Source organism: Saccopteryx bilineata, chromosome 4, assembly GCF_036850765.1.
Source record: "Saccopteryx bilineata isolate mSacBil1 chromosome 4, mSacBil1_pri_phased_curated, whole genome shotgun sequence".
Lineage (NCBI taxonomy): Eukaryota > Metazoa > Chordata > Mammalia > Chiroptera > Emballonuridae > Saccopteryx > Saccopteryx bilineata.
The window spans coordinates 174,127,930-174,270,368 of record NC_089493.1 but is presented as its reverse complement, the minus strand read 5'-3'; the positions used below and the strand labels follow the sequence as shown (position 1 = coordinate 174,270,368).

At 46.5% G+C, this 142,439-nt stretch overlaps 1 protein-coding gene and 1 non-coding gene across 4 annotated transcripts; one reads left to right on the top strand and one right to left on the bottom strand.

Moving 5' to 3' along the window:
• Nucleotides 1-39,694: 39,694 nt before the first annotated feature.
• SH3TC2 (SH3 domain and tetratricopeptide repeats 2) lies at nt 39,695-118,201 on the top strand. 3 transcript variants are annotated; one of them, XM_066272949.1, is made up of 17 exons: nt 39,695-39,884; nt 50,493-50,591; nt 55,127-55,254; nt 58,641-58,746; nt 60,386-60,529; nt 61,880-62,081; nt 62,853-62,926; nt 65,167-65,362; nt 98,734-98,867; nt 100,651-100,692; nt 100,817-102,514; nt 102,621-102,801; nt 109,495-109,645; nt 111,590-111,712; nt 113,760-113,910; nt 115,582-115,778; nt 117,336-118,201. In XM_066272949.1, exons 1-17 carry the CDS (start codon nt 39,833-39,835, stop codon nt 117,525-117,527), a joined length of 3,870 nt encoding a protein of 1,289 aa, XP_066129046.1. In that variant the 5' UTR covers nt 39,695-39,832; the 3' UTR covers nt 117,528-118,201. The 3 variants fall into 3 exon arrangements, with proteins under 3 accessions (XP_066129046.1, XP_066129045.1, XP_066129047.1); XM_066272948.1 differs by having other exon boundaries at nt 61,859-62,081; XM_066272950.1 differs by lacking the exons at nt 39,695-39,884; nt 50,493-50,591; nt 55,127-55,254; nt 58,641-58,746 and having other exon boundaries at nt 60,416-60,529; nt 61,896-62,081.
• Nucleotides 56,309-56,414, bottom strand: LOC136336991 (U6 spliceosomal RNA). Its single transcript, XR_010731719.1, has one exon. It is a non-coding gene; the product is annotated as a U6 spliceosomal RNA (small nuclear RNA).
• Nucleotides 118,202-142,439: the final 24,238 nt, after the last annotated feature.

Here is a 142,439-nt window from a genome sequence, read left to right as displayed (position 1 = left end):
AGCTTGTGAGCAGCAGAACTGGCGTTTGGACCCCAGCAGGGGTCCCCTCAGGCACTAGACCTCCCCGCCCAATGGAAAGGTGTCATTTGAATGTCATTTTCTTTCCCCCAATCTGTGGAAATATTCAAATAATCATTCAATAAATTGCTGAAGGTTTGAGTCAGTGTGAGTTGGATACAGCAGACTTTCTTGACAGTAGCACCACTTTGGGCTGGGTAACTCTTTGCGGTGGGTGCTGTCCTGTGCACTGTGGGATGCTTCGCAGCATCTCTGGCCTCTATCCACTAGAAGGTAGTAGCCAGGTATGACAACCAAAAGTGTCTCCAGATATTGTCAGATGTCCCGAAGGAGGTAAAATTGTCCCTGGCTGAAAACCACTAGAATGGAGTGATGAAAAAAATTAAAGCAAAAACACTCATAAAACATTTATTTTGCTCCATGCCAATACGGTGCTGCATGCAAGAGACCCACGTCATAGCGGAGGTTAGCACCTCAAACTCTCAGTTCTTATCATCCTTGGAATGACTTAGAAGCCTGGCGCTATGGTAGGATCAGAGTTCCCTCAGGTGAGTTTGAGGGTAATCGATGGACTTAGCTCAGGGACCAGGTATGAACAATATGTGTCTTTTACCACTAGAGTTTCAGTGGGGAGAGAGGCTCACACAGTGAAAAGCAAAGACCGAAGCGGGTGGCAGTTCCATTGCTCCCACTTTCTGCTAATTGGGGCCTCCATCCGCGGAAGGGAGCGGCAGTGGGTGACTTAGGCTGCTACGACTTAAAGCAGGGGTCCCCAAACTACGGCCCGCGGGCCGCATGCGGCCCCCACCACACTTCCGGAAGGGGCACCTCTTTTATTGGTGGTCAGTGAGAGAAGCACATTGACCATCTCATTAGCCAAAAGCAGGCCCATAGTTCCCATTGAAATACTGATCAGTTTGTTGATTTAAATTTACTTGTTCTTTATTTTAAATATTGTATTTTTTCCCATTTTGGTTTTTTTACTTTAAAATAAGATATGTGCAGTGTGCATAGGGATTTGTTCATAGTTTTTTTTTTTATAGTCCGGCCCTCCAACGGTCTGAGGTACAGTGAACTGGGCCCCTGTGTAAAAAGTTTGGGGACCCCTGATTTAAAGTGTGGTCCGCGGACCCGCAACCATTGCATCATGGGGGAGCCTGCCAGAAAGCGCAATACGCAGGCTCGGCCGCAGTCTTGCAAGAATCAGAATCTGTATTTTGATAAGGTTGCTAGGTGGCTTGCTTTCATTTCTATGACTGAGAAGTAGTGGTCTATGGAGTTAAAACATACTTTGAGCCTTTAGAACCAGCCTATGGGTTTACATCGCTCTCTCGCACTCACTGTTACTTCGGCTGACGGTGCACACGTGAGTATGCGGACAGGCTTGTTCCGCTCGCCTGCTTATCCACAATAGGAATGTGGTCTGTGTAGGTTAGAAGCATCTAAACTTTATTGTTAGGCAGAAGTAGTGTAGGTGGAGCTGAGGTTTGGGAGTGAAGGTTGTGGGGTGTGTGTGTGTGTGTGTGTGTGTGTGTGTGTGTGTGTTTCTGGTACATCTCCTCTTATAAATTTTAAACGATGAACCTACCACATACGAGTCCTTCCCTCTCATTTCCCCCTGCGAATGTGTGGGGAAACCCACCCCTACCCACTGTTAGAATTAGGGCCTGAGAGACTTCACTGCCTTCTCTCACACAAAGGCCCGCTGCTTCACATGGAACAAGGATTTAAGGAGTCGATGACTTCAGAGGAGCTTCATAAACAGGGACCTCCTGTACAATTGGAGGTTGTTATCTGTGATCACTGTACCAGGGAACAATCAAAAAGGTCACTGCAGATTTTTTTTTTTTTTTTTTGTAGCTCAAATGCGCTGCCTGTGCTGCCCCCTGCTGGTTAAGGCTTTACATTAATTTTGGTGTGGGTCAAATTCAGAAAGGAGAGCCCGACATAGAAGATCCTTGATGGCTATACCTTGCCCCTCATCCTTGTGAAATCAATCCCTGGACCAGTATTTGCCAAGCTGTCAGCTGCTCCGAATCACCTAGGAACTATCTAAGACATTTCCAGGGCTTCTCTTTCCAGTGGCTTTGATGATTCACTGGATGGGGCAAGGTCTGGGAATCTGCATTTTGAGAGCTCTGTCTGGGTCAGAGGTGCAGCCAGGTGTGCAGTCGGGTTTCAGAAGCATTGGAGTCACTGACTGATGCCAGTGGGGACTACAACAGAAGGCTAGGTGTGAAATGAGGAAGGGGTCAGTGGCCCGGGCTGGGTGTCGGGCAGGACACAGGGGACTCCTAGATGCAGATCTGGGAGTATCTTTTCCAGATGGACTTGGCCAAGGTCCTGAGGAGCGAGATCAGCAGAGTGTGGGGACTCAGCTGTGCCCTGTAAGGAAGAGGGGAAGGGACTGAAAGAGGAAATGTTTGATTGCTCAGGGTCGCGCTCAGAAACATCAATACCAACACGCAGGAAGAGAATGAGACAGAGACACTTGTATTTTCCCCATCTCTAAAATAGATCCGTTAGACGACAAAGCCCCAAATCATGATGATGAAAATTACTGAGCCTAGAACTTCATTTTTTATTTCTAAGTAAATAGCTTTCAAAACCCAAGTCTGTTGACGATGTCAGCCAGCTGAGGAGCAAGAAGAGAGAAAGGTAGTCAGGGTGCTGTCGGTCGGAGGCAACTGAATGGCATCTCGGTGATGAACTTCGAGGACAGGCGGGTCTGGTTTTACTTGGGCACGGTTCCTTGTAGGGGTTCTGGATGGATCCGAGATTCTGTCTCTGTCGTGACTGCGGGTCTGGTTTTACTTGGGCACGGTTCCTTGTAGGGGTTCTGGATGGATCCGAGATTCTGTCTCTGTCGTGACTGCGGGTCTGGTTTTACTTGGGCACGGTTCCTTGTAGGGGTTCTGGATGGATCCGAGATTCTGTCTCTGTCGTGACTGCGGGTCTGGTTTTACTTGGGCACGGTTCCTTGTAGGGGTCCTGGATGGAACCGAGAGTCTGTCTCTGTCGTGACTGCCAGGCGCACTCTGCTCACGCTTCCCCAGCCTTGCACATTCCAGGGGCATGGGAAGCACCCCAAACCAGCAGAACCAGCACTAAGACATTCATGAACACATGCGTGTAAGCTCTGCACAAGTAAAAAGCTCCAACACCTCAAATACCGCTTTTAATCTGCACAGCTATTCTGTGAGGCAAGCCTTTCTATCATCCCATTGCATAATAATGTTAATATTTACACAAGAGTAAATATGCCTAAGAGAATATAGCTTGAAGCTGATAGAGCCAAGATTTGAACTGAATGTTCTAATTCCAAATCTGATGACCCAATTTAGTAAGAGAGGTAGGAGGGCATCAAATTGGGAGCAGGTCTTTTGCTACCCTCTGGCCAGTACTTGTCTAGTTGCTTCTTTCTGTGTAGATCAGGGAACAAGTACAGGGCAGAGTGGGGATCAGGTTGGAAAGGTTTGTCCCTCTGTGAATCTGTGCTGGGGTCTGTAATCTGCTCTTGACTGGTCTGTGTGGGCAGCAGAGTGTACCCTCTAGATGGGAAAATGGGGACGTGGCTCTCTAAATGGCTGGCTCTCTATGGAGAACCAGGGCCCGTGGGAGATGCATGACCAGGGAGAGGACAGGACCATGTGTCAAGTGACCACATTCACAGAAGATGATGTGAGTTTCGCAAGAAAGGCCCACTGAGCCCCTCCAGGGGCTGTCCCCGGCTCCTGGCAGAGCTCTGTGGGGGCCTCCGGAAACCCAACGAGGTGTGGAATCCTCAGTTACTGGAATCGGCCTGATGCAGAAAATATAATCTTACTTCATTTGCTCCCTCTCCCTTTCAGGACACCGTGGATCTTGTGGTTGGGAATTGGTGTTGCCTACTGTGATGTAACAGTCAAAGGAATCACCCGGCCTCCTTCCCGTGTGTCCACTGACACACCAAAATTAGCCATGACTTTTTCTTCCCCTCTTTTCCCTCCACCTTCTTTTGTTTATTTATATACTTACATATTAATAACAATACACTTAAAGTAAGTTATTATTGTTAAAAACATCACATAATACAGAGAACTTTAAAAATAAAGATAGGTCCCTTTTCCCCTTACCTTCTCCCCTACCCTCATCCCTTACTGGCTACAGGGATCAGGGGTGTCTGCTCCGCTCTCGGCTGGCCCCTCTCCCAGCCCAGTGCCTGCGGCCCAGGAGGGGCACTCGATTTGCGGGGTGAATAAATGGATCGCCATCATCAGGTTGAAGCAATCCTTCTTCTCCACGTTCAGTGTCGCACGCACGGTCTAACTCTGTACATGAATGCGACCACACTGCGTGTACCGTGTGCAAGCTGCTTTGGTGTGTGCCCCGCACACGTGTTAGAGAGCCGTCCTGGTCTCTGTATCCAGACCCGCTGCATTCTACTTCACTGCTGATGGGATGCACTGTCACTACTGGGCCCCGCCCTTGTCGGCGGTCCTTTAAGTTCCTTCCATGTCTCACTATTTGCAGCCAGGCTGCTGCCCAGGCCTCTTGGTGCCCAGGTGAGCGGGAAGACAGCTGAGGTGGGCTCCTTGGGTGCACAGAAGGGCTCCTCCTTCCCGTCCCATTCCTGGATCAGACGCCTGAAAAGCTGATTTTCTCAGAAAGATAAGCTGGGTTGAGAGATTCCTTTTGCTGGGAGTGGTGGGAGAGTCAGTCCTGGGCTTGTATTCTGCACTTGGCAAACACATGCACGCGCGCACACACCCCCTAGCCCAGCCTCTCCCCAAAGAACTTAATTTTAGAACACGGACTGGTTAGTGTAGTGTGTTTTATGGAAGCACACTGAACTGAAAGTCCTAAGGTTTGAGTTCTAATATTGGCTTTGCCACAAAATTGCTTGAAAAATCTCAGTTTCTTTACCTTCCAAATGGGTTGGGTCAGGAGAAGGCATAGAGGAGCGGACGCATCGCTGGTTAAGGACACTTTCCCTGCTAACGTTTCAGGCTGAGGCTTTGTTTGGCTTCCTCTTGACCCAGGTTTGCTGTGGGAGCCGAGAACTGGGGAGCTGACGTCTGGGAAGAGCAGTCAGCTCTTCCGGATGAGGTCTGGGCCAGCAGCTTGGTGGCCTCTTCCTGGTTCAGCAGGTCAGCAGCCCCACCTCCTCCCCGGAGCTGCGGGGCCAGCTGCTCAGCCGACCTGTGGCCAGGGCCCCTTTCCCCTCCTGGCAGAGGAAAGTCTGGACACACCTGTCCTTCTGATGGCTGCTGGGCCACTCCGCCAACGACGCTGGGTGGGTCTTGACAGGGCGTCAAGCACTAACCAGAGTGGGGACCCTGGGGTCACACTGCCGCCTTGAGCCCTGACGCTGCCATGCCAGCCGTGCCAGCCGAGTGAGCTGGGGCGTGGCACTCAGACTTTCTGTCCTCATCTTTAAGTAGAAATAATGTTAGTATAGCTCTAATGGGGTAGCGTAAGGATTGAATGTAGCTTGTCTTTCTTTCTTTCTTTCTTTCTTTCTTTCTTTCTTTCTTTCTTTCTTTCTTTCTTCCTCTTTCTTTTTTTAATTTTGTTGACAGAAAATTTATTCTGGATACACACACATCTGTGTGTGTGTGTGTGTGTGTGTGTATGATATAAATAGACTCATCATGAAAATATAATATTTGGACTGAAGCATTAGTTATTAAAAACTCAGGAATTGGCAGCTGGGAGTCTTGAGGTAGGGGGCAGAGCAGGAAGGACGTGAGAGTTACAGCCTCTTGAACGGGAGTGGCGAGTGAGTCTCGAGAAAGGAACCTCACCTGCCAGGTGAGTCTGTGCTGCAGCTGGACACTCTTTATTCTGAATTGCCTGCAAGTGCTGGAGTCTCGGGCTAGTGCATTCATTGTTCTATCCCGGTGTCTGAAACAGGGTCGAGCGCAAAGTGGGTGTTTGTAAAGATTTGATTTGGGGGGTTCACTGCTCTTATAGCTTTCTATCTTTTCTATTATGTTGTCCCCAGTTTTTTTTGTTTTGTTTTGTTTTTTGTATTTTTCTGAAGCTGGAAACGGGGAGAGACAATCAGACAGACTCCCGCATGTGCCCGACCGGGATCCACCCAGCACGCCCACCAGGGGCGATGCTCTGCCGTGACCAGAGCCACTCTAGCGCCTGGGGCAGAGGCCAAGGAGCCATCCCCAGCGCCCGGGCCATCTTTGCTCCAATGGAGCCTTGGCTGCGGGAGGGGAAGAGAGAGACAGAGAGGAAGGAGGGGGCAGGGGTGGAGAAGCAAATGGGCGCTTCTCCTGTGTGCCCTGGCCGGGAATCGAACCCTGGTCCCCCGCACGCCAGGCCGACGCTCTACTGCTGAGCCAACCGGCCAGGGCCTGTCCCCAGTTTTATTGAGATATAATTGACATTATATTAGTGTACAACGTCATTATTTGATATGTGTATATATTACCAAATGATTATTATGATAAGTCTAGTTAATATCCATTACCTCACATAGTTGATCTATTATTTTTCTTGTGATGATATCTTTTAATATCTATTCTTTTAGCAATTTTTGAATATATAATACAGTATTGTCAATTATAGTCACCATGCTGTACCTCACATCCCCGTGACTAATTTCTCTTATAACTGTTTCTACTTTTTGACCACCTCCACCCATTTCACTCACTGCTGTCCCTCATCTCTGACAACTGCCAATCTGTTCTTTGTTTCTACGAGTTTTTGTGTTTTTTTTTTTAGATTCCACATATAAGGGAGATCATATGGTTTTTGTCTTTCTCTGTTTGACTTATTTCACTTAGCATAATGTCCTTGAAGCCCATCCATATTGTTACAAATGGCAGGATTTCATTCTTTTTGTGTGTGTGTGTGGTCGAATAATATTCTATTATAGATACATTCCACAGCTTCTTTATTCATCTGCCTCTGCTCTGTCTGTCTCAGACATTCCCCTTTCTGTCTCTTTCGATGCATGCTCCAGCCTGTTCCATCCTGTTCCCTTCCCCAGGAGACTGGCTACAGGAATCTTCAAACATGCTCCTCCACCTTTTGGCTTATAGTTGGATTCATCAATGGCAGGTACTGGTATGGGATGGGGAGCTGGGAGCTGAGAGAGCTGGGGCATTCCGTCCCCTGTTTTCTTCCCTGCTCAGCCTAGTTGCGGCCATGATTGTGTTCCTTTACCAAGGGCCAGATCTTCACCAGCTGACTCCCTCCAGGACTCACTAACTCTGCTCTTTGCTGGCCCCTGCTGGCTAAGGAGTGCTAAAGACGGCTAGCTATTGCAACCTCTCCAGAGCCTGAATTGCTGGTTTATCTTAACTCTGTCCACAGCTTTCTTCATAGTCTAACACTCTTCAGTTGCTCCCTTTTAAGGTACTCTCTGCTTCCTGACCAACTTTGATCACTTCTTTACCTTGGCTTACTCTGGTCAAGCGACACTTTACCCTCTGATGTTCCTCTGGTATGCTGAGCACACTCCTGCCTTAGGGCCTTTGCACTGGCTCTTTTTTCTTTCTGGCATGCTCTTCTCGTGGATATCCATGGATCCCTCCCTCATACCCTTAAATATTTTCTTCATTGTCTTCTTTTTAGTGACCACATCTCTCTTTGCCCTAATAAAAATTTCAGCTCCTCCACCCTGGAATTTCCAATATATATATTTTTAATAGTACTTATCATCTTATAATTCCCCATATTATTTATTTGTTTGTGATATTCACCGTCTTTATCCTCTCGCTAGACTAGAGGGCGAAATTTCATCTGTTTCTCTCACTGATGAATCTCTACTACCTAGTATAATGCCTGGCATATAGTAGGTGATCAGTGCATGTTTGTTGAATGAGTCAAAGTTTGCGTACATCCCACTTTGTTCTTATTTCTCAGTGGATCTCATCATGCTTTTCTTGAACTGTATAACCCAAGCACATGTCTTATTCCTCCAGCTAACTTGTGAGATCCACAAGAGGAAAACTTAGCATTTACACGTAAAGCTACAAAGCAGAAGCCCTTGGGATGCATTTGGTTTGCAGACGGTTTGTTTGCACTATAAAATAATGACCTACACTACTCTATTATTTTGAATTACCTTTCCAACAGAAAAAAAAATGATGCTATTTAACTTGAAGATGCCAAATCAAAAGGCCTGGTCATAGTTTACGCCAGGTTTCTCATTCTCTGACAGCTGAGCAGGGCCTTGATCCTGAGACTGGGCATGACCCCTGCTCTGTGCACAGAGCTCATGTCTTTCTGTTGTTTCCCTGCCCCCTCTAAGGCTGGTGTTGCCCAGACAGCTCCACCTGATTACTCGCCTGTGTGGCTCTTATAGACTTAAGAGTTTGCATCTTCTGATGGTCAAGAGTATACTAAAAAAGGGATAAATACTTGATGATGACATAATACTGATGATGGAGAATTATGGGTTGAATTTCTACTTCTTCTGTTCTTTTCTCTTGGAACTTCTTTATTTACTTGTTCTATCAATTAATGTTATCCAAATTTCTCCAAATATGATTATGGATTGATTTTTTTCTTCCTAAAATTGTATCAGTCTTGCTTTTTGCATTTTCAAATTCTATTATTAGTTGCATATATAGTTATGATTGTGTAGATCTCAAAGAAGACCTGAGGACACTGAAGACACTGCCTACCAACTTCATTAAATGCATAGAACACTCTACTTAATGATAATAGAATAAAAATTCTTTTCAAATACACATGAGACATGTACCAAGATAAGACATATTCTGGGCCACAAAACTAATCTCTGAAAATTATAAGGACTGAAAGGATACGAAGCATATCTCTGCCCACAAAAGCATTAAACCAGACAGGAATAAGATAAAAATCAAGCAAAAATATCTAAATAGCTAAAAAATTAAAAAATAGACTTCTGTATAGCCCAGGGGTAGTCAACCTTTTTATACCTACCGCCCACTTTTGTATCTCTGTTAGTAGTCAAATTTTCTAACCGCCCACCGGTTCCACAGTAATGGTGATTTATAAAGTAGGGAAGTAACTTTACTTTATAAAATTTATAAAGCAGAGTTACAGCAAGTTAAAGCATATAATAGTAATTACTTACCAAGTACTTTATGTCGGGTTTTCGCTAAGTTTGGCAAAATAAACCTTCATAAAACAACTTTCTATAGTTAAATCTATCTTTTTATTTATACTTTGGTTGCTCTGCTACCGCCCACCATGAAAGCTGGAACGCCCCCTAGTGGGCGGTAGGGACCAGATTGACTACCACTGGCTACAAAGCTTATGGATCAAAGAAGAAATCATAAGGGAAATTCTAAAGTTTTTTTTGAATAAAAACAACATATAAAAATATGCTTCAGGTAGCTAAAGAGAAAATGCTTAGAGGAGAGTATATAGCATTAATTGGCTACCTCCTTAAGAAATTATGAGAAGGAAAGCAGGTTAAAGACAAAGCAAGCAAAAAGTAGGAAATAAAATAGGAGCAGAAATCAATGAAATGGAAAACAAAAGCAATAGAGGAAAGTAATGAAACTAATTTATAAACTTCTGGTCATTCTGATCAAGAAAAGGGAGATGATGTCAATTATTAATATCATAAATAAAAAAAGACTTTACTATAGATTCTACAGAAATTAAAAGGTTAATGAGGGAATATTATATATAACTTTATGTCAATAAATTTGAGAACTTACATGAAACGAAACAATTCCTCGAAAGACCCAAACTCCAAAAGTCCACTCAAGAAGACATACAGCCTGACCACGTGGTGGCGCAGTGGATAGAGCGTCGGACTGGGATGTGGAAGGACCCAGGTTCGAGACCCCGAGGTCGCCAGCTTGAGCACAGGCTCATCTCGCTTGAGCAAAGAGCTCACCAGCTTGGACCCAAGGTCACTGGCTCCAGCAGGGGGTTACTCGGTCAGCTGAAGGCCCACGGTCAAGGCACATGTGAGAAAGCAATCAATGAACAACTAAGAAGTCGCAACGCGCAACGAGAAACTGATGATTGATGCTTCTCATCTCTCTCCGTTCCTGTCTGTCTGTCCCTGTCTATCTCTGCCTCTGTAAAAAAAAAAAAAAAAAAAAAAAAAGAAGACATACAGTCCAAACAATGTTCTACAGGTTGACAAATTAAATCTGTAGCTAAAAAAGTTTCCAATGAAGAAAACTCCTAGCCTATGTTAAGTCAATGGTGAATTGTACCAAACATTCCCAAAGAAAGATGACCAATTCTAAAGAAAATTTTTCAAAAAATAGAAGAGGAAAACACATTTAATTCATTTATTGAGCTCAGTATTAACCTGATACCACAACCAGACAAAGACATTATATGAAAAGAAATCTGTCACCCGAATATCTCTCATGGACATAGATGCAAAAGTCCTTGACAAAAGATTAGCAAATCAACTCTAGTAATATATATATATATATATATATATATATATATATATATATATATATATATAAAAACACGTAACAGGTGAGGTTATCCTGGGAATGCAAGGTTAGTTCAATATTTGAAAATCAATGAATGTAATTCATCATCTCAACAGTTATGAAAAGAAACAACTCTCATGATTATCTCAATATATGTAGAAGAAGCATTTTAGCAAAATTCCATATCTATTAATAATAAAATATCCCAAAGAACTAAAACAATAGGGAGCTTCTTCAACCTAATAAAGGTCAAGTATAAAAGGACTTAATGTTGAAAGGCTGCTTTATCTCTAAGATGAGAAACAAAGAAAGGCTATTCATTCTCACTATTGTTCAAAATTATACTGAATAAAAGAAGAGGAAATAAATGGTGTATAGAATAAAAAGGAACAAATAAAAATTACAAAAGCACCCAGAACAGAGATAAATCTAACAAAATACATGTAAGAGTTGTATGCTCACGTTTACAAAACATTGGCAAGAGAAATCAAATTAGACCTCAATATATGGGGGACATACTGTGGTCATGGATTGGAAGGCAATGCTGTCAAGATATCGATTCTCTCCAAATTAATCTGTAGATTCAGTGCGATTCCAATCAAAGTATCAACACCTGGACGTGAGCTGGAGACTGCTATGGACACTCCTGTCTGCTCTGGTGAGGCCAACACTCAAGCCGTCCTCAACACCGGACAGGTCCTCCCAGAATGTAAGCCAAATCAGGCAGCTGTCCTCCTTAAAATGCTCACAGGCTTCCACATAGCTTTGAAGATCAAGTTCAGTCTCCAAGCAGCCGGAAACACAGGCCCTGTGTTTCATGACCTGGCCCTGACTTCCCTTGGCCTTCATTGGCTTACTGTCCCCAGGGGAAGCTCCAGGCTTGCTGAGATTTCTATTTTGGGACAGATTGATTTAGGAAACACTTTCTGTCACTGAGTGGAAATTTTTGTTCCGTAACACTCACCATGGGCAAGGCTCCCGTAGACCACAGAAGTGCAGTCACTCACTCTCACGAGAGCCTTTAAACACTTAGACGTGACGGTTAGCTCTAAGTCTTTCCTCGTGTTTGCTGAATGTCCTCTGTTAATTTAGATATTCCTTCATGTACTAACTTTCTTTTTTTTTTTTATAATAATTTTATTTTTTTAATGGGGTGACATCAATAAATCAGGATACATATATTCAAAGATAACAAGTCCAGGTTATCTTGTCGTTCAATTATGATGCATACCCACCACCCAAAGTCAGATTGTCCTCTGTCACCTTCTATCTTGTTTTCTTTGTGCTCCTCCCCCTCCCCCTTTCCCTCTCCCATTCCCCCCTCCCCCCCCCCGTAACCACCACACTCTTATCAATGTCTCTTAGTTTCACTTTTATGTAACACCTATGTATGGAATAATGCAGTTCCTGGTTTTTTCTGATTTACTTATTTCGCTTCGTATCATGTTATCAAGATCCCACCATTTTGCTGTAAATGTTCCGATGTCATCATTTCTTATGGCTGAGTAGTATTCCATAGTGTATATGTGCCACATCTTCTTTATCCAGTCATCTATTGACGGGCTTTTTGGTTGTTTCCATGTCCTGGCCACTGTGAACAATGCTGCAATAAACATGGGGCTGCATGTGTCTTTACGTATCAATGTTTCTGAGTTTTGGGGGTATATACCCAGTAGAGGGATTGCTGGGTCATAAGGTAGTTCTATTTGCAGTTTTTTGAGGAACCACCATACTCTCTTCCATAATGGTTGTACTACTTTATATTCCCACCAACAGTGGATGAAGGTTCCTTTTTCTCCACAGCCTCTCCAACATTTGCTATTACCTGTCTTGCTAATAATAGCTAATCGAACAGGTGTGAGTTGGTATCTCATTGCCATTTTGATTTGCATTTCTCTAATAGCTAAAGAAGATGAGCATCTTTTCATATATCTGTTGGCCATTTGTATTTCTTCCTGGGAGAAGTGTCTGTTCATATCCTCTTCCCATTTTTTTATTGGATTGTTTGTTTGTTTGTTGTTGAGTTTTATGAGTTCTTTGTATATTTTGGATATTAGGCCCTTATCTGAGCTGTTGTTTGAAAATATCATTTCCCATTTAGTTGGCTTTCTGTTTATTTTGTTATCAGTTTCTCTTGCTGAGCAAAAACTTCTTAGTCTGATGTAGTCCCATTCATTAATTTTTGCCTTCACTTCTCTTGCCTTTGGAGTCAAATTGATAAAATGCTCTTTAAAACCCAGGTCCATGAGTTGAGTACCTATGTCTTCTTCTATGTACTTAATTGTTTCAGGTCTTATGTTTAGATCTTTAATCCATTTTGAGTTAATTTTTGTACAGGGGGACAAACTGTAGTCCAGTTTCATTTTTTTGCATGTGGCTTTCCAGTTTTCCCAGCACCATTTATTGAAGAGGCTTTCTTTTCTCCATTGTGTGTTGTTGGCCCCTTTATCAAAAATTATTTGACTATATATATGTGGTTTTATTTCTGGACTTTCTATTCTGTTCCATTGGTCTGAGTGTCTACTTTTCTGCCAATACCATGCTGTTTTGATTGTCGTGGCCCTATAATAGAGTTTGAAGTCAGGTATTGTAATGCCCCCAGCTTCATTCTTTTTCTTTAGGATTGCTTTGGCTATTCAGGGTTTTTTATAGTTCCATATAAATCTGATGATTTTTTGCTCTATTTCTTTAAAAAATGTAATTGGAAGTTTGATGGGAATTGCATTAAATTTGTATATTGCTTTGGGTAATATAGCCATCTTGATTATATTTATTCTTCCTAGCCAAGAACAAGGTATATTCTTCCATCTCATTATATCTTTTTCGATTTCCCTTAACAATGGTTTATAGTTTTCATTATATAAGTCCTTTACATTCTTTGTTATGTTTATTCCTAAGTATTTTATTTTTTTTGTTGCAATCGTGAAGGGGATTATTCTTTTGAGTTTGTTCTCAATTGTTTCATTGTTGGCATATAGAAAGGCTATGGACTTCTGTATGTTAATTTTGTATCCTGCAACCTTACTGTATTGGCTTATTGTTTCTAGTAGTCTTTTTGTGGATTCTTTGGGGTTTTCGATGTATAGGATCATATCATCTGCAAAAAGTGATACCTTTACTTCTTCTTTTCCGATATGGATGCCTTTTATTTCTTTGTCTTGTCTGATTGCTCTGGCTAGAACCTCTAGTACCACATTAAATAAGAGTGGAGAGAGTGGACAACCCTGTCTTGTTCCTGATTTAAGGGGGAAAGCCTTCAGTTTAGTGCCATTTCATATGATGTTAGCTGATGGTTTATCATATATGGCCTTTATCATGTTGAGATATTTTCCTTCTATACCCATTTTGTTGAGAATCTTAAACATAAAATTATGTTGTATTTTATCAAAAGCCTTTTCTGCGTCTATTGATAAGATCATGTGGTTTTTGTTCTTTGTTTTATTGATATGGTGTATTACGTTAACCGTTTTACGTATGTTGAACCATCCTTGAGATTCTGGGATGAATCCCACTTGATCATGATGTATTATTTTTTTAATATGTTATTGTATTCGATTTGCTAGCATTTTGTTTAGTATTTTAGCATCTGTATTCATTAGAGATATTGGTCTGTAGTTTTCTTTTTTTGTGCCATCCTTGCCTGGTTTTGGTATGAGGGTTATGTTGGCCTCATAAAATGTGTTTGGAAATATTGCTTCTTCTTCAATTTTTTGGAAGACTTTGAGTAGAATAGGAACCAAGTCTTCTTTGAATGTTTGATAAAATTCGCTGGTATAGCCGCCAGGGCCTGGACTTTTATTTTTGGGGAGGTTTTTAATGGTTTTTTCTATTTCTTCTCTACTAATAGGTCTGTTTAGGCTTTCTGCTTCTTCTTGACTCAGTCTAGGAAGGTTGTATTGTTCTAGGAATTTATCCATTTCTTCTAGGTTGTTATATTTAGTGGCATAAAGTTTTCCATAGTATTCTACAATAATTCTTTGTATATCTACGGTGTCCGTGGTGATTTCTCCTCTTTCATTTTGGATTTTGTTTATATGAGTTCTTTCTCTTTTTTCCTTGGTAAGTCTTGCCAAGGGTTTGTCAATTTTGTTGATCTTTTCAAAGAACCAACTCCTTGTTCTATTAATTTTTTCTATAGTTTTTCTGTTCTCTAATTCATTTATTTCTGCTCTGATTTTTATTATCTCCTTTCTTCGGCTGGTTTTGGGTTGTCTTTGTTCTTCTTTTTCTAGTTCCTTAAGGTGGGAAGTTAAGTAGTTCACTTGGGCTCTCTCTTGTTTGTTCATATATGCCTGAAGTGATATGAACTTCCCTCTTATCACTGCTTTTGCTGCATCCCAGAGATTCTGATATGTCGTATTGTCATTTTCATTAGTCTGTATATATCTTTTGATCTCTGCACTTATTTCTTCTTTGACCCATTCATTTTTTAAAAGTATGTTGTTTAGTTTCCACATTTTTGTGGGATTTTTTTCCTCTTTTTTGCAGTTGAATTCTAGTTTCAAGGCTTTATGATCAGAAAATATGCTTGGTACAACTTCGATTTTTCTGAATTTGCTGATGTTGTTTTTGTGGCCCAACATATGGTCAATTCTTGAGAATGATCCATGTACACTGGAGAAAAATGTATATTCAGTCACTTTGGGATGAAATGTCCTGTAGATGTCTATCATATCCAGGTGCTCTAGTGTTTTGTTTAAGGTCACTATATCTTTATTGATTCTCTGTTTGAATGACTGATCTAGAGCCGTCAGTGGTGTATTGAGGTCTCCAAGTATGATTGTATTTTTGTCAGTTTTTGTTTTAAGATCAATAAGTAGCTGTCTTATATATTTTGGTGCTCCTTGGTTTGGTGCATATATATTAAGAATTGTTATGTCTTCTTGATTCAGTGTCCCCTTAGCCATTATGAAATGGCCATTTTTGTCTCTGAGTACTTTTCCTGTCTTGTAGGCAGCATTATTCGATATGAGTATTGCTACACCTGCTTTTTTTGGGATGTTATTTGCTTGGAGTATTGTTTTCCAGCCTTTCACTTTGAATTTGTTTTTATCCTTGTTACTTAGATGAGTTTCCTGTAGGCAGCATACAGTTGAATTTTCTTTTTTAATCCATTCTGCTACTCTGTGCCTTTTTATTGGTTAGTTTAATCCGTTTACATTTAGTGTAATTATTGACACTTGTGAGTTCCCTATTGCCATTTTATATCTTGCTTTCTGTTAGTTTTGTGTCTTGTTTGATCCTTCTCTTTCGTTTTTCTATCTTTTGTTTTTATTTAGTTGTAATCCATACATCTTTCCTCTGTTGCTATCTTTTTATCTCATGTGCTTCTGTGGTGGTTTTTTCAATGGTGGTTACCTTTGAGTAATGAAAAGGGTCCCTACCCTGTTCATTGTAGTGCACTATTTTGTGAGTACTTTTGCACTCCATCGTCCTTTGCTACTGTTAATCTCCATCTTCTCCCCGCCTTTCTTTTTGTTGTTGTCACAGTTTAAATTTGGTTTTATTGTGTTCTTCTTGGAGCTTTTACTTGTGGCTCTGTTTTTTTTTGTTCTTTGTATCTGATTGGAGAACCCCCTTTAGTAATTCCTGGAGTGGGGGTTTTCTGATGATAAATTCCCTCATCTTTTCTGTATCTGTGAATGTTTTTATTTCTCCTTCATATTTGAAGGATAGCTTTGATGGGTATAGTATTCATGGCTGAAAGTTCCTCTCTTTCAGGACTTTAAATATTGGGGTCCACTCTCTTCTAGCTTGTAGAGTTTCTGCTGAGAAATCTGATGATAATCTAATGGGCCTTCCTTTATATGTTGTAGTCTTCTTTTCCCTGGCTGCCTTGAGAATTTTTTCTTTGCTGTTGGTTTGTGTCAATTTCATTATGATATGCCTTGGAGTAGGTTTGTTGGGGTTAAGAAAACTCGGAGTTCTGTTTGCTTCTTGAACTTGAGGCTTTAGTTCTTTCCACAGGCTTGGGAAGTTCTCATCTATTATTTGTTTGAGTATGTTCTCCATTCCATTTTCTCTCTCTTCTCCCTCTGATATACCTATTATTCTTATGTTATTCTTTCTGATGGAGTCAGATAATTCTTGTAGGGCTATCTCATTTTTTTAAATTTTTGAGTCTCTTTCTTCTTCTCTCTGTTGTGCCTCAAGTTCTTGTCTTCTATTTCACTAATCTCTTCTATCTGACCTGTTCTATTAGCTAAGCTTGTTACTTCGTTTTTCAGCTCGTGAATTGAGTTTTTCATCTCTGTTTGATTTGTTTTTATAGTTTCAATTTCCTTGGACATATATTCTTTGTGTTCATTGAGTTGTTTTCTGAGCTCCCTAATTTGCCTTTCTGTGTTTTCTTGTATATCTCGGAGGACTTTTAGGATTTCTATCTTGAATTCTCTGTCATTTAGCTCCAAGGTTTCCAATATATTAAATTTTTTCTTCATAGATTTTTCCTCATCTAGCTGTGTTACCTCTCTTTCTTTTGTATCCATGATACTCGATTTTCTCTTCCTTAATGGCATCTGAGGGTGGTTTTGTTGATAGTATTAATGAGATTTAATAAAGAATAAAAAGTTAAAAAAATCGAAAAGAGTTGTTTTTTTAAAAAAATTAATAATGAAATAAAGAAAAATAAAATAAAATAAAAATTTAAAAAAAGGAAATTATTCCCCCCCTCCTTTTTTCCTCTCCTCTCCTCTCCCCTCTTTCTTGAGAAAATCTTGTGGTGAACTGTGAATTATAACAAACAATGCCTGTAATGGAGGGCCTGAATTGGGGAAAAGTAATAAAGGGGCAAAAAAAAAAAGAAAAAAGAAAAAAAAAGAAAAAAGAAGGGGGTATGGACCCACAAAAAGCAAATAAGAAAAAAATTTGGGTCAAGAATAAAATGATTTGCTTTTAGGTGTTGGTTGACTAAGAGTTATGATGAGAGGAATAAGAGGAAAACAGAAAAATGGGGGGACAAATTAAAAAATTACTATTGTATTTAGTGGAACAAGAACTAGATAAAATGGAGAGCCAGGGATGGGAGCACTGCTAGTGAGTTAAAAAGGTGAAGTAAAAACCCCCCAAAATGCCACAAACATAAGTTTGAGTCCCAGATAAGATAATTTGTTTGTTATTGAGGTTTGAATGAGAGGAGATGTAAAGGAGAAAGGAAGAAACTAATATAGAGGGAGAAAAGAAAGAGAGAGAGAGAGAGAGAGAGAGAGAGAGAAAAGAGGGAACCACTAAAAGAAGAAAAAAGAAAAAAGAGGAGAGAGAGAGAGAGAGAGAGAGAGAGTTAAGGGTGTTGGAGTGCAACCCTCATAGAGAGAAAGGAAGAGGAGAGAAAAGATAATGGGAGATGTAACACTTATGGGTAGTGTAGTTCAAGGAGAGGAGAGAGTAAGACCGGCAGAGAGTTAATCGGCGAAATGGGAGGAGGAAAAAAAATATCAAGAATGAAGATAAGAGAAACAAATGAACAAATATAATAAAATGGGATAGGTTATAAAGTCTGCAGATTATTCTTGATTTTGAGAGGTTATCTTCTTGCTTTTTCTTTTCTCTCCCTCTTCCTGGTTGGTGACTCTGTACCCCGGGTTCTGCCCCTTTGGCATGCTCAGGTAGAGGTTTGCAGTTGATAAGTCTCTATGGCGATGTCATGTATTGTGCTTTAGTCTCGTTGGCAGTCAAGGCTCATTAGCATTTATAGGCTCCGACAGTGAGAGAGTCCGTGTTCCTGGAGCCTTTCTCCTAGTCTTTCCTTCCTCAATTAGTAGCCTGATAATCCAGCTATGGGGTTGCTGCTGCCTCTGCCTGGATAGTAAGAGGCTCAAAGAGCTGGCAACTCCCCACTCTATTTCCACTCAGCACAGGGCTCTGGGTAAGGCTCAGTCAGTCAGAGCTGCTAGCATAATCAGGTGGGGTTTCCGCCCACTCAAAGACCTCTGGCTCTGCCACTCTGTCCGGTAACACAGGCGGTCACCCACTTCCGGGGTGCTTGGAGGAAACTCTCGCTCACTATCTGCGCGCGCAGACCAGGATATCCGGCCAGCAGTCTCACGCTCTGAGTGAAACCTCCAACCGCATGGAAAAGTTGCAGCGTTGGAATTGGCTCTCGCTCCGTCCCCGTGCGCGGCTTTTGCAAGGGGCTGGGAAGGCCCGAGATTCCGCTTTGGCCCACACAAAGGCCCCTGACTCTGCCCCTCTGTGCGGTAACACGGGCGCGCACTGCCGAGGCACTTGGAGGAATCTCTCGCTCACTATCTGCATGCGCAGACCAGGATATGAGGCCGGCCGGGTTTCCCTCTGAGTGAATCCCTTACCAGCACAGAAAAGTTCCACGGTTGGAATTAGTTCTCACTCCCTCCTGTGTGTGGCTTTCCCAGGGTGCTGGGGCTGCCCAGAGATTCCGCTTTCAGCCCACAGAAAGGCCTCTGACTCTGCCTCTCTGTGGGGTAACACGGGCACTCACTCCCGGGGCTTAGGAAGAAATCTCTCGCCCACTATCTGCGTGCGCCAACCAGGAGATCGGGTAAAATGGCTGCCCTGCTTGTCTTTCTTTGTTTGGGTTTGGCGTGAGTGTTAGCTTGTATTGCCCGGGTTGCCACAGGATCAGTTTTTCCTTGGCTTGGATCTCCGTGCCACAGCCTGGTTCGGCCGTTTGTGCCATGGCCTAGATCTATTCACCCCCTTTGCCCGCCTCAGTTTCTATATTCACGGATCCCAGAGAAAGCCGACCTGTTTAGGTTAGTGAGGAAGGCAGAGCATTTCTTACTCCCTATTTCCTTCGGGGTTTGGTTATATATTTAGCCAATTTTTCGCTCGACCATACCTTTGGGTGTATTGCGAAACATCTGGAGGCTCCAAGGATAGGTTTTTCTGTTTCTGGTTGAAGATCTTGTTGAGTTTTGGGGGAGATTTATCGGTATCGCTTCCTACCCCGCCATTACTCTGACGTCATCTCTCCTAACTTTCTTTACTGTGCTATTGGTTGCCCTTTTCTCAGTGGGTTCTAGACAGTAAATGTCTATTTTGACTCCTTCTATCTAGAGCTGAATGCATGGTCCGATCAGCTGGCCCAGAGAACAGCAGGATTCTCCTTGTGGGGTTTAAATTGCATTAGGGTGTGGTAGCCCCATCTATGGTAATTCATGCTTAGAGCTTGAAGATGCCTAAATCTCTGAAACATTTCTTATGTGTTACATCTTTGCACTTTTTAGTGTATTTTAAGTTAAGATTTTTACATTAATTTCATTTGCTTGTTATCTTACCATGACATTGCCTTCAAGCTTTTGGAGACAATGGCGAGTTCAGATTCTATTTTGTATGGACTGTCTGTTCTTCCTCACCATTGACTTTGATGCACTTGTGTCCAGGAGTCCCTCACCCATTCCCCTAAGCATCTCTCAATACTCGTCCTTTTGCTCTCTCTGCAGTACCACAGCTTAGTTTGAGCTGCCTTCATCCCCAAAAGGATGCTAATGTTAGCGGGTCCCCCATATCTATTCCTGCCCCCCTTCAGGATTTATTTGCCCTATACTGGAGCCAAGCTAATCTCTACAAAACAGAGAAATCGTTTACAACATCCCATTGCCTGAAACCCTTCAAAATTTCTATTGTTCGTATTCCCCATGGTTTCTATTAGCTTCACACATCAGCATTCAGTCATTCATTCAATATTTCTGAGTACTTACTATGCTATGTGCCAGGTGCAGTTCTAGGCAATGGGGACACAGCTGTGAGCAAAGGAAATGATAATTCTCTACCCTCAAGGGGCTTGTACTCTCGCAGATGAATGCGGCTTCTTATGGCTTTCTGCACCCTCTGCTCACTGGTCTTTCATTTCCTCTCACTAAGCATAGTCCCTCCTGGCACAGACCTCTGAGGAGCATGCTGGTCTCTCTCTGGAATTTTCTTTCCCTCCTGTCTTTGTCTGTGTAACTCTTACTTGTATTTCAGACACCAGCTTCAGAGTGACTTCTGGAGGGACGTCTCTCCCGACTTCCCCACCTAGATGAAACTCTCCTTTTATCTGCTTCTGTAGTACTTACTCACCTTCCTTCTTGACCATCGTCCTTAACTACACCATCATTTGCATGACACTTTGATCGACACCTAACTTTCCAATGGATTGTGGGTTCTGTGAGGGCAGGAACTCTGCTTCCATTCATGGCGTTTCTAGAGCTCAGGACAGAGTAGGTGCTCGTTCAATATTTTTTAAAGGAGTGAATTTATGACCTCATTCAAGACTTGAATACATTTTGGCCTGGACTGGAATGAGTGCTGAGACTGAGAACTCACTCAGAAAATAGCGCCCAAAGTAGCCTTCAGTCACATATTCGTGGTCAGTTCCAGTCACCGATGTGTCTAACCTCATTTGTATTATCCCATATTTTCTCCATCTCCTCTGGGGAAGGTCACGGGAGGCTTTCCTAAAGGTCAGCTCACCATGTCAATTGTATTCTGCTGCTCTGCTGACTATCCTGAATGAAAAAGAAGTTGGTCTTTGTGACCAGTTTTTTTTGTATATACTTGTTGCCTTAACATACCTGGTCCTTCACCTTCTTACCTGTAAGACTAAATTTGAATCAAACTCCTCTGAGTCCTCTTTATGACTAGAGGTGCACTAGGTCTAGTTTTACCAAGAATATTGATGAGTCAGCTTAGCAAAAATTCTCCATTCATAATCTGATCACTCAGTATCTGATCAAATTCTTTATCCCCTACCCTTATTATCTGATCCCCCATGTTTGCCTTCAGCAAGGACCCTCTTAATTAGCTCTAGCAAGAATTCTACTACCCTTGAAGTTTCCTCTGAGCAATTTCCCATTACTGACCCCTCTCTACTCCTTGGCTATAAATCTCCACTTGTCCTCGTAGTTGGAGTTGAGCCTAATCTCTCTCCCCTTTTGGAAAACCCTACATCAGTAGTCTCTACTTGAATAGAATCTTCTTCATCACCTTTAGGAGGTCATCAGTAATTTTTCCTTAAAAATATCAATTTCAAATACCTTTGACTTCTCATCACAAACCATAGGGGCCAGAAGACTGTAAAACTACACTTCATTTATTTTTATTTCATTTTTTTGAGAGAGAAAGGGCAAAGTGAGGGAGGATGGGAGGGAGAGAGAGAGAGAGAGAGAGCGAGAGAGAGAGGCATGAATTCATTGTTCCACGTAGTTATGCCTCCTTTGTTTGCTTCTCATATATGCCCTGACCAAGGCTCGAACTGGTGACCGTGAGATCAAGCCAGTGATCCCGGGCTTGAGATGGTGACCTTGGTACTCTGGAATGATGCTCTCTCCACTGGGCCACCAGCCAGGGCTCTGTAAAACCACACTTTCATTAAAAGGGAGCAATTGTCAGAATCGATTTTTAAAAACAATGAGGCCAAATTATATACTATTCATCAGATACTGTATTTTTCGCTCCATAAGATGCACTTTTTTCCCCCCAGCAGTGGAGGGGAAAATGCCCATGCATCTTATGGAGCGAAAAATATGGTATTTTATTAAATATTTTAACACACCATTTGGTTCAGAATATTTTTTCCTCCTAAAACCCTAGGTGTGTCTTATGGTCAGGTGTGTCCTATGGAGCAAAATACATGGTATATACGTTGAGGTAGGTTGAAAGAAAACAGGCTGAAAAAGATACTGTGAAATCTAAGCACAAACAGGCTGAGGTGGCTGTGATCATATAGAAAGGCATAGAATCATTAATGTGTGTGCTGAATAATAGGGCTTTAACTTGGACAAAGAATCACTTGAGAGAATTCAAAGGAGAAACAGGTTCTCCAACCACAGCTGGGGACTCTAACACCATCTCTCAACAAGTGAAAGAACAAAACAAAATCATACACAATGGAAAGAGTATAGCAGTCAGTAAAAATAAAGATGATCTGAAAACACCCAACTCTTTTGACATCTTGGTATTTATAGACCACTATATCCTATAATTATAGGGTAGACTGGTTTTTTTTTTTCTATGCACGTTATATATTTGCCAAGATAGTCCAAATTCATGAAAGAAGATGACCCAGGCTCAAACTCATATTTCTTCTGTAGATGGTCTAGTCACCACAACCAAATCCAAATTTGTGAGGACATTAACTTTGTCTATGACACTTACTTGCTCACAAATCTTCCATCCCTCTCCATTGCTTACAAGATTAAATCTCTTCAGGCCGACATAAAAATGCTTCATACTCTGGCTGCTATTTTCACCCTCCCAATCATCATGACTCACGATGCTCCATTCCATATAATTTTGGGGGCCATAGTGGATATGCACTTTGCATTATCTGCCAGATGTGCATTGCATGTTTTTTTTTTTATCTTTTTTATTTTTTTATTATTTATTTATTTATTCATTTTTTTAATTCTTTATTTATTTATTCATTTTAGAGAGGAGAGAGAGAGAGACAGAGAGAGACAGAGAGGAGAGAGAGATAGGGGGGAGGAGCTGGAAGCATCAACTCCCATATGTGCCTTGACCAGGCAAGCCCAGGGTTTCGAACCGGCGACCTCAGCATTTCCAGGTCGACACTTTATCCACTGCGCCACCACAGGTCAGGCCCTGCATTGCATGTTTGACGGCTAAGTCTTCATTCATTTCTTTCTCACTACTTTGTGTGCCCTCCAGCAAATCTTCACTCAGGATCTCTGTGTCCTCCATGGGTCAGCTCAGTTGTCTTTCCCTTTCCGGTATCTCCCTGTCTCTCTCCTCTCTCCTCTCTCCTTTCTCTCTCTCTCTCCTGAGCTCCACTGAATTGCATTCCCATGTCACCTGTCACACGCTGGTTCTATTAGCAGATTCTCGATGCAATGATCTGGCCTTGAGGAGAAAGGACATTTGGACCCTGGCTAGTTACAGTCGAAAGCAGAAGTTTGGGAAGGCACAGAGCAGACGGGCAAAGAGGCAGCTGCTTCCCAGCTCAGCCCGTCGCCGTCGGTAACACTTGGCGTTAAGGAATTAATCTGGCTCTAAAAACTGCAAGAAGTAAATCCCTGAAGAGGATGTGGATGGTTGGCTTTTGAAATATCTCAAATTACCCATAAATAAATCTAAAGCAAATGTTAACCATCTCTGAAATGCCATGTGAAAAATCTGCCTTCTTTGTCTCCAGGGAGACCCTTCTCTTTAGAAAACCTAACAAAACTGGCTAGCAGTTACAGATCACCTACTAAATGCAAGGGACTGGCTGGGGTAGGCGTACAACTGATGGATTTGTATAAGGAGATGGCGGATTTCGTGCATACCGCAGGCTCGCTCGGGCTGCAGGGTTTATCTGCAGGGGGTATTGGGGCACTTGCTGTATACACACACAGCACAGTACTGCTGTGGTGGGCAATGGTTTGCCTACTTCCCCAGGGAGAACAACTTATCAATAACCTAAATTAATTTATCCCATTTTAGCTGCTTAGTTGTAAGGGATACACTCTCACCCTGGTGAACATCAGCCCCTGTATCGCAGTGGTGGCGTGAGACCTTGTCCTCATTTCCACAGTATTATTGTCTGTTATCCTGCGCCTGGTCACCTGTGTGCACCAGAGATTGCACACTCAGTAGGGAAGGGGAAACTGAGCTGGGAGACAGGGAGGGATGGAAGAAGGAGAGGAGGGGGGAACAGGTTTATCCTCACAAAGCACTCTCTAGATTACAGACGTCCCTGAAGCACAGCAGTCAGGAAAATCCCAGGAGAGCACCTTGGACACAGGCAGCAGCCAAGGTGTAGAAGTGTGAGAAATCATTCCAGTGTGCTATGCTAGTGGTTGGCCACTGGGTGTCACTCTTAGCCTATGTTTGTTTGGTATTCGGTTTCTGAAGATGGTCCAGCATTTGCCGAAGTCTTCTCCTTCTTTCCTTATGTCCCTCCCTGTCTGGGGTCTCTCCTTTGGAAGGCTTTCCTGACCACATACATAGAAAGTATACTGAGAGTGAAATCACCCCCAAAGCAGACTTCTGACCTGACTCAGGAAAGTAGCCTGTTTGTCGTGGGAGCAAGAAGGGGCCAGCATTAGTCACTAATCCTGTATCAGCAGCTTGGAAACAAGCTCTTAAAACATAGAGATACTTCATTACTTTTATCATTGAGCATTATTTCCTTCTTTCTATAGTCTTTATTATTTTCTAAATTTATGTTCTTGATTCTTATTTCATTCTTTCATTCTATTAAATCAAATATTTAGGTGAGATAGAAATTAAACTCAGAACGGATCAGGAGAAAAACCGAACGGACAAAATGTTTAAAGAAATACAAATTATGTTTTGTTTTGTTTTCTTTTTAATCTGTTATTTTTATTTAGCTTCTTCAGAACTTGGTGTGCTTTTTAAACCTGAATATCCATGTCTTCAATTCTGGAATATTCTCAGTCATTTCCCTGTGAATACTGATCTCAGCTCCTCCTTTGGGAAGCTCTAGCAGACTATATTGGGCATGTCACTCTATCTTCCATCTCGGTAATTCTTTTATAGTTTCTACCTTGTTTCTCTATGCGACATTCTGTGTGATTTCTGCAGCACAGTGTCCAGGTTCACTGGACTATTGTTTTCCTGTGCTGCATTGAATCTTTTGCTTAACTTATCCAGTGAGTCCATAATGGTGATGTCTTTGTTTTTTTGTTTTTAGTACTTTTATTTTATTTTTTAATGAAATGCATCTGTTTATTTTCCCATAATGCCCTATTCCTTCATTATGGTTCCTAACTTTGACATTTTTTAAAATCACTTTTCTTTGCTTATTCTTGTTTTATGTCATTTTCAGTTCTTTCATTTTCATTCTCACTGGCTGGTTGCATCTGCATTTTCTCTCTCAGTAATTAATATAAACTGTAAACTACCTTGAACTACTCTTTAACATTAAAAAAACCCAGGGCTTCTCATGAGCCCAACACTATGAAAGTAACCTGATAGAGTAGTTTTTGCAATCGCTTCTGTTGTTTCCCCAGAGAATTAGCCTCACGAAGTCTGTGACTGGGATTCCCGCAGAGTACATGGTACGTTCAGATCCTGTGCCTTCTCACGGAGCAGGCTGAGGTGTTTGAGTTTCGCACACAAAGCTTCAGACAGATGCCTGGCTTCTTCAGGGTGTCCTTGGAAGGTGGAAGGAAGTTTTCTATTTATTTTTTTATATAAACTAAGCATCACTTCCAGGATTTAGGCTCTATGCAGGGAGCGAGCTTCCTGCTCCCCTGCTAAGCGGAGGCCCAGGGTCATCCCAGGAAGTGGGGTGGGCATTGAAGAGTCAGCCTCGGCTCCGGGGCCCAATGTTCAGGCTAGAACCCCCGCGGTTGCTGCTCCCACTTGCCTGTAGAACTTTGATCTCTGTGCTTGATTTTGGACCCCAGGGATTTCCCTTTCTTTCTTTAAATCTCAATATGTATTAAAATATTTATCCTGTCACATTTTATCCTGCCTCGGCCTTGAGTAGTGCAGTCTGTTTTCTGATTTTCTTATCATGGGTTTTCAAACAGGGTCATCTGAGAGGCAAGGGAGGAGGATCAGTGGCGAGGCTCCGGACCTCTCCCCACGATAAACCCTGCCCTCCACCCTGCTTTTAGCACGGGGTGCTCGTGACCTGCTCTCTAACAGCCTCGCAATGTGGCAAGTTCTTCCTCTTTTTGTGCCTGTGTCTCCAGCTATAAAAAGGGCCCAATAGTAGTGCTGCCCCTCAGGACTGATTTGAGGATTAAATGAGTTAATGTACACAAGGCACTCAAAATATGTACAAATACACACTCAGTTAGTGATCTTTGTGGTTAGATATAGATCTCCAAGTTACATTTATTTTTAAATATGGTTCAGAATGGGGGCTTTAATAACTAACTGTCTAAGCCTTGGCTGGTTGGCAAGTTGGATAGAGTCTTGGCCCAGCAAGTAGACATCCTGGGTTTGATTCCAGGTCAGGGAACACATGAGAGGTGATCATCTGCTTCTCTTCCCCTCTCTCTCCCCCTTCTCTCCCTCTTCCCCTCCTGCAGTCAGTGGCTTGGTTAGTCCAAGCGTTGGCCTCAGGCACTGAGGATAGTTCAGTTGATTCAAGCATCAGCCCCAGATGGGGATTGCCAGGTGGATCCCAGTCAGGGTGCATGTGGGAGTCTGTCTCTCTATCTCCCCTCTTCCCACTTAAAAAAGAAAAGAATAGAAAAGGAATAACTATCTAGATACAATCTGGACTGTGTACTTTCTAAAAGAACTTCCAGTTAGAAAATTCTTTGCGTTCATGTCAGCTCTGCAGTAGGGAAGTTAGTTTTAATCAAGCTTGGCTTATGCTTAGCAGGGTGGGCATAAGGTATCTATTGTTCATGTCCTTTTCTTCCAGTCCCTGAGATTCCTTCAACCCCACTTCCCATCCCTTAGCAATTCTAGTCTTTCCGTAATGATTCACAACAGACTTTTTGTCGCAGTTGGACAAGCTTCCTTCTGACTGTGGTCACCCTGGCTTTGTGATTTCTCAATGTCGCATCTCCTCTCCCTAGATTTTTTTGCCGAAATCTCCCAACTAGAAAAAAGTTTTATTTAATGATCCCTCTCTAACCTTTACATCTATTGCAACCTCTTCTTCATGTCCCGTGAAAATGGGGACCACGTAGTCTCAAGGAAAGGATGGGGCTCTGGGAAGGGCTTTGCTCTGTTTCATGAGAGAAGGTGCTATAGGGAGGGCGTTTCCATTCCCATTTTTTTGTTGTTGTTGTTCAGCCTAGTTCTGCCCGGGTGAGCTGGGGACAGCTCTTCCTACATGGGAGCATGGCTGCACTACCAACCAATGAGATGATGAGTCAGGATTCCGCCATGCGCAGTGAGGGCTGATGGTCTACCACATCTCAGGGTGAATTGCAGAAAGTGGCAAGTCTGAGGTCGTGCACTGACTCTGTATAATCCTAGCATCTTCCGAACGCTTGTGAGGATCTGAATGAAAGTGCTTTCAAAGCGGCTTACATTCATAGACGACGGTGACAAGGTCTTGAATCCTTTCCCTTGATTTCAGATGGGGATCGGTTTTCTCTTCTATGACCAAATATTTTCCCCATCTGTGTGAACTCAGTTTGATGAAACGCATCCAGTGCCTCCCAGCAGCTCACAATTAACAAAATTTTCCCAGGGGTACTTTTAAATTTCCCCTCACCGCCGCTCCAGACAGCCTCCAGGCAGGGGGTGCCTTCCCATTTGACAGCAGATGAGCCCCGCCCTCGGACCAGCGGCTCCGCCTCTCAGCCTTGCACTGAGGCAGGGACAGCATCAGGTTTCAATCTGGGGCCTCTCTCCTTTCTCTGTCGAGAATCCTTGTCACCTTGTGAGTTATGTCCCTTAGGAGAGACACGGAACCGTGGGCCATTTCAAAACCCCAAATAACTTCTATTGGGAGCCAGTCTTTTCTGTCATGCACAATAACGAGGACGTGAAGAAAGCGGCCAATAGAAATAAAAGGCCACGCCCATGGGGATGTCTGCGACGATTGGAGGCCCCCCGGGAAGGTGCGAGAGGAAGCCTGGGGTGGGATTCTCTGCGCCGGCTGGAGAAGTCATCAGAATCCTGGGATCTTGGCTTGTGCCTCTCGGGGGAATGAAATGGAGGCCTGGGGAGCAGAGGGTCCCTTTGTTTAGAAGTTTGTTTTGAACTTTGTTTAGATTCCAGGAAGGAAGATGAACAACTCTCACCCAGAAATAGGAAAAAAATTCTGCTTGTCAGAGAACCATGTGGCAAAAGCTTCCGGCCACACTTGCTCTGCCTTTGTCAAGCAGAGGGAGGAGACGTTTCTGGGCCAGCTCCCCCCGTGGATGTGGCCTCCCCTCGCACAGGCCGCTGCCGGGCTGCCCTCCCCAAAGCTCCCTTCTGCACGCGAGCCCCCGCCTCCCTCACTTGAAGACCCAGTCACAAGTCAAGCAAAACTGGCCAAGTCAAAGTCATCATTCTCACACTGTGGGGGCAATTCTGATGCCAGGAGTAAAGCAGTGAGCAAATTAATACAGTTAATATTAATATATTGATATTCTTATTTAGGAATATATACAGGGGCAGGCAAAAGTAGGCTCACAGTTGTTTGTATGGAAAATAATACAATAATTAATAAATAGTAATACAAAAATAAACTCTGGTGTATTCACATCTATAAACCTATTTTTGACCACCCCTGTATATATGTATAATATATAAATATATAATGTGTGTATAACACACACACATATCTATGTATATATGTGAAATTTTTCTTGCAGAAAGGGGGTCATATGTCTGGAATGCAGTTGGACATCTAGAGGGATACTCCAGATTGCTTGTGGTTGCTTTTAGAGTAGGGACTGAGCTTTGGTAAGGGGTAAAGTGGTTTGAAAGTCAGCCTGCATTTTTATTCATTCTATGGTAGAACTCCTTCCCGTATATATCATATTACTACTCTAACGACACACTTTTGAACAGAATACCCGGCTTTCCTGAGGGACAGTTCTTCCCTCTCTAACCTCCTCCTTGCCCTCCCCCATCATAAACGCGGTCTCTGAGATTCCCCTCTGCTCCCTCCACTTGCGGCTCCGCCCTCCCCCCCAAATACCCCGGAATCTGCTGGCTGTCCTTCTTATGACCTCCTGGCATGGTCTGTCCCTCTTCTCACACCTTGCTCCACCCCACTGGGCCTCCTCATCCAGCTCGAGCCCGAGGCCACCCATTGCAGGGACTCGACAGCAGCCCCTGGATGCTCTCTGTCTGGTGTCCCCCTCACTCACTTGCTGTGCCAGCTCGGAACCAGTCGCTGTCCCTGCCTCATTTCCAGGCTACTGGACGAAAGACCTAAACTCTTGCAGACTCCTAATCGCCAGCCCGGCCTGTCCTACGCTGGGTCCAGCAGTGTTCTGATTCCTTTCTGTCTTCTCATAACCCTGCCCTCGTGAGCCCCTTCTCCCTGTGCCTGTTGTGGCCTGGCCCGTGCACCGCCCCAGATGCATGCCACGTTCCTCCGCTCTCAGGCATCGCCTTCTCCCGACGCCGTCTCAGGAGATCCAGGCTCTCTATGCACACCTTTAGGGCCATCTCAGTTTTCCTCCCTCTGGTTCCTTCTCCATCGGCATTCTGTTCTCTTGCATCTGTAGTCTAACCTGCCCTAGCTCATACTGGTGTGACACAGCGCTCTATCCTGGGCTTAGCCCGATTTGCTAGTTTCTTTTTCACCAATGACTGAGGGAACCAAAGGCATGCTTGGATCCTGCCTGGATTCCCACCTCTCACGACGGGCCCACCCTTTCCCCCAGTAGGCAGAAGCTTTCCAGGCTGACAGCTCTCAGCTGGGTCCTTCCCTGGGGCTTCTGTAGAACTGGAGAGTGCTATCCCCTTCCGTGCCAGTCTGCCCGCAATGCCTGGTTGTTTCGGAGACATAACTAGGCCAGTGACCGGTTGTTATCTGGTGCCTTGCACCAGGACAGCTCTGAAGGGCCGTGCCTGCTCCTGAGCTCCCTGTCGGAACCAGCTGAGGGCTCTGTTGGGTCTGTATTGCAGCCCACTCCTCCCTCTGCCACTCCTGCTTCTCCACTCCCCACCTGCGTGGCTCCTGTGAGCACGTCCCCTACGCTTCCTGCGTGTAGATCTTCGTCTCCGTCTGCTTCTTGGAAGCTGACCTGCCCCAGCAGGCTTTTCAAATTTGGGGAGAAACCTTGAACATGGTGGGAAAGATCAATATTCAGATTGATTTCATTTGCTTGGGACACAGAGCCCAGTCTGGGAGGATAAAGCCGCTTGGATCAAGGTAAACTTTTGGATTATGTAGTTTTGAAAATATTCAACTGTACAAACATGACGTGTGAGGGATTTTGGTAGACATTTTTTTTGGAAAAGGAATGGCAGGATTCATTAATTCTTTAGTTCATTCGTTCATTCACAGAGGTTTGTTCATTCTGCACCAGCAGAAACATGAGGAGAAAAATGATGAACAAACACCCAGACTTATGCTCACAATCTGGGACGTGAATAAATAGAGGGCAGAAGTGGGGAAGAGAGGGGGTACCTGTCAGAATCAGTGACGTTGAAAGTAAGACTGATGACAGATCTGCACTGTTTTTAGTAGGACCGATGCTTGGGGACCGTCAGAGCTCGGGAGCTCAGGGCCTGCAGGGTCACGTTCCCATCCCACTCTCACCGGAGGCCTCCAGAAGCGGGAGCTGCCGATGGCCTCACTGCCCACAGTGTGGGTCTAGGACCAGCACGCAGGCAGCACGGGCAAAGTCCCCTCAGAGCCTCTCACTCCTACTCCTAGACCCAGATTAGCCTGGGCCCAGGTATATTCCTTTCCTATGGCTGCTGGAACAAGTTACAAACTTACTGGCTTAGAACAACACAAATGTATGGCTTTATAGTTCTGGATGGCAGAAGTCTGAGGTGATTCTTACTAGGCTGAGGTCAAAGGACAGACAGGGCTGTGTGCCTTTTGGAAGTTCTAGGGGGAGAATCTATTCCTGACTTTTAGAGGCCTCCCATGTTCTTGGCTCATGGTCCCTCCTTCCGTGGAAAGCCAACATTGTAGCAGCATCTTTAAATTGCTTCGAGTTTTTGTCATCACATCTTCTGAGTCTGACCTTCCTCCCCCCCATTTATAAGGGCCCTTGTGATATACCTGGATTATCTCCCAAATCTCCCTTTCTCAGATCTCTTTATTATGTCAGCAAAGTCCCTTTAGGCACACAAGCTAACACTTCACAGGTTCTGGGGATTAGGACATTTTTGGCGGGCCATATTCTGCTTCCCACACCAGATAATTCACATCTATGATACAATTTGAAAAGCCCCGGCCCACTGTATTCAAATGGTTTTCCTTTCCTATTTTCCCCAGATGCTCATGTCTGGCTGATACCTCGTAAGGGCCTGTGTGATAAACTCGTTTGCTCATTTGCTTGACTCCGGCACCTATGTGGTTCCGGGTAGTTTAAAATAGTTCTGATTTTTATTGTTAGAGAAATATTCCTTGAGAAAGGAGCTGGGCTTGGGGCTCTGTGTGTACGTGCCTGGTTCATGTCCCCCTGAATGTCCTAAGTGGTGAAAGCTACTGTCCGTGCTGGTGCAGGCCTGAGTTTCCAAAGGAATCCCTCTCTGCCAGTTACTAGTGAATAAGACCTCAGAGAAGTAAGTCATCTGATTTCTCTCAGACAGCCCTTTCATCGCTTACTGAACGGCAGGTCCAGCCCCTGTGTCACAGATATGGTGTAAGGACAGAGTTAGAGGAAGGATTTCCTCAATGGGGATCACTTATGTAAATTATCAGTTATTTCATTATTTGTGGATGCAGAACCTGGAGGAATAAAAGGGAACCTCTCAGATTCTTGTCACTGAGACGGACTGTCCCTGCCTGTCCTGCCCCCCTGTGGTTAAGGTTTTTAATTACATACCTTTGGTATGGATCAGGAGATTAAAAGAGGTGCGCTAGGCATTTAGACCCCTGAACGCTACACCTGGGGCTGTCCCTCATCCCTGTGGAGGAAACTGCTGGGACATCATTTGCTGAAATCTGTATGCATGTTAGAATCACCTGGAATGGGTCTAAAAGAAAACATCCAAAGATTCTTCCTCCAGAGATTCTGATTCACTGGGGCCAAGCAAGATCTAGGCAGCTGAATTTTGATAAATCTCTCCAAGAGAATAGAATGTGAGCTACCTCCTGCCTCAGTAGGTCGATGTAAGCTTGGGGTCTATTAATAGAAGTAGAGCAAGTGGAACAAAGGAGGGGACAGTGCTTCAGAGCTGTGGACACATTACAGAGCTGCATTGGATGGTTGGATGGAGATAGGGTACTCTACATCCAGAGGGACTTGGACAAAATCATCACATGACCAAGACCCAAATGGTGGTGGTGGTGGGGCCGACAGACTCAAAGCTACATTACATAAGGAGGGGAGAAAGCAGAAGGGGAAGTGGCTGACTTGCCTAAGGTCACCCCATGAAATTTATCAATGAAAACCCCTAGAAAAGAAGAGGGGCACAACATTTCCTTCTGCTGTTAACAGATTTTATTAGCTCACAAAGCCAAGTGCTATAACAATGGAAAATGTTGAGCATAAAATTTCACCTTTCTTTTTTTTTTATTTTTTTATTTTTTATTTTTTTATTTATTATTGTTTTTTTTTACAGAGAGAGAGTCAGAGAGAGGGATAGATAGAGCCAGACAGGCAGGAATGGAGAGAGATGAGAAGCATCAATCATTAGTTTTTTGTTGCGACACCTTAGTTGTTCATTGATTGCTTTCTCATATGTGCCTTGACTGTGGGCCTGCAGCAGACCGAGTAACCCCTTGCTGGAGCCAGCGACCTTGGGTCCAAGCTGGTGAGCTTTGCTCAAACCAGATGAGCCCGCGCTCAAGCTGGTGACCTCGGGGTCTCGAACCTGGGTCTTCTGCATCCCAGTCTGATGCTCTATCCACTGCGCCTCCGCCTGGTCAGGCTTTCTTTCTTAAGTGAACAGCTTGCAACATTTGTCCCTTAGAAACTGCTGGCCAGGTGAGGAGTCAGGACAAATGCAGTTAGGGTGGTCCAGGCTGGCTGTCTTTGCCTGAGGTGACCTACAGGACTCTTTCTTATGATCTCCGAGGACAGGTCGGCCTGGTTTTACGTGGGTGCAGTTCCTTGTAGCTTTCTGGTTGGCACTGAGATTCGGTCTTTGTCACAGCTGACAGGCACATTCTGCTTTCCTAGGGGCCCTTCCTCCACGGAACCCTCAAAGCCCCAGACGCATCTAGGAGGTTAGCAGAATAGTGATTGCCCACACATGTGCGTGTATGTGCACACACACGCAAAATTTGCACAAGTAAAAAACAAACACCTGTACAAACTTTTAAATTGAAACCTATATAATTTTATCAACCAATATTGTCTCAATAAATTCAATAAGAAAGATAAAAAACATTTAAATCCTCACAACCATTTTGTGCAGTAGAACGTTTTTTGTTATCTCCATTTAATTATTATTATTGTTATTTACAAAGGAGGAGCTATGTGGGAGAGCATACAACTTGAAAACGACAGAGCTAGGATTTGAACTCTGGTCTTCTGATCACAAATCTATGCCTGAGCTGTCCACTGAGAGGTAGAAGCACATCGGAGTGGTGGTAAGACTTCTGTTACCTTATTGGTCAATAGATTGTCTAACTGACTCTTTTCTCCAGAGAAGAAGGAAGATGAACCCAAAGGCTGAGTGGTGCTAGGGCGGGAAAGGATGTGGCCTTCGGAGCAGTCCATGTCACTAACTCACTGTGCAGTCTGCTCTGGGTCACTGTAGCCAGGCAGAAATGTGGCACCTCCCAGAGGAGAAGAGGCTTCCTCTGCTGTCATCCAAGGTTCCCAGCAAGAGTGACAGCCCTCTCAGCATTTTGCTGATTGGACAGAGACACTTGATCAGGGGAGGAAGGTATGAAATTCATGTCGAGAAGGCCACACCCACAGAATCAGTGCAGCTATATTCCCGGCATCAGCTCCAGAAGACAAACCTGCCATTAAAAAATGGCCTCCTCTCAGAAGTGTCACGAGCTCCAGGCAGTGCTGAGGGCCCCCAGGAAACTGAGGAGTGGTGGGAACTTCTGTTACTGGAATATGCTTTCTTCCTTCTAAGATGCTGTGAGCACAATGTCCGACATTCCCTAATAGGCGTCATCCTTCTGTGATGTCCAGGACAAGAGGCCATTCCTCAAGCAAGGTCGAGGGTAGCAGCTTGGAAGAAACTCAGGGGCCCTTCCAGCAGCACCCCGACACACTGGCCTTACCTGTGCCTTTGCCCTGCCCTTCCCTTCCCTTCTTCTACCATCTTCTCTTTTTTCCTCTATTTTCTTATTTATTATGACATCAGCATGAGACATTCTAGCTGGAAAACTTGCCATAACACAGAAGTACATAAAATAAATGTCAGCATGTCCCTTTCCCTTTACTTTCTCTCCCACGCCTCCCCTACCCAGCTACAGGGGCTCAGGGGTGTCTACTCTGCTCTCTGCCCAGTGCCTGCGTTCCAGGGTGGGGGGGGGGGCTCTTGATTTGCGGGGTGAATAAATGGATCGCCATCATCAGGCTGATGCAATCCTTTTTCTCCACATTCAGTGTCGCACGCACGGTCTAACTCTGTACATGAATGCGACCACACTGCGTGTACCGTGTGCAAGCTGCTTTGGTGTGTGCCCCGCACACGTGTTAGAGAGCCGTCCTGGTCTCTGTATCCAGACCCGCTGCATTCTCCTTCACTGCTGATGGGATGCACTGTCACTACTGGGCCCCGCCCTTGTCGGCGGTCCTTTAAGTTACTTCCATGTCTCACTATTTGCAGCCAGGCTGCTGCCCAGGCCTCTTGGTGCCCAGGTGAGCGGGAAGACAGCTGAGATGGGCTCCTTGGGTGCACAGAAGGGCTCCTCCTTCCTGTCCCATTCTTGGGTCAGACGCCTGAAAAGCTGATTTTCTCAGAAAGATAAGCTGGGTTGAGAGATTCCTTTTGCTGGGAGTGGTGGGAGAGTCAGTCCTGGGCTTGTATTCTGCACTTGGCAAACACATGCACGCGCGCACACACCCCCTAGCCCAGCCTCTCCCCAAAGAACTTAATTTTAGAACACGGACTGGTTAGTGTAGTGTGTTTTATGGAAGCACACTGAACTGTGAATTCTGAGGTTTGAGTTCTAATTTAGACTTTGCCCCTAAATTGCCAGAAGTGTTAACAAATGATTTCATTTTTATGTGCCTGTTTCTTTACCTTTAGAATGGGTTGGGATGACAGGAACGGTAATCTAATTCCTGCATGAAACCCTCTGATGAAAAGAAAAAAAGTGGGGTGGCAATGAGAACAATGCTTAGGGGAGTGGACAGGTCGCTGGTTAAGGATGCTTTCCCTGCTAACGTTTCAGGCCGAGGCTTTGTTTGGCTTCCTCTTGACCCAGGTTTGCTGTGGGAGCCGAGAACTGGGGAGCTGACATCTGGGAAGAGCAGTCAGCTCTTCCGGGTGAGGTCCGGGCCAGCAGCTTGGTGGCCTCTTCCTGGTTCAGCGGGTCAGCAGCCCCACCTCCTCCCCGGAGCTGCGGGGCCAGCTGCTCAGCCGACCTGTGGCCAGGGCCCCTTTCCCCTCCTGGCAGAGGAAAGTCTGGATACAGCTGCCCGTAGCCTGGTCCCTGCACCTTCTGACGGCTGCTGGGCCACTCCGCCGCCATCGACGCTGGGTGGGTCTTGACAGGGTGTCAGGCACTAATCACAGTGGGGACCCTGGGGTCACACTGCCACCTCAAGCCCTGACCCTGCTGTGCCAGCCGAGTGAGCTGGGCGTGGCACTCAGACTTCCTGCCCTCATCTTTAAGTGGGTAGGTCAAGATTAAATGTGGACTTTTCACATGAACATATAATAAAAGCTCAGTAAACATTTATTGTTATTATTTTATTATTAATGCTTGATGAAAAATGCACAAATGATGAATGAACCAGGATTTAAGAGGCTTGTATTTCTACCTGTGATTCCATCCAACATCATTCTACAGCTCATTCAAATGGAACGACTTTCCCCTAAACTTGTCTCCAATCTAACGTTCATGGCTTTTCTTCAATCTGGGATGCTCTTCCCACCTGCCTGTCAAAGTTCCACGCGTCCAGTCCCTCAATCAGGTGCTACCTCCTCTGTGAAGCTTTCTTTGCTTTTCCTTCGGGGATGTGCTAACTCTCTCCTCATATCGCCAGTGTTATCTCTGTACACTGATGATTCCCAAGTTTATGTTTCCTGTAGAGAATGAACAGGTGACATGCTGTTCTCATCTCTCATGGGGTCTGTGCTGGTTTCCTAGGGCTGACCTTACAAAGTACCACAAACTGGGTGGCTTGAGACAATAGAAATGTATTGTATCCTAATTCTGGAAGCTAGAAGTCTGAAATCAAGGTGTGTCTGCCTGGCTACACTACCTGTGACACCTGCAGGAAGAAGCATTCCTGGCCTCTTCCTGGCTTCTGGCAGTTTGCTGGCAGCCCTTGGCTTGTAGTCATATCACTCCAATCGCTCCCCCTTCATTGTCCAATGGGCTTCTCCTGTGTGTCTCATCACAGGGCCTCCCTCCCTCCCTCCCTCCCTCCCTCTCTCTCTCTCTCTCTTTCTCTTTTCCTTCCTTCCTTCCTTCCTTCCTTCCTTCCTTCCTTCCTTCCTTCCTTCCTTCCTTCCTTCCTTCCTTCCTGCCTTCCTTCCTTTCTCTCTTTCTTTCTTGATAGAGAATTCATATTGCATACCCTACTCCAGTAGGAACTAATTTTAACTTAAATAATTCCACCCACAACGTGGTCTCTCAGTTTTTCTCTTGAATTATACATAATATCCAAAAGCATACCTTATTAGCCCAACTAGATTGGAAAATTTCCCTAGGAAAACCATTCAGTTTTATATCTGAAGGGGCAACAGGCTACAGTTGGGCTGTCTTTGGCTGACAGGCATGTTTGTCTGCCCTGAAGTATTGGCCCAGCAGTGCTTGGGAAGGTAATTCTGAAAAATAGTTTGAAAATCCGGATGTCTGGTGTCTGTGAAAGCTCAGAATGTCGAGTCACACACCAGGGACGGTTTCCCACGTTCCTCAGTGCCCGCAGCTGAGCAGGGGCTTCTCCTCAGGCTGGCAGTGCCCGTCTTGTACCACAGATATACAGTATATTCTGTTGGTTCTGCTTTGCTGGGGAACCTTGCCTAATACTCTCCATTGAAAATACGTCAACTACCTAAGCCCTTCTCACCACTTCCAACAATATCACTCTTGTTTAGGTCATCATCATCTCTCTCCTGGATGTTACAGTTACTGCATACCTGGAATCCAAGCTGCAGCCTATTTGCCAAGGAACAGCCAGAGTAACCCTTTAAAGCCCTAAGTCAGTCAATGTGACTCCTCTCTTTGGTGTCCTCCATTGGCTCCCATCTGACTCAAGAGTAAAAGCTAAAGTCCTTAGATGGTCTTCACGATTGTACCCAATCTGACCTCTTATTGCTTTCTCTGACCTCATCTTTCTACTCTGGCCTGCCTCACTAGACTCCAATCACACACATGCTTTTTCTTTAACATGCCACACAAGGTCCAGCCTCAGGGCCTTTGCACATGCTGTTTCCTATGTCTGAAAAACTCTTTGTTCTGATTAATTCACCTAAGCTACCCAGAGCAGAATAACACTAGCTTCTTGTATCCCAAGAGATCCCATTTTCCAGAATGGACCATTCATTTCAGAGTTGCCAAAATGTGTGTCTCAGTCAACTGCTTTAAAGTATCCTGACAGGTGACCTTCCATTGGTTGGCCTCGATCATTTAAAACTTCTGATCTCAATCACTGTGCCTGTATAAGACCAGTGTGCAGGCAAGCCAAGGAGAAGTGATAGGTCTGAGCCTTTCTTGTCATGTGCAAGTTGAACCATGGTTTCTCTTTACTGTCTGATTCTCATGTACCTCCCAATGTTTCCAGCAGCTGCTTTCTGAAGAAACCCTAGCCCTTTTATCTCGGGCCCAAGAAAACATCTTAATTCATACTGAAAACACTGCTCTGGTGAGGGAAATGGCATGGGACGCGTTATGGGAAGTGGATACTTTAAACATCCTCCATGGTGGCCCTATGATCAGAGAGATCCTGTGTCCCCTGCACTGCCCGCTCCTGCCCCAGCCTAATCTTTCCTCAGTGTGGTCATGAAAAGAGCCCATAATCAGAAAAATGAAGCCCCTGGCCTGTGGAATCAGTTAGACTGGACCCAAGTCCTGAATCTGACACTCATAAACGGTAGGGCCTTAGACAAGTTCCACACCCCTCTTCATGAGTCTGCTCACTTATGAATAGAGGTGATAGTATGATTTAAATAAAGCAATGTATACGGGGTGCTTGGTCCCTAGTAAACTGGGAGTCAACATGAATCAGGTGTGAAGCGGAAGCCAGACTTCACAGACACGGTCGAGGAGCTGTCACCTGGGGTTGAATTGGGGTGTTCAGTGGACACTCCTGACCACTCCAGTGAGACTGACCCCTGGGTCATCCCATCCTTCTCTTTGTCACCCCAGAGCTCCATCTAAAATTTAACTTGACCAGGCCACTTCCTTCCTTTTTATTTTCATTTTATTATTATTTTTTAAGTGAGAGGAGGGAAGATAGTGAGACAGATTTCTGCATGTGCCCCTACCAGGATCTACCTGGCGACCTTCCATCTAGGGCCAATGCTCAAATCAATAGAGCTATTTTTAGCACTTGAGGTCGGCTCACTTGGACCAACTGAGCCATCCTCAGTGCCCCAGGCTGCCACTCAGACCAATTGAACCACTGGCTGTGGGGGAGGGGGAAGGGAGAAGGAAAGGGGAGAGGGGAGGGGAGAGAAGCAGATGGTCACTTCTTCTGTGTGCCTCACTGGGAATTGAACCTGGGACATCCATATGCCAGGCCGACACTCTATCCACTGAGCCAACTGGCCAAGCCCCACCTCATTCTTTAAAATGCTTGTGAAAGCAACCTCAAGTCCACCCCCTAAGTAGCCTGCAATGCAAGCTGTCAGGACCCTGCTTTCTCTCAGCCCACACCTCCTCACTCTTTGGACCATTCACCACTGACCTTTGCTCTTGGCATTGAAGAAACATTAAGCAAGCAGTGACCCCTGAACATGGTTGTTAGATCACCCGGGCCTCTGTCTAACCTTGTTGGCATTTAGTCACATTTTCTCCATCTCCTTTGGGAGATGTCATGGGAGGTCTTCTGAGATTCAGCCACACGGTGTCAACTGCATTCCCCTGCTCTGCTGACTGTTCAAAATGGAAAAGAGGTTGGTCAGTGCGGCCAGTCTTTTTGTGCATACCTGTAGCCTTAATACACCTTGTCCTCCACCCTCTCACCTGTGAGATACTGGGCTACATCAGGCGAATCCTTTGACCAAGACCTTGGGAGCCAGGGCTGGGTGCTGCAGTGACTGGGGTGAGGTGCTGTGCCCACAGCTCCCGCTGTAGCTGCACGCAGGTAGCCGAGGGTTTGCAGAGAGAGGCTGGGCGGGGAATCCCTTTCCCCAAGGCAGGCAAGTCAGTGCCGGCCAAGTGAGTCAGGGATGGAGTAAGAACAGCAGCCTGACTCCAGGGATGCTCTTTGCCCTCCTCCTCCGCCCTGGCCGCCCCAACAGGAACCAAACTGTGTATCTCAATCTTAGAATGCCAGGAATGTGCCACAGCCTGATAGGCATGAAGCAATCCGCAGGGCGGCAGGGAGGAGCTCTGCTCCCAGGCAGAGGCCTGGCCATGCGGGCTGCAGGGCCTGAGGGCGGGCCCCTCCCATCCTCCCTGGGCCTCCTGCTGCAGCCGGGATATCAAAGGCTGCATTGTGCACTGAGCCCGGGCCTTGGTCCCTCGTGTGCCAGGGAGGAGGTGGGAGGAGGAACGCCGTGGGGAGGCTGTCCCCTCCCACCCTCCCAGCGCGCTCTCTGGCTCCTGTGCCCAAGGTCCTCGGCCTGGAGAGGATGGTGAACACATGGGTGGCTGCTTCTGCATCTCCGGGGAGCCGAGGCTGTCCTGGGGCCCAGGTGAGTTTCCTGGGGGACCTCGGCCTGTGTCTTGGTAGAGGTGGTTGGTCCAGTGAAGACTTGGGGTCTTCGGGGTTGGGGAAGCTGCTGTTCCAAAGATGGGGAGATGGTCATGCTTTCTGGCTCCCTCTTCCCTGTCTCTGTCACTGTTTGTCATTCTGGCTTTGTAAAAAGGGTGGTAAGCTGGGAAGCATCAACTTTTCCTGAAGAGAGAGGCTTTGAGCTGACTCTGCGGGGAGCCCGTGCTGTTCTTGGCTGCCACTCCCGGGTGTGACTAAGCCCTTCCTTCCTTTCTTCCCAAGATTCCTGGGCTCAGGAAGAAAGCCCAGGCTGAGAGTTCCTCTGGGGCCCCATGTGTGGTCATAAACTTGGCCTCAGTCCCTCAAACCCTGTTTTTGTCAGGGTTTTGTGACTGAAGGAAAACAGGCAGTTTCCTGCCTCCTGCCTGTTACAGTGGGATGTGTAGTTGAGGCCACAGAGAGTTTTCCCTCTAAGGAACTGTCAAGTCATTGAGTCTTACATCGGGACAGTCCCAGGCAAGCCAGAATGGCTGGTCACCCTAATGCAAGCTCCTTGCTTCTCTTGAGAGCAGGACCAAGGCGAGGCCCCGTGGCCTCACAAATGACATTTGTCAGGATGAGTGGCGGCTTTGGGAGTGGGTGGGGTGAGTGGACTGGGGGAGGACTAGCCTGGAGATGGGTGTGATCACCAAGGGACCGTTCCTAACCCTGGTTAGCCTACCACGTCTTCCTGCAGCACCGCCTTGGTTCCTTAGAGAGGGAGTCCACATGGGGGGCTTAGACAAGGCCTTCTACTCTCTGACAGGTGACTTCCCCCTGGGAGTCTTGTCACTTGGGCTTGGCAACGTCAATGTGAACCAGAAGTAGCCATGATCTGCTTTATTTTCTTGCTTGAAATCCCAGCCTAGGCACCTGGGTACCTCCAGCAGGGAGATTTTTCCCAGACTAAGGCCACCCTGGCTCTCAAAATCATAAGCAAACAGACCCCCAAACACCAGCACCAAGGTAGGCATCACCGTAGTCAATTGCCTGGCCTTTGAGACCAGAATGCCTGGGTGCTGGCTTGGCTCTTTGACTTGCCGTTGAACAATTATTTAACCTCTCTGTGTTTCAGTTTCCTCACCTGTAGATTTTATGATGTGATTGTGTCTTCCTCATAGTTGTGGGGATTAAAACTACACGTGAAACACTTAAAACACCTGGTACGCAGGGAATTAAGCACAATAAATGTTAGCCACATCAATTACATCTCGATGGTCCTTAGACAGCCATTTTCAACTTATTTCCTCTCATGGCACACACAAGCTAATTACTAAAATTTTGTGGCACACCAAAATATATATTTTTTCCTAATCTGACAAAAAAATAGGTATAATTTTGATTTATTCACACTGAATAGCTATTGTTGTGTTGACTATTATCATCTTTTCTTTTTTTTAATTTGATAATCTAAGGGAAAAGAGGTCAGCACCTCTAACTAAATAGTCAGGTATTGCATGTTTTAAAAATTCTTGCGACACACCGACACACCGGTTGAAAATAGCTGCCCTAGGATATCACACTCTCTCTCTCGACCTCCGCCCCTTCATCTGGAAAATGAGGGGGTGGTGAAATTGGCCTGGGGAGGTTACTTGGGACCTCCGCTGCTGCTCCCTGACCTCTGGCCTCAGATGGTGCAACTCTGCTTTTGTGTGATGTCTGTCCTTCCAGGATTTCATACAAAAGAATTCTGCAGCTCACACAAACCAAAATTGAGGAAAACATCCTCAAAAGTGTTTCAACACTATCATTTAATTATTTTATTGGTTTACCTGATTTTTCTATTAATAATTGGTTGGCATCCTAGGTTCACTTTTTCACCATGAGTCAGTTTGTTATTTATTTCTATTGAGAGGCTTTTTTTTTTTTAACAGAGAGAGAGATAGAGTCAGAGAGAGGAATAGATAGAGACAGACAGGAATGGAGACAGATAAGAAGCATCAATCATTAGTTTTTTGTTATGACACCTTAGTTGTTCATTGATTGCTTTCTCATAATGTGCCTTCACATTATGAAGGACCGCGGGCCTTCAGCAGACCGAGTAACCCCTTGCTCAAGCTGGTGACCTTGGGGTCTCGAACCTGGGTCCTCTGCATCCCAGTCTGACGCTCTATCTACTGCGCCACCACCTGCTCAGGCTGAGAGGCTTTTTAATGACACCCTCCCACAGTGTCCGTACTTGTCAGGGCCCTTTACTTGGGAGGCTGATAGACATGTTGGAGGTCTGAGGCCAGTTGATATAAACATCGCCTTCTCGGTACCCCTGTTTGTCCTAGAAAACCCAACTGAGCAATGCCCACCGTGGTCTGAAAATAAAGAAAAGCCAAGGGTTTTTTAGTAAGGAGTACGTTCTTGAGAAGAACTAGTCTTGCATTCTTAGACCCTGGGTTGGTCTGAGATGGTAATCCTGACCAGTGGTCTGGGTAATAGGTGTCGCAGTCTGGATACATGACTATTCTTTCCTTAGTCCTTCAAGGGGTAACCAGAGGGTTATCTGGAGGGTTGATGGATATCTGTGTATTGACACAGCTTGGAAAGTTCAAAGGTTTAGTCCCCAGGCTCTTTGAAACAAGACCAGCAGTGTTTCCTACTTGATCTTAGTACTTTATCATGTTGAGTGTTGTGGCTTCATTTCATTTCCTCACTGTATTCTTCAAACTTCAGTTTTCCTGTCTGTAAACTAGATCGAACAGCAAGTTCTGTCCCCAGTGTCTGTAAACTCTATTACGTGGGGGGTTTGTGAGGGTTAAATCAGATAATTCATCTTGTGTATGTAGCATCAGGATTTGGCTTCTGATAACCCCTTAGTAACTGTGGGCTGTTTTATTGTTCGCCAGTAAGGACCACGCCAACATTCTCTTCTTCTTTTTTTTTTTTTTTTTTAATTAATAATTTTATTTTTTTAATGAGGTGACATCAATAAATCAGGATACATATATTCAAAGATAACAAGTCCAGGTTATCTTGTCGTTCAATTATGTTGCATACCCACCACCCAAAGTCAGATTGTCCTCTGTCACCTTCTATCTTGTTTTCTTTGTGCCCCTCCCCACCCCCTATCCCTCTCCCATTCCCCACTCCCCCCCCCCTAACCACCACACTCTGATCAATGTCTCTTAGTTTCACTATTATGTCCCACCTACGTATGGAATAATACAGTTCCTGTTTTTTTTCTGATTTACTTATTTCGCTTCGTATCATGTTATCAAGATCCCACCATTTTGCTGTAAATTCCTGACTCCATGGAGTAGGAGCCTGTGCTCAGGTTTCTTTGGTGCTTCTGCCATTGTGTCTGTTTAAGTGGGTAAGTAGTGAGGATCAACAGTCCTCAGGGATAAGGGAGGTAGCCAAGGAGAGAGTTCTTGATAGAACTGACCCCTGGACAGCTGCCCAGCTGGTGTGCTGCAGTGTGACTCAGTGAGGAGCGTTGGCTCAGATGACCCCAGGCATGCTGCGTTCTCATACGTGGATGCTTCCTGCCACATTTGTTCCCTGGGATGTTTCTCACGTGCTCATATCAACCTCCTGATTGCTCATGGTCAGAGGGTGAGTTTCTGGTCAGTTGCCGTCACCTCTGGCTTTTTTGACCCTTACATGTTCTTGCCATTGTTTAATAAACTACGGTGCTCACTGGGGATTACAGAGCGAACTGTGTCAAAGTGTCGGTCTGAAAGCTCCTAGCACTTTCTGCTTATCTTCAACACATTCTTAAAGAAATTAGGCAGACTTAACACCCTGCAACAGTGGATATGGGAGAGATACATTTGCCTATATTGACCATTAGTGTTTCTCACTCCCCTTTCAACCTTTTTGGTAAATATTAATCATCACAATAATAATAGGAGATTGAAGGTGAATGCCGACAGAGTAAGTGATGCTTGACATTTGAACTTTGGAGAACTTGTGGAGGCATTTTGAGCATGCCGGAAATAGAGAATATTAGAACAATGAGCCCACTGTCCAGATTTAATAAATTTCTACTTTATGCTATATTAGCTTCAGAAATTCTATATCTTTCTCTACTTTTTGACTAGATAAAACATTACAGATATAATTAGGGTCTCTCAGTAATTCTTCCCAAATTCCCCTCATTTTCTCTCCCCAAAGCTAATCTCTTTTATGAATTCAGTAGTTATGCACTTTTATGACATATTTGTTGCAAAAAAATTTATTTTGAAGATTTTAAAACTTAAACAAAAATAAGTCATTATGCAACTTACTTTCCCCTCTTCAACATTATTATCTAAGCTTTGTCCATGTGGATCGATGTAGCTATAGTTCTAATCTGATCTTTGTCCCTATAAAGAGTGTGGGCTCACATCCTAAAACGGCTGGTGGTATGCTTGCCGGACAAAGGAGGAAAAAAATATGTGAGTGGAGGAAAAAATTCATGCAGGGAAATGTTTACCACTCAGTTTTTTTTCTTAAAGTTAGGGAGAGAGGAGAAATGGAATGGATTCTCAGTTCCAGGAAGTTTCTGGGAGTTAGATGTTTCCTGGGTTAAAGGCGTCAGACTTCAGATTTCTGAGGTCAGGTTAACGTAGTGGAAACAGCAAGTCCCGAATCCAGCCATCTGCGGCGCCGCCGGGCTCTGTTGCTAGCTTCCTGTGTGACCTTGGACAAGTCACTGCTTCTCTCTGGGCCATTGGTCCTGGACAATAAAATTAAGGACGGAACTAACTGATCTCTTAAATCCCATCTAACATTCCTTTTCTGTAATTACTGCCTCTTCCTCATTTTTATCTCTCAGACTCAATATGTCAAGATGCCTTCTAGTATTTTCTCACTTTAAAAACGTCATTCACTCTATCCTCTCACCTCTCATTTGCCGAGCTTGGGCCATGTTCTCACAGTCACACCTGTGGATGTCCGTATTTTTTCAGTTAGCTTTCTTGCCTCTCCCTGTCCTTCCTGTGACACCCTCGTTAGCATTTCCACTTCTACTGTGTCACTGCCCTGCTCAGGAATGTCGTCTTGCTTGCAGTATCCGTTTCATTCCTTACGATACTCTCCCTATCCTGACTCTACCAGTTTATTCACTGCAGCCCCGAGCATCCACCTCTCCGGTTCGTACAAGCTGTTCTCTGCCAGCTCATGTGCATGCAAAGCTCATTCACCATGTCCTGCTGATCTCTGCACTCGTAGTCCTGCTTTCCCCCACCCATATAAACGTGCCAAAAAAAACACAACACAAAAAAACGGAGCCACAGACCGGGGGATAATATTTGTAAACTATATGTCTGATGCTTGTATACTGAACATTAAAAAAAACCCCAAAACCTCTTATAAACTCATTAATGAGAATGTAAACAACCCAGTTAAAATGGAGCAAAATGTTTGCACAGACATTTCCATTCAGAAAATATATGGGTGGCAAATGAGCACATGAGAAAAAAAAAAAAGCTCAGCATCATTAGTTATTAGGAACATGCAAATTGAAACAATGAGATAAAACTGTGCACCTATAGAATGGCTAAAATGAAAAAGACCAACGAAAGCAAGTGTTGGAGAGGATGTGGAGCAACTGAAATGCTCACATATTGCTAATGGGAATGCAGAATGATATGGCCACTTTGGGAAGTAGTTTGACAGTGTTTAAATAAATCTCAATGTTTTCTGGATTAAGTGTTAGCAAGTTTTTCTAACCAGTAAGAATAATAAAGAAACTAGCTTCCAGAAAGTAATTTGTTGATTCATAAATGAAAAGTCCAGAGATTGTTTGCTTCAGGTATGGCTTGATCAAGATATCCAAATGATGTTATCAGAGAGTTATCTTTCCTAAGGGCTATTTGTACTGCATTGGCCTCAACATCAGGTAGACTAGCTCCAGGTTGTTATATTCATAGCTTTAAGTTCAATGGAAGAAATCTTCTCTCCCCTAAGAGTGCTGATGAGGGTCTTATGACCAATCTTCACTGGCTTAACTTTGGTTGCTTGGCTATGGCACCACATGACTTGATGTGCTTATGCTTGATCATGTGACCACTTTTGGAGTTAGGAATAAATAGAGTCAGCCTCATTCGAACCATGTAGACTGGGCTCACATAGGTCACAGGGCTAATGAAGAAGCCAGGGTTGGGGTCCGGGACTGTCTGATTGCAGAGCCTTTGAGCCTAGACACTTCTTTACCTGCTTCTAGTGTTAGAAAACAAAGGCATGCTCATTACAGAATATTTGGAAAGGTGACTAAAGCATAAGAAAGTTCATTTAAAATGACTCAGCACTAGTCACTATGGCCTCTTGGGTTATTTTTTTTCAATCATTAAAAAATCATATATTTTTCCTAAAGTATTTTATTCTTTATGATAGTTTTTTCTTGTTGTTGCCTTCAATAGCTTCTGGTTCTTTCTCAAGGCCTACCTTGAGTCTTAAAATTCCTTCATGTAGAAATGTAATTCCAGGTGTAAAAATACTTTGTAAACTATAAATCCCATGCAACTATTAACTGTTCTTCCTATTATAAAACTCATTCTCATGTTGCAGATTTATTTCTCCAGAAGCTGACCTCTGGCTCATGGTTCCCAAGGCCTCTCTGGTGAATTTGCTCTCTATGCACTCTAGAATAGTGGTCCCCAACCTTTTTTGGGCCACGGACTGGTTTAATGTCAAAAAATATTTTCACGGACCGGCCTTTAGGGTGGGATGGATAAATGTATCATGTGACCGAGACAAGCGTCAAGAGTGAGTCTTAGACGGATGTAACAGAGGGAATCTGGTTATTTTTTAAAAATAAAACATCGTTCAGACTTAAATATAAATAAAACAGAAATAATGTAAGTTATTTATTCTTTCTTTGCAGACTGGTACCAAATGGCCCACGGCCCAGTACCGGTCCGCAGCCGGGGGGTTGGGGACCACTGCTCCAGAAGACATAAGAAATCCCCAAGGTGCTAATTACAAAGACACATCTCCAGTCTACCCATAGGTATTCTGAGATAGAGTAGGCAGAGAAGGGCGTCAGGAATATTTTAAACTCCATCCTTTTCTTAAAATGTACCATCGTTGCAGAATTGTGCATGAAATTAGATATGGTCAGCTTGTTGAATTTTCACGAGGTGACTATATCTGTCTATGCTGTTTCCTGTGGCAGTAATTCACTTATTCTCATCACTGCATTGTGTTTAATTGTACACACCACCAGCCACTTATCCATTCTAGTGTAGATGGACAGGTGTATTGTTACCAGATACTGCTGCTCTGAATATGTTAGTTGATGTATTGTGGTGAACACATGTATGTACTATTTTGGGTACATACCTACGAGTGGAATTGCTGAATCTTATGCATATTATATATACCATATATTTCTCTCCATAAGATGCACTACCACCCTCCCCAAAGTGGAGGGGAAAATGCCTGTGCATCTTATTGAGTAAAAAATATGGTATTTTATTAAATATTTTAACACACCATTTGGTTCAGAATATTTCTTTTCTTATTTTCCTCCTTAAAACCCTAGGTGTGTCTTATGGTCAGGTGCGTCTTATGGAGCGAAAAATACGGTATATGGATATGTTCAGCTTAAACTGATACTGTCAAACAGTTTTTCAAAGTAAAAATTTTCAAAAGTTATTCTATACTGCTCACAAAAATTAAGGGATATTTCAAAAATGAATATGAAGCTATAACATATCCCCTAATTTTTGTGAGCAGTATAGTTTCTGTGTATCCTTATAAACACATGCCTTTATCTCTTTTTCATTTTAGCTGGTCTATGTAATAGTGTTTCCTTGTGATCTTAATTTTTATTTCCCTGATGACCTTGGAAACATTTGTATAAATTTATTGGCCGTTTGCATATTGTCTTTGATAAAATGCCTATTCAAGCCTGTTGCCCATTTTTCTAGAAGGTTGCCTACCCATGAAAGGTTTATTAGCATTCTTTGTATGTCCTGCATTCCAGCTCTTTGATGAATATGCATTTTTGTCTGTATTTCCTTCTTCTCTCTCACTTAACTTTCACTCTCTTAATTCCATCTTTTCATTAACAGGAGTTTCTAATTTTAATGTATCAATTATCTATTATTTCTTTTGTGAGGAGTGCTCTTCCCATTCTATTTAGGAATCTACTGGCTACTTCACATCATGCAGATATATTCTTTTATATTTTTATACAAGGTATTTTTGTACAGGCATCTTTTACAAAACAAGCATGTCGTATAAACCCTGCGGTTTTCTGCTCGAAACCTCACACATCTATAAGAACTTTCGGCCCCCTTCTCCCTCCTCCAAACCAGGGCCACCATCCTGGACTTCCTTCTTCAAGGAGAACCTCGCCTTGTGGGTCCTGATCATCCTCAGGCCGTTGTCCCTTCTCATGCATTCCTGCAATAGGTACTCACTCTCAGAGCTCACAGAGGCAGAGGCGGAGCGTGAGGGAGTGACCTGTCCCCGTGGGGATTTGGTATCCAGAGAACAGATGCCCTGTAGAGGGGAAGCAGCCATTCAGCCTCAGCTGACTGTTGCCTCAGGCTGCAGATCTTCCAGTTCCCAGAATGAAACCAAACATCCGAGTTATGCCAAACATCCCGATTTCTAAATGATGTCCAGCAACTCAGACTTTAAAAATTCACTGTGTGGGGGAAAAAAGAAAGAAAATGTTGTGGGTTTTCTGTGGCCTGTGGCTTCTGGTCTACCAGCAGACTCCATGGTTTGTCCCGAGTAGGGAAGCGGGCTGCCCCTCCGAGTGTCCCGCTGGGACCAGCAGCCGCTTCCCCTGGGACCACATTAAAAATGCAGAACCTCAGGCTTCCAACAAGGGCGGCAGAGTCTGCATCGTAGCCATCTCCCCAGGTGATTTACGTGCACATTAAAGGTAGAGAACCACCAATGCAGACATGTGGTTCTCAACACTGATTCAGATTGAAAGCATTTGAGGAACTTAAAATACTGGTGGCCGCACCACATCACCAACCACACAAATCCGCATTTATAGAGATATAATGAGGCTGGGCTCTGGTATTTTTCGAAAACAAACTGGGTGTTTCAAGTAGGCAGCTGGTGTTGAGAAGCACTGACTTAGATTAGTCCCTCATTTATGAGTGGGGAAAGTGAGATTCCCAAAAGGTAGACACACGAAATGTCTTGCTCAAGGTCCCTTCACGAATGTATGGGAGAAACTGATCGTGCTCAGCCTGGTATCATGGTTCCCAAGCCCTTGTCTTTTTGCTACAGTTACTTTTCAGTTCCTGGGGGCAGAACTGTGCAATGATCCTGCTTGACTAGAGCTCATTATTGCCAGCTTTTCAGCTAAGCTGCTTAGCTTTCGGCACTGAACCCCACGGAGATTTACTGGATGAAGAGCTGTGAGCTGATGGGCCTCTCCCTCTGCTGGCTCAAACCCAAATCCCTTTCATTTCCCCTGCTCACCACCAAAGAAGGACTGACCATTTTCTCTGTGAAGCAGTGGAAAGTCCTCCACGTGGATCTCAGGATCCCGCTGCATAGGCACGGGAGGAGGCAGAGACTCCACGCAGTGAGATGAGGACGGGGGTTCGGCACTACCCAGCAGGGACTGGATGGAGCCCCACCGCTCTGTCACTCGTCGTGCTCGGGCTGCATCCACAGCAGCAGAGGTCTAGAATGCAAACCTGGCAGTCCCCTTGACGTCGACCCATCACCATTTTGCAAGTGAGGGAACTGGGGGGATTAAATGAATGACTCGAACAGTGGTTGCCAAGGTTGCTAACCCCTCTTTTCAGGATGGGGTAATACACCATTCAGACCCCATGCTGTAGTCCATGAGCTGTGTCGTGGTCAAAGAACAGAGTAACCAAACGTGATGAGTTAAGGACTTGACTCCTCTTGTTGTATTTAGGGGATGCCGTGAAGGAGGCCCACATTTCATAGCCATATGTATGAAATTTCCTTCTATTTTGTTTATATCTACTGTCTCACACTTTTAAATTACATTCTTTTCCCTTTTCAGCTCTCTGTTGTTAAAATAGCTTCCTCTCTAACCCTAGCTTGTGCCACAATCTTCTTTCTTTCTCCTTTTTACTCCAATTCTACAGCTGCAAAGAGAGGAACATAGTGGAGACCTGGGGATGATAGAAGTCCCACACAGAACTCTCCTTAGTGGGCAGAGGACAGTTGGGGATGGTCAAACGTGTCAGGGCCAACACAACCACGCCCTAGCCTTCTCCCCAATGGTGCCATGCTCCCTTGTTCTGCGCTAGCGCACCTGTTACACACCCATTGACCTTACACCGTGCTGTGGTCAGACCTATAATGACCTTGATGGTGCAAAATATATTCATCTCCATTCAGTGTGCTATGCCAGGTGACTCAGCCTCACCTGGGGGTGGGCATCTGCTTTTATTTTAATAAAATGAGGACAGCTTGACTGTTGCATGATTGAGATGGCAGGTATGACAGTTTTGGGGGGATAATAGTTGAGTAGTATATAATTATAAGAGACTGGTGATAGAATTCTTCTGTGCCACCCGCCCTGGAGAAAAATTGTCCTGTGACAAAAGCTTGCAGTTTTTCTTTGGGAAGTTGCTCCCACTCTTCTCTCACAAATGACCTTTCATTTGCTCTCCTCCAGGTAAAGAAACTCCTTCCAAGGATCCAGCCGCAGCAAGTGAGTTTGTAGGCTCATCTGAAGATAAGGAAAAATGTTTCCTGCTACAGGACATGACTCCAGGTATCTAAACCCCAAAGACCAATCCTATTAAAAAATATTTCCCATGTAGGATACTGTGGTAATCTTGTCTCTCCCATCTGCTGGTTCCCTCCCTTTTAGGACCACCACCAAAGGCATCCTTGTAGGCGTGACCTTGACTATGACATTCGCTTGCTCACAAATCTTCCAATGCCCTCCATTGTCTGTGAGATTAAATGAAACCTTCCCAGACTGACACTCAGAGCTCTCCACAGTCTGGTGGATACTAGGAGCTCCACATTTTGTTGTATTAACAAAAGTATATCATTGGTTATATTTTAAGGTCTGAGGTCAGGAATGTGTTGGTTTTTTTTAATCATTATGTATTCTACATGACATCCAAAAGAATTATTTGTACATAGCTGGTGCTCAGAAAATATCTGGTGAATGAATACAAAAATAGTTGAATAAATAGGTAGAGGCAACATTTTTATTCTATTATAGTATCTAACGGTATCTTGTACATAGTAGGTTCTCAATAAATACCCGATAAACTAATGAATAAGTGAATGAAAGGTTGAACACATGAGGTGAGATTAACTAATTGAAAGGGCATATGGCCTGACCAGGCGGTGGCGCAGTGGATAGAGCGTCAGACTGGGAGGAGGAAGATCCAGGTTCGAGACCCCGAGGTCGCCAGCTTGAGCGCGGGCTCATCTGGTTTGAGCAAAAATTCACCAGCTTGGACCAAAGGTCGCTGGCTCAAGCAAGGGGTTACTCAGTCTGCTGAGGGCCCATGGTCAAGTCACATATGAGAAAGCAATCAGTGAACAACTAAGGTGTCGCAATGCGCAATGAAAAACTAATGATTGATGCTTCTCATCTCTCCATTCCTGTCTGTCTGTCCCTGTCTATCCCTCACTCTGACTCTCTCTCTGTCTCTGAAAAAAAAAAAAAAGAAAAAAAAGAAAAAAAGAAAGGGCATATGTGTGAATCTTTCAGGGACAAAAAAAAAAAAAAAGAAATTAATGTGAAACAAATTTTATTCTCCAGCTTGACCAGGTGGTGAGGCAGTGGATAGAGAGTCAGACTGGGACATGGAGGACCCAGGTTCGAGACCCTGAGGTCGCCACCTTGAGTGCGGGCTCATCTGGTTTGAGCAAAGCTCACCAGCTTGAGCCCAAGGTTGCTGGCTCGAGCAAGGGGTCATTCAGTCTGCTGTAGCCCCCCAGTCGAGGCACATATGAGAAAGCAATCAATGAACAACTAAGACTATGGAGCTGCAACGAAGAATTGATGCTTCTCATCTCTCTTCATTCTTGTTTGTCTGTCCCTATCTAACTCTCTCTGTCTCTGTTGCAAAAAAAATTTTTCCATACACACCTCTCAGAAGGTCCCCCTTAAGAGACCTCAGTGATGCTAGCCAAGGGAGAGTTGTCATCAGAGAGAGTGACGCCTGGGCTGCACCTTGTACCAGAAACTCTGAGGATAAACCTGTGGAAGCCTCACTTTCTGTCGTATAGCTACAAGGACCACTTTGGTGGGCAAACCCCGTGCCAAGCATGTGCTCAGTGACCTCCTATGTTCTTCCCATCCTTGCATGCTCACCTCTAGGAGGTGGCACCGAACTTCCCATTGCAAGAGTCTCAGAAAGGGAGGCGACTTCCCCCCATGCCACAGCCAAAATGTGATGAGAAAGGGATTCAAACCCTGGTCCTTACTTATAACCATGATGCTCCACTGCCTCCCCCCCCAACACTTCTCTCTAGCAGACGAAATATAGATTTGTGGGAAAAGAGTTACATTGTGAATATGTTAAAGGACAAAAATCAAGTGTCCTCCTAAGGTCTTCCTTTTCCTAAGTTCAATTCTGCCAAACTGCTTGGCTAGCAACGAGCGGAACCTTGCCCTTCATTCCTTTCTGTTGCGTCAGCCTGCTCACCGGCCTGTCAGCTCGGGCCATCCACCGTAGCCCAAATCACCGTCTGTTGCACGAACAGAGCGGAGTCAGCATCTTGCCTGATCTGTGCATGAAGGCCAGTGAGCAAGGGGTGTGCGCAGGTGGAACTTAATCCACTGAGGCTGAACTTGTTCGTCTTTCCGTGTTTTTGGCCGTGATGCTGTTTCCAGAAAGAAGGGGAGGCTTGGCTCCCACTGCCAGCCTCTCCTTTATAAGGAAGTGTTGTAGACAGAATCAATCAGGTACATTATCATGATGAGAAGACTGGTTTTCAGAAGGACTAAAAAAAAAAAAAAAAAAAAAAAGGCAAAATGCACTTCATACTGAACTAGAGTGAGCTTGACTTATTGCCCCGTCTAGTGATGCAGAGGGCACTGTAGGATCCCGCAGCGGGCCCAGAGCCTCTGCTCTGAGTGTTAGCTCTCACTGGTTGAGATCCTGAAAGCAGTCTGTGTGTTTAAATCCAGGTCTTTTGAGTTCCAGATCCAGGGATTCACGTGCATGCATGGCCAGGGGCTATTGCGGGAGAGATTCTAGAGGGGACTGTGGATCGGGCGTGGCAAGGACAGAAGAGAGAAGATTGGTGAAAAGAAACTATATACTCAAAGTCAGGGTTAACTTTGGGGTCTCCAGGTGTGACAAGATAAGGGCAATGAGTGCTGGGGTGGGGAGGGGGAGGTTTGCGAGGGGCAACAGCTAATGCCTAGTGTGTTTAGTGAACATTTAGTATGCGCCAGGCACTGAACAAAAACTTTATATGCATCAACTCATTTATTAAGCTTCTTAAGACTCCTGTGGGATAGGTACTCTCAAAGCCATTTTGCTAATGAGAAAAGTCAAGCAGAGCGAGGTAATTAACTGCTCAAGGTGGTGCAGTTAGCAAGGTCAGAGCCAAGCCTTGTACCAGGTCTGTGTGACTCCTCCCCCAGGACTTCCCCTCCTCCTAGAGATCAGTGTGCAGAAGGGCTACCAGACGGAGGGTCGGACCCGGGCTGCGGACGATGGAGGGCTTGGACGGGATTAGAACACAGGCCAGGGAGGAATGGAAGGGAACAAACCTCCTACCACCGAAGTTCTCACCAATGTCAGGTCAGTTGGGCACGTCTTATCGGAGCTGGTCTACACCCACAGCATTTTCAGGACTTCTAGGTTAAAGACAGGCCTTTCAAAGGCAGGACTCCAGAGATGCCTGTCCCCAGAATAGTGTCATAAGGGCCATCTCTAATGTGCTCAGGGATTTGCAAAGGTCCTGGCAAGTTTGAGCTAGAAGACAGACTTCTGTGGTCACCCAGTCCAACACCTTCTCAGTTTATTGTGTTTGATGATTATTAATGGCACGGCTACTTACTGTCTAAAGAAGACACGTGGCAAAGTGCAATTATAATATTAACCTCCTGAGTGCGGCCTTTCCTGACGACAATTTCCAAAGGCATGCCCGCCCTCCGACTGCTCAATCCCTCTGTCTCTTTACCCTGTTCCATTCTTTCTGTAGCACTCTTCTTCATCTGAAATAATTATGTTCACTTGGCAAGAACTGGTTACTTGCCAAGAGTATAAGCTCTATGAGAATATGAGAACAGGGACCGTGTCTATTGGTTTTCCTGCTATACCCACCACTTAAAAACAGCTTCTGCTCACAAGGGACAAGTAAAGGTGCATTTGGAAGAAATTAAAGATAAATTTTAATACATTAACAAATTACCTTGACAAACAACGATAATGCCATGCCTTATCAGAAAGATAACCAGCTGGGGACAATGCATGTGTGTATGTGTATTGCATAAAATTTATAACATCTATTACCTATCATAAATGTGATATATAAATACATTTTTGTAAATATATAAATAGTTCAAAACTTTCACAAATTATCCACAGGAGGAAATATATATTCTAGCTGGTTCTATAGTGAATTCTTAACATATTTATTTATTTATTTATTTTAATTATTATTTTTCTAAAATTTTGAAGGTACAGTTGTTACAGCTGGGGACAGTGAGATAGAAAGGGCATAGGATAGAAAAAGCAACAGGAGGGAGTCTGTGTGGGGCTGCTTTGACTCTAGAAATGTTATGGGAAAGAAATGAACAAGGCAGGGCTGCTGTCAGCTCACAGTGAAGTCAAACAAAAGGGGGTGTTGGAGACAGGTTCAGGGGGTTAGCCTGGGACAAGCTGCCATTGCCCACGGCTCCCCTGGCTGCAGGTCTCTTAGGGTTGAGGAGAGAAAAGTAAAGATGCACCTGTGAGGGGGAAGAAAGGCTGGGTTGTGCTCCAGAGAGAGCCTGCCTTATGCTTCCTGTGCTTAGTGACTGTTTAGTGGCAATGTCAATATTGTCACCTCAGTGTCAGTCAGCTAGGAATAAACCTGACTCACAGCAGAAATAACCAACTGGAGTGCACCAAGTCCCAGGATTCCGGAGCATTCCCAGACTGTAGCATTTTTTTTTCCCTTGGGAACAGTTTGAAGGAGCTACTCTGAGGATTGTTAAAATCACTGTAATCTCTAACAAAGACACCCGTTTAGGGTTTAGGTGTGGGAAGCGCTAATGCTTATCTAATTCTTTCTTCCCTTCCATTGCCTTTCCAGCCTCATCCTTCTCCCTCTGTTCTCTCACAGACCTGACGCTCTCCTTCAGTGTGAAGAGCTGCTCCAGGAGGTGTGTAAATGGCCCCTTGCAGGAAGCAGCCAGGAGGCGGCTCTGGGCGCTGGAGAATGAGGACCAGGAAGTGCGTGCGCTGTTTAAGGTGAGCTCCGGTGGAGTGGTGCAAACTCCCAGCTTGTGCGAACTCCCAGCTTGTGCGTGGTCTGCCGCAGGCTCCGCAGCACCTGGGACAGCGCCAGGGACCCGGTAGGCCCTCAGGAAAACATCGGACTGAACAAATGCAGAACATGTTCTCCACTGAGCAGGAGGGTGGAGCTCGGAGTGGGGAACTCCCAGAGCTGCAGGCAGAGAAAACTTTGTTTTCAATTCACCGTGCTTAGTTGTATGACCTTCGGCAAGTTAACCTCTGTAGAGTGGGACTCATTATAATAATTTCTACCTTATTAAGCGTACTTTTAAAAAATTGGGTGAATATGAATTTTATTGTTTTCTTTGTGATAAAATAGATATAAAACATACAATTCAGTGGCGTTAAGTGCATTCACACTGTTGTGCAACCATCACCACCATCCTGCTCTAGAACTTTCCATCCTTTCAAACTGGAGCTCTGTACCCGCTAAACATTGATTCCTCTCTGTCCCCTTCCCTCAGCCACTGGTAACCACTGAGCTACATTTTCTTTTTAAAATACCAAATTTGTCAATAAAAAATTAACAACTGTAAATATTAGAATGAGAAGGAAAAGGCAATAAGGTAAATAAACCAATTTCTAGTCTTTCACTGTGGGAAGATGTCTCCAGCCGTTAAGCTCAGGAACAAGAGTATGATCAAACTGTTTACAGTTAAGGAGGTATTCACTAAGAGAACAAAGTCAAAACTGGTTCAGAGTTGTTGCAATAGAGGTGGGGGAAGGAGAATCCGACTTTACATAATAAACTATGGTGTTCTGGTTGTCTTTACACTCTGGCATTCACTTGAGACAAATTAAAAAGAGAAATGTGCTCTTTTAATCTGTCATGTAACAAAGCTAAGAACACCTGTTTCGTCAGGAGGAGTGTGTGGAAGGTGTCGGCAGAGAGGTTGGCATTGTGCTCGGTACACAGTTGCTCAATGATAAACAATAGAGTGTTTTTGGTTTTGTTTTAACTTGGAGGCATTAGCTGCTAGCCAGCACCATAGAATTTCTTTTCTTTCTTTTTTATATGGAACGCCTCATGAATTTGCATGTCATCCTTGAGCAGGGCCACGCTAATCTTCTCAGTACCATTCCAGTTTTAGTATATGTGCTTCCGAAGAGAGCACAGCGTGTCTTTTTAATTTAAGTCACTTAATGAGTGAGAGCTGGGTGTGACTGAGCGAGCTGGTCTGCAGGGTTGAGGCTTGAGCAGGGCAAGCTTGTGGGGAAGGCTGAGGCCCGGGGTCACCAGGGTCCGGCCACGGTGCCACAGCCCGCTCACAGGTGACCTTGGGCATACTGCTTAACCTGTCTCTGCTCTGGGGCCTCCTTGACTATAAAGCAGATAATTCCACTCTCTTTTAATTCTGAAATGTGATCTGATGATAAAATGCACCAGTATTTCTCTTACCTCTAAGAAAGAAAATAAATGCTACCAGTTAAGTATGATGTCATGCTTCCTTGCCTTTTGCTTCAGAACGGTTCCATGCGGTCGAGGTGCGTTTTTGAGTGGGCTAAGTACTGTAATCGCACTCTTTCCATAAGGGTCGCTGTGAGAGTGAAATGAGGCATCTCCCATGAAGCTCCTGGCACCATGCTGGGCAAGGAGTCGGTTCTTGGTAAATCAGTGTTTTCCTCGAATCCCCTCCCTGATTACCAGGCTCTTCATCCTCCAAGGCCCTGGGTCCTCCTGGGCCCGATGGCAGACACCACAGTCCTGACTTTGCTGAACTAGGGGCTCTTCCTTTGGGTCCTTCTGTCCTCTTCTTTCTGCCAGGTTATCCCAGTTCAGGGATCCAGGGATGATCTTTGATGCAGGACCTGGCCTGGGGGGACAGGGACTTTCTGGTCATGACTTGTTACTGTCACCTCCGGAGGCTTGGGCAAGCGATAGAAAGTTCTAGGGGAAAACCAAGCTTTGGGCAGTGACTCAGGTCAGTTTTTTTCAGGTATTAAAAAAAAGTGGGGAGGTGGTTGGCATTCAGGCCCTCGTCTTGCTCTGCTTGTGAGCATGTAAAATAGCGCCGTCTTTCTGGAGGGCACTGTGGCTCTTACATTTTAGGAGTGAAAATGTGCACATCCTGGCATTCTTTCCCAATCCTGTTTCTCAAAATCACTTGTGTCAAAACCATCTGGGATGCATGCAAAGGTTTAAATATAGGATGTTTCTTGCAGCACGGTTTAGGATGTTGAAAAAAAAAAGAAATTAAAACTGATATGAGCGTGTTAACAGACCCTCATGTCCAACCATCAAGAAACGTTAAAAATTAATTATGTGAACGCAACAAAAGCATATGCAACCATTAAAAATGATGCAGAGTACTTAATGACAGGGGAGATGGCTCGGAAAATATTGTTTAGCAGTAAAAGATGACAAAACAATTTAAGTAATGTGGTGCCATTTATATAAACAGAGTTACATAGAAACTCATGAATAGGAACATAAATCAGTTAATGGCACCAAAGTGTTAGCATGGGTGGTCTCTGGGAGGAAGGATTATGGGTGAGTTTTTTCTATTATGTGCTTTTCTTGTTTGCCAGCTTTATAAAAATAATCAGTAGACATGGAGTCACAGTCCAAGGCGCCTTCTATGATTTATCTTCTACCTTTTCCCCTGCAACTTTATTTATTTATTTTATACAACAGGTGGCAGGTGGCATTTGCTGCACGGACTTCTACACTGTTTGTTTTTTTGCCGTTGCCATTGTTCCACTTAGCAGTGTATATTTGGAAGCTGTATCCATGCTCAGAGTTTCTTCATTCTTTATTAGGGCTGCCTGATATCATACTGGTATTTCATTGTCTGGCTGAATGAACCCTAATTCATTTTAACCAGTCTCCTATGATGGACATTTAGGGTTGTTTCCTTTTTGTGTCTGTTTAACGCAGTGGTAGTCAACTTGGTCCCTACTGCCCACTAGGGGGAGTTCCAGCTTTCATGGTGGGTGGTAGCAGAGCAACCAAAGTATAAATAAAAAGATAGATTTAACTATAGTAAGTTGTTTTATAAAGATGTATTCTGCCAAACTTAGCGAAAATTCAACATAAAGTACTTGGTAATTAATTATTATTATATGCTTTAACTTGCTGTAACTCTGCTTTATAAATTTTATAAAGTAAAGTTACTTCCCTACTTTATAAATCACCATTACTGTGGAACTGGTGGGCGGTTAGAAAATTTGACTACTAACAGAGATACAAAAGTGGGCAGTAGGTATAAAAAGGTTGACTATCCCTGGTTTAATGTAAACAATGCCGCCATCAAGAAATTTCTACCAAGCATGTTGTACTGATATGAGCATTGTTAACAGGACCCTGTGCCCCAGGCTGACTCACTATTCTCTTCACTCAGGACCTCTCAGCCAGGTTGGTGGGGGTCCAGTCCCAGAAGGCCCAGTTCCTCATCACCTTCAAGACTGTGGAGGAAATATGGAAGTTCTCTACCTACCTGAACTTAGGTACGACACGGAGCGGGCAGGTGGAAGAGGGCCTATGTCACAGGTCAGCCCGTTTGGGGAGCTTGACAATAAGGAATTGGTTTGGCTTAGATAATTCCAACAGGTAGAGCCCTAACATACATGGTTAACTTTAGAACTATCACAGGAACTACATCTAAAACAAATCTGAACTCTTACCCTAAAATGCCCTGTGCAACACATCTCTGCACTCGGGGGAGACTCTTTTGTTAGACGATCAATCAGTTGGCAAATAGTTATTGGTCAAGGCTAACTTCAAAGTCCCGAGATAGACATGAACTTGGTGGTCTAAAAAAAAAAGGAACCAGTTTTGAATAAGATCAAAGTAGCTGCTTAAAATAGCAAAGTTCCGGATATTTTATTCCATGTTTCTGGAAAAGAGCCAAAGAAAGAGAGGGAGGAGTTACCTGCTGATGGGGCCTCGGGTGCAGGGTGTTCTAGAAGGGAAAGGGGGATGTCGGGCACAGCACCAGGTCTGCAGTGGTGGGAGGTGGTCCCCCTGCCTTCTCCATGGAGAAGAACTCGCGAAGGGGTAGTTAAGCTGCAAAGCAAAGTCAGGTGAAGCAAGAGGCGGCCACTGGAGTTGACACACATTAAACACATCCCGGAAAATGCTGGGCTCCATGCAGACTGGCGTAGGAAGCAGCCTTGTGCAGGGACTCAAGCCCGAAGATATAGCATCCGTTATAGTCGGTGTGGTTTTTCTGCTTTCTACATCCCACGGCTCCTTCTGTGACCAGGAGAGATGTTCACTATTCAAAGTGCGCTCTGCGGACCAGCAGTGTGGGCATCACGTGGACACCTTAGAAGGATGGACGCTCAGGCCCCACCCTGGGCCGCCTCAGCAGCACCTGCATTTCGATAAACTCCCCAGTGCCCTGGGTGCACGTTACAGTACGAGAAGCACAGTTAAAGGAGATACACAAGGGCCCATGTCAGGACACAGCAGAGTCAGAATGGAAAGGGACAGGTTGGCCACTTAAGAAAAGAGGAAGTCTCAAAAGAAGCAAAATTTTAATGCAAATACTTCACATTTATTAGAATATTTAAAATACTCTAATTGTTAGAATTGCACAGTTTGCCTAGTTTCTAGTCTGATTTTAACAAAGGAGAGCTCACTGAGCACAGGTGAGGCACAGAGTCCCAGTGGGGACATTGAAGTAAATTCTGACTGCTTTGTGGGCCCTGGAGAATCCCTGACCCAGCCTCAGCCTCATCAGGGGTACAGCGGTGGGGCCTTGGGTGGGAGAACTGAGAAGGAGAGCCAGGAACCCCCAGCATCAACGTTGTCATCTTAGAGAGTCCTCCATAAATGAATCTGAAAAAGGCCATGGGGTTTGGTCACCTCATTATGCATTTATGGAAACCCATAAAAATGTTGCAAATGGTAAATAAATCTCCTTGAAAATACCAAATATTTGCCAACAATCACTGACAAGAATCCATTCATTCTGGAAAGTTCTAAGCTACCCATCCTGTGCTCTTCTATTCCCGGTTAAATGGGGACAAGCTGGGGACAGAGCCCGGGAGAGCATTTTCGGGAAGCTCGCCCGCCTTGCTCTGGGCTCCGCTAACGGCAGTACTCTTGCTGTTTCCAAACCTCGGTGGCTTGACTTCTCAGGCTACGTGTCCACGTGCCTGGAGCATCTTCTCTTTGACCACAAGTACTGGCTCAACCACGGGCTGGTGGAGGATACGGAGATCCACGTGTCGGTGGACGATAAGCACCTGGGAAACCTGTACCTGGCGCTCCTGACGCAGGAAGGTGAGCGTGGGGAGGCGTGGGGGCGGGGTCTGAGCTGGGTGTTTATTGTCGAGGTCCCTGAAATAATCAGGTTCCAAAGGAGACAAAAACCATTCAAACGTGATAATATTCACAAAGGAACCCACCTATTATAATATTACGCCAAATACCTCTCTCGGTTTACCACTGACATCACGTGAACAGCCAGCTCTGCTGGCCAGTCTCACTGACTGCCTGATGTTGGACCCCACTGGCGAGTTTTCAGAAGATGCCCCAGGCCAGTTAAATCCCCAGAGGTGGGGATCCAGGCACTGGTATATTTTGAAAGTTGCCCGGGTAATTCCAATGTGGATCCAAGTTTGAGAATCACTTTTCCAAACATCTGGCATAGTTTGATCGTAAAATAAAACTGTAAATCTTGCCAAACCTAAAAGGTTTCATGAGATCAAGGTAACGGACGTGGGGGAACTGCTGGAGGCTCCCATCGCCCGTTGCCAAGGAAGGATCTGATCAGGGCCACGTCTGACTGGTCAATAAGGGATGACGTCACAGACACATTAGAGAGCTAATTTGCGTAGAATCTATTGCAAAATGATTTTCTCTATGACTGTGTTTTATAAATCCTGTAAGAAGAAAAGAATTTTGACTGTGCCATTATAAAATTTACCTGGAGAAATAATATTAATCCAAATCAGTGCAATGTACCATATTTCCTCATGTATAAGACGCACCTTTTTTTCGAAAAATTTGGGGTCTAAAAACTGCGTGCATCTTAAAGAGTGGTTGTAGATTTTTTTTAACTTGCATTTCCCACTTTTTCACACTTGTTTTTGTGTTGAAGACAGTGATTTATCATCAGACACAGATGAGGACAAGCTAATGGATGGGAGTTTTTGACAGTGATGAGGAGTTGTATAAATTTTATGATGAATAAAACTTGAGTTCAATAACTTTTTTTTTCAAATTTCGGGCCCCAAAATTAAGGTGTGTCTTATACATGGAAGTGTCTTATACATAGGGAAATATGGTATCCTTTGTTGACCCTAAGATTATGCGTGAGGTTGCAATGGTAACTTCTCATCAGTCTTTGTTTTATTCTTTTGCAAGGGGAAGTTCCAATTAAATCTTAGTCTCATGAATACCTCATAAATTTTGGTGTCTATTTGAAGGGAATTGCCTTTGAGTGGTACCAGTTTTCCGGGGATCACAAGGGCCTCCTGTGATACCCCCTTGTCCCCCACCACCCTGACCGATGGCGTACTTTTCTCCCAGGAAGAAAAGTGTCAGGGCCACGGACGGAAACGTTCCGTTGTGTGATGACCCCTTTCACTGGCTGCCACCCCTTGGAAGGGCTTTTCTCATTGTCCACAGGCCACTTCTTCTGCAGAGCCATGGGCGCCGTGGCTCCCCCAGCTGAGAAGGAAGGGGACTGTTTGACGCTCTGCGAGGATGAGTTAATCTCCGTGAAGACAGCTGAAGGCGGGTCCGAGTGGGAAGGCACGTCCCTGGTGACGGCTCAGCGGGGCCTGGTGCCGGCGTCAGCCCTGGAGCCTCTGCCTCTCCCTTTCCACCAGTGAGTAGCCACCGGGCCCCTGGGAGAGGGTCCCAGAGCAGGCTGAGGTCTGTCTGTGCGGGACAGAGTTGGCACGCCTGCAGGTGTGGGCATCATGGTGCCAGGCAGGGAGCAAAACCTGGCTGGCTTTTCCTCTTCTGTTATATTTTTTTAAGCAGTTTCCAAATTGATGAAATTGGAGACAACTCTAAATTTTAGATGGGTATTGTACCTAAGAGGTAATATACCACCTGGTCCCCAATGTAGTGTTTCTCAGTGTAGGGACTGGGGAACATTGATTTGTGTTATAATTAACCCAGGCATTTTACTACAAATTCAGACCCCCTGGCCCTCCTCAGATGCTTTTGGGTTGGATTCAGGAACCAGCATTGTATATAAGGGGATGTTTTTCACACTAAAATGTGATTATCCTTGCCGGAAGATACTGTAAGCTCAAACCCACACTGTGAACAATGCACATGGCCCAGGCCGTGGGCCTGTGTGTGGCTCTGGCCGAGGCTCTGACAGTGAGAACGGAAAGGGGTCCTTTGTTAGTGATTTAACTGACAAATGAATTGGGGAGTCTGCACGCACGCCAGGCTGGCCAGACCCCCTTCTCACGGTGCCCCCGTATGAAGTAAGTTCTCAGTAAATGCCGGCCAGCGTCACACTGAGTCCCAACAATAGCCCTAATCATCATCAGTACCATCACTGTTACTTTCATGGGCTACATGGCTCACTGTTCTAATTTTTTGAGCTCCATGTTTGCAAACCCTGTGTTTCCATTGGCAGATGGTTCCTAAGGAATTACCCAGGAAGCTGCAGCCTTCCCAGGAAGGGGGACTGGATGGGCTCCTACCAGATTGGTACGGCTGGGTTGAAGAAAGCACCGTGAGGGAGATAACGTTGCCTCGCCTCCTAATTTGTCTTCAGGCTTGGAGTCTGCTGATCTGAATTCCTGTCCTGGCTCAGCTACTGACTGGGCTGGGGGGTGCCGGGTACTGTCGGCACACGTGGGTTTTCCTGCCGGTGAGATGGAGGTCTCAGTGCAGGGCTGCAGACACACGTGCCTGCAGGAGCCCGCAGAACACCCAGTGCGTGAGGGCCCAGGTGGAAGATGTTAGGGAAAAGCAGGGACCACAGGGATTTAAAGATATGTGGGGGGAGGGGAAAGCGGGCTGCCTGTTTCCAATCTCTGGTCAGAAAGTTTCTAATTTCCCTTAGGGTCTTGTGAAATTAATCTTCAATGTAGGAAGGGTAAGTAAGAATGCCTGACACATAGCGAGTACCTTGTAAATATATTTAATAAATGAATGAAATACACACATACATACACATACATTTTAGGCAGTGTCTCTCTGTATGTGTATATCTGCGAATATGTACACACACACATACACATATGCATATATTTGTAAGTCTACATGTATCTAGTGGATAATAAACTAATGGTTTCTAGATATCTAGGCTATACAATCCTTTCATCTTCATCCTTTGGGCCCCCTCACCACCAGCACAAAGATAAATTTTGTAAGTTCTAAGCCCAAATAACATTCAAGAAAAAAGAAAAAAGAAGAATCATGGAATATAGATATTAAGTCTAATCAGCAGTAGACCATACACAAGATTTTTTGTTATCTGAGGCAGTGTGGCCTTGTAGTTAGGGACATGGGGCTGTGACGTCTGTTCTGGGTTCAAATTCTGACCCCACAACTTAACACCAGTGTGACCTCGGCCAATTCATGTGCCTGCGCTATGCTGCAACTTCTCATTAGCAGGTTTTACCATAAAACACACAAAGGGGTGGGGATTTCTGATCTTGAAGACACGATCAGCGGAAACTTGACCAAAAATGTCAGGAAAAAGCCAATAGCTTTAGCAGATGAGCGAAAGCAAATCTGGAAACCCAAGGCCCATAGAAAACCATTGTCTCAGTCACAGGAGAGCTTAGGAAGAAGGGATGCCAGCCGTCGAGAGCCTCAGCTTTGTTACACATAGTTCCTTGGACAAATCACATGCCCTCTCTGTCCTCCCACTTTCTAATCTATAATCTAATCTGTAAAGAGGACAGTGACCGTCACTCTGGGGCTCCTGGAAAGGTCTGAGAAGATGGTGCTTTGTAAACTGGACAGTTCAATGCTTGTAAGTATGTCAGGACTAGACCCTAGCCGGGTAATTTATCAAGCTGGATAACAACTGCGGACGGAAGGGGAGACTTCAGGATCCCTTTGGGTCATCAGCAGTTCTCTGTTTACCAGTGACGTGAGGCTAACATTTATTGAGGGTTGCCTTGTAACAGTCACGGTGACTCTTTGACTCTAATATTTATTAGAGATGGACATTCTCTGCTTTCCTGTCTGTCTCTGTCTCTCTTTTTCTTGCTAAAAAGAAAGAGATAGAGAGAGACAGGTATCCATCCCCATTTTACAGCTGGGGAGACTGAGGGTCACAGTGGCCCAAGGAGATGAAGAAATCCTACAGTGGTTCTCACCCTGGTCTGTGGGTCTGTGCCAACCACGGCAAAGTGTTTTCATGATAATGGCAAATGAAGTTGTGTAGGGCAAGATAGTGAGCTCTCCAGTTTTCCATGAGCTAACTTACTCAGTTTGAAGTTATGTTCAGTACTCTGGGCTTAGCATTCCTACATATGTTCAAACATCTTTAAAAAAAAATAAAATGATGGTGAAAGTGGTTGGTAGTTCCTTGTATCGAATGTCCGAGTTTGGCAAAATGAATGGACAATTACCCTATGTTCCTGGTTGGCAAACTGCGGCTCATTGGCCCCTTGAGTGTGGCTCTTCCACAAAATACTATGTGCAGGCGCTACCTCGATAAGGAATGTACCTGCCTATATAGTTTAAGTTTAAAAAATTTGGCTCTCAAAAGAAATTTCAATCATTGTACTGTTGATATTTGGCTCTGTTGACTAATGAGTTTGCCGACCACTGTTCTATGTCATTCCTGCAAATTAATTTTTTTTGGGGGGGGAATTTACTGTGTCTGACCTTCTGAAGTGTGAGAACCTCTCCTTTAGTATTACACTGAAAGCCGGTGGGAGGCCCCGCCTTTCTGCCCCACTGAGCTGGCCTGTGTGCTACCCCCGCAGGCAGAGGAAAATGCAAGGCCAGGGAGGACCGCGAGAGGGAAGACAAGGACGAGCTGAGCCTCTGCTGCGGAGAGAGCGTGGAGATCGTCGGCTTCCTCGTGCCTGGGCTCCAGTGGTTCATCGGGAAGTCGGTGTGCTCGGGAGAAGTGGGCTTCGTCCCCACCCGGAGCATAGATCCTGATTCTTACTCCCCCATGTGAGTGTGACAGAGACCCTCCAGGCTGTCTGGGAGCGGGGTGCCTCCCTCAGGAGGCCCACCCCCTTGTGAGCGGGTTTGCAGAGGAGCCTGGGGTTCCCTGGTAGCAGGGAGCCAGCGCAGCGTGTTCTGACAGCCCGGCTGACTCAGCAATGACTGGAAGGAGGGGAAGCGTGATGGGGGAGGAGTCAGTTCAGGTCCTTCCCGCAGGTGGTCTCCGAGGCTTTCCCCTGAGCAACGAGAAGTGCACCCCAGGAGAAAGGCCTGCTGCTGGGCACTGAGGCGGGAGTGTTGGTCCTTGGATTCTGCCACTCATGCAATCAAATCAAGGGGTCCTTTCAAGAGAGGTGCCCACGCAGGGGCCTGCAGATTGCCGCGTAGTCAATGGAGCGTCCCTCCCAGGCAGGTCTGTCTGCTGAAAGCTTACTGTGTGATGTCGGCATTGGCCAGGATGCTAGAGTGCGTCTTCTGCTCTTTTCTGCCTGGAGCCCAGACGGCTGGTTCTGAGGCACAGACGGCCAGCCTGCCCCACCACTGTCTCAGAGGGCCAGAGCTCACGAGAACTGCCCAGCTTTCCTGGGCCGGCTTCCTGCATGGCGGTAGCAAAGGACAGGGAGCCTGGGCCCAGGGGTCGCTGAGTTGGCTGCTAACACTGACACACTCTTGACCTCCACGCCAGGAAAACGTGGCCCACCGGATGTCTCGGGCTCCGAGCACTCCGGCTGGCATCCCTCCCCTTGTGGGAAAGAGCCGCTGAGGAGAGTGGCCCAAAGGCAGAGCTCTCTTCAAACTCTGCCTTTTGTAGGGAGAGGAGACAGAAGGTCATTTTCCCTCCACAGAAATGCAGGAACCCAAGTAACTCTAAACAAGAAAGGCCACTCGCTGAACTCCTGGCGGGGGATGGAGTGCTGTGGGGGTTTGTAAGGACGAAAAGCGTACAGGGAGAACTTGCATGAACAAGGTGACATTTGAGTTCAGTTCTGCACGACGTAAGGCATTTCAACAGGTGTAAACAGGGAGAGGAGATGACAGGTGGGGAGTGCGGGGGTGTTGAGGGGTGACTCATCCTTTGGGTGGGGGGCAGGTTACGAGGAGGGCACTAATGTAGCAAAGGATTAACAGGCCATGATGGAGACCCAAAATACCCGTGCCAGGGCCTGTCCGTCGCCTGGCAGAGAATGGGGAGCTGCTGAGTGTGTCTAAGCACTGGGATGTTATGCAGCTGGAATTTCTCTCTGGGACGCTGACCTTGGCTTTGGGTGAGGTATGCATGGGCGAGGGAGGACCAGGTGCCTAGACCAGTGAGACGACTGGTGGCTCTGGGGGAGGGGCAGGGGTGCTGGAGAGGAGAGGACCCTGCAAAGGACCAGCTGTGTTCAACCCTTAGAGGGTCTACCTTGTGGGTCTGGGAAGCAATGGTTGTGGAAGCTCTGCAGGTGGGATCGGGGTGCGGCCAAGGTGAGACTACTGCTCAGAGCACCTCGTTCAGGCGTGGGGGAAGCGAGGAGCAGGGTGGAAGGGCTGGACTCAGGGCTTTGGGTCTGGAACCCCAGAATCCTGGCATTAAGTCCAATGTGTGCTGCAACCGGGGTCCTGGAGAAAGAGGGGCCTAGGAAAGAGAACAGCCTTGCTGGGGAAGAGCCCTGCAGGAGCAGGGGAATGTAGCAGAGGGGACAGAGGGGCCCGCTGGGAGGGAAGGACCAGCCACAGGGGCTGGGGTGCATTACACTGTCGAAGGCCTTTGGAATTGATCACTAGAAGGTCACTGGTCATTGAGAGGTCACTGGTCATGGGAGTTAGTGTAGTTTAGTAATCAAGAATTTCAGAGCCAAGCTGCCGGAAAGGGCATTTTATGGCCAGGTTCCTGTGTCTCCGTTGGCCTACCTGCTCTGACTCTGGTTGTGTTACTTTGTCTCTCTGTGCCTGAGTTGTGTCTTCTGTAAAATGCTTACAACATTCACATTTCCCTATAGCAGGGGTCCCCAAACTATGGCCCTCGGGCCGCATGCGGCCCTCTGAGGCCATTTATGCGGCCCCCACCGCACTTCCGGAAGGGGTACCTCTTTCATTGGTGGTCAGTGAGAGGAGCATAGTTCCCATTGAAATACTGGTCAGTTTGTTGATTTAAATTTACTTGTTCTTTATTTTAAATATTGTATTTGTTCCCGTTTTGTTTTTTTCCTTTAAAATAAGATATGTGCAGTGTGCATAGGGATTTGTTCATAGTTTTTTTTATAGTCTGGCCCTCCAACAGTCTGAGGGACATGAGGGACAGTGAACTGGCCCCCTGTGTAAAAAGTTTGGTGACTCCTGCCCTATAGGGTTGTTATGAGCGGAAATGAGCTAATACAAGTAAAGTACTTAGGATGGAACCTGACACTGTGTGTGTGTGTGTGTGTGTGTGATGAATATGTATTAGCACTTATTATTGCTGTTACCACTGTGGGTGGTAACCTTTGAGAGACAGTTCTAATAAGAGATCATGGGCAGATGTCAGGTTTCATAAATTATATTTAGACTTCACCTCACATCTTGCCCCCAATGACAGTAACACAGCACCACTAAATTTATCCCATTTTAGCTGCTTAGTTGTAAGGGATACACTCTCACCCTGATGAACATCGGCCCCTGTATTGCAGTGGTGGCGTGAGACCTTGTCCTCATTTTCACAGTATTGTCTGTTATCCTGCGCCTGGTCACCTGTGTGCACCAGAGATTGCAACTCAGTAAGGAAGGGGAGACTGAGCTGGGAGACAGGGAGGGATAGAAGAAGGAGAGGAGAGGGGAACAGGTTTATCTTCACAAAGCACTCTCTAGATTACAGACGTCTCTGAAGCACAGCTGTCAGGAAAACCCCAGGAGAACACCTTGGACACAGGCAGCAGCCAGGTTGTAGAAGTCTGAGAAATCATTCCAGTGTGCTATGCTAGTAGGTGGCCACTGGGTGTCACTCTTAGCCTACGTTTGTTTGGTATCTGCTTTGTGAAGATGGTCCAGCATTTGCTGAAGTCTCCACCCTCTTCCCTTATGTTCCCTCCCTGTCTGGAGTACTACTCCTTAAAGTTTATGCGTATGTATGTATATATATAATATGTATGTCTTAATTAATTACATCAACTAAATTGTCAGTATATTGAAAGTGAAATTTCTCAGACGCTGTTTTTTGAGTCACATTTACTCTGCTCTATGACACATGGGAAGGGATCCTGTTGCCCATGGGAGCAAATCTGTGGGTTCCCTTTCTCAGAGCACAGAATTCAGCATCAGTCCCTCAGCCTCACAGGCAGCAGCAGCTGGAAGACACGTTCTTATAACTGTGACAGTCATGCTGTCTCTGCCTTGGCCAGAGTGACTTCGGGGCAGAACCTCACACCTTTTCTCTTTTTAAAGAATGTTTGTTTTTAAATTGATCTCTGTGTGTTTGTGTTGTGCATGTTTTAGAAGGAAAGTATCTTTAGATATAACCGAGAAGGTCTTTCCCCCTTCCTACTCTCATCCTCTGATGCTGATCCCCACCCAGAGTATCCCCCTTCCTACTCTCATCCTCTGATGCCGATCCCCACCCAGAGTATCCCTCTTCCTACTCTCATCCTGATGCTGATCCCCACCCAGAGTATCCCCCTTCCTACTCTCATCCTCTGATCCCCACCCAGAGTATCCCCTTCCTACTCTCATCCTCGGATCCCCACCCAGAGTATCACCTTCCTACTCTCATCCTCTGATGATGATCCCCACCCAGAGTATCCCCCTTCCTACTCTCATCCTGATGCTGATCCCCACCCAGAGTATCCCCCTTCCTACTCTCATCCTAATGCTGATCCCCACCCAGAGTATCCCCCTTCCTACTCTCATCTTCTGATGCTGATCCCCACCCAGAGTATCCCCTTCCTACTCTCATCCTCTGATCCCCACCCAGAGTATCCCCCTTCCTACTCTCATCCTCTGATCCCCCCCAGAGTATCCCCCTTCCTACTCTCATCCTCTGATGCCCACCCAGAGTATCCCCCTTCCTACTCTCATCCTGATGCTGATTCCCACCTAGAGTATCCCCCTTCCTACTCTCATCCTCTGATGCTGATCCCCACCCAGAGTATCCCCCTTTCTACTCTCATCCTGATGCTGATCCCCCGCCAGAGTATCCCCCTTCCTACTCTCATTCTCTGATGCTGATCCCCACCCAGAGTATCCCCTTCCTACTCTCATCCTCTGATGCTGATCCCCACCCAGAGTATCCCCCTTCCTACTCTCATCCTGATGCTGATTCCCACCCAGAGTATCCCCCTTCCTACTCTAATCCTGATGCTGATCCCCACCTAGAGTATCCCCCTTCCTACTCTCATCCTGATGCCCACCCAGAGTATCCCCCTTCCTACTCTCATCCTCTGATGCTGATCCCCACCCAGAGTATCCCCCTTCCTACTCTCATCCTCTGATGCTGATCCCCACCCAGAGTATACCCTTCCTACTCTCATCCTCTGATGCTGATCCCCACCCAGAGTATCCCCCTTCCTACTCTCATCCTCTGATGCTGATCCCCACCCAGAGTATCCCCCTTCCTACTCTCATCCTCTGATGCTGATCCCCACCCAGAGTATCACCTTCCTACTCTCATCCTCTGATGCTGATCCCCACCCAGAGTATCCCCCTTCCTACTCTCATCCTGATGCTGATCCCCACCCAGAGTATCCCCCTTCCTACTCTCATTTTCTGATGCTGATCCCCACCCAGAGTATCCCCTTCCTACTCTCATCCTCTGATCCCCACCCAGAGTATCCCCCTTCCTACTCTCATCCTCTGATCCCCCCCAGAGTATCCCCCTTCCTACTCTCATCCTCTGATGCCCACCCAGAGTATCCCCCTTCCTACTCTCATCCTGATGCTGATTCCCACCTAGAGTATCCCCCTTCCTACTCTCATCCTCTGATGCTGATCCCCACCCAGAGTATCCCCCTTTCTACTCTCATCCTGATGCTGATCCCAACCCAGAGTATCCCCCTTCCTACTCTCATTCTCTGATGCTGATCCCCACCCAGAGTATCCCCTTCCTACTCTCATCCTCTGATGGTGATCCCCACCCAGAGTATCCCCCTTCCTACTCTCATCCTGATGCTGATTCCCACCCAGAGTATCCCCCTTCCTACTCTAATCCTGATGCTGATCCCCACCTAGAGTATCCCCCTTCCTACTCTCATCCTGATGCCCACCCAGAGTATCCCCCTTCCTACTCTCATCCTCTGATGCTGATCCCCACCCAGAGTATCCCCTTCCTACTCTCATCCTCTGATGCTGATCCCCACCCAGAGTATCCCCCTTCCTACTCTCATCCTCTGATGCTGATCCCCACCCAGAGTATCCCCCTTCCTACTCTCATCCTCTGATGCTGATCCCTACTGAGAGTATCCCCCTTCCTACTCTCATCCTCTGATCCCCCCCAGAGTATCCCCCTTCCTACTCTCATCCTCTGATGCGCACCCAGAGTATCCCCCTTCCTACTCTCATCCTCTGATGCCGATCCCCACCCAGAGTATCCCCCTTCCTACTCTCATCCTGATGCTGATTCCCACCTAGAGTATCCCCCTTCCTACTCTCATCCTCTGATGCTGATCCCCACCCAGAGTATCCCCCTTTCTACTCTCATCCTGATGCTGATCCCCACCCAGAGTATCCCCCTTCCTACTCTCATTCTCTGATGCTGATCCCCACCCAGAGTATCCCCTTCCTACTCTCATCCTCTGATGCTGATCCCCACCCAGAGTATCCCCCTTCCTACTCTAATCCTGATGCTGATCCCCACCTAGAGTATCCCCCTTCCTACTCTCATCCTGATGCCCACCCAGAGTATCCCCCTTCCTACTCTCATCCTCTGATGCTGATCCCCACCCAGAGTATCCCACTTCCTACTCTCATCCTCTGATGCTGATACCCACCCAGAGTATCCCCTTCCTACTCTCATCCTCTGATGCTGATCCCCACCCAGAGTATCCCCCTTCCTACTCTCATCCTCTGATGCTGATCCCCACCCAGAGTATCCCCCTTCCTACTCTCATCCTCTGATGCTGATCCCCACCCAGAGTATCCCCTTCCTATTCTCATCCTCTGATGCTGATCCCCACCCAGAGTATCCCCCTTCCTACTCTCATCCTCTGATGCTGATCCCCACCCAGAGTATTCCCGTTCCTACTCTCATCCTCTGATCCCCACCCAGAGTATCCCCCTTCCTACTCTCATCCTCTGATGCTGATCCCCACCCAGAGTATCCCCCTTCCTGCTCTCATCCTCTGATGCTGATCCCCACCCAGAGTATCCCCTTCCTATTCTCATCCTCTGATGCTGATCCCCACCCAGAGTATCCCCCTTCCTACTCTCATCCTCTGATGCTGATCCCCACCCAGAGTATTCCCCTTCCTACTCTCATCCTCTGATCCCCACCCAGAGTATCCCCCTTCCTACTCTCATCCTCTGATGCTGATCCCCACCCAGCATATCCCCCTTCCTACTCTCATCCTCTGATGCTGATCCCCACCCAGAGTATCTACCTTCCTACTCTCATCCTGATGCTGATCCCCACCCAGACTATCCCCCTTCCTACCCTCATCCTCTGATGCTGATCCCCACCCAGAGTATCCCCCTTCCTACTCTCATCCTGATGCTGATCCCCACCCAGAGTATCCCCCTTCCTACTCTCATTCTGATGCTGATTCCCACCTAGAGTATCCCCCTTCCTACTCTCATCCTGTGATGCTGATCCCCACCCAGAGTATCCCCCTTCCTACTCTCACCCTCTGATCCCCACCCAGAGTATCCCCCTTCCTACTCTCATCCTCTGATGCTGATCCCCACCCAGAGTATCCCCCTTCCTACTCTCATCCTGATGCTGATCCCCACCCAGAGTATCCCCCTTCCTACTCTCAACCTGATGCTGATTCCCACCTAGAGTATCCCCCTTCCTACTCTCATCCTGATGCTGATCCCCACCCAGAGTATCCCCCTTCCTACTCTCATCCTGATGCTGATCCCCACCCAGAGTATCTCCCTTCCTACTCTCATCCTGATGCTGATCCCCACCCAGAGTATATCCCTTCCTACTCTCATCCTGATGCTGATGTCCACCTAGAGTATCCCCTTCCTACTCTCATCCTCTGATGCTGATCCCCACCAGAGTATTTCCCTTCCTACTCTCATCCTGATGCTGATCCCCACCCAGAGTATCCCCCTTCCTACTCTCATCCTGATGCTGATCCCCACCCCGAGTATCTCCCTTCCTACTCTCATCCTGTGATTCCCACCCAGAGTATCTCCCTTCCTACTCTCATCCTGTGATTCCCACCCAGAGTATCCCCTTCCTACTCTCATCCTCTGATGCTGATCCCCACCCAGAGTATCGTTCTTCCTACTCTGATCCTCTGATGCTCATCCCCACCCAGAGTATCTCCCTTCCTACTCTCATCCTCTGATGCCGATCCCCACCCAGAGTATCCCTCTTCCTACTCTCACCCTCTGACGCTGATCCCCACTCAGAGTATCCCTCTTCCTACTCTCATCCTCTGATGCCCACCCAGAGTATCCCCCTTCCTACTCTCATCCTCTGATGCCCACCCAGAGTATCCCCCTTCCTACTCTCATCCTCTGATGCCCACCCAGAGTATTCCCCTTCCTACTCTCATCCTCTGATGCCCACCAGAGTATCCCCCTTCCTACTCTCATCCTCTGATGCTGATCCCCACCCAGAGTATCCCCCTTCCTACTCTCACCCTCTGACGCTGATCCCCACTCAGAGTATCCCTCTTCCTACTCTCATCCTCTGATGCCCACCCAGAGTATTCCCCTTCCTACTCTCATCCTCTGATGCCCACCAGAGTATCCCCCTTCCTACTCTCATCCTCTGATGCTGATCCCCACCCAGAGTATTCCCCTTCCTACTCTCATCCTCTGATCGCCACCCAGAGTATCCCCCTTCCTACTCTCATCCTCTGATGCTGATCCCCACCCAGAGTATCCCCCTTCCTACTCTCATCCTCTGATCCCCACCCAGAGTATCCCCCTTCCTACTCTCATCCTCTGATCCCCACCCAGAGTATCCCCCTTCCTACTCTCATCCTCTGATGCCCACCCAGAGTATCCCCCTTCCTACTCTCATCCTCTGATCCCCACCCAGAGTATCCCCCTTCCTACTCTCATCCTCTGATGCTGATCCCCACCCAGAGTATCCCTCTTCCTACTCTCATCCTCTGATGCCCACCCAGAGTATCCCCCTTCGTACTCTCATCCTCTGATCCCCACCCAGAGTATCCCCCTTCCTACTCTCATCCTCTAATGCTGATCCCCACCCAGATTATCCCCCTTCCTACTCTCATCCTCTGATGCTGATCCCCACCCAGAGTATCCCCCTTCCTACTCTCATCCTCTGATGCTGATCCCCACCCAGAGTATCACCTTCCTACTCTCATCCTCTGATGCTGATCCCCACCCAGAGTATCCCCCTTCCTACTCTCATCCTGATGCTGATCCCCACCCAGAGTATCCCCCTTCCTACTCTCATCCTAATGCTGATCCCCACCCAGAGTATCCCCCTTCCTACTCTCATCTTCTGATGCTGATCCCCACCCAGAGTATCCCCTTCCTACTCTCATCCTCTGATCCCCACCCAGAGTATCCCCCTTCCTACTCTCATCCTCTGATCCCCCCCAGAGTATCCCCCTTCCTACTCTCATCCTCTGATGCCCACCCAGAGTATCCCCCTTCCTACTCTCATCCTCTGATGCCGATCCCCACCCAGAGTATCCCCCTTCCTACTCTCATCCTGATGCTGATTCCCACCTAGAGTATCCCCCTTCCTACTCTCATCCTCTGATGCTGATCCCCACCCAGAGTATCCCCCTTCCTACTCTCATCCTGATGCTGATTCCCACCCAGAGTATCCCCCTTCCTACTCTCATCCTGATGCTGATCCCCACCCAGAGTATCCCCCTTCCTACTCTCATCCTGATGCCCACCCAGAGTATCCCCCTTCCTACTCTCATCCTCTGATGCTGATCCCCACCCAGAGTATCCCCCTTCCTACTCTCATCCTCTGATGCTGATCCCCACCCAGAGTATCCCCTTCCTACTCTCATCCTCTGATGCTGATCCCCACCCAGAGTATCCCCCTTCCTACTCTCATCCTCTGATGCTGATCCCCACCCAGAGTATCCCCCTTCCTACTCTCATCCTCTGATGCTGATCCCTACCGAGAGTATCCCTCTTCCTACTCTCATCCTCTGATCCCCACCCAGAGTATCCCCCTTCCTACTCTCAACCTCTGATGCTGATCCCCACCCAGAGTATCCCCTTCCTATTCTCATCCTCTGATGCTGATCCCCACCCAGAGTATCCCCCTTCCTACTCTCATCCTCTGATGCTGATCCCCACCCAGAGTATTCCCCTTCCTACTCTCATCCTCTGATGCCCACCCAGAGTATCCCCCTTCCTACTCTCATCCTCTGATGCTGATCCCCACCCAGAGTATCCCCCTTCCTGCTCTCATCCTCTGATGCTGATCCCCACCCAGAGTATCCCCTTCCTATTCTCATCCTCTGATGCTGATCCCGACCCAGAGTATCCCCCTTCCTACTCTCATCCTCTGATGCTGATCCCCACCCAGAGTATTCCCCTTCCTACTCTCATCCTCTGATCCCCACCCAGAGTATCCCCCTTCCTACTCTCATCCTCTGATGCTGATCCCCACCCAGCATATCCCCCTTCCTACTCTCATCCTCTGATGCTGATCCCCACCCAGAGTATCTACCTTCCTACTCTCATCCTGATGCTGATCCCCACCCAGAGTATCCCCCTTCCTACCCTCATCCTCTGATGCTGATCCCCACCCAGAGTATCCCCCTTCCTACTCTCATCCTGATGCTGATCCCCACCCAGAGTATCCCACTTCCTACTCTCATTCTGATGCTGATTCCCACCTAGAGTATCCCCCTTCCTACTCTCATCCTGTGATGCTGATCCCCACCCAGAGTATCCCCCTTCCTACTCTCACCCTCTGATCCCCACCCAGAGTATCCCCCTTCCTACTCTCATCCTCTGATGCTGATCCCCACCCAGAGTATCCCCCTTCCTACTCTCATCCTGATGCTGATCCCCACCCAGAGTATCCCCCTTCCTACTCTCAACCTGATGCTGATTCCCACCTAGAGTATCCCCCTTCCTACTCTCATCCTGATGCTGATCCCCACCCAGAGTATCCCCCTTCCTACTCTCATCCTCTGATGCTGATCCCCACCCAGAGTATACCCCTTCCTACTCTCATCCTGATGCTGATCCCCACCCCTAGTATCTCCCTTCCTACTCTCATCCTGTGATTCCCACCCAGAGTATCTCCCTTCCTACTCTCATCCTGTGATTCCCACCCAGAGTATCCCCTTCCTACTCTCATCCTCTGATGCTGATCCCCACCCAGAGTATCGTTCTTCCTACTCTGATCCTCTGATGCTCATCCCCACCCAGAGTATCTCCCTTCCTACTCTCATCCTCTGATGCCGATGCCCACCCAGAGTATCCCTCTTCCTACTCTCATCCTCTGATGCCCACCCAGAGTATCCCCCTTCCTACTCTCATCCTCCGATGCCCACCCAGAGTATCCCCCTTCCTACTCTCATCCTCTGATGCCCACCCAGAGTATTCCCCTTCCTACTCTCATCCTCTGATGCTGAAACCCACCCAGAGTATCCCCCTTCCTACTCTCATCCTCTGATGCTGATCCCCACCCAGAATATCCCCTTCCTACTCTCATCCTCTGATGCTGATCCCCACCCAGAGTATCCCCCTTCCTACTCTCATCCTCTGATGCTGATCCCCACCCAGAGTATTCCCCTTCCTACTCTCATCCTCTGATCCCCACCCAGAGTATCCCCCTTCCTACTCTCATCCTCTGATGCTGATCCCCACCCAGAGTATTCCCCTTCCTACTCTCATCCCGATGCTGATCCCCACCCAGAGTATCCCCCTTCCTACTCTCATCCTCTGATGCCCACCCAGAGTATTCCCCTTCCTACTCTCATCCTCTGATGCTGAAACCCACCCAGAGTATCCCCCTTCCTACTCTCATCCTCTGATGCTGATCCCCACCCAGAATATCCCCTTCCTACTCTCATCCTCTGATGCTGATCCCCACCCAGAGTATCCCCCTTCCTACTCTCATCCTCTGATGCTGATCCCCACCCAGAGTATTCCCCTTCCTACTCTCATCCTCTGATCCCCACCCAGAGTATCCCCCTTCCTACTCTCATCCTCTGATCCCCACCCAGAGTATCCCCCTTCCTACTCTCATCCTCTGATCCCCACCCAGAGTATCCCCCTTCCTACTCTCATCCTCTGATCCCCACCCAGAGTATCCCCCTTCCTACTCTCATCCTCTGATGCTGATCCCCACCCAGAGTATCCCTCTTCCTACTCTCATCCTCTGATGCCCACCCAGAGTATCCCCCTTCCTACTCTCATCCTCTGATCCCCACCCAGAGTATCCCCCTTCCTACTTTCATCCTCTAATGCTGATCCCCACCCAGATTATCCCCCTTCCTACTCTCATCCTCTGATGCTGATCCCCACCCAGAGTATCCCCCTTCCTACTCTCATCCTCTGATGCTGATCCCCACCCAGAGTATCAACTTCCTACTCTCATCCTCTGATGCTGATCCCCACCCAGATTATCCCCCTTCCTACTCTCATCCTGATGCTGATCCCCACCCAGAGTATCCCCCTTCCTACTCTCATCCTAATGCTGATCCCCACCCAGAGTATCCCCCTTCCTACTCTCATCTTCTGATGCTGATCCCCACCCAGAGTATCCCCTTCCTACTCTCATCCTCTGATCCCCACCCAGAGTATCCCCCTTCCTACTCTCATCCTCTGATCCCCCCAGAGTATCCCCCTTCCTACTCTCATCCTCTGATGCCCACCCAGAGTATCCCCCTTCCTACTCTCATCCTCTGATGCCGATCCCCACCCAGAGTATCCCCTTCCTACTCTCATCCTGATGCTGATTCCCACCTAGAGTATCCCCCTTCCTACTCTCATCCTCTGATGCTGATCCCCACCCAGAGTATCCCCCTTTCTACTCTCATCCTGATGCTGATCCCCACCCAGAGTATCCCCCTTCCTACTCTCATTCTCTGATGCTGATCCCCACCCAGAGTATCCCCTTCCTACTCTCATCCTCTGATGCTGATCCCCACCCAGATAATTCCCCTTCCTACTCTCATCCTGATGCTGATTCCCACCCAGAGTATCCCCCTTCCTACTCTCATCCTGATGCTGATCCCCACCTAGAGTATCCCCCTTCCTACTCTCATCCTGATGCCCACCCAGAGTATCCCCCTTCCTACTCTGATCCTCTGATGCTCATCCCCACCCAGAGTATCCCCCTTCCTACTCTCATCCTCTGATGCTGATCCCCACCCAGAGTATCCCCTTCCTACTCTCTTCCTCTGATGCTGATCCCCACCCAGAGTATCCCCTTCCTACTCTCATCCTCTGATGCTGATCCCTACCCAGAGTATCCCCCTTCCTACTCTCATCCTCTGATGCTGATCCCTACCGAGAGTATCCCTCTTCCTACTCTCATCCTCTGATCCCCACCCAGAGTATCCCCCTTCCTACTCTCATCCTCTGATGCTGATCCCCACCCAGAGTATCCCCTTCCTATTCTCATCCTCTGATGCTGATCCCCACCCAGAGTATCCCCCTTCCTACTCTCATCCTCTGATGCTGATCCCCACCCAGAGTATTCCCGTTCCTACTCTCATCCTCTGATCCCCACCCAGAGTATCCCCCTTCCTACTCTCATCCTCTGATGCTGATCCCCACCCAGAGTATCCCCCTTCCTGCTCTCATCCTCTGATGCTGATCCCCACCCAGAGTATCCCCTTCCTATTCTCATCCTCTGATGCTGATCCCCACCCAGAGTATCCCCCTTCCTACTCTCATCCTCTGATGCTGATCCCCACCCAGAGTATTCCCCTTCCTACTCTCATCCTCTGATCCCCACCCAGAGTATCCCCCTTCCTACTCTCATCCTCTGATGCTGATCCCCACCCAGCATATCCCCCTTCCTACTCTCATCCTCTGATGCTGATCCCCACCCAGAGTATCTACCTTCCTACTCTCATCCTGATGCTGATCCCCACCCAGACTATCCCCCTTCCTACCCTCATCCTCTGATGCTGATCCCCACCCAGAGTATCCCCCTTCCTACTCTCATCCTGATGCTGATCCCCACCCAGAGTATCCCCCTTCCTACTCTCATTCTGATGCTGATTCCCACCTAGAGTATCCCCCTTCCTACTCTCATCCTGTGATGCTGATCCCCACCCAGAGTATCCCCCTTCCTACTCTCATCCTCTGATCCCCACCCAGAGTATCCCCCTTCCTACTCTCATCCTCTGATGCTGATCCCCACCCAGAGTATCCCCCTTCCTACTCTCATCCTGATGCTGATCCCCACCCAGAGTATCCCCCTTCCTACTCTCAACCTGATGCTGATTCCCACCTAGAGTATCCCCCTTCCTACTCTCATCCTGATGCTGATCCCCACCCAGAGTATCCCCCTTCCTACTCTCATCCTGATGCTGATCCCCACCCAGAGTATCTCCCTTCCTACTCTCATCCTGATGCTGATCCCCACCCAGAGTATATCCCTTCCTACTCTCATCCTGATGCTGATGTCCACCTAGAGTATCCCCTTCCTACTCTCATCCTCTGATGCTGATCCCCACCAGAGTATTTCCCTTCCTACTCTCATCCTGATGCTGATCCCCACCCAGAGTATCCCCCTTCCTACTCTCATCCTGATGCTGATCCCCACCCCGAGTATCTCCCTTCCTACTCTCATCCTGTGATTCCAACCCAGAGTATCTCCCTTCCTACTCTCATCCTGTGATTCCCACCCAGAGTATCCCCTTCCTACTCTCATCCTCTGATGCTGATCCCCACCCAGAGTATCGTTCTTCCTACTCTGATCCTCTGATGCTCATCCCCACCCAGAGTATCTCCCTTCCTACTCTCATCCTCTGATGCCGATCCCCACCCAGAGTATCCCTCTTCCTACTCTCACCCTCTGACGCTGATCCCCACTCAGAGTATCCCTCTTCCTACTCTCATCCTCTGATGCCCACCCAGAGTATCCCCCTTCCTACTCTCATCCTCTGATGCCCACCCAGAGTATCCCCCTTCCTACTCTCATCCTCTGATGCCCACCCAGAGTATTCCCCTTCCTACTCTCATCCTCTGATGCCCACCAGAGTATCCCCCTTCCTACTCTCATCCTCTGAAGCTGATCCCCACCCAGAGTATCCCCCTTCCTACTCTCACCCTCTGACGCTGATCCCCACTCAGAGTATCCCTCTTCCTACTCTCATCCTCTGATGCCCACCCAGAGTATCCCCCTTCCTACTCTCATCCTCTGATGCCCACCAGAGTATCCCCCTTCCTACTCTCATCCTCTGATGCTGATCCCCACCCAGAGTATTCCCCTTCCTACTCTCATCCTCTGATCGCCACCCAGAGTATCCCCCTTCCTACTCTCATCCTCTGATGCTGATCCCCACCCAGAGTATCCCCCTTCCTACTCTCATCCTCTGATCCCCACCCAGAGTATCCCCCTTCCTACTCTCATCCTCTGATCCCCACCCAGAGTATCCCCCTTCCTACTCTCATCCTCTGATCCCCACCCAGAGTATCCCCCTTCCTACTCTCATCCTCTGATCCCCACCCAGAGTATCCCCCTTCCTACTCTCATCCTCTGATGCTGATCCCCACCCAGAGTATCCCTCTTCCTACTCTCATCCTCTGATGCCCACCCAGAGTATCCCCCTTCGTACTCTCATCCTCTGATCCCCACCCAGAGTATCCCCCTTCCTACTCTCATCCTCTAATGCTGATCCCCACCCAGATTATCCCCCTTCCTACTCTCATCCTCTGATGCTGATCCCCACCCAGAGTATCCCCCTTCCTACTCTCATCCTCTGATGCTGATCCCCACCCAGAGTATCACCTTCCTACTCTCATCCTCTGATGCTGATCCCCACCCAGAGTATCCCCCTTCCTACTCTCATCCTGATGCTGATCCCCACCCAGAGTATCCCCCTTCCTACTCTCATCCTAATGCTGATCCCCACCCAGAGTATCCCCCTTCCTACTCTCATCTTCTGATGCTGATCCCCACCCAGAGTATCCCCTTCCTACTCTCATCCTCTGATCCCCACCCAGAGTATCCCCCTTCCTACTCTCATCCTCTGATCCCCCCCAGAGTATCCCCCTTCCTACTCTCATCCTCTGATGCCCACCCAGAGTATCCCCCTTCCTACTCTCATCCTCTGATGCCGATCCCCACCCAGAGTATCCCCCTTCCTACTCTCATCCTGATGCTGATTCCCACCTAGAGTATCCCCCTTCCTACTCTCATCCTCTGATGCTGATCCCCACCCAGAGTATCCCCCTTCCTACTCTCATCCTGATGCTGATTCCCACCCAGAGTATCCCCCTTCCTACTCTCATCCTGATGCTGATCCCCACCTAGAGTATCCCCCTTCCTACTCTCATCCTGATGCCCACCCAGAGTATCCCCCTTCCTACTCTCATCCTCTGATGCTGATCCCCACCCAGAGTATCCCCCTTCCTACTCTCATCCTCTGATGCTGATCCCCACCCAGAGTATCCCCTTCCTACTCTCATCCTCTGATGCTGATCCCCACCCAGAGTATCCCCCTTCCTACTCTCATCCTCTGATGCTGATCCCCACCCAGAGTATCCCCCTTCCTACTCTCATCCTCTGATGCTGATCCCTACCGAGAGTATCCCTCTTCCTACTCTCATCCTCTGATCCCCACCCAGAGTATCCCCCTTCCTACTCTCAACCTCTGATGCTGATCCCCACCCAGAGTATCCCCTTCCTATTCTCATCCTCTGATGCTGATCCCCACCCAGAGTATCCCCCTTCCTACTCTCATCCTCTGATGCTGATCCCCACCCAGAGTATTCCCCTTCCTACTCTCATCCTCTGATGCCCACCCAGAGTATCCCCCTTCCTACTCTCATCCTCTGATGCTGATCCCCACCCAGAGTATCCCCCTTCCTGCTCTCATCCTCTGATGCTGATCCCCACCCAGAGTATCCCCTTCCTATTCTCATCCTCTGATGCTGATCCCGACCCAGAGTATCCCCCTTCCTACTCTCATCCTCTGATGCTGATCCCCACCCAGAGTATTCCCCTTCCTACTCTCATCCTCTGATCCCCACCCAGAGTATCCCCCTTCCTACTCTCATCCTCTGATGCTGATCCCCACCCAGCATATCCCCCTTCCTACTCTCATCCTCTGATGCTGATCCCCACCCAGAGTATCTACCTTCCTACTCTCATCCTGATGCTGATCCCCACCCAGAGTATCCCCCTTCCTACCCTCATCCTCTGATGCTGATCCCCACCCAGAGTATCCCCCTTCCTACTCTCATCCTGATGCTGATCCCCACCCAGTGTATCCCACTTCCTACTCTCATTCTGATGCTGATTCCCACCTAGAGTATCCCCCTTCCTACTCTCATCCTGTGATGCTGATCCCCACCCAGAGTATCCCCCTTCCTACTCTCACCCTCTGATCCCCACCCAGAGTATCCCCCTTCCTACTCTCATCCTCTGATGCTGATCCCCACCCAGAGTATCCCCCTTCCTACTCTCATCCTGATGCTGATCCCCACCCAGAGTATCCCCCTTCCTACTCTCAACCTGATGCTGATTCCCACCTAGAGTATCCCCCTTCCTACTCTCATCCTGATGCTGATCCCCACCCAGAGTATCCCCCTTCCTACTCTCATCCTCTGATGCTGATCCCCACCCAGAGTATACCCCTTCCTACTCTCATCCTGATGCTGATCCCCACCCCGAGTATCTCCCTTCCTACTCTCATCCTGTGATTCCCACCCAGAGTATCTCCCTTCCTACTCTCATCCTGTGATTCCCACCCAGAGTATCCCCTTCCTACTCTCATCCTCTGATGCTGATCCCCACCCAGAGTATCGTTCTTCCTACTCTGATCCTCTGATGCTCATCCCCACCCAGAGTATCTCCCTTCCTACTCTCATCCTCTGATGCCGATGCCCACCCAGAGTATCCCTCTTCCTACTCTCATCCTCTGATGCCCACCCAGAGTATCCCCCTTCCTACTCTCATCCTCCGATGCCCACCCAGAGTATCCCCCTTCCTACTCTCATCCTCTGATGCCCACCCAGAGTATTCCCCTTCCTACTCTCATCCTCTGATGCTGAAACCCACCCAGAGTATCCCCCTTCCTACTCTCATCCTCTGATGCTGATCCCCACCCAGAGTATCCCCTTCCTACTCTCATCCTCTGATGCTGATCCCCACCCAGAGTATCCCCCTTCCTACTCTCATCCTCTGATGCTGATCCCCACCCAGAGTATTCCCCTTCCTACTCTCATCCTCTGATCCCCACCCAGAGTATCCCCCTTCCTACTCTCATCCTCTGATGCTGATCCCCACCCAGAGTATTCCCCTTCCTACTCTCATCCCGATGCTGATCCCCACCCAGAGTATCCCCCTTCCTACTCTCATCCTCTGATGCCCACCCAGAGTATTCCCCTTCCTACTCTCATCCTCTGATGCTGAAACCCACCCAGAGTATCCCCCTTCCTACTCTCATCCTCTGATGCTGATCCCCACCCAGAATATCCCCTTCCTACTCTCATCCTCTGATGCTGATCCCCACCCAGAGTATCCCCCTTCCTACTCTCATCCTCTGATGCTGATCCCCACCCAGAGTATTCCCCTTCCTACTCTCATCCTCTGATCCCCACCCAGAGTATCCCCCTTCCTACTCTCATCCTCTGATCCCCACCCAGAGTATCCCCCTTCCTACTCTCATCCTCTGATCCCCACCCAGAGTATCCCCCTTCCTACTCTCATCCTCTGATCCCCACCCAGAGTATCCCCCTTCCTACTCTCATCCTCTGATGCTGATCCCCACCCAGAGTATCCCTCTTCCTACTCTCATCCTCTGATGCCCACCCAGAGTATCCCCCTTCCTACTCTCATCCTCTGATCCCCACCCAGAGTATCCCCCTTCCTACTCTCATCCTCTAATGCTGATCCCCACCCAGATTATCCCCCTTCCTACTCTCATCCTCTGATGCTGATCCCCACCCAGAGTATCCCCCTTCCTACTCTCATCCTCTGATGCTGATCCCCACCCAGAGTATCAACTTCCTACTCTCATCCTCTGATGCTGATCCCCACCCAGATTATCCCCCTTCCTACTCTCATCCTGATGCTGATCCCCACCCAGAGTATCCCCCTTCCTACTCTCATCCTAATGCTGATCCCCACCCAGAGTATCCCCCTTCCTACTCTCATCTTCTGATGCTGATCCCCACCCAGAGTATCCCCTTCCTACTCTCATCCTCTGATCCCCACCCAGAGTATCCCCCTTCCTACTCTCATCCTCTGATCCCCCCCAGAGTATCCCCCTTCCTACTCTCATCCTCTGATGCCCACCCAGAGTATCCCCCTTCCTACTCTCATCCTCTGATGCCGATCCCCACCCAGAGTATCCCCTTCCTACTCTCATCCTGATGCTGATTCCCACCTAGAGTATCCCCCTTCCTACTCTCATCCTCTGATGCTGATCCCCACCCAGAGTATCCCCCTTTCTACTCTCATCCTGATGCTGATCCCCACCCAGAGTATCCCCCTTCCTACTCTCATTCTCTGATGCTGATCCCCACCCAGAGTATCCCCTTCCTACTCTCATCCTCTGATGCTGATCCCCACCCAGATTATTCCCCTTCCTACTCTCATCCTGATGCTGATTCCCACCCAGAGTATCCCCCTTCCTACTCTCATCCTGATGCTGATCCCCACCTAGAGTATCCCCCTTCCTACTCTCATCCTGATGCCCACCCAGAGTATCCCCCTTCCTACTCTGATCCTCTGATGCTCATCCCCACCCAGAGTATCCCCCTTCCTACTCTCATCCTCTGATGCTGATCCCCACCCAGAGTATCCCCTTCCTACTCTCTTCCTCTGATGCTGATCCCCACCCAGAGTATCCCCTTCCTACTCTCATCCTCTGATGCTGATCCCTACCCAGAGTATCCCCCTTCCTACTCTCATCCTCTGATGCTGATCCCTACCGAGAGTATCCCTCTTCCTACTCTCATCCTCTGATCCCCACCCAGAGTATCCCCCTTCCTACTCTCATCCTCTGATGCTGATCCCCACCCAGAGTATCCCCTTCCTATTCTCATCCTCTGATGCTGATCCCCACCCAGAGTATCCCCCTTCCTACTCTCATCCTCTGATGCTGATCCCCACCCAGAGTATTCCCCTTCCTACTCTCATCCTCTGATCTCCACCCAGAGTATCCCCCTTCCTACTCTCATCCTCTGATGCTGATCCCCACCCAGAGTATCCCCCTTCCTACTCTCATCCTCTGATGCTGATCCCCACCCAGAATATCCCCTTCCTATTCTCATCCTCTGATGCTGATCCCCACCTAGAGTATCCCCCTTCCTACTCTCATCCTGTGATGCTGATCCCCACCCAGAGTATCCCTCTTCCTACTCTCACCCTCTGATCCCCACCCAGAGTATCCCCCTTCCTACTCTCATCCTCTGATGCTGATCCCCACCCAGAGTATCCCCCTTCCTACTCTCATCCTGATGCTGATCCCCACCCAGAGTATCCCCCTTCCTACTCTCAACCTGATGCTGATTCCCACCTAGAGTATCCCCCTTCCTACTCTCATCCTGATGCTGATCCCCACCCAGAGTATCCCCCTTCCTACTCTCATCCTCTGATGCTGATCCCCACCCAGAGTATACCCCTTCCTACTCTCATCCTGATGCTGATCCCCACCCAGAGTATCTCCCTTCCTACTCTCATCCTGATGCTGATGTCCACCTAGAGTATCCCCTTCCTACTCTCATCCTCTGATGCTGATCCCCACCAGAGTATTTCCCTTCCTACTCTCATCCTGATTCTTATCCCCACCCAGAGTATCCCCCTTCCTACTCTCATCCTGATGCTGATCCCCACCCCGAGTATCTCCCTTCCTACTCTCATCCTGTGATTCCCACCCAGAGTATCTCCCTTCCTACTCTCATCCTGTGATTCCCACCCAGAGTATCCCCTTCCTACTCTCATCCTCTGATGCTGATCCCCACCCAGAGTATCGTTCTTCCTACTCTGATCCTCTGATGCTCATCCCCACCCAAAGTATCTCCCTTCCTACTCTCATCCTCTGATGCCGATCCCCACCCAGAGTATCCCTCTTCCTACTCTCATCCTGATGCTGATCCCCACCCAGAGTATCCCCCTTCCTACTCTCACCCTCTGACGCTGATCCCCACTCAGAGTATCCCTCTTCCTACTCTCATCCTCTGATGCCCACCCAGAGTATCCCCCTTCCTACTCTCATCCTCTGATGCCCACCCAGAGTATTCCCCTTCCTACTCTCATCCTCTGATGCTGAAACCCAGCCAGAGTATCCCCCTTCCTACTCTCATCCTCTGATGCTGATCCCCACCCAGAGTATCCCCTTCCTACTCTCATCCTCTGATGCTGATCCCCACCCAGAGTATCCCCCTTCCTACTCTCATCCTCTGATCCCCACCCAGAGTATCCCCCTTCCTACTCTCATCCTCTGATGCTGATCCCCACCCAGAGTATTCCCCTTCCTACTCTCATCCTCTGATCCCCACCCAGAGTATCCCCCTTCCTACTCTCATCCTCTGATGCTGATCCCCACCCAGAGTATTCCCCTTCCTACTCTCATCCCGATGCTGATCCCCACCCAGAGTATCCCCCTTCCTACTCTCATCCTCTGATGCTGATCCCCACCCAGAGTATCCCCTTCCTACTCTCATCCTCTGATGCTGATCCCCACCCAGAGTATCCCCTTCCTACTCTCACCCTCTGATGCTGATCCCCACCCAGAGTATCCCCTTCCTACTCTCATCCTCTGATCCCCACACAGAGTATCCCCCTTCACACTCTCATCCTCTGATGCCCACCCAGAGTATTCCCCTTCCTACTCTCATCCTGATGCTGATCCCCACCCAGAGTATCCCCTTCCTACTCTCACCCTCTGATGCTGATCCCCACCCAGAGTATCCCCTTCCTACTCTCATCCTCTGATCCCCACACAGAGTATCCCCCTTCCTACTCTCATCCTCTGATGCCCACCCAGAGTATTCCCCTTCCTACTCTCATCCTCTGATGCCCACCAGAGTATCCCCCTTCCTACTCTCATCCTCTGATGCTGATCCCCACCCAGAGTATCCCCTTCCTACTCTCACCCTCTGATGCTGATCCCCACCCAGAGTATCCCCTTCCTACTCTCATCCTCTGATCCCCACACAGAGTATCCCCCTTCCTACTCTCATCCTCTGATGCCCACCCAGAGTATTCCCCTTCCTACTCTCATCCTCTGATGCCCACCAGAGTATCCCCCTTCCTACTCTCATCCTCTGATGCTGATCCCCACCCAGAGTATCCCCCTTCCTACTCTCATCCTCTGATCCCCACCCAGAGTATCCCCCTTCCTACTCTCATCCTCTGATGCTGATCCCCACCCAGAGTATCTCTCTTCCTACTCTCATCCTCTGATGCCCACCCAGAGTATCCCCCTTCCTACTCTCATCCTCTGATCCCCACCCAGAGTATCCCCCTTCCTACTCTCATCCTCTAATGCTGATCCCCACCCAGATTATCCCCCTTCCTACTCTCATCCTCTGATGCTGATCCCCACCCAGAGTATCCCCCTTCCTACTCTCATCCTCTGATGCTGATCCCCACCCAGAGTATCACCTTCCTACTCTCATCCTCTGATGCTGATCCCCACCCAGAGTATCCCCCTTCCTACTGTCATCCTGATGCTGATCCCCACCCAGAGTATCCCCTTCCTACTCTCATCCTGATGCTGATCCCCACCCAGAGTATCCCCCTTCCTACTCTCATCTTCTGATGCTGATCCCCACCCAGAGTATCCCCTTTCTACTCTCATCCTCTTATCCCCACCCAGAGTATCCCCCTTCCTACTCTCATCCTCTGATCCCCCCCAGAGTATCCCCCTTCCTACTCTCATCCTCTGATGCCCACCCAGAGTATCCCCCTTCCTACTCTCATCCTCTGATGCTGATCCTTACCCAGAGTATCCCCCTTCCTACTCTCTTCCTGATGCTGATTCCCACCTAGAGTATCCTTCTTCCTACTCTCATCCTCTGATGCTGATCCCCACCCAGAGTATCCCCCTTTCTACTCTCATCCTGATGCTGATCCCCACCCAGAGTATCCCCCTTCCTACTCTCATTCTCTGATGCTGATCCCCACCCAGAGTATCCCCTTCCTACTCTCATCCTCTGATGCTGATCCCCACCCAGAGTATCCCCCTTCCTACTCTCATCCTGATGCTGATTCCCACCCAGAGTATCCCCCTTCCTACTCTCATCCTGATGCTGATCCCCACCTAGAGTATCCCCCTTCCTACTCTCATCCTGATGCCCACCCAGAGTATCCCCCTTCCTACTCTCATCCTCTGATGCTGATCCCCACCCAGAGTATCCCCCTTCCTACTCTCATCCTCTGATGCTGATCCCCACCCAGAATATCCCCTTTCTACTCTCATCCTCTGATGCTGATCCCCACCCAGAGTATCCCCCTTCCTACTCTCATCCTCTGATGCTGATCCCCACCCAGAGTATCCCCCTTCCTACTCTCATCCTCTGATGCTGATCCCTACCGAGAGTATCCCTCTTCCTACTCTCATACTCTGATCCCCACCCAGAGTATCCCCCTTCCTACTCTCATCCTCTGATGCTGATCCCCACCCAGAGTATCCCCTTCCTATTCTCATCCTCTGATGCTGATCCCCACCCAGAGTATCCCCCTTCCTACTCTCATCCTCTGATGCTGATCCCCACCCAGAGTATTCCCCTTCCTACTCTCATCCTCTGATCCCCACCCAGAGTATCCCCCTTCCTACTCTCATCCTCTGATGCTGATCCCCACCCAGCATATCCCCCTTCCTACTCTCATCCTCTGATGCTGATCCCCACCCAGAGTATCTACCTTCCTACTCTCATCCTGATGCTGATCCCCACCCAGGGTATCCCCCTTCCTACCCTCATCCTCTGATGCTGATCCCCACCCAGAGTATCCCCCTTCCTACTCTCATCCTGATGCTGATCCCCACCCAGAGTATCCCCCTTCCTACTCTCATTCTGATGCTGATTCCCACCTAGAGTATCCCCCTTCCTACTCTCATCCTGTGATGCTGATCCCCACCCAGAGTATCCCCCTTCCTACTCTCACCCTCTGATCCCCACCCAGAGTATCCCCCTTCCTACTCTCATCCTCTGATGCTGATCCCCACCCAGAGTATCCCCCTTCCTACTCTCATCCTGATGCTGATCCCCACCCAGAGTATCCCCCTTCCTACTCTCAACCTGATGCTGATTCCCACCTAGAGTATCCCCCTTCCTACTCTCATCCTGATGCTGATCCCCACCCAGAGTATCCCCCTTCCTACTCTCATCCTCTGATGCTGATCCCCACCCAGAGTATACCCCTTCCTACTCTTATCCTGATGCTGATCCCCACCCAGAGTATCTCCCTTCCTACTCTCATCCTGATGCTGATGTCCACCTAGAGTATCCCCTTCCTACTCTCATCCTCTGATGCTGATCCCCACCAGAGTATTTCCCTTCCTACTCTCATCCTGATGCTGATCCCCACCCCGAGTATCTCCCTTCCTACTCTCATCCTGTGATTCCCACCCAGAGTATCTCCCTTCCTACTCTCATCCTGTGATTCCCACCCAGAGTATCCCCTTCCTACTCTCATCCTCTGATGCTGATCCCCACCCAGAGTATCGTTCTTCCTACTCTCATCCTCTGATGCTCATCCCCACCCAGAGTATCTCCCTTCCTACTCTCATCCTCTGATGCTGATCCCCACCCAGAGTATCGTTCTTCCTACTCTGATCCTCTGATGCTTATTCCCACCCAGAGGCAAGCTCTAATGGAAGGTAATATCTACATCTCCAACCCTTATTCTGATTTATTATAAACATAGCTATTTGTTCATAAACAAAAATACTGTATTTCTGTGTAATTAAAAGTATATATATTTTTTTCCTGCAGCTGGTTTTTTTCTCAGTTGCCTTTGCAAATTTAGGATTTATTCTCATTATAGTATATCCAGTTCATTAAAATAGTGTTCCTTGAAGGAAATTTATATCCTTAAATGCCTAAATTTAAAAATAAGCTAGATAGAAAATCAAGGCACTCAAAACCAGAAATAAAGAACATAGGAGAAAAGACAGTATTTCATAGTATTATACACTAAAAAAAAAAAATCTTTCTCACCTCCCCTCTTTTGTCCTTCTTACTGTCTAGCTGTGTCTTCTCTATAATTCCTTTTCTTGTGGCGTCTGTTTCGCTGATGAGAAGGCTGCTGCTAGGCTCATAGCCGTCTCTTTGCAGGTAGGTTGTTTTTTTCCTCACTGGTTGTTTTTGTTAAGGTTTCTTTTATGTAACACATGTTTTGCAATTCTGTTATATGTCTTGATGTGGTATATTCTATTATTTATTTATAGCAGGTTGTCCACATCTTCATAGTATACACCTTTTTAGTAGTTATTTCAGTGGAAATCTGTGAGTTGTAATTACTTTCAGTTTTTAGTCCTTGTTTGTGTAGGATATACAGTATACGTACTCTTGAATGGTAACTTAGCTGGGTGTAGAATGACATTTTGAAACTAAGGAGGGGAAAATAACAGTAATTTGAAATTTCAAATCATTTTTTGCCAGGGTTTTGTCCATTTTATTAGTCTTTTCGGAGACCAGTTTTTCTTTTGTTGACCAACTTTACTGTTTCTCTGTTTTCTATTGCATTAATTTCATATTTACCTTTATTATTTTCTCCTACTTCCTTTGTTTTTACTTCATTAATTTATGTTCTCCTCCTTTATATTGAACTCATCTCATAAATTGAACATTTAAATAATAGATTACTGAACCCAGAAAGGAGGATTAGGAGAAATAGAAAACCTGAAAAGACCTATAATCTTTTTTTTCTCTTCTTTTCCAAGTGAGAGGAGGGGAGATAGAGAGACAGATTTTTGCATGTGCCCTGACCAGGATCCATCCATCTGGGGCTGATGCTCTGCCTATCTAGGGCCATACACCCAACCAAACTATTTTTAGTGCCTGAGGTGAAGGCTGCATGGAGCCATCCTCAGAGCCCAAGGCTGATGCTCTCAAACCAATGGAGCCATGGCTGTGGGAGGGGAAGAGAGAGATAGAGGGAAGGAAAAGGGGTGGAGAGCAGATGGTTGCTTCTCCAGTGTGCTCTGACTGGGAATTGAACCCAGGACACCTACATGCTGGGCTGACACTCTACCACTGAGCCAACTGGCCAGGGCCAAGACTTATAATCTTAAAGAAATGGAAATCATGTTAAAAGTGGTATTAGTTTTATTTATTTTGCTCAGGACTTGGTGTACTTCCTCAGTCTGAAGACTCATGTCTTCCCTCAATTCTGGAAATTTCTCAGTCATTCTCCCTTTGAGTATTGCCTCTATCTCATTCCTTTTCATCCCTCTCTGGAATGCCTGTTAGAAGTATGTTGGACTTGTCATTCTGTTCTCAAGCTTGCTTGATCAGTTCTTTTATATTTTTCACCTTTTCTGTCACTGTAGGCTATCCTCTGGGTGATTTCCTCAAAACAATCTCCAGTTTCACTAATTTTCTGCTCTGCTGTGTCCAAGCCTGCTGATTAACTCACTCAGCATAGCTTTAAGTTTCTGTGCGTCTATTTTCATTTTGAAAATGTGCATTTTGCTATTTCTCACACATGTTTGTTTCACGTCACAATGTTCTGTATTTTCATTGTAGCTTCTATTTTTTCTTTTTATTTCAACATTTTCACCATGCTTTTCATAATTAATCTTTAGGCTATTGTTTTCTCTAGTTTTTGCATGTTGACACACCTGTTTGTATACCTGCTGACTCTCACTGTCGGTAGTTTATTTCTCTGCATGGCTTGCCTTTTTTGGTTACATGAAAAAAATTTCAACACTTTAAAACACAGTCTTTGCATGAAATCTGGACTGAGGAAAGCATTTCAGCTGAAGTCGCTTCGGCATTTGCTTCCTCTGAAAACTTAGGAACTTAATAGTCCAGGCCTGGTTTGTTAATGTTCAGTTCTCTGATCGTGGTACCTACCCTGTACAGCAGGGGTCCCCAAACTACGGCCCACGGGCCGCATGTGGCCCCCTGAGGCCATTTGTCCGGCCCCGCCGCACTTCCAGAAGGGGCACCTCTTTTATTGGTGGTCAGTGAGAGGAGCACAGAATGCTCCTGTACAGTACGACTTCCGGTGACGCAGGACGCACGCCTCACGGCTCCGGAAGCACGTCATATCACTTGTTACGGCTAGCAGTGACAAATACGGAACCGGACATTGACCATCTCATTAGCCAAAAGCAGGCCCATAGTTCCCATTGAAATACTGGTCAGTTTGTTGATTTAAATTTACTTGTTCTTTATTTTAAATATTGTATTTGTTCCCGTTTTGTTTTTGTTTTTTTACTTTAAAATAAGATATGTGCAGTGTGCATAGGGATTTGTTCATAGTTTTTTTTATAGTTCGGCCCTCCAATGGTCTGAGGGACAGTGAACTGGCTCCCTGTGTAAAAAGTTTGGGGACCCCTGCTGAACAGTGTGAATTCAGATCTCACATGTTCTAATGGTGTGAACCTAGGTTTTGATTTCTTCTGCAAACTCAGATAGATGGAAGAGTGTTCTTGACAGGCAAGTTTCCAGTCCCCTCTTTACAGTAGTGGTGCCCCATCCAGATTTCAGGCCAGAGGGAGCTCAAAGCTAGGGAGGGAGCTCAGTTCAGTTTCCCTGTTTCACACGGGTCCACAGTCACATCTCCTGCCCCTGGGGGACATCACCAGGTTGGCTCCAGCTCTGAGGACAATGTCTGCCCTGTAAAACCCCCGGGACGCTGAGCCACCTGCTCTCGCTTGCCAACTTGGCCTTGGTTTCTCCTTTTGTTTTTAGCTCCCAGGCATTTTCCTTTCTTTCCTTAAGTTTAAAATGTGTATTTAAATATTTACCTTTGTCACATTTTATCCAGGATTTGTCTGTGTGTATGGGGGAGAGGAGCCCCCAGCAGGGCCTTGACCCGGCCATATTCCCAGAAGCCTACTGTACCCTGTTAACCCGTCTCCTTGCTGGAAATAGGCTTTGTCTACCTTCTTGCACTCTTTCTAAATACCTGGGCATCAGCCTGTAAGCAGATCAGCTATGAGGCGATGGACGCTGGGACAGGAGACCTTGGCTTTGGTCTCTGCTCCCCTGCCCCCTTCTAGCTGTGGCTGTGTCGTTCTGATCCTTTCTGAATCTTTATCACCAGATATGGATGAAGGATCTATCTCACAGAGTCGTCATGAAGAGTAAATGAAATAGTAAGTTCAGGAGTGCTTTGTAAAATTTCAGAGTTCTGCAGGAATTTGGGATGGTATAATTCCTCTGATCGCAAATGAGTTCGGTTTCAATGACGTGTCTTTGGAGGATGGATGCTCGCATGGACTACCTGGAGGTCAGGCCGGAGGGCTGGGGGTTCAGTACGTGTTGTGGACAGAACCCTGGGCCAGGTGTCGGGACGTACCTTTAGTACCAAGTCTGCCACTCAGTAGTGGCCCTCAGTGACCTTGAGCAGTTCCTATTAGCTGCTAGTTTTCTCCTCACTGCCTTTTATATCTGAGCTATGGGACAAAAGGTAGGTGGCTCCTAGGGCAACTGTGTATATTAAATGACACCACAGTGTCTGATTGGTAAGTCCTCTCCCCATGAAGTATTAGATGTTATTAACTCTTGGGATTTCAAGTTATTTTTGTTAAAAATTGAATTCTGAGGTAAAAAAAAGCCCCTTTATTTATAAGTAAAAGAGATCTTAAAAATTGTTGGGGTACACCCTGGATTGAACACTTTCTCGGGCATTTCTAGGTTTCAAGTTCTCTAAGACAAATCTTTAGTAAGCAAGTTCATTTTAGCAGTTTATAAAGCGAGGTGGATATAAACATTGTTGTTATTTATAATCATTTCCTCCAGCTCCAGTCCCCTTTCTCCCCACTTCCCATCCTTTGGATTTTATTTCTCTCTTGATACTACATAACACTGTTGTTCTGTGTCATGGAATCCAATGTCAACAGTTGTGAAAGGTCCCTTCTGACCATAGTCACACTTCCTTCATCATTTGAGAGAGATCATGTCACCTGTCCCTAGCGTCTTTTTTTATAATTTTATTTTTTTTAATGGGGTGACATCAATAAATCAGGATACATATATTCAAAGATAACAAGTCCAGGTTATCTTGTCGTTCAATTATGTTGCATACCCACCACCCAAAGTCAGATTGTCCTCTGTCACCTTCTATCTTGTTTTCTTTGTGCCCCTCCCCACCCCCTATCCCTCTCCCATTCCCCCCTCCCCCCCGTAACCACCACACTCTTATCAATGTCTCTTAGTTTCAGTATTATGTCCCACCTACGTATGGAATAATACAGTTCCTGGTTTTTTCTGATTTACTTATTTCGCTTCGTATCATGTTATCAAGATCCCACCATTTTGCTGTAAATGTTCCGATGTCATCATTTCTTATGGCTGAGTAGTATTCCATAGTGTATATGTGCCACATCTTCTTTATCCAGTCATCTATTGATGGGCTTTTTGGTTGTTTCCATGTCCTGGCCACTGTGAACAATGCTGCAATAAACATGGGGCTGCATGTGTCTTTACGTATCAATGTTTCTGAGTTTTTGGGATATATACCCAGTAGAGGGATTGCTGGGTCATAAGGTAGTTCTATTTTCAGTTTTTTGAGGAACCACCATACTTTCTTCCATAATGGTTGTACTACTTTACATTCCCACCAACAGTGGATGAGGGTTCCTTTTTCTCCACAGCCTCTCCAACATTTGCTATTACCTGACTTGCTAATAACAGCTAATCGAACAGGTGTGAGGTGGTATCTCATTGCCGTTTTGATTTGCATTTCTCTAATAGCTAAAGAAGATGAGCATCTTTTCATATATCTGTTGGCCATTTGTATTTCTTCCTGGGAGAAGTGTCTATTCATATCCTCTTCCCATTTTTTTTATTGGATTGTTTGTTTGTTTGTTGTTGAGTTTTATGAGTTCTTTGTATATTTTGGATATTAGGCCCTTATCTGAGCTGTTGTTTGAAAATATCATTTCCCATTTAGTTGGCTTTCTGTTTATTTTGTTATCAGTTTCTCTTGCTGAGCAAAAACTTCTTAGTCTGATGTAGTCCCATTCATTAATTTTTGCCTTCACTTCTCTTGCCATTGGAGTCAAATTGATAAAATGCTCTTTAAAACCCAGGTCCATGAGTTGAGTACCTATGTCTTCTTCTATGTACTTAATTGTTTCAGGTCTTATGTTTAGATCTTTGATCCATTTTGAGTTAATTTTTGTACAGGGAGAGAGACTGTAGTCCAGTTTCATTCTTTTGCATGTGGCTTTCCAGTTTTCCCAGCACCATTTATTGAAGAGGCTTTCTTTTCTCCATTGTGTGTTGTTGGCCCCTTTATCAAAAATTATTTGACTATATATATGTGGTTTTATTTCTGGACTTTCTATTCTGTTCCATTGGTCTGAGTGTCTATTTTTCTGCCAATACCATGCTGTTTTGATTGTCGTGGCCCTATAATAGAGTTTGAAGTCAGGTATTGTAATGCCCCCAGCTTCATTCTTTTTCTTTAGGATTGTTTTGGCTATTCGGGGTTTTTTATAGTTCCATATAAATCTGATGATTTTTTGCTCTATTTCTTTAAAAAACGTCATTGGAAGTTTGATGGGAATTGCATTAAATTTGTATATTGCTTTGGGTAATATAGCCATCTTGATTATATTTATTCTTCCTAGCCAAGAACAAGGTATATTCTTCCATCTCATTATATCTTTTTCGATTTCCCTTAACAATGGTTTATAGTTTTCATTATATAGGTCCTTTACATTCTTTGTTATGTTTATTCCTAAGTATTTTATTTTTTTTGTTGCAATCGTGAAGGGGATTATTCTTTTGAGTTCCTTCTCAGTTGTTTCATTGTTGGCATATAGAAAGGCTATTGACTTCTGTATGTTAATTTTGTATCCTGCGACCTTACTGTATTGGCTTATTGTTTCTAGTAGTCTTTTTGTGGATTCTTTGGGGTTTTCGATGTATAGGATCATATCATCTGCAAAAAGTGATACCTTTACTTCTTCTTTTCCGATATGGATGCCTTTTATTTCTTTGTCTTGTCTGATTGCTGTGGCGAGAACCTCTAGTACCACATTAAATAAGAGTGGAGAGAGTGGACAACCCTGTCTTGTTCCTGATTTAAGGGGGAAAGCCTTCAGTTTAGTGCCATTTAATATGATGTTAGCTGATGGTTTATCATATATGGCCTTTATCATGTTGAGATATTTTCCTTCTATACCCATTTTGTTGAGAGTCTTAAACATAAAATTGTGTTGTATTTTATCGAAAGCCTTTTCTGCATCTATTGATAAGATCATGTGGTTTTTGTTCTTTGTTTTGTTGATATGGTGTATTACATTAACCGTTTTACGTATGTTGAACCATCCTTGAGATTCTGGGATGAATCCCACTTGATCATGATGTATTATTTTTTTAATATGTTGTTGTATTCGATTTGCTAGTATTTTGTTTAGTATTTTAGCATCTGTATTCATTAGAGATATTGGTCTGTAGTTTTCTTTTTTTGTGCCATCCTTGCCTGGTTTTGGTATGAGGGTTATGTTGGCCTCATAAAATGTGTTTGGAAGTATTGCTTCTTCTTCAATTTTTTGGAAGACTTTGAGTAGAATAGGAACCAAGTCTTCTTTGAATGTTTGATAAAATTCACTGGTATAGCCGTCAGGGCCTGGACTTTTATTTTTGGGGAGGTTTTTAATGGTTTTTTCTATTTCTTCTCTACTGATAGGTCTGTTTAGGCTTTCTGCTTCTTCTTGACTCAGTCTAGGAAGGTTGTATTTTTCTAGGAATTTATCCATTTCTTTTAGGTTGTTGAATTTAGTGGCATAAAGTTTTTCATAGTATTCTACAATAATTCTTTGTATATCTACAGTGTCCGTGGTGATTTCTCCTCTTTCATTTTGGATTTTGTTTATATGAGTTCTTTCTCTTTTTTCCTTGGTAAGTCTTGCCAAGGGTTTGTCAATTTTGTTGATCTTTTCAAAGAACCAGCTCCTTGTTCTATTAATTTTTTCTATAGTTTTTCTGTTCTCTAATTCATTTATTTCTGCTCTGATTTTTATTATTTCCTTTCTTCGGCTGGTTTTGGGTTTTCTTTGTTCTTCTTTTTCTAGTTCCTTAAGGTGGGAAGTTAAGTGGTTCACTTGGGCTCTCTCTTGTTTGTTCATATATGCCTGAAGCGATATGAACTTCCCTCTTATCACTGCTTTTGCTGCATCCCATAGATTCTGATATGTCGTATTGTCATTTTCATTAGTCTGTATATATCTTTTGATCTCTGCACTTATTTCTTCTTTGACCCATTCATTTTTTAAAAGTATGTTGTTTAGTTTCCACATTTTTGTGGGATTTTTTTCCTCTTTTTTGCAGTTGAATTCTAGTTTCAAGGCTTTATGATCAGAAAATATGCTTGGTACAACTTCAATTTTTCTGAATTTGCTGATGTTGTTTTTGTGGCCCAACATATGGTCAATTCTTGAGAATGATCCATGTACACTGGAGAAAAATGTATACTCAGTCACTTTGGGATGAAATGTCCTGTAGATGTCTATCATATCCAGGTGCTCTAGTGTTTTGTTTAAGGCCACTATGTCTTTGTTGATTCTCTGTTTGGATGACCGATCTAGAGCCGTCAGCGGTGTATTGAGGTCTCCAAGTATGATTGTATTTTTGTCAGTTTTTGTTTTAAGATCAATAAGTAGCTGTCTTATATATTTTGGTGCTCCTTGGTTTGGTGCATATATATTAAGAATTGTTATGTCTTCTTGATTCAGTGTCCCCTTAGCCATTATGAAATGGCCATTTTTGTCTCTGAGTACTTTTCCTGTCTTGTAGTCAGCATTATCCGATATGAGTATTGCTACACCTGCTTTTTTTTGGATGTTATTTGCTTGGAGTATTGTTTTCCAGCCTTTCACTTTGAATTTGTTTTTATCCTTGTTACTTAGATGAGTTTCCTGTAGGCAGCATACAGTTGGATTTTCTTTTTTAATCCATTCTGCTACTCTGTGCCTTTTTATTGGTGAGTTTAATCCGTTTACATTTAGTGTAATTATTGATACTTGTGAGTTCCCTATTGCCATTTTATATCTTGCTTTCTGTTAGTTTTGTGTCTTGTTTGATCCTTCTCTTTCGTTTTTCTATCTTTTGTTTTTATTTGGTTGTATTCCATACATCTTTCCTCTGTTGCTATCTTTTTTATCTCATGTGCTTCTGTGGTGGTTTTTTCAATGGTGGTTACCTTTGAGTAATGAAAAGGGTCCCTACCCTGTTCATTGTAGCGAACTATTTTGTGAGTACTTTTGCACTCCATCGTCCTTTGCTACTGTTAATCTCCGTCTTCTCCCCCTCTTTCTTTTTGTTGTTGTCACAGTTTAAATTTGGTTTTATTGTGTTCTTCTTGGAGCTTTTACTTGTGGCTCTGTTTTTTTTTTTGTTCTTTGTATCTGATTGGAGAACCCCCTTTAGTAATTCCTGGAGTGGGGGTTTTCTCATGATAAATTCCCTCATCTTTTCTGTATCTGTGAATGTTTTTATTTCTCCTTCGTATTTGAAGGATAGCTTTGATGGGTATAGTATTCGTGGCCTAGCGTCTTTTTTTAATAGCCTAACAAAGTAATGTCTTTTAATGGTCCCATTCCAACTCTTACATTCAGGACAGCCGATTCCCATTTCTCCACTAAAAATGGGCACCATGTGGTCTCGAAGAATGGGTAGGAGTTGGGCAAAGGGGCTTTGTTTTTTTGGAGGATTGGAGTTTTAACAGCAGGGGTGTGCTCATCCTCACTTTGACCTATTCAGCAACACAGCTCAGTTCTCTATGGAAGAGATGCTCGGAGCTCTCTTCCCGGGCAGTACAAATAAATGCATTATAAAACAGAGAGACAGAAGTCTGATCTCAGCTATAGACATATGAGTTGATGGCTTCTCCACGTCCTTCACTACATCTTCGGGTGGAGAGAGAAGGGCTCGTGTCTGGAAACTTTCGCTGACCTGTGTCCATGCCTTTTGTCTCAACACAGGAGCAAGAACTCCGGCTTTTTCAGTGATGAGGAAAGATGCTCTCTGTCGGTCCTGGGAAGTGACCGGGAAGCTGAGTGTGCCAGCTTCCTCCGCACGCTTGCTCATACGGACATAACGTCTGTCTACCGGCTTAGTGAGTGTTTGCTCCTCAAACCCCTTTGAAAACCCAGGCTACTCAAGATGAAGAGAGTGTTTCTAATCAGGAACAGAAAATCTTTAAATTCTCATCCCATCCATAAATTTGGGATTATGGCCACCATTCAGTTGATGACCTGGGTAATATTTGATTAGCAGTACATTGACTTTAGATTTCAGACGGTTCTGGTTTGAGTGGGACTTGTTGCCTAACTGTAAGATAGGTTGAAATCAACTCAACTATCACTTGGGAGGTCAGCCCTATTGAGCCTTCCATTCTAATCCCGGAGAAGAAACTTCCTGAGTTGTGGCTGTGGTCCCTCCTTCTAGGGCTGGAGTAACCCTTGGTCCCCAATGATAAAGGTGGGGGCATAGAATGTTACAGCTGGAAGGACCCTAAGAGATGATTTTTCCTCCCATTTTGCAGACTGGGAAACTGAAGCCCCAGTGGATTAGGGCCTGAGCCAGGATAGGAAGTACTCTCCCCATTTTCTATCAACACCAACGTTCATACACTGACCCCCACACAAAGGACATTGGGCTGCTGGGTACGTTAGACGTGGGTGGGCGAGAGCGCTCAGTGCCGAGCACAGGGTCGGCGGTGTCAGGATGACTGCCTGAGTGAACGCATGTCACCCCTTCCCTTACTTTGGGAATGGCCCGTTGCTCTGTGTCCGGAGGCACATGCTCTCATTGGCAGTGGTTTGAGGGACGAGCCCTGTGTCTCCCTCCTCTTCAGCGACAGTGGTGGGTGCAGGTCTCGATTATCTGCAGTGACACTCGCAGATGAAGCCTCTTCCCCAGAGAACAGCCGCAGAGGCTTGACGTGGCAGGAGGACGTGCTGTCCTCAAAGACCCCTGGAGAGCCCAGTGCGGCTGTCGCGTCTCTGCCAGGAAGCGGCGGGAGCCTCCAGCAGCCCCTGTCCCGCGGAGCAGGAAGCTGGCCTCGGCCTCCCCAGCCCCGCTGTGGCTGCTTTAGCCAAGAGGGTTCACATCTTTGCTGCTGAACCCATGACATCTTCATGGTGCTCACCTAGTCCTATGTCACTTTGGTGACATTGAGTGGTGGCACTAAGGCGCCCCAGTCTCTGAGTCTTCATTTCTCTCTGACGCTGCCTTTGCTCAGTGTCTGTCCCCGGCTGCCGTCTGCTTACTCTTCTCCCTCCAGATCTGTTTCCTTCTCTGTCCAGAGTGGCTGCAAATGCCGCACACTCAGAATGTCTAACACTGGGTGCAAGGCTGTCCCTGCATCCACCTCATCCCACTGAGGGACTCAGAACACAGCCACGGCCCTGGGTCACCTCGTCCCGTCAGAGCACATTGTACGCACTGAACCAGTGCCTGTCACACGGATGGACGATGGATGAAGGAGGGAGGAAGAGGAGAGGACTGGGGCACACGGGAACAGGAGGCAGTGCCACATGCCTCTAAATGCCCTGCCCTCGGTGTTCTGTTCACGGCTCTGTTGTCAATTAAGTAGCTGAGATTTCATCACCCACCCTCCTGCCCCCATCCCCACACCTCTTGGCATAGAGCTCGTGTTTTCAGCTTCTCTTCTCTGACTCTGGGTGTCATTTCTAGCTCAGTGCCCACCTGCCACGGGAGTGGGTTAGATAAGATAATCAGGTCCCAGCAACTCTAAACTGATGGTGAAGGGCCGCGTTCTGCCCGGTTCCTTAACGATGGATGAGGGCCTGAGACTTAAACACAGTCTCCTAAGGGGCCACTGGTCTGGGGGCCCCTGATGACCTAACCCAGGCCTGTCCTTCATCTCTATCCAGGTGGGTTTGAATCCATCCAGAACCTTCCAAACGATCTGACTGGTGAGTAGCGATCGTGCCGAGCCTGACTGCCCGTTCTTCAGGACGGCATCCTGTCCTGTTGCCAAGGGCCGGCCCCTGGAGCCGCAGGTGCTCAGGGTTGCTCCGCTCTGCCTGTCCCTTACAGTGTCCCAGCCCGACGACTTCCAGGAGGCCCAGCGCGGCGGAGCCTGGGAGCAGCGTCGGGCCACGGGCTCCCGGCGATCCAGCGGCTCCGAGGACTCCAGCCTGGGGGAGGAGCTGCTCTCGGCCGCCTCGGACAGTTACCACCTGCCGGAGCCCGACGACCTCGATGACCCGGAGCTGCTCATGGACCTGCACAGCGGCCAGGAGGAGGAGGAGGCTGAGAACTTTGCCCCCATATTGGCGTTCCTGGACCACGAGGGCTACGCAGAACACTTTAAGAGCCTCTACGACTTCGCCTTCTCTTTCCTGACGTCTTCCTTCTATAACTTCTCTGAGGAGGACGAGCTGGTGGTCTACCTAGAGGCCTCGAGGAAATGGGCCAAGCGGAACCACATGACCTGGGCCCACGCCCGGCTCTGCTTCCTGCTGGGCCGGCTGAGTGTCAGGAAGGTCAAGCTCTCGCAGGCCAGGGTGTACTTTGAGGAGGCCATCCGGATTCTCAGCGGGGCTTTCCGGGACCTGTCCTTAGTGGCCGCTCTGTACATCAACCTGGCTGCCATCTACCTGAGGCAGAGGCTCAGGCATAAAGGCTCGGCCCTGCTGGAGAAGGCAGGGGCCCTGCTGGCCTGCCTGCCTGACCACGAGTTCAGTGCCAAGAACGAGCTCGACGTGGTGGCCTACCTGCTGCGCCAGGGCGTGGCGTCGGGCAGCTGCCCCCTGGAGGCCAGGGCCTGCTTCCTGGCCGTCCGGCTGCTCCTGAGCCTCGGCCGGCACGAGGAAGTCCTGCCCTTTGCCGAACGGCTGCAGCTGCTCTGCGGACACCCTCCTGCCTCGGACGCTGTGGCCACCCTCCTGAGCTTTGTGTATGATAAGAAATACCTTCCACACCTTGCAGTGGCCTCTGTCCGGCAACGTGGTCCCCAGAACGTCCAAGGGATGGCCCTTCCGCTTTGGCAGGTCCACCTGGTCCTCCAGAATGCCACCAAGCTCCTTAGTGTCCCCTCCTCAAGCTGGAATGAAGTGTCCACCCTGGCCTGTCCGGCCCTCAGGCAGGCGCTGGCCGCCTGTGAGGAGCAGGCGGACCGCTGCACCCAGAGGACACTGTGTCTCATCCTGTCCAGACTGTACCTCCAGCACAGGTCTCCGGATGGGGCCATCTACTACCTGAGCCAAGCCCTGGGGCTGGGGCAGCTGCTGGGTGAGCAGGAGGCCTTCGAGTCCTCCCTCTGCCTGGCGTGGGCCTACCTCTTAGCCAGCCAGGCGAAGAAGGCCTTGGATGTCCTCTCTCCACTCTTACACTCCCTGAAGGAGACAGAGAACATGACCCACAAGGGGGTAGTCCACAACCTCCTGGGACTGGCACTCCAAGGTGAAGGCCAGGTGACCCGGGCAGCCAAGAGCTATCTCCGGGCCTTGAACAGAGCCCGGGAGACGGGAGACGTGCGCAATCAGGCCGTGGCTTTGGCCAATCTTGGCCACCTGAGCCTGAAGTCCTGGGCTCAGCGGCCAGCCAAGGACTACATCCTACAGGCCGTCCGGCTCTACTGTGAACTCCAGGCCAGTGTGGAGACAGACATGGAATTAGTACAGGTGCTTCTGTGGCTGGCCCAGGTCCTGGTGTGCGGCCGCCAGCTGGCCAGCGGCCGCCTCTGCTATGAAATGGCACTGCTGTTTGGCTTAAGGCATCGACACCTAAAGAGTGAGTATGCCCCTGGCCCCTGGGCAGCTTTAGAGAAAAGTGTGAGAGCACATTTGGCCCTGTCCTATCTCAGGTTATCTCATTCCTGTCCCTGCTTTATGTTCAGGTCAGCTTCAGGTCACCAAATCCCTCTGCCATTTCTACAGCTCGGTGTCCCCAAACCCCGAGGCATGCATCACCTACCACGAGCACTGGCTGGCACTGGCCCAGCAGCTCAGGGACCGGGAGATGGAGGGGCAGCTGCTGGAGTCCCTGGGGCAGCTCTATCGGAACCTGAACACAGCCAGGTAAGACCGGGCTTCGGGACAGTCCTAGGAACATCTTTTGTTCCTAAAGGAGGAGTATATTCTTTCCCATAGGCAGTCAAGTCCAAATGCCTGTGGTCTGTCTACGGCATCGAGGAGAACAGCCCGGGCTCTGCAGTGACCATGTAGCGCAAGTCCGGTGTCGTCCATCACCTATTAGCTATGGGGTTTTGGACAAGTTATTTAATTTCTCCATGCCTCAGCTTCCTCACCATTCCAAGGAGGATAATGACGGCATCCGTCCTGGAGTGTTTTTGCGCGGAGTAAATGAGTTAATGCACACGGTGCATTTGGAACAGTGCCGATACACAGAGAGGGCTCAGTAATGTTGGCTATGCTACAGTTCATTACGTGTGTGTTTTCATAACAACTCCTCACATGACCACGGCTGAGGAGGCATAATTCAGAGAGGTGGCAGTTATCCCCAGGATGGGAGGAACTCTTGGGTCTTCCTTCCCTGAAGATAGCAGGCATTAGTGAAAGGATGCTGAAAGGGAATAAATTTCAGGGAAAACAGGGGTGTAAAAAAAAAAAATCTCACAGTACAGAAAGTTTATTTGGGCCCTTACCTTTACAATGAAACTGGAAATGATAAAAAACTAAGTTTATTTTCATGTTTTAGTTAAGAACATTTAAGTTATAACTGCACTTATGCACTAAGTCTTGGAATAAACAACAAGAGGAGCGTTGACTGTTTTGCTTTATTGTGTGTGACAAAACTGTGTAATAATACAACGAAACATTCCTTGTTTGGTGATTGACTTTTCGGTAATCTCTTAAAAAGGCTCATTTTTCTTTTGCAAAAATGTACCAAAGCCTGACTGTTTTACCAAAAGGCTTCTTTTAACCCTTTGGTATTTAAATTCTTCCCAAAGCACCCTGCCACATCCTGCTGATTCTCTCTGCCCTGTCCCCTTGCTGGTGTCATCGGCTTGATCCTCATTTGTCACTGGCATGTGGTCTGCAGCTCTGTTCTCTAACAAGCCTTTAATTTGTTCTATTAAATTCTACATGGTTTGCAAGATACTCAATTTCATTTTGCAACAGATTAGCATTGCGGCATTGAACTCATAATTGTGAATGACTTCTAAAACAGAGCAGGGATAATTGCTCATGTTGAGCAGGGAGAGGTGGTTGAGGAACAGCTAATTCAATTGTAATTTCACTTTTCTAGGCAACTGGTAATCTGGTAACCATAGGCACTTGGACAATTGGATCATGAATAATCAGATAACATTCTCTCTGTCTCCGTGCCCCTCACTCTGTCTTCCTCTCCCTCACCTTTTACAAGAATCAGGTGTCCTGCGCAGCTCCTGTTATCTATGCCTTCAGTCCCAGGAAGGGAGCTGTTGATCCTTGCAGCATGTGAGGGGACAGCAGGCTTGTCCCCAGCCCTGTCCTTGCTTCCATTCCAGGACACCCTAGGAGCTTGGATGTTTCTGCAGCTGATCTACAAGTCAGGCTTGAATTAACCTTAGAGAAGAAACAGTCACGTTCGTGGTGTGGCATCGTAGGGATGGGCTTTGGGAAAGTTGGATTTTAAGGGACTGGAGCAAGGCTGGCAAATAGATGTCAGGTTTACCGCCACCTCAAGCTCAGTCTCGGGTTAGTCACTGCTTCCAGCCCTCACCTGCCCCACTGCTGTCCTTGGCTCACCAGCCTGCCTTTCACCTCCAGTTGTCAAAGCCACTGACATCTTAAAGGGGACATCAGAGATCAGAGAGAAAGCCCTGGATGCGGAGGCCTTGCTTAAACCAGTGGGAAGGATCACTGTAAGTCCCAGATGAGGGAGGTGATAGAGAGGAGGCAGAAGTGGGGCTGCCATTGGTCCAAGAAGTAACTGGACGAAGTTGAAGCCACAGAGCTGGGAGAGGAGCAACTGACAGGAGAGTAGGAGCCAGGAGGTCTAATTCTGCCGTGAACTAATAATGTGTCCTGAAACAAGTCATTTCTCCTCTTGGTTGCCCCATTGATTACGTTGAGGAATTTCCCTTCTGTTCTTAGTCTTTGGGGGTGTGTATTTTTATTATTAAAAGGTGTTATTTAAAAAAATGCTTTTTATGCATCTATTGAAGTTACCATGTGGATTTTCTTTTATTCTATTAATAAAGGACATTGAATCGATTGATTTTAGTGTGTGTTGGACTGACCTGCATTCCTGGGATAAATCCCGCATGATCATGGAGTGTGCTGCTGGATTCAGTGTCCTGGTGTTAGGTGGGATCTTTTTACATCTATATTCATAGGAGATATCGGTCTATATTTTTTCTTTCTTGGGATAATGTCTTTGTCTGGTTTTGTTGTAAGGGTGACACTGGACTTAAAGTGTGTTGGGAAATGTTTCATCATCTTCCATTTTTTGAAAGAGTTTGTAAAAGCTTAGTGCTAATTATTCTTTTTAAACGTTTGGTAGAATGACTTCACCAGTGAAGCCATCTGGACTTGGGCTTTTCATTGTAAGGAGTTTTTTTGTTTTTGTCTTTGTTTTAAATAATAATTTAATCTCTTTAATTGTTATAGGTCTATTTAGATTATCTATTTCTTCTTGAGCTGCTTTATAGTTTTTATCTTCTAGGAATTTTTCCATTTATCTTGATTGTCTAATTTGTTGGTATAAAATTGTTCATAGTATTCCTTTATAATCTTCTTTATTTCTGTAGTTAATTCTCCACATTTTAATTCCTAGATTTTTCTCTTATTTTTCTTCATTAGACTAACCAAAAAGTTGACTTTTTAAAATGTTTCCTAAAAAACAACTTTTGATCTTATTGATTTTCTCTATTTTTTTCCTATTCTCTGTGTCATTCATTTCTGATTTAATATTTATTATTTTCTTTCTTCTGCCGGCTTTGGGTTGACTTTGCTCATCTTTTTCAAGTGTCTTCAGGTAGAATGTTAGGTTATTGATTTGAGATCTTTATAGTTTTTTTTTATATAAATATTTACAGCTATAAATTTCTCTCTGAACACTGTCTTCATTCCACTCCAATTCTGATATGTTGTATTTTTTGTTTTCATTCATCTCTGAATATTTTCTAGTATTCATTGCAATGTTTCTTTGACTTTTCTGTTTATTTAGGAGTGTGTTGTTTAATTTTTACATATTTGCAAACTACCCAAATTTCCTTCTGTTACCAATTGCTGTTTTTATTCTATTGCAGTGGGAGAACGTAGTTTGTATGATTTTGTTTCTTTTAAATTTATTTATTTTTATTTTTTTTTTAAATTTACTGTTTAACAAAATTTATTAAGAAAGTCCTAACCTAGGGTCTATGCTGGAGGATGTCCCATATGCTCTTGAGAAGAAGGTGTGTTTTGCCATTTGGTGAGGTGTTCTATGTAGCATGCACTGGGTACAAGAACAGACGTCGGAGACTTTCAGGAATATAGATGTTTCTTTATTGGCCAGTTTAACCTGTGCAGGGGCGAATTCCCAGATGTCCGGAGACACCTTACTCACAAGGAGCTACAAACGGGAATCGCCCCTGGCGCTTACAGCAAGGTCCTTATATATCCTAAGTAAGCAAGCATTATACAGAAGCAGATGTGGCAGTTACCTATTCGCTAAGGGGGTCACACCGGGTAGCAACAGGGGCTGGGTCTAGCTCATTGGCGAATTGCAAGCATAAACTTCTGATAAGGGTCTCTGACCAATGGAATGCAAACGTTTGTCTTCCTTTGTTCTCAGCCTTACAGGGTCCCTATCATTACCTCCCTGTCGCTGCTTCTACACTCTGGCAATCCCAGCACACTTTCCTGAATCTAACAATTTGATCTTTTCTTGGTCCTTACATTCTATAGATGTCTGTTAGGTCTAATTGATTCATACTTCAATTCTTCCATTTTATTTTTGTTCTTAAGTCTAGTTGTTCTGTCCATTACTGAAAGGGGGTCCTGACATCTCCAGTTATTGTTGAACTGTCTGCTTCTTCTGCCAATTCTGTCAGGTTGACTTCCTGTATATTGTGGCTCTCTGTGTTTTTAGGTACATTATGTTTCTAGTTGTCTTTCTGATGGAATGACTCTTTTATCACAATAAAAGGTTCTCCATTGTCTTTAGTAACCATCTGGGCTTAAAAGAAAAGATCAGATATTAGTATAGCCATTCCAGTTTTCTGGGGATGATATATCTTTTTTCATACTTATAATCTACACATCTTTGATTCTAAAGTGTATATATATATATATATATATATATATATATATATATATATATTTGTATTTTTCTGAAGCTGAAAACAGGGAGAGACAGTCAGACAGACTCCCGCATGCGCCCGACCGGGATCCACCCGGCACGCCCACCAGGGGGCGACGCTCTGCCCACCAGGGGGTGATGCTCTGCCCCTCCGGGGCGTCACTCTGTTGTGACCAGAGCCACTCCAGCGCCTGGGGCAGAGGCCAAGGAGCCATCCCCAGTGCCCGGGCCATCTTTGCTCCAATGGAGCCTCGGCTGCGGGAGGGGAAGAGAGAGACAGAGAGGAAGGAGAGGGGGAGGGGTGGAGAAGCAGATGGGTGCTTCTTCTGTGTGCCCTGGCCGGGAATCGAACCCGGGACCTCTGTACGCCAGGCTGACGCTCTACCACTGAGCCAACCGGCCAGGGCCTAAAGTATATTTCTTGTAGAAAACATATAGTTAAATCATGTTTTTTGTTTGTTCTTTTTTAAATCCACCTGGCAATCTTTGTTTTTTGACTGGAATGTTCAACCTATTTACATTTAATGTAATTACTGGTAAGGTAGGATTTATGTCTGCTATTTTGATGTTTGTTTTCTATTTACCTTATATCTTTAAACAATTCCTCTTTTGCTACCTTTTTTGTGTTAAGTAGATATTTTCTAGAGTACCATTGTAACTTCTTTGTCATTTTTTTTTTTTTTTTTACTATATTTCTTTCAGCTCTTTTCTTGGTAGTTACCCTGCTGATTATAACTAACACCTTCATTTATAGCAATCTGTTATAAATTCCCTGGACATGTACACAGTTTTGCACATGCAGGTGGTCTTCTAGACTTCCTGGGACAATGTGGGACCTTTTCATGGACAGCTCACTCCCCAACACTTTCTTTTATTTAATTTGTTTTTCAGCTTCTTCTTTGCTCCAAATGTTTTCATCAACCTGGGCAGCAGTGATGTTAAACAGTTGCTGCTGATCTTTTGGGGCAAACATCTCAGGGAAAGGGAGTTCTACACAGTCAGGCTCAATAAAAACAAGTGCCAATCCTCTGGAGAGAGAGTGCTGAGGAATTCCAAACTCATTTGTCCTCGCTACTTGATTGCCAAGTACTAGGTTTTTAAGGCTGCCACAGAGCTGTGGTGAGGAGATGCCTAGAGCAAGTTCAGAAAGCAATGAAACTCACTCTTCTTAACAAGATTCAGGAGTGTTTCTGGTATAAACTCTCCTGAAATTGTTGCAAGCCTTTGGTTAACTCCGAGGGTTCTGAAAAACAATCAATTGGGACCATTCTTGACAGTGTTCCCATTGGTTTCATGGCGAAGTGGATTGTTGGAGATCTTTACTCCATTGTTCTGGAAGTTGATCCAGGTTAGGATTTTTAAAAATCCTAACATTCTATCATTCTAAGAACTGGGAGAAATATCCACCTTTTCTGCTTTACCACAATGTGAATGACACTATGAGGAAGATTGTGAGTACCTTGGGTCTGCAAATGTAAGGTCATTATCTCCTAATAGAATGCTCAGTTTATCAAGCAGCACATGTTGTAAGGCTACACTTATTAAGCATGTCTAAAACACCCACTTCTACAGAGCACTAAAGAGAGAGAGAGAGAGAGAAAGAGAGAGAGAGAGAGAGAGAGAGAGAAGGATAAAACAAAGACCCGTTAATGACAGAAAAACAGGTGTTTCCATGTACCCTGGGGGGGGGGTGATTACTGTAAGTTAGCTCTAAGCTTCCTGGCAGCCGAGGTAAAAAGGGCCAAAAGCCACATGCAGTTTTCACTGTCTGATGAAAGAACATAAGCAAATATATCTGTTGGAGTGATTTTTTTTTCTTTTTCTTTTTTTTTTTGTATTTTTCTGAAGCTGGAAACGGGGAGAGACAGTCAGACAGACTCCCGCATGCGCCCGACTGGAATCCACCCGGCACGCCTACCAGGGGCGACCGCTCTGCCCACCAGGGAGTGATGCTTTGCCCCTCCGGGGCGTCGCTCTGCTGTGACCAGAGCCACTCCAGCGCCTGGGGCAGAGGTCAAGGAGCCATCCCCAGCGCCTGGGCCATCTTTGCTCCAATGGAGCCTCAGCTGCGGGAGGGGAAGAGAGAGACAGAGAGGAAGGAGAGGGGGAGGGGTGGAGAAGCAAATGGGCGCTTCTCCTGTGTGCCCTGGCCGGGAATCGAACCTGGGACTTCCGCACACCAGGCTGATGCTCTACCACTGAGCCAACCAGCCAGGGCTTGGAGTAATTTTTTTCTTGGCACTCATTTCTAGGAGGAATTTATTAAGTGGGGTTTGGTAAAATGGACATATTTCTTCAACTGAACTTCCCCCAAGGGATTACCATTCTCACAAAGCTCAAATCATACCCGGACCTTCCTCTGTGACCTGTGACAGTGTCCTTCCCTCCCAGAGCCTCAGTTGCTCCCTGTGCTCAGGGGTTCAGAGGCCCCTTTGAAGCCCCACCCCTTAGGAGTCTGTGTCTGCCCCTCCCCCACCCAGGTCCCTCAGGCAGTCCCTTGCCTGCATCAAGGAGAGCCTGCGCATCTTCATCGACCTGGGGCAGGAAGACAGGGCGGCCGAGGCCTGGCTCGGGGCTGGGCGGCTCCACTTCCTCCTGCAGGAAGACGAGCTGGTGGAGCTGTACTTGCAGGTAGGCCTCCTGCAGAGCTCGTCTGCTCCCCTGGGCCAGTCGGGGAGGCAGCTGTACCCTCCAGAGTGACCATGAAACTAGAGAGAGGTGACGTCCTCTCCATGGAGGGAAGGGCAACACTGGCCTGCTCCCTGGACACAAGGTGGAAACCAGGCAGTCGGACAGGCTGGAGGCAGGTGGCAAAGGGCCAGTCCCCACGTCCTATATGTACACATAAGCTCCCAAAGAACGTGGTGGGAGGCTCTCTCCCCTGTCATGTAAGTACCTCCATCTTTCCGGAGCTTGATACACACCTTGACTGCAGGGTTCCGCTACAATATGAGGCAAGGCTGATATGTGTGGAGTGTTTACATTGTTGTTCTCAAACTATGTGGCCTTGGACTTGCTCCCTGAGCTCTCTGGGCCTCAGTTTCCTTATGGGTGAACGCAGTCTCCAATAAGGATTGAGCATATCACTCGCACAGTAAATGCATATGCATAGTAAACAGTTTTACGTGCTTGGGAGTTAGTAAATAATAAATGGTATTTCATTATTATTACTATTGTCGGCAAATACTGACATTATAATGGTATATAAGATTTGTTTCATCAAAAATACTCTTACTATAATCTTTTCTTCCTTCCCATTTCTTATTTTCTTCCTTCTTGCTCCCCCTTACTCCATTACTTAAACTCATACAAACTCACTGGCACCGAGACTGAAGGGCTGTGTAACGTTAATCGAATGCTTACTACGCACACGCACACGAAAGACTTTGGTAAATACATCACATGCATAATGTAATTCAGTCCTCATTACAAATGCAGCAGGGGTTGCTATTGAGACTCCCATTTTACAGATAAGCCTCAATGAGGCTGAGAACCCATCCAAGGTGATACCATTAGTAAGTGGTGACAACGGCCCCGGGCAGTATGACTTAAGTTTCCACCCTCTGACTCTATTCTGCTTTGACATTTGAAAGCTGGAAGGATTTTCAGAGAGCAGCTAATGCAGTCTTACCTCTCGCTTTCCGGAGTCAGAGGCCCAGAGGGAGTGGCAGATACTCCTGACTCTAGGATTCCACCTCACCGCCTCCCTGTGTAGCTGCATATGCAGTAACAATAGCTGTGGGGTCTTTCCCCAGTGACTCACTAGCCAGGACTGGTTCCTGGCCCGCCCACCCCAGACCACCAGCTACCATGCAGTCCTGCAGGTCATTCCCACGGAAGTGCACCATCCTCTGTCTGAGGCTGTGTGAGGTCCTGCAGCTGTGCCGCTGCTGTGGTGGTGTGTTCTTCACGCTTCGACTTCTCATCACGTCCCGTTTCAGTGCGATATACAACAGCTTGCTGGAGAGAATGGAGCCATGGGGCTGGAAGGCACTAGCGTCTGTCTGCCACTAGCTGCTGCTGTGCATGTGGGGAGGATTCTCTGTATTTCTGAGCCTCAGTTTCTCCATCTGGAAAGTGCAGGAGTTGGATAAGATCACTGCTTTCCAAAGTGCAGGCATTCACATGTCCAAGTCATGGTTCTGCCATATCTGCGTACCATCTATGTCACTGTTCATAAGCTTTCTTTGACTTAACTTCAGGTCAGCTGAGCTCTTTACACTAAGCAATGCTATCTGAAATCACGGGTTTTGATGTAGTGTTAATTTTTTTTCTTAAACACATTAAAATAGATACTTAGCTATTAAAACATAAGATGTTTTTGTCTGTGTACTGCCGAAAATCATTTTCAGGCCATACAATGTGATCTTTTTATACAATGATGGGGAAGTGCTGGTCTAGAGAACCTCAAAGGTTTCAAGGCTTCCTACCAGCTCTGTGAGTGTAGAGGACAATTCAGGATTCTGGGGACGTCAGTAGAGGGTGAAACTAGGTGGTCAGGATCTCCCCTGCCAGCCCGATGGACGTTTGAGGTCCTCCTCTCCGTCCCTGACAGTCATCTCTGTCTCCACCCAGGCAGCCGTCCAGAAAGCCCTGAAGTCAGAGGAGCCCTCGCTGGCTCTCAAGCTCTATGAGGAGGCGGGCGATGTGTTCTTCAACGGGAAGCGGCACAGGCAGCGCGCGGTGGAGTATTACCGAGTAAGTCCCAGGTGGCCCAGTGCCCGGCCAGGCCCCGGCCCAAACGTGGCGGGGGTGGGCAGCACCCAGATCAGTCTAGCCCTCCTTCCCCTCTTTGCTGGCCTTTCTTCTTCTTCCCTTTGTCAATGTAAGAAACATCCAAAGCCTGGAGGGAATTTTTGAGTTGATTTGAACCAGACTGATGACAATTCCTGGGAAGCAAAATCTCAACAGATGGCGAAACTGCTTCAGAGAAAGGCCGTTTTGCAGCTTATTTTATACGTTAGAATCAAAGGAGGAGATGCAAGGAGGGTCCCACGGAACCCACTGGTGGTGGAGTAAGGGGTGGGGAAGGCAAAGCAGGGACATCTCTGGGATTGGATGAAAAGGCAAAATATAGAGTAACACACTTCTTTTACGCTGGTGGGTGGGCACAGGATAGTAAACATTTACAGCACAGGGAGCTTGTTTGCGGGGGAACAAGGTAACAGTGATGGGGTCTGTGGTCTCCTGGTCTGTGGGTGTGCTCTGTCTGACGGTCTGGGAATGGGGGTTGTTCTGACATTTCAAAGGCTTCAAAAGACCAAAGACAGAGTCACTTCAGGTAAGGATTGACCTTTGCCAAGGAAGCTACAGCCTAGGGTGTGACTACCGCCATGACCTGCTTTCAGTGAGGGGTTTTTATGTTCAGACCACCCTATGGGGTTACTTCCGGTCTCTGAGTTTGTTGGGCCGCCATGCTGGCCTCCCCTGAGCTTGTCGGACTTAGTGTGTGGCCCTGTTTTTGTCCACACCTTCCTCACCCAGTGCCTGCATCTTGCTCACTCCTCAACCTGGCAGGCTCTCAAAGAAGGAGCTGATACCCTCTGTCATCCTCCGGCTTGATGAACTGTTCTTCCCGGGAGAACAAAGTATAATGATTACCTCTCTTGGGTGCATGGCACTTGAGAGCTTGTAGCACACGTCTGCGTTTGCCAGAATGTTCCCACGTACGACTGGCGGCGTGGTGGGAGGTGCCTGGTCCATGATGGACACTTGTTTACTCTGTTCTCATTACGTACAGCACCAGCTCACCAAACCCCTGATTTCATGGCTATTCCTGCAAAGAGTGAGGCAAGCTAATAAAAGGGGGTTGATTTAAGAAATAATCTAATTAAATAAATGTCTAGATGATAAATAAGCAGACACGTCATAAATCGTAATTTTTATCACTGACTGAAGTTGGGAACATCATTATCTTCTCTGATCCTAAAATCTCACTCATTCATTCATTTGCTTGTTCAATTGATTACTCAGTCATCAAACATATCAGTCAGCCACTATGTGCCGTGGCACTGAACTAGGAACACGTCCCCGATGTTGAGGTGCTCATTGTCCTATGCATTTTTATAGATGAGAAAAATAAGGCTCAGAGAGCTATTGTGACCTGCCTACCATTCTATCATTGTAAAAGTAATAGAAATGACCATTAATCGGGCACTCTCAAACCATGTGCCTATGAACTTGGTAAATTAGCGCTGTGGGTGCTGAGGGAGCACGTGGCTGGGGTGAAGAACTTCCCCACTTTCAGTTTTCCCACCTTGGGAGGCGCGATGACCTCCTGTTCTTCCACCGGTAAGACCTGAGCAGAGCAACTGAGAGCAGGAACCAAGAGAGCCAGCTGAGAAAACCCATGCTACCCCCTGGTTTTAGTCTCCACCGTCCCCTCTGCCCAGCAGTGGAATGTGAGCTTCCTAGAGCAGCGATTTTCAGCTTTGTTCATCTCATGGCACACAGAAGCTCCTAAAATTCCATGACACACCAAAATGTATATTTTCTGTTGATCTAACAAAAAAAAAAACCCAAAAAGTAAAATTTTGATTTATTGACACCGGACAGCTATTGCTGTGTTGGCTGTTGTCATTGTTTAAATTTGACAAGCTAAGAGAAAAGAAGTCAGTGTCCCTGACTAAATAGTCAAGTACTGCATGTTTTAAAAATTCTTGCAGCACACCGGTGTGCCGCAGCACATCAGTTGGTATCCACGGTGATTCTTGGGACATTCAGATGTCTGCGCCTCTCTTCTCAGGCCGGGGCCATCCCTTTAGCAAGGAGGATGAAGGCGGTGAGAACCGAGCTCAGGATTTTCAACAAGCTGACGGAGCTGCAGATCAGCCTGGACGGTTACGACAAGGCTTTGGAATTTGCCACCATGGCGGCCAGACTCAGCACAGTCACAGGTAGGTAGGTGGTCCTGTATTGAATGGAAGGGGCAAACACTCCTCAGGGAGGCACAACAAAGCAGGCACAGCAGAGGTTCTGGGATCAGATTGCATGGGTTCAAATTGTAGGTCCAACTGCAGGGGAGATGTTTGTTAAGCAAGCTGCTGCAGCCTCGAGTTTGTCTTGGGTGTATCAGGAGTAGAAATAGTACTCATCTCTTGTTATGAAGACCAATAATTTTCCTACAACACAGTGCTTGGTACATTATGCATCCTTGATAAGTGTAATTATTATAATACTGTTAGTATTATTCCCTGACGGCAAGCCAAGTGGTATTTTATTCTAAGCACAGGCAATGACCCCTTACAATGCATATTTCCCCATGAAATCGAATGTAAATGACGATCAGATTCCATTAACTTAACTTACTGTGTAGCCGACATGATTTTGCATTTAGCACAAAAGTTGATGGGAAACAATGTAAGTCACTGGAACAGAAAGAAGGCAGAATATAAAAAGATTAAAAAGAAACAAACCCATCTCTATGTTGGTGCTTGAGGGAAAGCAGGTTTGATTACAGGAGCCTTGATTAGATGTCGGGGCAAATGGAGTCTCCTGTGACGACTCCGGAAGGGACTCTGGGCATACTCAAGGTCCTGAGAGGTGGGCGCTCCTGGGCTTCGTTGTGTCTAATTGCACTTCAGAGCGCTCCCTTGCCTCCTCCTATCTTCTCCTTACTTCCAGAACCTGAGGGACTGTCTGCTAACCTCAGGCCAGGCCTGGTGGGGGTGGGCTGGGGGAGGCTGCTGTCCTTCCCTGGACGAAGATGAATGGAGGCTACATCTGCCCTTCCATGCGCTTCCCTTCTACTGGGTTGTTCCATATCAGAGAACTTTCTCTCCTTTTGGATTCTCTTTTCTAATTGAGGCTTTTGGCCCTTTGAAACTTAGAAGTGATGCTTTTAGATTGCATCAGAGAGGCACCTTGCAAATGTGTATTAAAAACAACAGCACCAACAAAACCATTGGAAGCCTTTGTTCTTTGTATTAAAGGAGTTAGTTATTAAAACAACAAACCCACCAAATCCTGCAACAGCAAGCTGTAGACTCATTAGATGGAAGGTGCTGTGGTGTGGAGTTAGACGTGAAGAGCCTCTGAGCTCATCTGAGACCCAAGCGGGTCTAGGAGCAGGGCCGGTGGCGGGTGGCAGCCCTGAGCTCTCCAGAGAGAGCCCTTCTGTGGAGCAGACATCTGTTACACAGAGTTAGTTCCTTGTAAAGAATTCTTAGCTATGCCAGCAAGCTCGTCTTGCCACTATGGCCCATCACAGGAATTTGGAAAGTTCCCAGAACCTGGATTTATAGCGACAGCTGTAATAAGGAGAAAGTTATCTTTGTAATCATCCCAGAAAAATCTCAACCAGCACACTCTCAGAGATTTCTGTGTTTCCTTTTGTAGTCCTTTTCACAGATGCAATTTTAATTTTGTTCGTGGGATGATTTAAGGGATGTTTGTGTCCTATGAGACAATAGCCCTCATGTGGGCAGGGACCTCTTCTGCTTGTTCCTTCCATCCCAAGCACGATCTCCGATACCTAACAGACCTTCAGCAAATTGTACAGCACAGAAGTGAGCAAAGGATGTGAGGTGCTGGGTGCCAGATATCTGTCTCAGTCTTCCAATTCCTAGGGGATCAGAAGCAGGAGCTGGTGGCCTTTCATCGTCTGGCTACAGTGTACTATTCCCTGCGCATGTATGAGATGGCTGAGGACTGCTACCTGAAGACGCTGTCCCTCTGTCCAGCCTGGCTGCAGAGTCCCAAGGAGGCCCTGTACTATGCAAAGGTGTATTATCGCCTGGGCCGACTCACCTTCTACCAGCTGAAGGTAAGAACCGGACTAATACAATCATGTGAGAGCTGCTATTCCACTATATTCTTCCCTGACCCTGAGCCATCGGGCAGACCTGAGATGGTGCAGATGGTCTTGTCTCATAGTGTGGGGAGTGACTCCACTGGGGACCCAGTGGCTCTTTCCACTTAGCCCCATTGGAGACTTCAACGATGTCTCCCACCTCTAAGGACAGATCACAGCTCCTCTTTCTCCTTGCTCTGCTCTGACTCCTGTGGCCACTTTATCCATCAGGTATGATGGTCACATTGCCTAGTACATCTCAACGGCCTATGAATTTATATGAGAATCAAAACAAAATGAAAATCAAAATTAATGCTTAACTGTATGTCCAAAGAATGTTATGGGTTAACTAGTTAATTGCAACTCACTTATAAAATTATATAAAGCTATATTTTAGGAAAATATATTTGAGATAATAAGGTGTGTGGGGGGGTCTTTGAATGTCAGTAAACCTAGGATCTTAGAAGGTCTTAGTCCTGATTCTGCTGTTTGCTCTGCTGGAGTTGAATCTAGAACTCATTTTCCCTACCACTGCTAGGACTGTGTTGGTGGTCTGACATTCTCCATTACAATTCTCGTCCTCAAACCTTATTCCCAGACACTGGCTTCCCTGTTTTGTGGGTCCCTGTCTGCTGCAGCAGAAGCCTTACTCTCTCTGCACAGTGTCTCCGGGCCGCCTGTGTCTGGCCCCCAGGGTATGCTCGGGGCAACACTGCTGTCCTTTTCTCATTTGCCAGACATGGTTTCTGGCCTGAATTAATTATTGAGTTAGGAGGGTTAATGGGAAGCAGGCATCCCTTTTTGAGTCTCACCCAAAGAGGCATCTGTTCCTCATCTCCACGGCGTGGGCGGGGCGGGGGTGGGGGACAACAACGAGGAGGTGGTGGAGGTCTCCTCAGCCATCTTGCCTCCATCCCTCAGCTCCCAGGAAGCGGTTCGGGGACAAAGTATGTGCAATCAGATGGTATCAACTAAAGGCTCTAGGGGTTGCTAGGGGAAGAACTCAACTCAAACTGGCTTAAGCATAAAAGGCAATTTGTTGGCTTAAATAAGGGGAAGTCCAGGTAGCTCTGGGCTGGTACTCAGATGCCATCACGCATCTCTCTACCTCCCTTTGTGTCTCTTGGTCTGTATGTTTCTACTCCTAAGCTTCCTGGTCTCCGTCCTCCCTCTATTGGCAAGTTCAATTCCACACCCAAAACAGCAAGGGACCATTTTCTCTGTAAGGTCACACTGAAAGGTCCCAGGAGGGACTGGGATAGGTCAGCTTGAGTCATTTATATATGCCTGAAGCACCGTGTCCAAGGGGATGCTGCTTCCTGATTGGCCGACCCTGGGTAAGGTGCCACCCCCTGAAAGTCCACTCTGCAGTGGAGCAGGGGAGGAAGCCACCCCCTCCGTGAGGAACCAGGAGGAGCGATGGGCAAGTACGTTGAACAGACAGTACCCAGGTCTCCAGCACTGCCTCCCAGCCTCTCCTGGAAGTGTTGCTAATGCCGTCTCTTCTTTGCCCCCATGCCATGGGGTTAGGATGCTCATGATGCCACTGACTACTTCTGGCTGGCCCTGGCAGCGGCGGTCCTGCTGGAGGACGAGGAGCTGCAGGACACCATCAGAAGCAGGCTGGACGACATCTGCCAGAGCCCCCTGTGGCACAGTAGCCCCTCCGGACGCTCCTCAGAGAGGGCGCGGTGGCTGAGTGGCGGTGGCCTGGCCCTCTGAGGGGAGCTGTCCCATCCCTGACCAGTTGTCATGGCCAGAAGTTGCCTCCCTGCTCTAGGCTCCTGGATGCTATTTGGAGGGTCCGAGTCATCCCCAGCCCAACCCTCTCATTTTGCAATGGGAAGAACGCAGTCAGAGGGGGAGGGCCTCCTTCTGGGCTGGCCACCCACCCAGCTTGTGGTAGAGCTGGGATCAGAAGTTCTTATGGTGGCCCCTTCCACACATATGGCCTTTGAGACGCACTTTCTCCACACACATTTCTCCTGGAGAAAATGAAAAACCTTCCCTCGGAAGTCTAGGTCCTCCCCTGGGCCATCAGGTGCTGCTCTGGAGAGAAGGCGAGAAGATTGGACTTTGTTCCCTTCACTGACTTTGCTCAGGGACAGGCCCCTCCCCTTGCCAGTGGAGAAATGGGGGGCTGGCCTGTGGGAGTTCACCATGCCCTGCTCTTAGCCTATAACACAAGCTGAGAATGGCCTGCCCGAAGACACAGGGCGAGAGGTCTAACATGGAGTCACTTCTCCATCCTGCCCCGAGGCGCTGCTCCCCCACCACCTCCCATGAACCCTGGGGAAGCTCCCCAGGGGCCAGGGCATAAACATTCAGCCCTAGATAGCTATGATGTAAGTTACATGTAAACAGTGTATATTATTAAATAGTGTCCATTTCCATTTGCATAGACGTTTGACTCCTTTATAATAGGGAGAGATGGGATGGGAGACTTCAAGGGTGAGTGTTGAAATGATTTCAGGGTATTATTTATCTGTCTCTGCATAACATATGCCATGGCTCGACACAGCCATTATCTCACAGTTTCTCTAGGAAGGCAGGAATCCAAGTGTGACTTAGGTGGGTCCTGGGGCTCAAGGTGGATCAACAGGCTGTGATCGAGGTGTCAGCCATGGCTACAATTTTCTCAAGCTCAGCTAAGGAAGACAACACTTTCAGACTCACATAATGTTGGCAGGGGTCGAGTCCTTGCTCGCTGCTGGCCAGAGGCTGCCCAGCCCCTGGCTTCATCAGAGGGAGCAAGTGAGAAGAGCAGGAGAAGGAGTCGCAGGCTTCTCTGAACCTAATCTCAGAAGCGACATCCAATTTGTTTTGTGGATTCTATTCATTCTAAGCGAGTCACTAGGTGTAGCCCACACAAGAAGGGAGGGACATACCAGGGTGTGAACACCAGGAGGCAAGGAGTCATTGGGGGCCATGTCAGAGGCTGCCTACCCCAACAATTCTGATTCAGTCGGTCTGGGAGAGGCCCATGGAGCATGCATTTTTTATTTTATTTTATTTATTTATTTTAGAAAGAAGGGAGAAAGAGAAAGGGAGAAGCAGGGGGAGGAGCAGGAAGCATCAACTTCCATATGTGCCTTGACCGAGCAAGCCCAGGGTTTCAAACTGGCTACCTCAGCATCCCAGGTCGATGCTTCATCCACTGCGCCACCACAGGCCAGGCGGAACATGCATTTTTAACAAGCAACTCTGGTGACCCGGAGGTAGGTGGCTCACCTTTGTGCTGCACTGTGGGAACACGTAGGAAGATCCAACCAGAGGGCTAGCTGCTACTCCCAGCAGCTTCAGTTTGACTGTCAGACCCTCTGCCCTTTATTTCTAGCTTCTTGAGCCAGCCAGATGGTTGGTGGCATGTTAAGATGGGAAGCAGGTGGTGAATTGAGTCAACATTGCATCCTTTAGTCACCAAGCTGTCTACACATCAGTATCTTATTTTCTCTTAAGAGCTCGGTTGGTTGTCAAAACACTCTCTCTATTCTTCTCCAGGAGGAAAATGAAGCGACCTAATTCACTACCATAGAAAATAGATGTGATTTGTTGCCACCACAAACCATAAAATCCGAGCCCATGGGGAGGCGGCTGTGTTGGAGTCTAACCTCCCCTGCAGAGTCCTCTCAGCGACACTCCTGGGGGCTGATCAGGGACACATGCGTTCCAGAACCATCACACGTTATGTATGAAGAAGGCTCGCTTGGCCCTCGAGCAGGTGCCACGGACCATTCTCCGTTTTACTCTAGTTCAGACCCTCTCCCTTTCCCACTGACCTCGGACTCTTCTGGACAGATGCCAGTGTCCGCTGCCCTGACGGCGTGGTTCCCATCACTGCGCCAGGCTTTGGGTCTTGGCCTGTGGGTGGAGCGTGCAGAGGGATGCTACTGCACTTAGTGCTACTTAATGTATTTTAACGTTGCCTTAATGATCTTCTTCTCTCAGGCAGCCCGTCTTACCACTGGTTCACACTGAGCTTATGATCAATGGACACATCTCACAGGAGCTTCTGTTTGACCAGATCTTTCTGAATTGCTACATAAAAATTTTACACACACACACACACACACACACACACACTTATATACACATATACATACCTACATATACAGTGTGCCTGTAAAGTCATGGTACACTTTTGACCGGTCATAGGAAAGCAAAAAAAGACGATAGAAATGTGAAATCTGCACCAAATAAAAGGAAAACTCTCCCAGTTTTATACCTATTCAGTGCAGTTCGATGTGGGCTCGCGCACAGATTTTTTAGGGCTCCTTAGGTAGCTATCCCGTATAGCCTCTACAGACTCGTCACTGACTGATGGCCTACCAGAACGGGGTTTCCCCACCAAACTGCCGGTTTCCTTCAACTGCTTATCCCACCGAGTAATGTTATTCCTATGTGGTGGCGCTTCGTTATAAACGCGCCGATATTCACGTTGCACTTTGGTCACGGATTTGAATTTAGCAAGCCACAGAACACACTGAACTTTCCTCTGTATCGTCCACATCTCGACTGGCATGGCGTGGGCTGCTCCGCTGTATACACGGTGTTACGTCATCATCTGCGCATGAGCACCTGCTGCTACATCATCCTACAGAAACTGGGAGGGTTTTCCTTTTATTTGGTGCAGATTTCACATTTCTATCGTCTTTTGTGGCTTTCCTGTGACCGGTCAAAAGTGCACCATGACTTTACGGATACACTTATATTTAAGTAATGGACATTATATCTACCCATTTTATATCTTATTGGGAATTCTGGTTGAAATTTCCTGATTCTATGCCCTCCAGTTCATCTGTAAACCTGGTAAGCCTACCTCTAAGCAGGTCAGTTACAAACATGCTCAGCGCACTTGCAAAGACACCACAGAGCTTTATTTTTAATGAGGAGAACACTACATTGTATCATTGCATGGACTGCATCCTATATGCAAATTACTTGGCTGAAACAGTTTTAAACGTGTTTAAAAATTCCATTTTAAAAATATGGGTAACTATTCCTCTTGAAGCTTTGTTGAAGCTTGTTTTTCATGATCCATAGAGGTGAGGTGATAGATTGGATCTGGCCTCTCTATTTAAGCAGGCTTTATTATGCATCTATTAAGTAGCCAAAGAGGATTCAATTAAACTAGTGTAGCCTGGCGGCTCCTGGCTTCTTGCATCTAACCTAAATAAAGACCCAGGAGGGAATTACAACATCGTGGAAAAACTGGGTACATATTTTCTCAGCACTCAGGTACATTACTTCCCTCTTTAACATTGCTAATACTCTGAAATTCAGTATTGCCTTTATCTTTTTGTTTGCTCTCCCATTATTTCAAGATCTTTATATTGTGTGTGTGTGTGGTGTGTGTATGCGCGCATGCGTGTGCGTTGTAAGGGGGTAGAGAGTTCAGAATGCGGAGGGAAACAGATCAGCAGGGGGTGAGGGAACCTGGGTCTTGGATTTGACATTAAATTGCAATGTGCTCTCGCGTCAGTCACTTAACCTCTCTCTCTATACAAGTATGATCACCTCTGGGTTCCCTTTCAGCAGAGGTATCTCCATATCATATGAGCAGGAAGGGAGATTTGTGTTAATCCAAATTCGGAGGGACCCGAAATATGGAAGACAGGAGCAAGGTCCCTCGTTTACACATCAAAGCTTTATTGTCTAGCTTGGCCAAGCAGTGGGAACTCCGACAGAAATCTGACCGAGAGTGCGCCGGCCTTTTGTTCTACTTAGTTTTTATAGTTTTGTAAGTGGGAAGTACAGAAGCAAAAATTGCAATTAGGAGCCCCTTACCTCTATTGGTTATAGTCATATGTCCTTTAACATGATAGGACCACATTCAATTTGCAAACCATACATCATTTTGGAGAAAACAAAATTTACAAGCCAACACAATGGTAGAAAGATGTCTCTTTACATATTAAAGGCATTCCTATATTATCTAGTGTTTATCTGCTATCTCTCTGTCCAGAGTCACACACGCATTTACATAGGAGAGGTAGTTTCGTTGGGGACAAATGCCCGCAAATGGCTCATTGCTATAAGAAAAGGTTTATTTTGGCTTTTCTCTTCCTGCACCTGGCTAGCCATTCCCCCCTTTCCCCACAGGTGTGGTGGAATGTCTGGGAATCCATGTTTTCCTCCCCTTGCATTTACAATACAATGCCAAGGGCCATCCTGGTTATGCCAGTCACACAGTACAGAGACTATTCTCACAATTTCTCTGCACACCTTAATCCAAATTAATAAAATGTTCTCCAAGCCTCCTAAAATATTAATATTAATTCTGTAGCCTTTGGTACTTTACAACACCTGCGGGTGAAATGGCTCAGTGGCTCCTCAATTTGTATCTGGGAGATAAAATCATTTGCTTCTATGGCCCAATTTTGTTCTCTTCTTTTCTACAGGCGGGTCAACTAAGAAATAGAAAAGTAATTTTCTCCCCGTCCAGAGGCAGTTAAGGACACAGACAGCAGTGCCCTGCCCTCCATGGCCCCAGGACTTAGCTGCTCTAATGACAGGGCTCTCTAATGCAGTCGCCATCATGACTGTATGCACGTACCATGTATCTATGCATGCGTCTATCACTGTACACGCCGCCTGAACAGCCATTTCCCAGCCCCTTCCTAAACTGACTTACTACTTCCTTTATTCATATAAGTGAATTTTATAGAAGATGATTGGCCTATGTTGCAGAAGATCTTACCCTGCTTTCCATAATAGTATTTCGTAAATAAAAACAAACACAGTGGAAACAAAACGAGTCATTTTACTCAAGAGAGAGGCTGTTGCCTATAGCAAGGCAGGTGCCCAGCCTACGCCTGACCTGGTGTTACTTAAAAATGGAAAGATTAACAAGTGGCAGGGAGTGCTGGGGACAGGCTAACATTGTTCTCGAGCGGCAGGAGAAATGGAGGAAGCAGTCATGGCTGTTCAATGCCGTGTCCGGGCATGTGCTCCCTGCTCCCCTAAACTGGGGACTCATGTGAGAGGAAAAGGGGCAAGTTATATAATATAAACATGACTCAGGATGAGAGAAGCACTGTGATGGGAATAAATTACTGAATATTATGGGGGCTCAGGGAGGGAATTTTAACTCAGGCATGGGACTGAGGGCATCAGGAAGGGCTTCCGGGGGAAAGTGACATCTCAGCTGAGTCCTGAGAAAGCAATCTGTATTCTAACTGGAGGTCAGGGGGTGTGGAGCAGACAGGGCACGCGTCAAGCAAGGTTCAGAGGATGGAGAGGGCCTGTGTTTTCCGAGGACAGCCTCAAGTTCAGCAAAGCTGGAGCCGAGCCCAGGAGACGTGGAGGGGAAGTGAGAGGAGGTGGCCGGGAGGGGAGATGCAGATAGACCCTGAAGGGTTTGGCCTTCACCCTCAGGTGAGGGGGACCCACAGAAAGATCATAAGCAGGAGAGAGATAGTGGTCAGGTTTGCGCTTTGGAAAGATGGTTCTGGAAGCAGCATGAGATAGGGTCACAGAGCAGCAAGAGGGAGAGTGAGGACCAGGCTATTGCAATGACAGACTGCAGCTTTTATTCTGGAATTTCACTCACTTCCCCACTAATGTTCATTCTGTGATCCAGGATCCCAGGGTACCATGTTGCATTTAGCCATCACGTTTCCCTAGTCTGAGATAGTTTCTCCGTTTTTCCTTGTTTTTCATCCCCCTTGACTCGGTTGACCTCCTTCCCTTTTGATAATTGCACCCATTGAGATGTGTGGACAAGGGGAAGAGGGTAGGGGAAAGTCAGGGAACAGGCCCTGTACACACCCAGGCAACAAGTCCGGGTGGGGAGTGGGCACACCTGGGTTAGTATCTGTCTTAGTGTCTGCGTGACCTTCAGCAAATTAATCAACCTCTCTGGGCCCATTATGGTCAGAACGATATCAGATGGCACATGGGACAGTACGGAGCACATACAGTACCTGGTACATAGTGTGAGGCCTGGATGATCTGATGGATTTGTTACCTCCTTTGTTTCATAGATGACGAAATACCAAAGCACATCTATCTACTCTTGGGGATAGGCCTTTACCCGAGGAAGAATGAAGCCTGATTCAACACATAAAACAAATGAGGCTATTTTTAAAGGGCATTATTATAATTGTTTATATCCTAAAACATGTCTACTATAACGCCGCCCAACAGTTTATTTATTTTAAAGTTAAGATTGAAACTCTTTTTTATACCAGGTTTCATTTGCCTCTTGGCAGTTCTGACACAGTTTGTTTATCTCTTGATATAAGCCTTGAAGTTGAGAAGTACAGCCAAACCTAGAGTGGAGGCCAGGGATATTGGTCCTGAGCTCAGGGACAGTAGAATCTGAAACCAGCCGCAGCCTCCTCCCTGCTGAGTGACCTGGGCAAGCAGCTCTACCCCCTAAAGCCTCCATTTTAACTCTGCTTGGAGTTGCACTTGAGACCTCACGTGTAGATGACTGGATGTGAGCACACAATTCATGGTAGCAGGTGAGGCAGGATGAAGCAGATCCTTAGAAAGCCTGTCTGGTCTGGGCCCCATATCTTGCAATGGGGAGTGTGTTAGGGGTGCCCTTTTTTCTGAGCCTTTACTGCTCCATGAGATCTCTCGAATGGAAGAGCGTATCATTCTCAGTGGGTACCCCTCTGCTCCCCAACCCCAGTCAGTTGTTTCAAACCTCAGGAGTCGCTGGAGGATGGAGGCTCCTGGCAGTCCTGTTCCCGAGAACATGCAGTTGGTTCGCATTCTTTCAAGGGGTGTAATCTCCCCGGAGAAGCAGAGACAGGTGGCTGCGTAGGGGCTTGGGAGGCTCTGCCCAGCTGGGATGTGGGATGGGGCAGAGGTGGGACCGAGGATAACATGTGTAGCTGAGACTCAGTCACGGGGCTGCTCAGCTTAGTTTCCCAGGAGGGACCGTGGGAGGGGCGTGGGAGAGGATGTCGTGCTTTGGAATTATTTTAAGGGTGAGAACGCCAGCTTCCTCTTCTAGTGCTGCCTTTGACTCATTGCCAAGGGCGTCAAGGTAGCTCAAGGAGTGAGCCCCTCAAAGTGAGCTTCCAAACAGGGTAAGGGAGGATGGCTGGGATCACGTGGACAATGACGATCAAGGCTTTTGCTGATCTAGGGCGTCCCATCTCTCTGAGAAATCAAGAATAGCTCCAGTAGGGGGCAATAATGTCTCTCCTAAACAGTATATCATTACCAAAAAAAGTATGTAATAGCTCTGGATCAGCCTACAGCAGTGGCTTTCAAGCTTTTCTTTTTTTTCCTTTTACTATGACACAGCAAGAAATGCTTTGACATTGTATCTTAGTATGTATATCACTATGTTGTCCCTACAGCAGGAAATGTGCTTTGATATATTCTATTCTATTCTATTCTATTCTATTCTATTCTATTCTATTCTATTCTGTTCTGTTCTGTTCTATTCTATTCTATTCTATTCTATTCTATTCTATTCTATTCTATTCTATTCTATCCCATCCCATTCTATTCCATTCCATTTTCTCCCATCCTATTCTAATTCTTTTACATTCTACTCTCATTTAAAAATGTTCAGCTAATGATTTGCTAAATTGATTTCTAGATTCACTAAACTGCAGTTTGATAAGCACTGGCCCGTAGGGAGGTCTCTCAGAAAGCATAGGAAGGCTCTGGCCCTTGTTCCTTCTCATATATCATTTCATGGACAATTTTGATGAGACCAGAGAACATGTCTGTATCAAAATAAAGATATCGGTTGGTGTTGTTGAATGAATATCATGCACCAGGTCCTGTGCAAAACCTTTCTGAGGACTCGCTCATGTAATCCAATGACATTTTGAGGAAGATACTATTGTTTATATCTCCAATGAAGTTTAGAGAATGGAACTGGCTTGTTTAAACCCACAGTTAGTAAGTGGTCAAGGTGAGATCAGAACTTGTGTCTTCTCGATGTTGGAACTAGAGCTCTACCCCATTACATTACACAGGGGTGGGCAAAAGTGGGTTTATAGTTGTGAGTACACAAAACACAGAGTCTATTCTTGTAATATTATTTATTAATTATTGTATTATTTTCCATACACACAGATGCTATCACTAATATGATCATAAGAGAAGCAAGCTTAAAACTTGTCTCAGCAGCCTGGAATATTGGGCTGAAATCCACACCATGATTCTGCTGGGTTGAAAAAACAAATGACTCCAGAATGAAATTGGAGAGACCTGATTTTTCTAGGTTTTAAGAACCTAGAAAAAATGATAAACCATCTTTCCCGAACAGGAAATGAAAGGAGGAATGGAAAGTTTATATGATGGCACAGTGGCGATAGGTCCAAATGAATTAAAAAATAGATTTTGACAATTTCAGGTGAGGAGTAGGAGGAGTGAAGGGGATTTGCGAGAGTCCCAGAGCCGAGAAGGACACCTGAACAAACCAGGCAGCCAGGTGGACCCTGCGGGTGTCGCTCATCGTGGTCGTGTACTTGAGTGGCAGCCGCAGAGAGGTCACAGACATGAGAATCACACCACGGCAAACTGGTGGAGTCGCCCTTGTCCTCCATACGCGTCTTGTGAAACGAATAGCCTGGGAGAAGTCCATGCCCGTGCTGAGATGCTTCAAAAATGCTTATGCATGGTGTTAGGAACAGTTTGTTACTTACAGTACCAGGAATGCTCATGGATTCTCTTACTCTTCCATTTTATTTTTATTGGCGATTACACGTGGGTACCACTATCTATGGAAAAGATTTTTTTTTTTAATTTTTTATTTATTCATTTTAGAGAGGGGAGAGAGAGAGAGAGAGAGAGAGAGAGAGAGAGAGAAGGGGGGAGGAGCAGGAAGCATCAACTCCCATATGTGCCTTGACCAGGCAAGTGCAGGGTTTCGAACCGGCAACCTCAGCGTAAAGATTTTTAAAATAGATGCGAGTACTCTCTTCTGTTTTTGGTTCTAACCTCTTAGATCTAGAGTATGCAGTTTAAACATGATGAAAACGGCCCTCGGCTACGTCACCTTCCTTGTATGGGCCAAATTCTGTGTGTGGAGGTGATGTTTTTATTGTTGTGCTTTCTTGTAAAGTGAGAACTCTTGGTGTTTGTTCATCAGGGGGTTCTCTGGATGTCTGCTTGAGAGAGGTGCTCGCAGGAATGTCCCTGCCTCTTCTGTGCATTGTTTCAGACAGCAGCGACACTAGGTACATCTGCTTCCCTCCCGGGGGAGCGGCCATGGGCCAGGCTGAAATAACAGCTGCTGGTAATCCTGGTGACCAAACAGCTACTTATTCATGAAACAAAACAAAACGGACTTTTGTCTGTCCCCGAACATGTAGCTCTGGGACCCGAGTGGGTGGAGGGAAGGCTAGCCAAACAGAGGGAAGACTTGGAGGATTTGTATTTTGGGTTGTTTGAAAGCCCTGGGGGACGATAGAGACTGATGTTCTGACCCTCTTCCAAGCCCAGTTATATAAAAGGTCTGTCTGTCTTTCTCCATGTGTCCTTAGACCAGGGGGTCTCCCTTTAGCGTGTGTGTACAGATCTCACTTTTCTTTTAGGGCACTTGTCACAGTTCATAATTGTTCTGTCTGTGTGGATTTTTTTTTAAAAAAGATAATCCTTGTACATCACCTTGATTGGAAGCTGCATGAGAGCAGGGACCTTGTCTGGGTCACGCAGCTCCGATTCCCAGGGTTGAGCCCAGTGTCTGACACATTGTAGAATCTCAGTAAAGATTTGGTGAATGGGTTAATAAAAACAATGAATGAGTGAAACTTTAGATTCAGCTTGTGACCTCTTTTATCACTTGTGAGAGGGAGAAAGTATTAAAACCATGCTCTACTTGCTTTCTGCTCATGTGACTAGAAAATTGGGTCATGGGCTACTCACACTCTTAGCAGCTGCTCAGTAAAAGTCTACTAAGAATACTAAGAATCATTTTCATTTGTTTGGATTGAGTTGCTATAGCATTGGCCTCTTTCTAATTTTCAAAGAGGCAGCAGTTATGACTAGTTTTGAGCATCTATGGCATGGTGTTTCACTGAGCACCTGTCCTACATGAGTCATTATGCTAAGGAGTCCACCAAAAGCATGACTTGATCCTCCAAGTGACCCTGCATGGAAGGTATTATTATCCCCACTTTCCAGAGGAAAGAATCAAGGCTCAAAGTAGTTAAGACAGTTGCAGAGATCCTAAACCAGTTCTGTCTGACTTGAAAATCAGTGCTTTAAATAACGATGCAGTTCTGGTTTCATATGTTGTGAAGAAGTAGTTCCCTTGTGAGCACTGATGCCTCCCCTTTGTCTTAAGGGGGGTAGGGGAGTGATCGGAAACCTAAGGATAGGAACCTGAGTTTACACAAGCATTATTCCACCAAATGTCACAGGAAGTTGCTTCAGTGTGGAAGGTTCTGTGGAACAAAGAGCACCAGGGGTAAGGTGACAGACACCTTTAGGATATTTTTGGGTCTAAATGGGCAGAGTATTGTTTCAGAATCCCAGTGCTCTTCCCTTGGGAAGTCATAAATTAAGGATGTGGAGAGATGCAGGACAAAAGACCTAGTCTCTGCCTTTGAGTACCTGTCAGTCTGCTTGGAGGAGACTAGATACATGTCTGAAAAATTCTAGGAGGAAGACTGAGTCATGGGAAAGCTCCTGTGGGACAGAGAAGGCAGGGAGCCATTCATCCATCCATCCAGCCATTCATTCACGAATTCATTCATGAATCTATTTATCCATCCATCCATCCATCCATCCATCCATCCATCCATCCATCCATCCATCCATGCATCCATCCATCCATCCATGCATTCATCCATCCATCTATCTACACACCCATTCATCCATCCATGAATCCATCCATCTATCCATCCATCCATCTATCCACCTACCCATTCATCCATCCATGAATCTATGAATCCATGTATCCATTCATCCATCTATCTACCCACTCATTCATCCATCCATGAATCCATAAATCCATCCATCCATCCATCTATCCAACCAACCAATATTCAACACTTTTCACTGTATTTGCTAGGCTTACATTCCAGTGAGCAAGGTAATCATAGCCCATGACCTCCATGACCTCATGAAGCCTATGGGCCCTCATGAGGGTCAGGGTTTCTGATGAACCTTTCTATCCTTCTCACCATCACAGCTGAAACTGAGCATTTTTTTTCTTTAGACACTGTGGCTAAAAGTGCTCCCATTATATCATTGACTTCTCTTAATGGCCCCTTCTTACCCAGGAAATAATTGCCCATTATAACTGTTCATACAGCATACATGAGGAAACACATTTAGAGAGGTTAAATAAGAGATTAACTCTGAACCAAAGTCCCACAGGTAGAAAGTGGTGAAGTCAGGATACCAATATCAGCCTTATTCACATTACAAGTATTGCATAAAACTGAAATTAGAGATTTGCTAAATTAACTAGAACTTCAGCTAGACTAATTTTTTTTTTAATTAAGTAAGAGGCAGGAAGGCAGGGAGGCAGAGAGACAGACTTCGCATGTGTCCTGGCCAGGATCCACATGGTAAGTTCCCTACTAGGCGATGCTCTACCCATCTGGAGCCACTGCTCCATTGCTTGGCAACAGAGCTCCTGAGGTAAGGCCATGGTGCCATCCCAACTTGCTTGAACCATTCGAGCTGTGGCTGCAGAAGCGGAAGAAAGGGAGAGAGAGAAAGAGAGAGAAAAGAAAAGAGAGAGAAAGAAAGAGAGAGAAAAGAGAGAGAGAGAGAAGGGGAAAGTAGGGGAGTGGAGAAGCAGATGGTCACTTCTCTTGTGTGCCTTGATTGGGAATTGAACCTGGGACTTCTACACTCCAGGCCGACACTCTACCTCTGAGTCAACCAGCCAAGACCTCAGCTAGATTGCTCTTGTTCATCTCAATGTCCTGTCCAGGAGGAATGCTGGTGCCATTGAGCAATCCACTACTTATCAAATGTGTGATCTCAGACCAGTTTCCAAGCTTTTGGTGATTTACTGTCATTATTGTTAAATTGAGGGTGATAATACTACTTTTTCATTGCTGTGAGGATTAAATGAGTGATTATATGTAAAGTGCTTAGTTAGACTAGAGCCTGGCCCATGATATACTAGTGGTGGCTATGATGACATTTTTCTTTCGCCAGGCATTTCAGAACAGTACTTGTTTGGGTGAGGAAGAGAATAAACCTGGCTTGGAACACGCGAACCAAGCACTTAGAGTTTGCATCCAATTGTATGTAAGATCAGCTTCATGTTCACTTGACCTTCTGTGCCATGAGGTCAGAGATGGTCTGGATCACCATGGCACCCACAGCACGAGAAAGTGCCTGACCCCTTGAAGGAGCTCAATATTACATGACTTGTTGGATAAAAGAATAAATGGATAAATGAATGAACTATAGGCATGACTTAGGGATAAACTATACATGGATAAAATAATGAAATAGATAAATATGCCCCCACAGGACAACGACATGACCTGACATAGGGCGGGTGGGCGTCCATGGGGACTCTGTGGTATGCGCAGCCTCCTGGAGGAAGTGGGGTCCTTCTCTTTCCAGTCCTAACCTGAGCTGTCATTCCAGGGCTCTGGGATGACCCCAGCATCCTTAAGTTCTCTCTCCAAATGGTGTGGTCAATCCCTATGGGGGAAAAAAAGGATCTTTCTTCCTGTTCTTTGACTTCAAACTGGGGTCAAAGGCCTCAGGCTGGTGTGAAAATAAATAAAGGCCCTGAGCAGACAAAGGCTATTCTGAAGGGAGCCCTCACTGTAAACACTGGCCTTCCTTTCCTCTGGCCTGAAGCTTCCAGGCACTTCCCTGGGACCAGCATGACCTTACTTGACCTAGAGGCCTGGTGGTTGCAGCAGGGCTTGGTGGTCTTAAGGGAACAGCTATTATAATGTTTACCCTGTGCATACAATAATAAATAACAATAGCTAGTATTTACCGAACACTTGCTATTGAGCAGGCATTGGGTTAAGCACCTTTATTTGCACTGTTTTATTTCATGCTCAGAACACCCTTGGGGTAGGTGCTATTAACTTCTCCACTTTACAGGTGGGAAAATCAAGGCCTGGAGCCTTCAATCATTTGCCTCAGACCTCATACCTGGTGAGTAACGGGCAGGGTTTGGACTTGGCTGGACTCTAGGGCCCATGCTCCTCACTACTGAACTGTCCTGACTCCTTTTGCCCCTAACTTGGCTTCTAAAACTGTGTTGTCTCCAAGTAAACCTGACCACCTTCAAATCTCCTCCTTTCAACCAACCGACAGCACATTGTCCTGTTTGCGTGCGTGTGTGTGTGTGTGTGTGTGTGTGTGTGTGTGTGTGTATACAAAGGCCAACTCACTTGTGGGAGGAAGTATGGACATTTATAGAGGAGGAAACCAAAGCTCAGAGTCACATGTTTGCATTTCCAAAGAGAAATTGTTGGTCATCTTTTTCTTTTTTCCTTTCCTTTCCTTTCCTTTCCTTTCCTTTCCTTTCCTTTCCTTTCCTTTCCTTTCCTTTCCTTTCCTTTCCTTTCCTTTCCTTTCCTTTCCTTTCCTTCCTTCCCTTCCCTTCCCTTCCCTTCCCTTCCCTTCCCTTCCCTTCCCTTCCCTTCCCTTTTCTTTCTTTCTTTCTTTCTTTCTTTCTTTCTTTCTTTCTTTCTTTCTTTCTTTCTTTCTTTCTTTCTTTCTTTCTTTCCTTCTTTTATTAAGTGAGAGGTGGGAAGGCAGACAGACAACTCCTGCATGTGCCCTGACCAGGATTCACCTGGTAAGCCTCCTACTGGGCAATGCTCCATTGCTGCTGCTCCATTGTTCGGCAACAGAGCTATTTCAGCACCTGAGGTGAGGCCATGGAGCCACCCTCAGTGCCCTGGGCCAACTTGCTCGAATCACTTGAACTATGGCTGCAAAAAGGGAAGAGAGAGAGGGAGAGAAAGAAAGAGAGAAGGGGGTGGGGGAGAGGAAGGGGTGGAGAAGCAGATGGGCTCTTCTCCTGTGTGCCCTAACCAGGAATCGAACCTGGCACTTCCACATTCTGGGCTGACGATCTACTGCTAAGCCAGCTGGCCAGGGCCATGATCATCTTAATGACTATATTTTACTGATCATCAACTGTAAAATCAACAATACTTGAAATGGCCAATGTCCTAGAGGGAAAGCAGAACTGCAGGTATGATTGGAGTCAGGAATAAGTCAGGGGAAAAGAGCAAACAGAGAAACCCACTCCCTAACCCTGAGCATTCCCATTTTGAGACTGCCTCAGTTTCCCCAGGATGGTTCATCTATGAAAGGATGCAGAAAAAAACTAGTTGCAAGGGGGCACAAACTGAGAGAAAAGGTTGTTTGGAAATGACCCAGGGAGGAAAAGCAGCCTTTATCCAATTCAATCCAACACACACACACACACACACACACGCACACGCACACGCACACGCACACGCACACGCACACGCACACGCACACGCACACACACACCTGCACACCCACCCCAGGAACCCAGCTCTCCCAGTGCATGTGGGTCCATCCATAGTGACAGTTCCTAAATATCCTGATTGCTTCTTGGCTCTTCCACTGTATGGTGTTCCAGCTGCTTCTGAGTTCCAGATTGTTGAGTCTGCTGGGTCTCTGAGACTGCCTATGGGACCTCTGCCCAGAGCCCTCTGAATGGGGAATCTTCAGCATTTGGCACTGGAAGGATGGTACCAAATCTCATCAGACAAAAGCATTCAGGACAATACAGAATTATGCCAATGACTGTGCTGATATAACTGTGCTGTCTGAAAATGTCAGCACTCTGCAATGCCCCGAATTCAGACGTAGGTCTGCCCCTCAGTGTGACCCTCAAGGGCACACAGTTTTCTTGGCCAAGCTGTGGCTCCTGTCAAATGATTCAGTAACTGAGGTGTGATTTCTGGATGTGTGGGAATTCTGGGCCATTCCAGCTAGGTCTCTGCTGCATGAGGGGCCTGTCTAGGGTCAGATCTTAGCTCAGGGCATTAAGTAGCTGAGCAGCATTAACACATTAACAAATCACGTCACCGTTTTGAGCCATGGTTCTTTCAACTATAAAGTGGGGATAATAAATATCTATACTACAAGGTGGTTATAAAATTAACAGGTTAATGTGTCTAAAGCACTCAGCCTGATGCCTGGAATATAGGACATACTAAGTTACAGCTGTGGTTAAGCCTGTGACTGCATCTGGAAAAACAGACTTCTTCATAAAGGGAATTCAATGATTCCAAAAGGAACCTAGAGAAATTCAAGAAAAATAAGTTACAAAACAACGACAACAGCAAACTCTTCCATGATCCAAGACATTTATTGTATGAGTTGTGTCTGTGGCTAGAGGTTGTTTTTATTCCCTTATGTTTTGGCTCAGTGGGGCACAACAGACTAGATAAATCAGCATCCTAAGTCCAAAGAAGAAAGCAAAGTGCGAGCCCTTGGATATGAATTATGGGGATTATATTTTTTGAACCATAAGAAGAAACATGTGATCTGACCCCGGATTTCTGAGCTCTTCTTCGGTGTGAGAGGCAGTTTGCAAGATGCAATTTGGATGCAGAATTGTAACTTCTGAAAAATGTCTTTGATTTGTGAGAAAGATTACAGTGATCTCCCCTTATTAATGGAGGCTACGTTCCAGAACCCCCAGCGGATGTCTGAAACTGTGGATAACACCAAACCCTATATACTATAGTCATCCCTCAGGATCGCAGGGGGATTGGCTCCAGGACTCTCTGCAGACACCAAATCCTAAAACACTCAAGTCCCTTATGAGAAATTGTGTAGTATTTGCATATAACCTATGCACAGCCTCTCATATACTTTAAATCATCTCTAGATTACTTATAACACCTAACACAATGTAAATGCCGGGTAAATAATTGTTGTATTGTTTAGGGAATAATGACAAGACAAAAAGTCTGTATATGTTCTTAGGCGTAACTATATAATGCACGTTAACAACAATGTAACATCTTATTTTTTAATATTTGCAATCTATGATGTGGAACTTCTATATAACTGGCTGACTATATACTATGTTTTTGTTTTGCCCTATACTTACATGTCTAGGATAAAGTTGAACTTATAAATTAGGCAGAGTAAGAGAGTAACAACTATAACAATAAACTAGAACAATTATAACAATTACTGTAATAAAAGTTATGTGAATGTGGTCTCTCTCTCTCAAAATATCTTTTGTCTTGTACATGTAGCATGGATACACTAGACAGAGGGATGATTCATGTCCCAGGCGGAATGGAATAGGACGTTGCAAGATTTCATCATGTTACTCAGAATGACATGCAAATTTAAAACTTGTGGATTGTTTATTTTTGGAATTTTCCATTTAATAATTTTTGGCTGCTGTTGACTGCGGATAAATGAAACTGCAAAAAGTGAAACTGCAGATAAGGAGGGACAACCATTCTTGAAATCAGGATAAGTTTGAAAAACATAATTATAAGCTCTATAGATTCATAGTCATGGCTTTATATTTGGAACCAAGTTTATAAAATTACTTTATAATATATTTTTAAAAACTCAACTTCATTGTTTTACATCCAGTGCAAGCCTTTGAAAATTCAACAGGAAACATATCTTAACTGCAGAATTTCATGTTGAGGTATTTAAAGCAAAACCATCTATTTCTGAACCTTTGTTAAGAAAGGGCAAAGTCTTGTCTAAGTGAGTGCAAATGACTTGTGAGAGCAGCTTGGGGTCATAGAAACTTGTAAAGGAATTTGAGGCAGTGCTCCAGTTTTTAATTGTGCATGATAAAACACTCCAAAACTTCATGACAACACCTTCTTATCTCCCTTCATCCGGTGGGTTGACTGGGCTCATCTGGGCAGTTCTCTCTTGAGGTGTCTCATGTGGGTATAGTCAGATGGCGACTGGGGCTGGAGGAATCCAAAGATTCGTCTGGGCCAGGCATCCAAGATGGCGTCCTCATGGGGCTGGTGGTTGAGGCTGGCTGTTCACTGGGAGCTCAGCTGGGGCTGTGGTCAACTGGAGTGCCAAGACATGGCTTCTTCTCTTTGTGGCTTGGGCTTCTTACCTCATGGTGCCTGGGATTCAGGAAGGGGTGAGCATTTCAAGAACCAGCATTCTGGGACAGTAAAGTGGAAGCTAGAAGTCACACAGTGTTACTGCACTGCATTCTGTTGGTTACATCGATCTAGCCTGGATCTGGTGCAAGAGAGGACTATTTAGTGGCATGAATACTGGGTTGTATGATTCATTGGGGACCATCTTTGAAGACTAGATACTGAATGGGCTTTATGAGACCAGACAGCATTCCCATCTAAGGTAGAGTTTTTGAAAATTATTTTCTTTGCCATAGAAAAAAGAGAAAGATGCTTTGTGACCTGTTTTTCATAAAATCCAGTTGATTTTCTTGAACTTTGCACCATATAATTCCTCGAAATTCCTTGAACGCACAAGTTTATTATCTAGTGGGGCAGAGAGAAATCAGCCTTATCTCTAAGAGATGCAGAAAGATAGTAGGCAAGTCGCCTCTGTCCCCAAACAGGCATGCGTGACTCTGCCCGGGCCAGGGGCAGGTGCACCAGTATTCTCAGGACGTTCTTTCAGGCATTGGGAGGAATGGGAAAAGTGGAGATTGGCTCACCTTTGGGTGCACTCAGTATAAAAATTTTACTCTGGGCCACAGAGTGGAGATTTTAGAGGCTAAAGCCATGATCTGAAGAACCCCCTCAGTGTTTGGATGAGGTCTAGGGTAAGGACGTGACTTGGTGAGCTTCACACACTAGTTACGTCATATGGGAGTGACCAGAACTTTGTTCATCTAAGTCTTCATCTCACGATTTTCACCAAATCACTCCACCTCTTTTTTTTTTTTTTTTTCTGAAGCTGGAAACAGGGAGAGACAGTCAGACAGACTCCCGCATGCGCCCAACCGGGATCCACCCGGCACGCCCACCAGGGGGCGCCGCTCTGCCCACCAGGGGACCATGCTCTGCCCATCCTGGGCGTCGTCATGTTGCGACCAGAGCCACTCTAGCGCCTGGGGCAGAGGCCAAGGAGCCAACCCCAGCGCCCGGGCCATCCTTGCTCCAATGGAGCCTCGGCTGCGGGAGGGGAAGAGAGAGACAGAGAGGAAAGCGCGGCGGAGGGGTGGAGAAGCAAATGGGCGCTTCTCCTGTGAGCCCTGGCCGGGAATCGAACCCGGCTCCTCCGCACGCTAGGCCGACGCTCTACCGCTGAGCCAACCGGCCAGGGCCCACTCCACCTCTTTTGCTGTGCAGTTTCCCTCTGTTTCCGTAGTGGTTTCCAGCATCTAGTTATTTCTGTGCTCCTATAATGAGACTCTGAGAAAAGTACCATAAATTAGCCTGAGATCATGGATGTAAAGACTATACAGGTCTGTACTGGGACAGGGCTGAGAGCTGGGGGCCCAGTCTGATCTATCCCTAGATAAGCTATTGAGCTATTGGGAAGGTTTCAACTTAGGTAAATAACACCATGCTAATTTATGCACTCAGCAAATAATTATTAGGTTTCTTCTATGAGCCTAGCACTGCCCCAGCCTCTAGAAATGCACCAATGAACAAAATCCTCAATGTCTCAAACCTCTAAGAATTTACAATCCAGTGAGAATATTCCTGAACATCCCCAATGATGGCAAGGGGAACCAATCTTATTCAGAACAAAGATGGCTGGCCATTATGTAAATTTTTCTCCCCGCAGATGAGTTCCAATAATTAAAATTTAATTGAAATTAAATTCAGAGGCATTTTGCTTTCCAGGTTTCTTCTAAAAAAGTGAGACTAATAAAATAATTATGGAATAGGTCTCAAATAAAGGATTTCAAATTGGAGAATTAAGCCGAATGAATTCCCACGAAGGAGATTAGTTACAAGTTCATTCTTCACTTTCCAAAAAAAATTGTTTTGTGAACAATAGCTCCCTGGCATAGAACCGGAGTCTTTGAAAACTCTGCCTCTCCTCTGAATCTTGATATGACCTCATCTTGTTGCATTGTTAAATAATCTCAACCCTTTGGGCGTAACTGATTTGACAAGTTAACACTTGAGACTGTTTGGACAACGTGTGCCTTGGAGGGGCAAGACAGAGCAGGATTGGGTGATTACGCCATGGCAGTGGGATTTAGGCCCCTCACGTCTAGCTACTTGAGCAATTCTTGTCCTCCCATGTGGCCCATGACACCTATAGGTCACCCAAACCAGTGGCTGAAACACTTGTTAACGAAGGTATCTGTCATTAAGTCAAACCTGTTTGAAGCATAAAGAATTTGATTAAGGTCCCTTTTTCTAATCATCATTCAGCAAACATCTATGTTCCAGGCAATATGAGGGAAAATAACTAAGAGAGGTCCATACGCTGGCAGAGCTTAGCTTTCAGCTGGGCGCGCGCACACACACACACACACAAATGAGTGATGATGGGGATTAGGAAAATAAGACAGGGACATGTGATAAGGAGTGACTGGGGGTGACTTTCAATTGGGTGATTATTCCATTATGGTGGGGACTGGTCTAAAGGCCAGTCGTGTCTGACCACTGTTCAAACCAGCCTTTGGAAGAAGGTTGTGCAGGATCAGGGCACAGGGTCAGAAGTTCTGAATTCTCTCACTATCTTTGCCACTAGGAACTTTGTGTGGCCTTGGCCTTTCAGGGCCTCCATCTCCTGACATTAAAAGCTAGGACTTGGTGGAAGATCTCGAAATTTCCTTTAGTTCTAACATTTAATAATCACATGATTCATGCTATTAGTAACCATTTATGGCTTTAGACCAGGCGTCCCTAAACTATGGCCCGTGGGCTGCATGCGGCCCCCTGAGGCCATTTATCTGGCCCCGCCACACTTCCGGAAGGGGCACCTCTTTCATTGGTGGTCAGTGAAAGGAGCACTGTATGTGGCGGCCCTCTAACGGTCTGAGGGACAGTGAACTGGCCCCCTGTATAAAATGTTTGGGGACCCCTGCTTTAGGACTCACTTCTCTGTTTCATAAACTTTTAAAATGCTACCCCTATAATCCGGTATGCTTAGAGCATTGTCACTTATTTTGACCATGTACAGATTGTCAACTGAGGTCGGAAAAGTGAGTGGAACAAAAATATGTGAGATCACCCAGGAAGTAGATTTCTCCTATAGAACACAAGTTATTTGAGGGCAAGGGCCAGGCATAAACTTATTTACGGCACCAAGCACAGTTCTTAGAGGGCAGAAATACCCACTAAACCTCTAAGCAGATGTGGATATTTACCTTTTGAGGACACATGCTGACACATTCCTTTCCATATCCCAACCTGAAAGGCCAAGTCTTTGGAAAAATATGAAACATCACCCAGTCCGGATGAAGCAGAGGGCTGAGTCAGGGTTTCACCTTAGTCAGCAGGATGCACAGCGCATGCATCTTCTTTTCTCTTTCCGGGCATACCTTCCTCATGAGACATGAGCCCTGCTAAGGGCCCCGAATTCTTCTCAATACAGTTAGTTCTGCAGACAGTCACTGTCAGCCCACTGACGCGGGCATGTGCGTGCAGGTCCTTTGGGCTGAGAAAAAGAGGGGGCGAAATCAAAACTGGCTTAACTAAATAATTAGAAAGGATGTGTTGGTTCATGTGGCTTAAAACCCAAGCTGGTTCCGAGTGCAGGTTGCGGGTCCCTCAGAGCTGTCCCTGTCACCTGTCTCTGCTTCCCTCCGTTCCCAAGCTCCATGCAGTTTCAGTGTGTCGACCGGCAGTGCCGTACCTGAGGTTCCTCCTCCCCCAGGGTTGGTTGTGATGGCACAGGGAGCACCTTCTTTCCCAGGCTGTGCACAAAGGCCCGGGACCTGGTGGTGATTCTGACGGGTGGAATCCCACCGGGGGGGGGGGGGGGGGCCCGTCTGGGGCACTGGGGCCCAGGCCCGAAGCACACAGACTGGGGACTATGGGGAGGGGCAAGAAACTCCCCGGACGGGAAAGTAGAGTGTTGTTACTGGAAGGGCAATGTTCCCATCGGTGAGAGGAACCAGTGTCTCTTACCTCAGCCCAAGTCTGATTACTCAGAGCAACTTAGTGTCAGTGGGGGGAAGGGAGCAACCTTTGTTTTCTTGTGGCATCCACCGGGTTAACTGAGTCCAGGGGCCCAGTCTGCGCCTGAGAGGCTGTCCCCGTGCCAGTGGGTCTGTCTCTCCGTGCCCTGCTCTCAGCGCCTGGCCTGTCCCCTCCACCACTGTATCCCAGCTCAGGTCATCTTTGTGGCCCAGGTGACCTCCTTTAGCAGAGACAAGGTGGCAACTTCTCAAAAGGAACTCTCACCAAAAAAGGTAAATGGCAATTAAAAAAAAATAAAGGAAACAAATGAAGCAAATTAAAATTTGACCGTACTCTGGAATGCTGAGGTCGCCTGTTCGATACCCTGGGCTTGCCTGGTCAAGGCACATTCGGGAGTTGATGCTTCCTGCTCCTCCCCTTTCTCTCTCTCTCTCTCTCTCTCTCTTTCTCTCTCTCTCTCTCCTCTCTGAAAATTGAATAAATAAAATCTAAAAAAAAAATTAAAAAAAAAATTGACCGTACTCAAAATGCTTTACCAGGACACATTGTGTAGAGCAATGTTATTTCATTCAAATTAAGTACAGCCTAGTCATGTAGATTAGATTCCAAATGTCAGAGCAACAAGGACCTTTGCAAAGTCCCCTAGGTCACCCTCATTATCCTGTAGATGGGGGCGCTGAGGAAAGAATACAATGTCCCCAAAGTTAACCTCAGCCCAATGTGAGCGTCAGTGCCGGAGCTGCCCCAGCACCAACATCTAGTCCTGTTCTCAGGTACGAGGCTCCTGCTGCTCCCGACCTTCTAAATGGCCTTTTGTGTTGAAATAGCTCCTTTTTATTTAAATATTCTTGCGGCAATTTATATGACCAGATAATGCATTCTCATGGTTCCTAAATAAAAAATTAAATAGGGAATGACATAAAAAGCCTTCCTCTCTCCCCTGCCCCTGCGTCCCCCATCCCTGGGCACAATCTTTTATTAATTTCTTGTGTATTCTCCCAGGAATATTTCGTGTGTATACAAACAGCTCAATGACAAAGCTTCTCCCCATTTTCAAAAAATATTATAGCACGCGAGACACTCTCCTTTGAGTTTTGTCCCCCCCCCCCCCCCCGTACTGGAATACTTGCCTAACTTTCCATATCTGTATGAGATGGGCATCCTCATTCGTCCTTACAGCAATTTTGATAATTTCCAGCACTTTGCTGTTATAAACAACACCACAACAAGTAACTGTATACACGTGTCACTTCATGTGCTTGTGATTATAGAGGTAGGACAAACTCCACCAAAATGAAAGAACAGAATCTGAAGGGGGAATACATTTGTTGTTTCGCTAGATGTCGCTGAATTCAGTGTAGACTCCTGGCACACTTGAGAGTGCCTCTCTCTTCGGGTCCTTGCCCACACGGCCTGCTGCCACATATCACGTCATTGCATATTTGATAGTAATGAGATGAAATCTCAGTGTTTGTCAATTCAAACAATAGAGATACAAACATTAATAACCGAATCCTCCATCCTCATTTCTCCTGAGTCCCATTTCCACGATAATTTCTGTTATCACTCTGATGGTAGTGCTCTCATTAGCTATATTCGCACCCTTTCTTCCCTCAAAATATACCATTGACATTTACAACGTACAGATCTGCCTCTTTCATTCACACAACAGCTACTTCCTGAATATCTATCAGGTCTTAGGCCCTGGAGACGAAGCTCTAAATGAGACAGACACAATGGATGGAGAGCTGGACCACCACTGTAGAGAACTCAAACGCCCTGAAGAGTAACACACATGGGGTGATGTGGTAGAGGTGACCGAGGCAGGGACAGAACGACCTGCTCCTCCCCCTCCCCTCCCCAAGATTGTTATGAGCAAACAGTACCCTCACACACTCCCTATTAATAGTAGCAACTTTTTATTTATTAGTTTTGGCCTGAACTAACCTGTTGCTTTGGTATTTTGTAGACAGAACTTTAATATTACCATTAAAACTTCCCCAGAGGCGCCTGAGCTAGAGACAGAAAAAGTCACTCTGGTTCCCCTATGGGCCAGTGCTAATAACCCAAATGTCAGTCTAATTGCTGAGGACACCAGCCAGGGCTCAGAAAAGAGAAAAACCAACCCCCTCTTTTCACCAGACTCAAAAAACAGCTTATGGTCTGCTGTAGGTTTAGAAAATCCTGTTTGGATTTGGGATCCGGCCCAATTACCCCACACGGATTAGGTACTCAGAGAGGACCAGGTCAAGGGGGCCGTGGTTCTGAGTCTTACCCCTTGTGGCCATGACTTCTTGTGACTTTGTACTGGTCTTGGTGGGAGACCTAAAGACCCTGGACAGGTAGCTTGATGAGAAGCACGACTCCTTATTCGCACCTTGAACTTCAGTTCTGATAGGTCTTGTCTCTTTGTATTCAGGTCCCCATTTCTTCCAGGTGAGGACCTTGCTTAACTCTCAGCAATCTCTCCCTGAGGTCCTGCTCCCATTACCTGCTCTTAGACCTCCCACAAAATCCTGTGGCCATTGCCAGCTACCAGGTATGCTGTTCCATGTCCCCAAAGCCTGGGGGGTGCCTGTCTCCATCTCATCTTAAAGGACTTTTTAAAATCAAGTTGTTCTTTCACTTACTAGCAACCATCAGTGAACTTCCTTAAACACCCTTCTTCCACTTTCAGCTGCCCCCAACGTGGGGGCTTCTACCCTCGTCCACTCTGGCCCATGTCATGGCCAGAGAGGGCTGGACGAGGGAGCGGCTTCCAACCAATTTTTTCTTTAGCAGTGGAGTTTATTTTACAACTGAACTTTTAAGTGGAGCCCCTAAACAGAAAACGGAAGAAGAAGCTCACTTAAGCGAATTAAATCTTCCAGAGGCACACAGCATTGTTTGCTGGATCCAGTAGGCGCTGAGGAGCCCTAGGATCCCTCAACGTTTCGTTCAAGCACCTCTGGACTGTGTGATCTTGTCCATCCTCGCCTATTTTCTGGGCAGCCCAGAAGATTAAGTGGCTTGCTCAGGTCACACAGTGAGGCTGGCAGGATCCGGTCTTCAGAATGTGTTGCCCCCAAATAGAGTGTGAATTTTACCCTGGAGGGGGCCCAGGCTGTCCCCGTCAGGTGTCACTCCTGTACCCACAGTGTGTGGTGCAAGTTCTGGCACGCTGTAGGTCCTCGATCGATGGTGGTGAATGCACGGACAAGTCTGTTGAGGAGCTTTTTGGGTGCCAGTCTGCCTGTTCTTAGCCGCGGGAATAGAGTCGAGAATAAGGCTGACCAGTGTGGTTCTCTCTCTCATGGAGCTTAGGAATAAACGAGGACTGGGACTTGAAACAGAGTATCACAGGAGGTTAATTAAAGAATTAAAACTATTCGGTCCTTTACAGATAAGAGGACAGGAGCTTGGCGAGCCTTGGGGCTGCCCACCAGAGGGAGGTGGGTCTACCCTCATGCCCATCTGTTTCCTCCTGAAGCCTTGTCTTGCTTCAGAGATCTGGACTCTGTCATCTTGGCTAAGGATGTGGCCAATGTCTGCCTGAGGGAAGGCAGTGACCTCAGTTTCTCAGAGGCAGGAGCCCTGCCAGGCTCTGTCACACCTACAGTGAAGGTGTCGCTGTCTGGAGTTCTAGGTCAGGAGGGGATGAGCCAGGTAGTGA

Bases quoted from the DNA above. Each gene is read 5' to 3' on its own strand.
- SH3TC2 (XM_066272948.1), top strand. From the start codon at position 39,833: ATGGGTGGCTGCTTCTGCATCTCCGGGGAGCCGAGGCTGTCCTGGGGC. The intron at 100,693-100,816 runs GTGAGTAGCGAT...TGTCCCTTACAG, and splicing joins CCTTCCAAACGATCTGACTG to TGTCCCAGCCCGACGACTTC. The intron at 111,713-113,759 runs GTAAGTCCCAGG...CTCTCTTCTCAG, and splicing joins GCGCGGTGGAGTATTACCGA to GCCGGGGCCATCCCTTTAGC.